Genomic DNA, 144,179 nt, shown 5'->3' with positions numbered 1-144,179 from the left:
CGCCCGGCGTGCACACGGTCCTCCGAAAAATCTGCGAAACGAAGGTGGATTTGTTCGTCTCTGCACAAGGATTCCAGATCTTCAATTACAGCCGCGTACCTGCAACCTACACACAGAAAAGAGAGGACGATTGGGGGGTTAGGGATTAGGGGTTTGCCTTTAGGTCAAACCCCGGTTTTGGAATTAACCAAGAAATGAGAATGCTGTAAATGTAAATGTTTGTAATGTAAACAAGTACTGATACCTTGTTGTAAGAATGTTTGTATTCTTACATGCGAAGGTGTAATGTATGTAGTATGTTGTATGTTGTATGTGATCTCCTCTTCAATGGTTGAATCATTATCTTGAATGCAACACTTAGCCTTGAATGGAGACTTAGAATGCTCAATTGCTTGAAGGAATGCTTGAATGCTTGAATGTTTGAATATCGCTTCCACCTTTTGCACACACATATTTTTCCTCCCTTTTTTAGAAGAGGAAATGTAGTTTATATACTTGTCAATTAGGGTTGAGAGACTGATTTTCCCGACCTTAGGCCGACCTAGAAACAATATTTTCCAATTTGCAAACTTCAAGACCCGATGCCCAAAAGGAGATCGGGCCCAAAATAGGGCCAGGGACCAAGGCACTGGGCGCCATGGTCCCACCTCCCGGGACAGCAGGGTGCAAGGAGGGATCAGGCCAAGGTGCAGAAAAATGCAGTTTTTGATGTCACAAGCAGGTTTCGGGGTCTCCATTCAGGTTTAACATTGCATCGCCATCGTGAAGACCCAAATGCAGTCGAAATTGCAAGTGTCGCAATTTTAGGATGCTACTGTAGGGTAATTATGCCTAACTGGACATGTCGGAGCTGACGGTTTGTCATCGCGATGAGCTGAACGAGAAATTGGCCACGTGACAACATTCCATTGAGTGAGACTGACGATTTTTCGCCAACCAAAAAATTGCTGCCCTAATAAAAACCGTAGGGAAACTTGAAAAACCGAGATAGGATTTTGTAGGGACCCCTCTCGTGGCCCCGTAGGTTCAAACGGATCATTCGTAGGTGCCACAGATTCTGAGTTAGGGCCCATCAAAATTTGACAATTTTGAGCACTTAGGGCGCTCAAGGGACGACGCCGGTAGGGTATGACCTCGAGCGTTCGATCGAGTGGGGGGGCAAAACAGGAGCATGCGTAGAGTATTGTTCATTAAATGAATTGTATTGTTTATGAATTGTATTGTTCATTGAATGAATTTTATTGTATTGTTGATTAAATGAATTGTATTGTTCATTAAATAAATTGTATTGTATTGTTCATTAAATAAATTGTATTGTATTGTTCATTAAATGAATTATATTGTTCATTATAAAAACAACACTTACGATGAAATGAAATGAATTGTATTGTTCATTAAATAGCCATTATTAACCATTGTTAATTATTGGAATGAAGATTAAATATTTCCATGATAACACCACACACAGATGAGCAACAATTTATATGATCGAATATCAACTTCTGTATATATAAAAATGTCAAATGATTACAAATGTATGTCCATACACAAATATGGCATAAACACCAACTGAAACAAAATGTATGTCTAAATACGTGAATGTATGTCCATATACAAAATATACATGCCAACTAGACATGTAAGCATCCCAAAACTATCTATAACATCCTAAGCTGCTGATGGATCATCAAAATCGATCCTCTTCGCCGCACTGCTCGGCTCTGAAGGATACTGCACAAGAAAAACAAACCACGATTAATATTAGTTATATTATATAATTCACATTCGAAAAGTTAACATAAAAATGAACTATTTAATTGAACTATTCATGTTTACCTCATCTCCATGTTTTCTCTTCAGCTTTGCAGGACTCTTGATGTATGTCTTTGGTAGAGGAGGTATGTTTTGAATATTTTCATAAACAACCTACATATGTTTAGAAACATGACATTGATACAAGTTAGCATATAATTGTCACTGATAATAACAAATTATATCTACTAATCAAAAAATAAAATAAACACACATCTACTCGAGGCATCTCTTCTTCTTCTTCAGGTATACTGGGTGTAGTCATCAAGGATGTGAAGCCAAGGATTCTCTGTATATATACACAACAAGTATATGAAACTATCAATCTATGTCTAGACATGTATAATCACTATAAGTTATTTAAACTATTCATTCAATCATATTTGCATTCAATTACCTTTCCCTTGTCTCCAATTGCACTACCAGATCCTAGATCACACTGCACCGCACTCGTGCTGCTTGTGCCCTACAAGAGTAAAATAAGATATACATGCAAGTTACTACATAATCTAATTAATACAAATATAAATGATGAGCATGTATGTACACTAAAATACAAATGACTAGGTGCAATAATATATGTACTGTCAAGCTATCGAGGCCAAATGAAATGGCCGACAAGGTGCCCTCCTGAATCTGTCTCAACTCATCCTTGGTCATCCACTGTTAAATAGACCATGTAAATAAAAATTAGTACTTAATATTATCTAATTTATAAATATTTAATTAAAATATAACATGAACTATGAAAACACAAATCTTACCAATACATCATCAATGTATGATGACGGTGCCTCCTCGCCTCTAGCATGTGAGGACTCCCCAGGGTATCCTCCAGTCTGTGTAATAACCTCTGGTGCATCATGCATCTCATGCACCTCGTAATCTGCACTGTCCACAGCAGGATCAACGAGCTATCCAACTGGACCCAAGCATACGTGCCCACACATGACACAACTATGTGGCACGCATATGTGTGGAGCCGAGGATGACGTGTCAGCACCACCTGATGTACCGCTACCATCAAAAGTAGGCTAAGCTACTGACGCAGCCTGAGAAACCAAAAGGCTACTCAAAGAGTGAATAGCCGATATGATCCGTGAAGCCGCCTCACAAATGATATCAGGATGCTGAACTGCAGGTGAGGGATCAACAGGAGGAGGGGGGACATATGGGCCCTGGACTACTCTGACTGCCCCAGGTCTATTTTGGGGCATACCTAAACCTACACCCTGGAAAGGTTGGATGTCAAAGTAGTTCACATGTTTCTGTAAAACAAACTCAGCATACAATTTTTTTATGAAATAGAAAGGGATATCAAGATTGTTGTTGGGTGGTTTGTCGAAAACCATCCACCAACAATCCCAAAAGTTTTTCACAATCCCATCATTTGTGCACCATTTTATAGAAAGTTTTGTTTTTTTGGGATCTACAGGCTGACCAGTACGGGGATTGAAAAACAATGAGGTGATTTCGGCTTTGGATATCTCAAGATCCTTGATATCCTTATACGACAAGCCATCTGCATATTTTTCCTTCATAGAATCTCGCCACAAAAGGATGGCATCGTGCTCCTCAGTCATGGTTTCCATACTTTTTACAATCGACATGAGAGGATCAAACAATGGGTTTAGACGAGGGATCCTACGATATACTTCTGCAATCCCCCTCAATTCATTCAAATTTTGTGCAATCAAATCTTGAATTGAGGGGGGGTTTGGCAAATGAGGGTTTGGTTGTTGCAGTTGTGGTTGGTCAGTGTTTTCATTGTTATCTCCCGTTTTTAACCTAATTGAATGTAAACAATTAAATTTAGTTAACAAATTTAAACAATTAGGTATTTGATTTTTAAAAAACCTAGTTTTCATGAAAAAAAAAACCATATTTTCAATGAAAAATCAAATAAACATTCACAAAAAATACAAAAAATGAATGAAAATGATTCAAAACGACAAAATTCTTACCTCTAAATCAATTTTTTAACAATTTTTTGTCAAAAAACCGGATATCGGATGGAGCGGATATCGGATTTTGACAAATTCGCGCGACCCGTGAGTTAAAAATGACTCACGGGAGTGTCGCTATCTAAATATAAAAGTCTCAGAAAATTGGATATCCGATTTTATCGGATATCCAATTTCAACACTTAAATTATTTTTAAATAACATATATAATATTATAATATTATATAATATATAATATATAATATAATTTAATATTATAATATATAATATAATACAATATTATATAATATATAATATAATTTAATATTATATTATATAATATAATATTATATTATATTATATTATATTATATTATATTATATTATATTATATTATATATAATATAATACGTAACATATAATATATATTTTAAATTAAAATTACAAATAAAAATCGGATATCCGATTTTATCTGATATCCGATTTGCATAGGTAATTACCAGGCCAAGGTGTACTGACACCCAGGCCAAGCAAAAAGTCAACACGGATTTTCACGTTTTTAGGCGAGTGAGGAAGGCTATTTTTTTCACATCACCACTTTTTGGCCCCCCTTGATCCTGCACTAACCCATACCTTTTTTTATTTTTCCTATAAGACCTGTTCCAGTGTATCCCATTTTTCTGAGAATGTTAAATCCTTTTCCATACTTTTATGTAGGTATTCAGACATTGTTGATCTTTTGTTGAAATTCTCCATCCTTGTATAGCCACTGTAGCACATCTTTGTCTTATGTTTCCTCTGATAAGGTTCCAGCACTAACAAATGCTCCATCAAATATCGAAAGATGTTTCCCAATTGGTTGTTGTTTAGATTTTGATGGTTTTCCAAAGGATTTAGGAGAAAGTGGTAATTGTGATATTAAATATTCTTCATTCCCTTGATCTCTTAGCTGCATTTGTTTTTCCATACTTGATAGAATTGAAGCAAATGATTGTTCTTTGGATTGTGTGTTCAAAGATGATTCCTCCCTGTTATGAGGGACAATGACTTCTTGGGCCATTTTTAGATTATTGCAGTATTGAAATGGGTTTGAATCTACTGAGGTCATGATTTCTTGCCCATTGTAGGAAAATTTTACATATTGATGATATGTTGATGGGACAACTTGCAAGTCATGTATCCAGGGTCTTCCCAAGAGTATGTTGTATGATAAATCTAAGTCTAGAACTTGGCATGATGTGTCTTTCTGCAAAGGTCCCACTCTGATGGGTAACATCACAATTCCCTTAGAGGAACGTTCTTCTTCATCATAGGCTTTAATGGTGATCTTTTTTTGAGGATCAATTGCATCTTCTGAATAACCTAGAGCACGAACAAGACTCAAAGAGCATATGTTTAAGCCAGCTCCCCCGTCTATTAGGACACGTTTAACTCGCGTCTTATGAATGATGAATTCGATATGCAAGGGAGCGTTATGGGGATGTTGTAGGGACGTGTCATCTTCTTCGATGAATGATAAGTAGTGAGGGGTTGTGTGGTGTCCCACCATGGTTTGGAATTGATCGATATCAAGATCTTTGGATACTGTTGTATCGATTAATGCTCTTTCTAGAATTTCTTTGTGTGCAGGTGAAAGTTTTAAAAGTTCTAAGATAGATATTTTTGTAGGTGTTTTTTGCAATCACTCCACTAGATTGTATTGTTTGGTAGTGGATGACGTGTTTGTTGTGGAACCCGGCAAAACAACTTTGGCTTTGCTTCTTATGATAGCATGAGCTTGTTCTTGATTTTGTTTTTCCTTAACTACAATCACATTTACTACATTATCATACGTATGAGCATAGTTTACCTTCGCTTTACCCTTACCATTGTTTGTTGTTGATGATTCACCTTTCTCATAGTTTGGAAGTGGAGTTTTAAAAGTTGTATGAGATTCATTTGTTGTATGTCCATCCACAGTTATTACTCCATTATCAATCAAACCTTGGATGACATGCTTCAACTTCTAACAATTATCTGTGTGATGTCCCTTGTTTTGATGGAAATCGCAATAATGGTTATCATTCCACCAAGGTGGTTTTATTTGAGGTTCGTAGTTCCTTTCTTCTGGCAAAGTGATCAATTTGTTTGTGATAAGTGTCTTTAATGTTGACCCAAGGGGTTCACCAATATTTGTAAATTGTCTTTGAAAGAAAGTTTTGATAGTTGCTTTTTCGTGATGGTTGTTTTGTTGAGTCACTGCTGAGTGAGTGGATGGATTAAAAACCGGTTGCTTTGGTTTCACATTGTTGCTATCCACTATTCCATCGTTGACGATATTTTGATTTCTATTCCAAAACTTTGGCTCATCATTGTGATTGTTGTTATTGGTGTCGTTATTAGGAGGATGAACTCCGTTTTTGTATATTTTCAACTCACCTTTCTTTATCATGGCTTCCTCCATTATGATTCCATTATCAATCATTTTTCTGAAACTTTGATTTCCTTGCATTTTTAAGTAATAACTCATTTGATCATTTAAGTTGTCGATGAATATGTTTTGGCACTGTACGAGGATACCACGAAGCTAACTGTCTCCATCTCTATAAAAATGTCATGAAAGGTTCTCCACTCTTTTGTTTGGCGTTACATACGTCTAGCATTATTATTTCATGTTGTATGTTGTAATAGTATTGTGAAACAAACTTATCCACCAATTCTGAGAATGATCTGATTCCAGGTGAAAGTTTGGAGAACCATTCCATAGCTAGTCCAGTTAAGCTTTTCGGAAATAATCTCATTAAGTAGGTATCGTCATGTGCAAACTCCATACTCATTGTGCAAAATTCTCGTATATGATCTTGAGGGTTAGTGCTTCCATCATATTTTTCGTATCTAGGAGTTTCAAAACCTATAGGAAATGGTATCATGTTTAGATTTTTGTCAAATGGATAAGGACAGATTTCTTGAAGTGATTATCTTCTAACATTTCCTCTCTGCATATCTTGAATTTGTGCTTGCAGTGTTTGTAGTTGTTGTGTGAGAGTTGTGATAGGATTGTCAACATGATTTGTTCTTGCATGACCATGATTTTGCATTCTAGGAGAATCTGGATCTCATCTTGTTTCATCTCTAGTCTTTCTTGTATCTTCATTAGATTGAATGTTATTTAGAATTTCCACTTCATCTCTTTTGGGTATGTAAGTTTCTTCATTGGTTCTGGTGCTATTGGGAATTGATGTGTCGTTCATGTGGAGACCAAAAATATCTTCGTATTGTTCGTTATTAGGAGGAGGACCACTTTTCTTTTGTGTCAATTTGTTCACATCAAAATCTTGGGGGAGTGTAGCACCAGATTTTGCTAACATTAGGAAATACTTTTCTTTTTCTCCCTCCAATAATTTATGCATAAATTTGTCGAATTGAGGATCTTTCTTGATGTCTGTGATATTTTGTTCTATTATTTCTCCTTCAACTTTTATTTCATCTTCATGTTCCATGGTTATATGCTCTTCAATTGTTTCCATTTTTTTATTTTCATCTCTGCGATCCTTCGTCTCCGAGCTCTGGTTAGAACGGGCATACACATGTGTTATTTTACTGGGATTCGATTGTCTAAAAATTTATTTTAATAAGTGATCAATTGTCAAGGTAAATGTGATAATGCGATATGACATGAAAAGATGGTTTAAGTGTTTAAAGGTTTGCAAGTTTTTCGATCTTCAGTTTTGGAGTGCAATGATGATGATTTGATAAAAATCAAGTCCAGTAGGAACAATATATCCTACGATGTGGGACAAGATTGTCCTGACCAAACGTTTCAGTTTCGTCATAAAGGATGATAGATCCCGATGAGAAACTATGTTTGAGTGATCAGTTTATCAAAGACGGTGATAATGCACTTTGAGATATTTAGATCTTGAACTTGTTGAGGGTGAGCAATTGAAAATCTTAAGGTGTTTATGTTATAAAGTCTAATTTTGACGGATGATAACTTGACCAAGCAAACCAAGAAGACAATTTAAGCATAGAATGACAAATAACATATGTTTATGATTACTGCAAACTGATCAAGCAAAATGACAAACCTGAAAAATTCAAGCAAATCGTCAGCTCTGGACTGATAAAAACAGAGACTCGCACGACAGATCATGTAGCCTCAAATGACAAAACATACAAACCTATACAAAAAACTGAGTTTTTCATGTGAAACAGCAGAGGCTCGTACGACAATACTTTCTAAACCATACGATAAAACAAATTACTCATACGACAAACCTTATTAAGCCATACGACAAAAGATAAATCCCATACGATAAATGACTAGCTCATATGACAGAGAACCTAACTCGTACAACAGAAAATAGAGAAGGGATAAAAAGTGTTTGTTTGTTCAAATTTTGATCATTGAAGTTTAATGTTTTGCTTATGTTTTCCAGTTTTAGATGTCTGATTTTTTAATTTAGGGATGAATACATAGCAAACACATGATGTGATAAGTGACTCCAAGCATGCTAAACCCTAAGGAAGTTGGTTGAGGAGAGAAAACCTTTGCTTGCAAACTTAGGTACACACCCAATAGCTAATCAGAATACGATCGTTGAGTCTCACGCAATGGATTCTCAATGTCGTATTATCCGACTCCAAATGCTAATGGGGGCATGATATGGCAAGTGTCTTGGTAGAGTTGCTATCTCTCTCGCACAAAGATTAACACCCTTTCGGAGGTGAATCAGGTAGCTTATAATTTAACTAGTACTAATAAGGGATCCGTTCAACGTGTCAGGGTATAATACTCAATTAAGAGGTCTCCTAGCCTTGAAAACCAAGGTTTGCTATACCTGAAGGTATGGAGGAGAACTATTCCTGAGCATTGTCATTGACTTGATTTTCATCAAATCACATTTATTATATAGTGGGTTGGATTACTTGGCATTAGTCGTTCCCACTTAGGTCATTCCCCTCTCACCGGTCGTAATGGCTTTAAGAGTTATTAGCTCCTCGAGAGGGCAGGCCTGCTAAAGATATGCACTAATGAAAGCAAAAGATGAGTCTAGCTTTCTGATCACCTAAGAAAGGTGAGAGCATACTCGCCTATCATCAAAAACACGAAAAACATGATTGTTCATTCCTTTAGCAAAATCAAGTGTGCCTAAAAAAACTTTAAGGAATACACAAAGTTTTGTTGAATTCTTTTAGGCAACCTACAAAATAGATCCATTAGTAGTCATTGATGTGTTTTGAATTATGTCTTTGACTAGCGTATCTTCGACAATCGTTCTGCAGAAAAGAGTTAGGCTGCCAAAAATCTCACAAACAAGTCAGGGTTAACATTAGTAAAGCTCGGATTAAAACCTAAAAACCCTAAAATGCAGCTTATTTAAAAATACAGAGGTAGAGACTTGTACGACATGATTTACTAGCTCGTATGACAAAACTTTAGATCTTGTGCGAATGAAGAAACAGACTCGTACGACAATTAAGAAGCTCGTACGAATCAGGATGGATTGTCGTCTTGGATCATAAAGGAGTTTGTATGAGGCTACAAAGGAGCTCGTACGAGTTTCTGATTCTGTCCCGAGCAAAGATGAGTGTTGATGAAGCTTGAGAGGCCAAAAATGATGATTTCGTCCCCACAGTGGGTGCCAAAATGTCATGCCTGTGAAGTGTAAACCTCCAGCTGCAACACAAAACACTTAATAGATCATTACAAGCATGGTTAATGAATTTAAAGCAAAGAAAGATAAAACCATAGCTAAGCGATTTATCGCCTCCTAGTAAATGCAAGTATGAATTTTTCTCTCAGATCTGGTTAGGCAAATTCCAATGACTTGACTACACCTAGATGGAGGATTTAAATGATAAAGATGCATGAGCTAGAAATGATAATGATTAAGCTACATGACTCCATGATTATGCTAGAAAATATGCTAAAATGATGCAATTAAGCTATGATAACAATGCTCAAATGATAAACTAAGAACTATTATGCCTATAATAACAATGCCTGAAATGCAAATGAGATGGGATCTATTTATAGGATTTCCAAGGCTAGGGGTGAGGTGGCAGGAATCAACGGTCAAGATTAAGTCTGAAGATATCAATGGTGAAATTGGAGGAGGTTGGAAAAGAGGTTGGATGAAAGGGGACAATTGGAGGTTGGTAGGAGAAGGGGTTGAATGAAAGGGGACAATGTCATCTCCATGGTGACAAGTGTCAAGAAGCTTCTAGAAGAGATTGGATGAAAGGGAACATTTTTCATTTCTATGGTGACAAGTGTCAAGAATATTTGTTCATGAGAGAGCAAGGTGTCCAAGGAAAGGAGACATGGTGGTTAGGATGCCATGTGGGTAAATTTGAATTTAAAATTCAAATAAGACTAATTAATTCTCAAAAACTCATAAATTGATTTGTTTTAATTAATTAGAAGATTAGAAGAATTAATTGAAGATGGGGGGAGAATTAATTAATTTGAATTAATTAATCAAAGGGGATTATGAAAATGAACCTATTAAATAAATCCTTAGATTTATTAATAAGTAGATGAAAGGAGGAATTTTATCAAATTGCTTAGTGAATTCAATTAAATTAGGAAAGGGGATTAATTAAATAATTACTTATTTAATTAATTATCTTCAAACCATTTTTAGGTGTATACAGCAAGAAGTAACTTCAAAATGCCAAAAGATCCCCCAAATGCCTTCAAATGGGAGAGATATAGGCCCTGGAAGGCAAACCAACGTTGGTGCGCTCATGTAGAGGCATTATAGGCGAAGGCGTAACGCTCAAACGGCCACCTGCGAACTACCAAATTCTTGGGACGATAGCACGACGCGCGGACGTCTTTGCATTGCGTTGTAGTCCCCAAAGGTGATAAGCTGGCGGAGTTGGTGGAAACCAATTTGGATCTGACGAGGCAATCCTGTGTGGACAAAAGGACAAAGGTGGCGATGCCTGACCTTTGATGGCATGGAGGAAGGCACCACTTGTCGCTTTGAATCATAAAGGCAAAGATTTTGGTATTACAATAATATAACAAGTGTAAGTGTCATGTAGTGGTGATATTTGCCCTCATAGTATTGTAATAAAAATATTTGTTCTAATTTTTAATTGTAATAAAAATATTTATTTTAATTTTTAATTATTATAATTTTGAATCGGTTATAGTGAAAATATATATTTTTTTGAAGATCATAATTCTAATTTAATTTTTAAACATATATATATAATTATAATAATAATAATAAAAAAATTAATCCTAAATTTAATTATTAATTTGTAGTGTAATATTATATTATTTTAATTATATTTATGTAATATTAATTATAATTGATCTTCATAAAATAACTATTAATAACTATAAAAGTAAAAATAGATTTTTAAATCACTTAATAAAAATATTTAAATTTATGATTAAAGTTAATTAAATTATTTTGTGTATATTAAAATGATTAAAAAATTGACCTGGTAATGGGCTTGTTTGGGCTAATCTGGAATCTGAGAAGGTGAAGGTGGTGGAGTGGTCCAAGTTGAGGTAAGGATGGTATAAAATTAATTTTGATGGGGCCTCAAAGGGTAACCCAGGATTGTCAGGAGCTAGATTTGTGGCGAGAGATTGGGAGGGCAATATTGTAGCAATTTGAGCTTCAAAACTTGTGGAGGGAATGAACAATGAAGATGAAAACTTAGGCAGCTATTGAAGCATTGAAAATGGGAAAGAAATTGGGCTTCTTGAAAATACAACTTGAAGGAGATTCCTTGATTAGTATTAATGCAATAAAAAAGGGTGAAATACATGCCTAGAATTTGAATAAATATATAACCGTTGCCAAGCACTATTAGAAACTTTTGAGGAATTTGAAGTTGGGCATGTGATGAGATTAGGGAACAATGTGGCAGACATGTTGTCCAAATGGTCAATGACTCTTGATGATGGGCCGAAAAGTACGGTGGAAGATTTTTGTAATATTGAGCTCGATCTCTGAGTTGGAATAGTACGCCATAGTTTTCAAAAGCTATTAATGAAAGGGTGTGGTAGCAGGGTGATGCACAACATGGGTAGCACTTGGTTCTCATAATTGAGGATGGAAGTCAACTTTCCCTTGATTACGCCAAGACAACAATTAGCATTTATGGGCAAAGTCACTAAGAAAAGAATGAAAAACCTTTTCAAATTTGATGAATTAATTTTCATTTAGATCATGGAAATCCTTTTTGGTGAAGATTGTTTGAAGACTAAACACGGGTATAAGATGAATATAGAAATTATGTCAATGGTGGTGGTGTGGGGGTTGGAGGTTGGACAAAAAGAATATGTTGAGGTGTTGAAGGGTTGTGTGGAAAATGATTAGTTGTATGGTTTGCATTAGATATTGGAATAGGAAATTTCAAAGGCAAGGTTTATGCCTAAAGAGATGGTTGAGGGCACAAATGAGGAGACTCCTCAACAACTGATGTTATTTATTCACTAGGCATAGGGCACGAACAAGGATGAGTGTCAGGCAGAATCGTACATATCAGTTGGAATTCGTTGATTCATTGCCTACAAGCGAAGGAACGAGAGTGAGCCAAAGGAAAGAGGAAGGCAAGGCTAGAGGATGAACCAGAAGCAAGATTCAAGATAAAAGGCTAGTGGGTTAATTGAACTTTGAAAGCAATGAAGAAGAAATGAAAAGAAAACCATTGTTTTTTGTTTAAAGGTTGTTTATGTAGTTACTTGATCGATTGTTATATGTTTTATACTATTAAATTGTATAAATGGGTGTATAGGGCATAATACTTGTAGGCGGGGGTAGGGTTATGGTTGATGTTTTGTTAGTCTATGGACATCGTTTTGAAGCAAGTTTTGGCAATGTTTCTTAGTGATATAGGGTAGATGATACTATAACTTATGTACTTTGTTTTGAATATCAATAAAATAAATATAAGTATCGACCACATAATTTATGGAGGAACTGACCCAAGAGACAAGTATGCTCCTCCTACAAATGCCCTCCTATGTGGAAAAGCTATGGGAATTCACACCCTCTGATAAATTTCCATTGTTCATTGAATGCAACTCTTATATTTTTTTATAATGGAATAAATGAAGGTGTAATTATCATTGCTTTATGATCTTTCTTGTTTTTGGCCTTCTTAAATGGTTTCATTATACACTTTGCAGTTGGGAATGGTCTCCTAAAGTCCCCCCTCTTTGGGGTTGTTGAGTTGCTTTGCGTTCTTCAATATTTCTTGTAAAGTCCAATTCAAGTTAAAGAGCCTATGAATCATTGATTTGTAAAGAATAAAAATGGAATGTGCTCAAGTATTAAGACTTTATTCTTAAGTCAAAGTGAATTGTCTTTATTATTTTATAATTTGTTAAATCTTAAATACATGAATACACCTTATGATGTGGTGTAGTGAGGACAACAAACAAGGAAATGAAATCCGCTATTTGTTATCATAAGACAAGTTAGGTTTCTATTTGAATCATTAGAGCTCGGGCATGGGAAAGTGAAATCTTGAAATCTCCCTATAATCAAGAAGGAAAATGAGTACAAGAGACCTCTTAGCTCAATATTAATTATTAGGGAAGAGGGCCTTATAGTGGAGCACTCTAACTTTGCACTTCTCAAAATCTGTCATGGATAATTCAAATCATTCTCAATTTTGTACAGTTGCTTACTTGTCTAATCTCCCACTTAAAAAATTGGTTTTGAGTCCACATGGTCAAATATGATGCCACATTTACATGCTTTTTTGCTAAGGTGTCCAAAATAGTCCCAAAAAGAAGTGAGACCCATCGTTGTGCACTATATCATGTTTATTTATACATGCTAATATGGCATCTCATAATTGGTTGGTTTTTTAGATTTACTACAATCTTTTTGGCAATAAGTATCGGCATGACACTTTTGTTCCAAAGTGATAATTGTGCCCAACTACCATCCCCGCTATTGAACCCACTCCACTACAAGACCTTCTCCCCTGCTTTAATAATAATTTTGTTACAAGTATTAAGAAAATATATAGCACTCCATATGTAGTTTTAGGAAACTTTCCCTATCTTTCCACAAATTACAATAGATAGATACTATACAACCAGATATGCTTTGCTCTAATTTGAAAGTAATTTTAATGTTTGAGCTTTTCTTTTTTTTTAAATTGTTTCTTAACAGCTCAAATATTTTTGTGCAATAAATCTTCTTTTGTGAGCAAGTAAGGCTACGATTAGTGGCTCTAGAATATGGTTATGAAAGCATGCAAGAGTAAAAACTAAATTCTAGTTCTTTTATGGCAAGCAATTACAAGAATAGCTTATATATCACATGTTCATCAACCTTTTTAAAGAGACATTTATCATTTAAATTAGTTGTATGATACACCTTTACCATCACTAAGTGTCGGGTAAAAAATTGTGATGATGTTAATTTTGCATTTGAAACTTGTGAACCAAATAAGATGTTCGAAGGCATTCATCCTCCAAACTTCCACATTTCTTTGTCAAACATTTTGTCAAACATTTTTTTTGCATTCTTCAAACTCCCATACTTTGACATATTTATCCACAAGAGATTCTCCACAAAATATTCAATGGAAATAATCTTTTCATTATATAATCATGGATGAACTTATTCAACTACAAAGCTACTAAGTGGCCATTGTGATTGGATAAAGCCAAAATCCTATGCACACTTTCAAAATCCCTGTAAACTACACCATTATGTGCATTTCCTATAAGAATTGATGTCCAAGAGATGGCATCATAACTTTCACACCCCACCCCTTCTCAGTTTGATAAATTACCTTTAGGGCCCTGTCATAGAAGCCATCATGGATATATCTAGCTATTAAAGCATTACATAACACCACATTTGATTGAGGCATTTTGACAAGCATTTGGCTTGTGCACCCTTTTGTGTGGGGGAAAAAGTGACACCAAGCAAACATGCCCTAATCTCACTTTCAATCACACACTTGTGGAATACGAAAGAGCCTAGAGGTATCACACAATTGGCTACTTCTTTTTGTGGAAGAGAGAGCCACGGGCTACCTATTAGGATTTTTATTCTTTTGTTGCAAATGATAGATAAAATGATGCAAGTTCAACTACTAGCCCTAGAGTGCAAGTATGAACTACTAACAAGATTGCAGAATTGAGATTTAAGTGATGAAAAGCTGTAAACACAAGGATAAAAGGAGAATGCAGATGTGTACCTGGGGTTAAAATCTGAGTGGAAATGTTCGGGATGGGGGCGCGGGCGCCACTGTCCTGATTCTGCACCTGAAACTGTTGTTCTGCAACCTGAAAAGCTGTCTGAAACTTGTTGTCTGACAGAAGGACCAGGGCGCCCAGCGCCCCTGTCCCAGGGACCAGGGCGCCCAGCGCCCCTATCCTGGCAGGACCAGGGCACCCCACGCCCCTGTCCTGGTCTTTTGCTCTGAAATTTGGTGTGTTGTTCTGTCTCAGTCTGCTTCCGTCGGATTTGCAACTTGCGGCGTCGTCTGAATCCCGAAATCTGCACTTATATCTGAAAAGGTGTTTTGGGCGGCTATATAGGGTTTTGCCTTAGTCAAACCCCCGCTTTGGTGATTTCCACCTCCACGAATAGCCAAGTTGTATTGTAAAAGTAGTGTGTGCAGACCTTGTGTGTGTGCAAGATCCTAAAATGCAAGTAAGCAAACTAGAGCAACCTAGGAAGTAAACCCTAATTGCTTGCAAATGATAATGTAAATGCTCCAAATCAAGATGTAAAGAGATCTAAAGCATGAATACAAGTGATATAATGAGGCTTATGCAAAGACATGAAAACAACATGAAATCATACCCAACCCCAAGGGAGGGGTACAAGCCAATCTTCAGTCAGTGATCCCCTATTGCTCTTCAATGTCTTCAAAGCCCTAAATGGATTAATGAAATTGATGAATTCTTGATGGATGGATGTTGAATGTTGTTGAAGTCTTCAAAGATCTGCTCTTTCGCTGCCTAGAAGGTCCTTGAAACCAAAATTCTGATCCTTTCAAATGAAGAAAGAGAGCTCTTATATATGAAACCCTAGGTCTTAATTTCAACTTTTGGCCGACCTAGAGATTGAATCTCCCGCCAATTTCTTGGGGTTAAGCTTTATTTTATGATTGGATCGCGCTCCTAAAATTTCGGGAAAAATGTTCGGGACCATGTGCACTCCGGGCGCCATGGTCCCAACAACTTTTCACCAAATTTTCAGGGCCATTAGATATGATGATTTTAGAGAGAATCCCGAAGTTACAGCTGATTTCAAGATGTTTTGACCCCCGAAATCAAGCCCCCAAGTTCAAAATAGGACCTAATTAGGGTTTTTGATTAAATGATGTATTGGAAGAATAAAATGAAAGGGGCACACTTTAATGAAAGGGCCCAACTTTATGATGTGGAAGATGATGAAATAGAACCTTAGACCTAATTAATTTAATTAATTAAGTGCTAAAGGGGAAATGCAATGCAAAATGCAAAATGCGCCAAGGCGGGTGCTAAACTAGATGTGAAATTGTACCACTTTAGCAAGTGCGTACAATTTACGACGCTACACCTTTGTGTACTAATTATCTTCTTTGCTTAAATATGCCAAACACTTGTCCCTTCCTAAGTTGGTCATCTAGCCAATGAACTTTATAAAACCAGCACATGACAAGCACCATTAACACTCTGAGTGTTTTGTTGAGATATTTTATCAACACCTATTATGTATCCTTCATACCCTATTAGACCAATTGATGCATTTTTCTAACACTCTATGGGCATTCTCTGCACCTTGATAATATAAAGTTAAATTATTTGTTCAAATACTTGGCAAACATGCACTTGGCATGCATCTTTAACATCTTGATTCTTTGGTTATGTATTTTATCAACTAAGTGTCCACTTTTACTATTTGAATCTCTCACAAATAGCTAATATAACACAATCAGCAAAAGGCTCCATGATATAAAATTACATAGAATGATCTCATTTCAACCAACTCTTAGTCATATAACCACACTTCCTACCATATAAAACATTCTGAAATTTACTATTGCATTCCTCAAGTAGCACTACCATTATATTTAATGGTTTATAACATTTGTGAAAGTTTAATTTATGTAGATTTTTTTATTTTTTTTAAATAACGGAACTAACGAATAGAAGGTCTACATTGTCTAATAAGAAAAAATAAGCATCTATTGGTTTAGGATTGTTTTGAAATACTATGTAAGGTTGTTCTCTTCAATATTCTACATTATAGATAACTAAATAAAAAAGACTATAATTTTCAACTTATTGACAATGTTAATGACTCAAGAAAAAGCATTCTACATTCAATTTCGATCTTCATAGTTTACACAAAAGACTATAACTTTCAACTTATTGACAATGACTCAAAAAAAACATTCTACATTCAGTTTTGATCTTATTGATTTATTGACTATATCACTACTAGATAATGGAAAACATTCTCATTTTAGACATTCAATAAATGCACTCCATCTCCACCTCAATTAATGAGATATTTAATTGAATACTAATTATAATATTTATAAGATAATTTCTATTTCTATTTCAAAAAAAAAAAAAAAAAATGTATATGAATAGAAAATTTATATGAATAAATAAAATTATGTATTATTTCAAATGTCTATATTTATCATTTTCATAGTTGATATCTTTTTCAAATAAAATCAATCAAATTTAATTAGATAGAATCTAGTGTCAATATTCCATAGCAAAATTAATTCCAAGTAAAAAGAATACATATTTATACATTTTAATGAAATGAAATAAACTCAAATATCCTTACAAAATTCCTACTTGAGTTCAAAAGATAAACCTCATCTTCCATCAAAATTCACCCAATGATTTATATATGAGGATTCTCCTTGCATGAATCATAAGGATCCTTATATAATCCATTCATCATGATAGAATAAATAGAAAATAGGGACATTAGATTACTTGATTTTTAAATGATCATTTATCAATAATAATATAAAGAGATCTATGAATTTAGATTAAAGTAAAATAAAAATACATTGAATAATTTGTATTGTTTCAAAAAAATCAAACTATAATTAAAAAAAGACAAACATAAACAATACAACAACCAAAAAACTATCTAAAAGAATCCTCCTCCAAATAAAATATTTTAGTCATCTTTTAAATACTCCAAATTGCATCACATTATACTACATCAACTAATCTTATAAAAAGAAATAATAATGATATCAAATAATACTTTTTTTTAAATAATACAGGCAATGTTTTTATGTTAAGATTAGCCGCTTCCTTTCTCTCGTCATGAGTATTATTCGTAGGGCACCAGGGACAACACCAGGACTCCACAGAATAAAACACAACCAGAAAAATTACACCAGTCATGCTTCAAGTTTGCCAACACAGCCGCCTTGCAGGAGTTACAATCATAACACAGTTCATCCTGCTGATTACTCCATCTCCTACATTCCATGTCTGTTAAATTGCCTCCTGCATGCTGTGGAAGTCCAAAAAGTAGCGTTCACATACACAAATCCGCACGAGGTCGGAGGCTTGCACCAGCCGGACTGCAAAATTCGATTCAAATTTCACAATACAGAAAGATATCAAAACCCTAAAGAGGTAGACCAAACCCTAGTATTCATAAGATGAGAGAACGAATACTTTTTATGATAAAAATGAGATTTTTGTCCAAGTAAATCACCTCAATTGGGGATAAATTTCTTTTGTAGAACTGCTCTGCAACTTGGTCGACCGAATCATGAGCAAGTTTGTTGCATACTTTGGAATCCTGATGGCAACTTTTGATTTTGTTCTAGATGTTGCTCTCCTCCACTCTCTTCTGCAGCCAGTTTGAGGTGATCGAAAGCCTGTACTCTTTGTAGCCTCTTCCCAACACGACCTGTCCAGCGCCCCCATTGGTGACGAGGAAAGCGAAGATTGTGAAACAGAACAAGAGCAGAATGAACACAAACATGGCGGCCAAATGAAGACATGAGAGCCATAAGACTTTTTGGCAGTAGGCAGCCGCCAAGCCGGTCAAAAAGAGGATCATAGAAAATACTTCGAGGGTTATAATCAGAGGCCATAGAAGAAGCTCCTCGTACTTAGTGTCTGATATTGGTTCCAGACATAGTATGCTGACCAAAACGACGATGCACAGCGAGAATGTCACAAGCCAAAGATAAGACGAAGAGGAGATTTGAAGATATGGAGATATATCTGAAGAGATTTGAATTTTCTTTTATCTTGATGATGGATCATTTAGTGTGATTCGAAATGTTGATGTAAAAAAATATACACAATCACATTCAGAAAAACACAGATAATTCAGATATGATCCATTCTCAAATATCTTTCAGCCATTCGAATTCAAGCAGTGTGTACAAGAAGAATGGATTGGGATTGTGGAAGTGTGCAAGAAGAAAGGATTGGGATTGTGGAAATGGAATGGGAGTGCCCGACAATACACGGACTAAATGGATTTAGCACTGCTTTAAAGCAAAATAAAAACATAAAACTAAAAAATTATTTTTTAAAATAAGTCGATAAAAAAGGTAATATTTCTTTTTTATTTTGTTTTAAAGCCAAGAAAAATTGTACGAATTCTATTTTTATCATATATGGATGAAAAACGTACGTCTCCAAGCAAATTATGCATTAAAGAAAAAAAAAAAAATTATTTATTTTTTCTACTTTTCACACAATTTGTAATAATAATATTAATTATATCTTCATTTCTAAAAGATATATGAAATTTTATATATCCATTTAGAGTGTTTTTAATAAATATATTTATATATCCATTTAGAGTGTTTTTAATAAATATATTTATATATCCATTTAGAGTGTTTTTAATAAATATATATGGGTTGCAGGATTAAAGCATATACTAAAATGTAAGATATATTAGATTTTATTTAATGATAATATAAAACATTATTTAATGGTCAATATTATGGTTACGAATAGTGTCCGGGTTAAGTTAGTATTATTATTAGAGTTAAGGTTTACATCATTGTTAGGGCTATAGTTAGGGTTCGCATCAAGGTTAGGGTTTGGTTTAGGTTTAGAATTATGGTTAGGGTTAGGCTTTAGGATTATGGTTAAGGTTTAGTGTTAAGGTTAAGTTTATGGTTAGGGTTAGGGTTAAGGTTACTATTATGGTCAAGGCTAAGGTTTACATCATTGTTAGGGTTGGGGTTAGGGTTAAGATTAGGGTTAGGTTTCAAGGTCAAGGTTACGATAATGGTTAGGGTTAGCATCAAGGTTAAGGTTTGGTTTAGGTTTAGGATTATGGTTAGGGTTAGAGTCAAGGATTACAATTAGGGTTAGGGTTAGGGTTATGGTAGAGTTTAGTGTTAGGGTTAAGTTTATGGTTAGGGTTAGGGTTTATTGTTAGTGTTTCAACTATGTTTAGAGTTTATATCAAATTTAGGGTTAGGGTAATCATAATTACAATTAGGGTTAGGGTTATAATTATAATTGGAGGTAGGGTTAGGATTATGATTTGATTTATGATTATTTAATGTAGGGTTAGGGTTAAGGTTTACATCATTTTTAGGATTAGGGTTAGGGTTAGGGTTAGGGTTAGCATCAAGGTTAGGGTTTTCTTTAGGTTTAGGATTATGGTTAGGGTTAAGGTTTATTATTTGTGTAACCATAATTATAACCCTAAACTTGACTAAAATACTTTGAAAGATATTCTTCTCGAGGCGCCTATTTGACTTTAGGTTATTAAATTAATTAAAAATAGGCACCTCGAGAAGGATATCTCTCAGGGTAATAATATTAATATACATAAGCTAATAGCAGTCATGACGTAACATGGAAGACATTAAATAAGTTAATATATAGTTATACTATCAAAATATTAGGCTTAGATTTAGGGTTAGGATTATGGTTAGGGTTAGGGTCTACATCATGGTTAGGATTAGGGTTAGCGATAGTTTTTGGGTTATGGTAGGGTTGGGGTTAGGGTTTAGGGTTATGATTAGGTTAGAGTTAAGATTAGGGTTAGGGAGGATTATGATTATTGTTCTGGTTTACAACTATGGTTAGAGTTATTGTTTTCATCATGGTTGGGGTTAGGGTTAGGGTTAAGATTATCGTTAGGCTTAGGGTTTAGGGTTATGGTTAGGATTATGGCTAGGTTTAGGGTGTACATCATGGTTAGGGCTAGGGTTAGAGCTAATATTAGGGTTAGGATTATTGTTAGGGTTTGTAGTACCCCTACCCTAGTCAGCTTTGTAAAATCGGTTTGACCTTGGTTGACTTTTTATGTGGCATTCTTGAATGGTTGAATTACCATGAGGTAATGTTGTACTCAAATATTATAATTATTGTGTGTACCTATTAATGTGCTAACACCTTCATTAAATATATATATATATATATATATATATATATATATATATATATATATATATATATATATATGCTTGTGTGACTCTTGGTTGCAGGAGATTGCACGTACAGTACCGCCTAGGTGCAAGGTTCGTCTTCACCTGGATTCGCAGGGTTGAGTATACCTCTTTCGTCCGTAGAATTTGGGTTAGGTGGTCGTAAAACCCTCTGTTTGCCCTAGTCATGCTCAAGTGAGCGTTGTTTGTGGTCCGTCGGTTTCCCTTTTCATTTGGGTTTGCGGGTTGGGTATTTGGTTGGCTTTCTTGGGTTGCGTGTTTGGCGTGTGGTTAAACTAAGTATTTAATCCTAAGTAGTTATTTTGATTTAATGTGTTCATTTACACATTAGTAATTAAGAAACTAAAGTAAATAGGTTTCTTTCATATAATTAATCATTTATTTAAAAAATTGCTCTATTCATGTTTGTATCTATTCATGTTTGTAGCAAGTTTAATTTAATGGTTAATTTTAAATCATGAATTTATTTAGTCATGCATTTTGAAAAAGAAGATTTAAATTTATTTGAAATAAAAGTAATTTAATCCCTTTTGCTTTTTGGAATAGAAAGGTTAATTTTAATTATTTAAGAAAATCAATTTTGATTAGAAAAGTAAGTTTTATTCATATATATTTTATATAGTGTGAAAGATTGATTTTGAGAATTTAATTTAATTAAAAATATTTTACCCTCATTAATATTGTGAAATACAACTATTAGCTTTGTTAATATTGAGAAAATTAAAATTAAATGAGGGAGAAAAGCATTTTGTTTTTTTAATTAGAACAGCAAGTTTAGATTATTTTAATAGTTGAAAAGAATGATTTTTCTTTTATTTTATTTTATTTTTATTTTATTTATTTAGTTTATTCTTTTTTATTCAAAAGTTGTTTAAATTCTAAAATAAGGAATTAGGTCAGGAGATTCTTCTATTTAACCCTAGGTTTGGAAATATTTTAGGAAAGGATTTTTGGGAGAGCTTTTTGGAAAATATTTTGGAAGAAGGATTTTTGGGAGATTGATTTTTTTAGTTTGGAAGAGATTTTTGGAAAATATTTTTGGATGGAAAAATTTGGGGGTTTTGAGGAGGAGAAGGAATTTCTTGTGCTGGAGGATTGGGCTCTTCTTCAATCTTGCCAGGATTGCTGAACCAGGTAGGCCTCTGGTTAATTTCATTGGCTTCTTTGTTTAAAAGAAATTTTTTTGGATTTTGAGGAAATCTGTTTGTGAAGATTAAAAAAAATCTCATCTAATTGGGGAAAATAAAACAATTGTAATTTTATTTCCAATCCAATCCCCTCTTGTTCTGTTTCCATTCCAAGTTTAGATTATGGTTGCTCTGGTTGTTTTAAAATCAAAAATAAATTTGAGATTGGTTGTTTACAATGAAAATTTGTTAAAATTCCAAATAAATGCTTTCGATTTCATGCTTTAATCAGAGAGATCTGTTGTGCTTGGTTAAATGGAAATGGAAGTATGAAAGAAATTTTACCAGACTCAATATTTGGGGCCTTCTGGTTTTTCTTTTTAAAAAAATAATAATAATAATATGTTTATGCTGGTCTTTTGTTATTCTGGAAAATATCTCCATTTTGTTCTCAGAAAATTTCTGAGTATTATATATATATATATATATATATAACTGTTGGTCTATGTGTACCTTGGGGTTTTAGTTTTATTTGTTTTTTTTTAAATAATAATAAAACTCAAAAAAATAAATAAATAAATAAATTAAAAAAATAATAATAATAATAATAAAGAAATTTATATCTGTGATTTTTTTTTTATATTATAAATCGAGAGACCAAAAAAGATGTTTATACAGATGAGTTCAGGGGAGGCAGGGCCTCAACAGTGAAACCAAAAATAACTAGATGAGTGTCATATACAATGCACTAAAAGAAAGCTCCAAAATAAAGTTGTGCTTGCTGCCATAAGGAACTAGAGGAGGATTTCATCCTGGTCTTCTAGCCATGTGGTCCACCCCTGTGGTCCTTCCATCCATACCACCTTCTTCCTTTCCATGATTTGTATGCACATGTCAACCCTGTTGAAGGGGGGAGCTCTAGTATCTTGGAGTTCTTTAATCAGTTTCTTAACTGCACTCTCGAAGGTAGTTTGATTTTCTACGATCCTTGCCCATTCATAACCATCTTGCATCTCATATATAAACATGGCGTCTCAACCTTCTTTGAGGAACCGTAGGAGTTTGTTTCGTTCAACATTCATCAGGAAGCAAACCTGTACAGCAATTTTATAATGTGTGAGTTTTTTAAAAAAACCAGTAAGTTCCCTAGCATTACCTTGGAACTTCTCCTCATTTCTGAGTTTCCAAATAAACCAAAGGATAAAAGAAGACAAAATTTGCCAAATTAAATTAGCATCATTTTTAAGATTATGGACGAAACTAGTAACTATATCATAAGTGAAGACATGCTCAATAATGGATATTCCAAACATTAACCAGATCTCCCTAGCAAAAGGGTAGTCAAGGAAGATGTGCCGAGTGGACTCAGGTTTATTGCAGACAGAACAGAGATCATATGCACCTAGATTATTCCTAATAAGAAATCTATCCAGTAAGTGTTGCCATCTGAAACACTTGATCTTAGGGGGGATGGGAGATTTCCAAAGGTTCTCAAAGGTTTTATACCAAACGGTAGGGTTGGGGTGGACATTCCATAGGGTGTTGACATGGTCGATCACAAAGGTGTCCTGGTTAAGCAGGTTGTAGATAACTTTGGATTTAATTTTTGGGAGGGGGGAGCCATCCTTCCAAAGGAATGAGAGGTACCTGTGGGTGTCAACATGAGTGTTCTTAGGGAGATTGAGGGTGTTACAGGCATTCCTAATCATATTGTAGGTCCGCTTATGCGAAGCAGGGAGATTAAATTTACTACTAAGTTCCTCCCAGGTGATGAGGTTGTCATTTTCTAGGATATTCATAAGATACTTGATCCCCTTGTTATGCTAGAATCTAGCAGAACAGCTTTGGGTTAAGGCCAGTGGCTTAGAGTTGTGGTGGAGGTTCCACCATATCAACCTTTCACCATGTATAGTGTGGTCACAGTCAATGCTAGAGTTGCAGATAAGTCTACGCACATGCTCCTAGGCTTTCCAGATGGACTTAAAGACCCAGGTGCCTTGGACAAACACCGAGAAACTTCCAGCAAGTAGATCACTAAGTGGGAGGAGTTTCCATGATTTGGCAGCCTTGGGGAATCCATTTTGAATGTTGTTTCTGATAAGAATCTTCCAAGGTTCTTGCCCATCTAGTGCATGAAATATCCATTTGGTTGCAAGGGAGATTCCTTGCAGCTTAAGATCCTTAAGGCCCAAACCTCCAAGTTTTTTGTCTAAGTGGCACCAGGCCCATTTTACCGCATGGGCATTTCTTTTGCCCTTACCATCAGACCAAAGAAAGCGTCTGATAGCCTTTTGAATTTCATAAATTTGATAATTGTTGAACATCCAAACCGAAGAGTAGTAGATATTGTATGAGGAGAGGATTTTTTGACATACTCGAACCCTACCTGCTAGGGAGAGGATCCTATTATCCCACTTGTTGAGCTTCTTATCAATTTTCCCCTTAACCCAGGTCCACATGTCCCGAAGAGAGGGGGAAACAGATACCAAGATACTTGACAATCATGTTGGGTCCTCCCCATGAGTACCCATCTTGCTGTAGCCAGTCTAGAGGTTCATCCTTCCAGCCAAGTAAAATAGATTTGGAGCTGGAGATCCTGGCTCCAGAGGCTTTACTAAAGGTGTCAATTTTTAGGTTGAGGGAATCGATGTTTTGCCTAGAGAGCTCCAGGAAAAGAGAGGTATCATCAGCAAATTGGATATTCAACAATTCAGAGTCATCCGGCAGCACGATGCCATGGACTCTAGGAGATAGAGTATCATCTCTAAGGAGATAAAAGAGGGCATCTGAGGCAATAATAAACAGAGTAGGGGCAAGAGGGCAGCCCTGCCTTATGGACCTAGAGAGAGGAATAGGGTGGGATAGGGTTCCATTAACTTCAATCATGGTGGAAGCATCTTTGAGGAGAATTCAGACATATCTGTGATTTTTAGTTTTATTTGTTTTTAAAATAATAAAATTAAAAAACAATTAATGCCCCTTCCCAAAGGAAGAGGGGACCACGTGGTTCCCACTTGGTGGGGCCCGTGGGTTTTCCCATGGGAGGGGGGTTAAAAGTTTTGTTAAGTTTCTTTTTTAATGTTAAAATAAAAGTTTTTAATTCTATTTTAATAAAAGTTTTTAATTTTATTTTTAGTAAAAGTTTTTAATTAATTATTAATTATTATTAATATATATTTATTAATGAAGATTAACATATATATATTAATTAATATTTAATTTGAAATTCAAACATTATTAAATTATTATTAATATATATTTTATTAATGAAGATTTATATATATATATATATATAAATTAATATTTAATTGGATTTTTGTGTATTATTAATTATTAATTGTGTATATTTTATTAATCATGGGTTAATAAATATATATTAATTAATATTTAATTTTGGTATCTGTATTAATGGGGAAGTATCTTTTTGGAAAAAGATAGAATATTATTTTAATTAGAAAATTGTTGAAATAAAATATATTTATTAATTGATAATTTTTAAATAATATTTTATTCAGGAATATATTATTTGAGTAATTGAGAAAAAGAATGAAATATTTTATCATGGATATTTTGAAAATTTAAATGATATGCTATTGGAATTATTGAAAATTTAATAATGTATCGTTTGGAAAATTAGTAAGTTAATGAGATTTTCATTTAGAAAAAAATAAATGGTTTAGTTTATATTTTTCCTCTGTATTTGAGACATAGACAAATGGACTATTGCAATTGTGGTGTTGTATTCACCTTGTAATGGTGATTTTTCTGTTAATGTATTTTTGAAAACTTAGATCTTTTAGAAAACTTGATCGACTTTTATTGTTTAAACAAATAGGAAAGAAGATTGTCCTTTTCTGGTTATTGCCTATGCAAGTTTAATTTATGTATTCGCTTTTGTTTAAGTAATGGCAAGGCCTTGATATGTTTGTTTGGGCCATGTCGTTTGGTTGATTTGGGGTACCTGTTTATGTCTTCGGTCTCTAGTTTGGCTATTGCCTTGTGATGGTGTTATAACTGGTCTTGTCCTTTATGCGGGTGTCGAGTGTTGATTTGTGGTTGACCATAGCGGGTCATGTCTCTAGTTAGAGTACTGTCTGGCAATGGACCTTGTAATAGCTTTTAATATGTTTAGTTGGATCTGTTTCTATGTAGGGATCATTTATGTAATTATTGACCGATGTGGTCAGTTGTTTATTGGTATGATTCGCCTTGATGGCAGGAATGTAAATGATGTGAAACTTATGTACCCTTAACTTATTTAAATGATCAGAGGGGTCTTGCAATTGAGCAGACCCAGAGATGTAGCCCTTTAGGGGTGAACTCCGATATCAATTTGGTGTGATGTGTTGCTTTTGTTCTTATGTTTCATGTTTTAGTGTTAGCATGTATGGATGGCATTTTGATAGAATGTGTAAGTGGATTAGATGAAATTAATTGTAAATGCATGTATGCAGTCGTCTTTTAAATGCAGTAAATTGGATCATGAAAGAATGTAGATTAGAATAATGAAATATATTTAGTTATTGTTAAGGAAATTAAGTATGCATGAAAAGATCTCGTTAGTTTATGATGAAATTCAAGTGTGTTATTAAATTAGATGCATGACTCAAATTTTAATGAAAAGTATGAACCAAAGGTATGAATAAACCTTAATGGATGAACTTTATCTTGTGATCTATATTTTGTCTTGCTGAAAGAAATTATCCTTGTTTAAGAATTTTCTCATTATTAAGACAATCGGCTTATTGGATTAATTAGCATAAGTTAAGTTAAATGTGGAATTAAGTAATCGCGTTGGGAAACTCTTTAGGTGTTAGTTGATGTCTTCTGCTATGTAATCTGTACTTTGATATCTTGTTGTGTCATTGTGTTGTGTTTAACTTTTTTAAAAAAAGTCATTGCACTCCATTCGTGTGTCTTAGCTTTATCCCTTCGGGGTTTCCTGGTGAGGCATTACAGGGTTTACATCATAATTAGGGTTAGGGTTATAATTAGGGTGAGGGTTTACATCGTACTCATGGTTAGGGTTATAATTAGGGTGAGGGTTTACATCGTAGTCATGGTTAGGGTTAGGGTTTACATCATAGTCACGGTTAGAGTTTACATCATAGTCATTGTTAGGGTTACAGTTAGGATTATAGTTAGGATTATTGATTAGGATTATGGCTAGGGTTAGGGATAGGGTCTACATCATGGTTAAGGTTAGGGATAGATTTTATGTCATGGTTAAGGTTAGGGTTAGACTTAGGGTTAGGATTAGGGATAGGTTTTGGATTATGGTTAGGGTTGAGTTTTATTGTTAGGGTGAGGACTGAGGATCGTTGTTATGGTTAGGGTTTATGGTTATGATTAAGTTAGAATTAGGATTAGGGTTAGGATTATGATTAGGGTTACAATTTAGGGTTATGGTTAGGATTATGGTTTACATCGTGGTTGGGGTTAGGGTAAAGGTCATGATTATGATTAGGCTTATGGTTTAGGACTATGGTTAGGATTGCTTAGGGTTTGGGTTACGATCAAGTTTATGGTTAGAATTATGGTTAGGTTAGGGTTAGGGTTTAGTTTTATTATATAAGGGTTTCATTGATGGTTATCATTAGGTTTAGGGTTACGATTTACATAATGCTTAGGGCTTGTGCTAGGCTTAGGGTCTAAGATTATGGATAAAATAATGGTTCGAATTTAAATTATGGTTAAGGTTAACATTAGGGTTTAGGATTATTGTTACTCATATGGTTAGGATTAGGTTTACATCATGCTTAGGGTTAGTGTTAGCGTTAGGATTACAGTTAGGGATAGGGTCTACATCATGGTTAAGGTTAGGGTTAGGGTTAGAGATACATTTTCCGGTATGGTTAAGTTAGAGTGTTAGGTTTAGGTTTATGGTTAAGCTAGAGTTAGGTTTAGGGTTAAGGGTTAAGGATACAAATATTAAGAGTTAGAATTCAATTACGATTAGGGTTTGGGTTACGATCAAGTTTAGGGTTATAATTATGGTTAGGTTAGGTTTTGTGTTTAGTTTTATTACATAAGGGTTTAAATAATGGTTAGGGTTAGGTTTAGGGTCTACAATTAGGGATAAAATTATGGTTAGGGTTTACATCATGGTTAGGGTTAGCATTAGGGTTTAGGATGAGGGTTGAGGTTAGGCTTACATTTATGGTTAAGCTAGAGTTAGGTTTACATTTATGGTTATGTTAGAGTTAGGTTTACATTTATGGTTAAGCTAGAGTTAGGTTTAGGGATAAAAGTTAAGGTTAGGATTATGGTTAGGATTATGGTTAGCATTAGGATATAAATCATGGTTAGGGTTAGGTTTGGTATCATGTTTAGGGTTAGGATTTATGATTATTGTTAGGGTTAGGATTTACATCATGGTTAGGGTTAGTATTATAGTTAGGTTAGGGTTTACATCTGATGAAATAGTTCTAATTTTGGGCAGACAAGTGAGAGGGGGGCATCAGTTGTCTCACAAACTTACACAAATTAAACTTATTCTTAGATCTAATAAATAAGCATGAAAGCATAAATTAGCAACACATCAGGAACACACATAACACTAATATTTTTTACATGGAAAACCCTGTCAAGGGATAAACCATGGTGGGAACCTACCCACAATATGATGATACTCTATTAGAAATATATAAAATATTACAATGGGGAATTCACATGCATTCAAGCACACTGCCTATAGCTCACTGCTCAAAAACAACAAGGGCTACAACCTAAGGAAGACTCACTATCTTACAAACATATTCAGGTTACATCTGAAAGATCATGAACTGAAGAATAGCATCTCCTTAATGTCTGATTACAGTTTTGATCAAGCACATAACAACTTACTTCTTCTCACACTTCTTCTCTGCCTCTGAAAGATGTATACATTCAGCGGACATACATTATGATTCTCATACATTGCACACTCAATTACAAAGATATTACATGTATTTATACATGACATCAACCTTATCAAGGTCAGCTCAACACACAATACCTAATTACAAAAATAACCACACACACTACAATATCACATGTGGACCAAGCAATGTCGGCCAACACATAGCACAGACCCATATCACATGCCTCAAATATGAAACACCTCCAAGAATTATGTATCGAACATCCACAACACGCTACAAGCATCCTCGTCGGCCACAGATATGAAGAGCACTAACACACCAAAGAAAAATCATCAATTACGTGCACAATGATCAATACGGACCACCAACACAAAAGGAACACGATCCAAAAACATCCACAATCATCATGAATTACCACTGCAACATTCGCACCAACACAAATTACTAGAATCACATCATCATTATACAGAACTTCAAGAACACTAATTGGAATGACTGTCAACCTTGAAAAATAACTCGCAGATCTCCAAACCATGAACCACTTGAATTGTAGATACACATCAACATCCCAAACATTCCTCCAGATCCGCAGAACAAGATATTACAATGTGGAGCAATATAGATCAAAATACTGAACATTGTCATCACTGAACAACTAAAAAACTGGTCGCAACACAGATACTCATAACTCACTCAAATATTCATGCGGACATCTAAAAATTGCACTGAATCGTCTATACACAATCCTCTACAAACTCTTTAATCCACAAACTCTGATCATCAATATGTTGAACAAACCAACTCACTGAACTTCACTGCATCACTGTCACAAATAGAGAAATTTGTTATCAATGACACCACATCTCTCAGATATCTCTCCAGCATATATTTGTCGCATACTACCAACAATCTCTCCAAACATCCAACAATCTCCCCCTTTCACATTGATGGCAACATATGATGTGAAAAAAAATCAATGACAAAGAAAAGGAAAATCTCTCTCCCCCTAAACTCTTCACAGTTTTTCACATGTATCTCTCTTCCCCTTTGACATCAATGAAAAAGGCACATATTTGCACCACAAAACACAAAAATTGACTCACAAAGCTGACTTGCTGACTACTCCCCCTGAGTAGCAGCCTCCACTCATCAATCCGGATCACAAAATATGACTGTGAAATGCACCGAACTTATGCATACCAATGCATCTTAGTTTTGATCAAGAGAGGAAATCACCCCTAGCTTCTCTCTGAGATACTCAAAAGTATCTTTAGGTAAAGGCTTCGTGAAAATGTCTACAATCTATTCCTTTGTAGGCACATACTCCAATCTAACTTCCTTCTCATTCACCTTGTCTCTCAAAAAGTGAAATTTGATAGATATATATTATTGGCAATTGGCACTCATCTGGCGGATATCGATGCTTGATTAATGGTTTAGGGTTGTCATTGATGACAACTCTTCATGGAAATCCTATCCAGTAGTCCTGGTTTTTGGTAACCGACCTGAATTAAGTGATCCAATAGTCTATCTCTGGTATTTCAGGACAGCAGAGCATCTTTTGGACCGGAAGCGTTGTGGTGATTGTGTGGTGATATTTGTGCATGAGATGACAGAGATGACTTGTAGAAGTCATTTTGATATCATTTTATGGATCCGCACACGTTTTGGTGATCCGATCTAAGCCGACACCCAGTTACATTGCATATTATGCTTGCTTGACTTGGTGAATAATTTAATTTGTGGTTGCGGATATATAAGACCAGTGTGAAAGATCTTTTTGATGCATGGTATGAGAAAATTGAGATCGAGAAACCGTTTTGGTGCAGTTTCACATGCACATTCTTGATCTAGTAGCTGATAGAGAAGCAAAACAGAGCAGAGTTGTAGAGGTGTTATAGTCGGACTTATTGCACTTAATTGAAACTCATCCAAGCATAGTTTGATGTTGTTTGGAGTTCATACATTGTAGTAATCATTTTAATTAATATGTAAGTCAGTGAGACTTCCATTTTGTGACTGAACCTTTGGTTCTAGGCAATGTGCCTGAATGCAAGTGCATTCCCCTCATGTAATATTGTTTTGCTACTGGCCATAGTGGAATAATATTGTGGGTTCAAATCCCATTGTGGTTTTTCCCATTTGGGTTTCCACGTAAAAATTTTGGTGTTATGATTTTGTGGTTGATTATCATGTGCTTCTACATTTTACTTTCTTGCATATGCTTCTGGTGGTTTAAGAATAAGTTAGAAAAATTATTTACCGGTAGATCACCAATTCACCCCCCCCCCCTCAATGATCTTTGATTCCTACAGTTGGTATCAGAGCCTAGTTCCTCTGAGGAAGCCTAACCTCTTGAGGAAGTTCCGGGAGATTGAATCAATGGATTTTAGTTTTTCAGAGACAACTTTATGTGGCACTTGAGGATCTTGATGTAGCAAAAAATGAGATAAGCTCCTTAAAGAGAAACCTGAATGCAACAGAAGACTTCATTAATGATTTGAAAGATCAGGTCAACACTTCAAGAGACAAGAGGAAAGAGTCGATGGACAAGATGAAGGAGAAAGAATATCAATGCATGGAGAATTGGGACAAAGTTGATGAATGTGACAAACTTGCAAGAGAGAATGTTGTATTGAAGAATGAGATGCAATCCATTGTGATGAAGTTGACTAAAGAGATTGAAGACCGAAAGAAGAATGAATAAATCTTGACACAATCATTGAAGGAAAGAGAAGATGAATGGTTCATGCTTACCTATGACAATGATCAATTGAAGCTGGAGTTGACACAATCAAGGAATAATGGTCAAGAACTTGAAAGAAAGATTGTTGCCTTAAGAGATGAACTTGATACTGCAAATGAATACAAAGAAAAATTCAATGTGATCTTAGCAAGGCTTGATGAGATGTTGGAAAGTCAGAGACATGGAAAAGATGTGAGAGGTCTTCGATTTGAAAAAGGAGAATCCTCCGGATCTGGTCAAGGCAGTTTAAAACCTAATCAGAAGAAGAGCAAGAATCCTCCAGTAAGACAGCCTAATGCCTATAAATTAAATGGTAGATGCTTTACTTGCAATAAATTTGGTCATATGGTAAATCAATGCAGAAGTAGGATAAAGAATGGTCCTACCTTTACTGGTCAGTGTTTCATATGCAATAATTTTGGTCACAAGTCAAATATGTGTAGAGCAGTAATGAATAATTTTCAGAACAGGAGATGTAATGCTTGTGGGATGTTTGGAAATATCTCTAACAAATGCAGGATGAGACCAAATTACATAAATTTCAGACCTGTGCAGAGAAATGTTGTTTGTCGTGCATGCAATAAAATCGGTCACATTGCAAAATTTTGCAAAAGCAAAAATAATGATCCGGTAAACAAAGGGAAATCAGATGAGAAAGGAAAAGCTAAAGTAGAAGAGATTAGAGACAAACATGAGAAGATGTGGGTTAGAAAAGATGAATCCAAGACAGACAGTGGATCTACACCCGAATCCAGTGCAGGATCTTCGTCCGGTAACTAAGGCATTTGGCCGGAGAGGGTGGCATTTTTATGCACAATCTTGCAGAACCCCCTAGAGAGATCTGTGATCAATCAAGATTGATTGAAGATGTTTGGAGATTATTATCTGAAATTCTTCATGATAATTTTGGAGTCTGGTTGAAAGGTCTATAATGAACAGAGCATCCGGTTGAACCTTAACAACACATTTATGTCAAGTTAAAATTAGGGTTTACAGAGTTAAAACAGCAAAATATGAATCATTTCTCACATTGTGAATGAAGAGTTGAGACTGCAGAGTGAGGGAAAGCAAATTTCAAGGTGATCAGATAGATTGAGGTAATCCAACAAGGAATTCTTGTGCATTCGGAAGAATAAAAAGGTATTTATCGAAGCGTTTGAACCCTAAATTACTTAAAATGGTGTCTTCTTTTGTTAATACACCCTTGGTAGTAGAAGTCTTTGAGATAGCAAGGCCGAAATTTAAAAGACACCCATTTAAGTCTGTTGAAGATGACCATGATGATGTAAGAGCATATATTCACTATTCAATTGAGGAAACCAAAAATAAAGACATCCTAACCCTGTATACTGAGCAGATAATGGATGAAGTTGGGAATCCCAAGCCGGAATATGCGTAGTTGCAGAGGAAGTGTTTTACATAGTTTGTTCACTTTTTGACATTTGATGAGGATGAATTGGTAAGGTACACTCTAAGTCGTGTGCATGACGAGTTTATCTAGCCGGATAGACCATACAAAATAACCAAGCAAGCAATTCATGCAGTAACATACTTGAATCAAACCGGTGACAAACCTAATCTGAGGAAGGTGACAAACCCTACTATCACTAACTTAACCGGTGCTTAGTTTGACAATTGATCAATGACAATTGATGATATCTAGGAATATGATATTAGATTTGTATCGATGATTATTGGCTACAAAGTCTACCAGTCTAGAAGACTAAATGCGATATTTGGTACTACAATTTATGCAGCATATCAAATGGTGAAAGAAGATATACAGTATGATTTGTATATAATTCTTCTTGACAAGCTCCTGAGTAATTTAAAGAAGATCAAAACTGGCAAGAAAAATGTCTTTGAATTTGGCTCACTAATTGTTTACCTTGCATTGTAGTTTATGAATGAGATCCTAGGCACAGGCAAAGTCCAATGGGCTTATGACTTACCAGTGGCTAGAAAGATCAAGCAAGGTCTGTAGAGATTGGGTAATAGAGAAAATCAGACAGCTACCCTATGGAGATTCTTTAAAATCTTCCAAGGCAGAATGAAGAATAGAGTAAGAATTCCTAAGGAAATAGTGGAAAAGTATGCTAACACTTTATGTTTCATGGTGGATAAAGATCAGTGCCATATGGAGGCAGTAGAGCCTAGGACAGTGTGGATAATGCTAATGGGATATTCAAGGTAGATGCTCAAACTCTTGAAGCTTATCCACAACACCTTTTGAGCAAACTAATAGATACATAAGAAGAAAAATTTGGCACTTTCAAGGAGAAAGACATGGAACTACACAAGAAATTCACTCAGCTGGAGAGGAAGAGAAAAGTAACAAAGATGGAAGAGGTAGTGGCTGAGCAGATGGGTTTCACCAAAGAAGCAATTAAGAAGGCTAAGAAGAAAGCATAAACTGAATCTAAGAAGTCTAAGACAGAACTGGTTCCCTCCTAGGCCAAGCCTAAGGAGACTAAATCTTCTCCCACTCTGGTGAAGTCATCTACAGCATAGAGCTCATCCAAAAAAGGTGCGTTGAAGCAAAAGGAAAAAGCAAAGAGAACTTATGTAGATGTATCCCTTGTTGCTTTTGAGATTGAGTCAAATGAGGAAGTAGGGAAAGAAAAGAAGAAAGGTGATTTTGTCAGAGTAATCAGGAAGCCTCAGTTCGGTGTTGTAAAAAGCAAGAATACAAAATCAGAACCCTTTCTCACTGGCAGGCCTAGAAGAGGAAGAAGGGTGAGAATATAATTTGATAAGGACCTTGAATCCGGCAAGGTAGAAGGTAAATATACCTTTATTCCTTCATTATCTGTAAAATAACTAATTGATGAGATTGTTAAGGTTGGCAATCTTTAAAATATCAGTGTATACTATGATGATTTTGATGAAAATGAGCAAAGGGAAGTTGAGGAAGTTGTTGTATTGCATCTGAAAAACTTCAGCAAGTCATTAATTGAGCTAGAACGCAGTATTCCCAAAGATTTGTACAATATTCTTGATGCTAGGAGACTAACAACAAGCAGATTAGACAAATAAATAAAAGAGTGTGAGTAGATAAACATCAATGCTTGCATATATCGAGAAGAAGTTGATAGATTTATGGAGTTGGCCAATCCGAAGGAATTTAGGAGCAAGAATAGAGTTAACAGGCTTATGGTTAGTAAAGTTGAAGAAGTGAGAAAAGAGATTGAAGAAATATGGAAAAAGTTTCTAAAATTCAATAAGGTGCCAATAAACGATGGTGAATCTCTGAAGGATGGCTCCTCTCATCTAGTAGATCAAACTCATTCAACTCTTGATGATGTTGATAGTCAAAATCCTCTAGTTGATCATCCAAAGATAGTGGAGATTAAAGGTGAAGAGGCCCAAGAAACTCCTAAGAATGACACTACACCAAGTGGCAACACCAGTGCATAGGATGAAGAGAAGGAGAAGGATAAAGAAGAAGATCTTACTGTACAGCAACAGGTTGCAGGAAGAGAAGAGGCAGAGAAGGATAATAAGAAGGATAAGGTATAGGAGAAGGGAGAGCAGAGAACTGACAATGTCTCGATAGTCATGGCAATTGACACTCCTAAGGACAAAGGCAAAAGAATTCTCTTGCATATTTCTATCAATTTTGATAAACCTATTGATATTGGACAAATGTCCCCGATAGAAAGGTTAATGGTAGCAGCAGCAGTCCAGGCTCAAGCTAGTCAAGACTTGGTAAAATCAAAAAGTAAGATAAGAAATTAATTGAGATGTCTATAGAAATTTTGCAAAAGGTGGTACCGAAAGTGCAACTAGGTCCAAATTACAGCCCCTTCGGTAAGCTCTTGCAGTTAATCAATAATATTAATACCAAATTTGAATCATTAGAGAAGGCAACCACCAAGAAGGTATTGGATAGATTCAAGGAGGTGAGAATGCAAACCTTCTGGAAAATGATTGAGGATGATAGAGTCAGATTAAATAAAGGATTGCAGACTATTTCTAATGCACTAAGTGAAGGAGGAAAAATATACAAGTCATGCCTTTCACTATCCAAATTCACTTCAGATATTGATAAACAGATAAGTGTTTTCCAGGGAAAACTTGACAGCATATCTCAGACATTTGACTCTAATGTTGCCCTTTCCAGCAGTATAGAAGGTCAGGTGATGGCTCTTATATATCAAATCTTGAGCCTAAATTTAGAAAAAGAGAGAATTTTGAGGCGAGAAGGTGAGCTCCGCAACCTTATTGCTCCCCGGATGGACACCATGTTGAGCAATAAAATTGATTGTTTAAAGACAATGGCTCAACCTATTCCATCTAAATTAAAGGATGTAGAGATATATGCCTATGTCTTCAATTCCTTCATTGTAATTTTGGATAACTTGAAGAGTGGGTGGGATACTCACTTAGGATTTTTGAAGACCATTTTTTTCTGACATCTTCAAGTATGTATAAAGTGTCTGGTAGATACCCTTGTACATAAATTATTGGGCAGCACCCCTATAATGTACAAAATGATACATGTTTTTAAGATTTTGGTCTAAGGGGGAGCCTTAGAAATTTTGATCCGGTGTATAAGTTTCAATACTTAGTCATTTTTCATGAGTGTTTCCATCAATGCCAAAAGGGGAGATTGTTGGCAATTGACACTCATCCATGGATATCAATGCTTGATTAATGGTTTAGGGTTGTCATTGATGGCAACTCTTCATGGAAATCCTATCCGACAATCATGGTTTTGTTGGAATCCAAGAACACTAAGAGGGGGGATGAATCAGTGTTCTACCAGAATGGAGAAATTTAACCTTATTAATACAACAACTCAACAACCGATAAATAGAAAAGCATATAACAATAAGTAACAATGCAACCACAAAGATCAACACCATAACACCACTTATGCATTACATCAATGATGTTCAATAAAGCTCTGTCAGTGAAACCCTTACCGGACCTATAAAGTAGGCTTACTAGAACATAAGATAGCATCCGATCATTTAGTCAATACCAACTAACTGAAACATACTTCAAAAGCATATGAACCATCCATACAAACTTATTCCATCATCCAGATCGTACCAGTGACAATCAACTAATAATCTTCCCAATCCAATGCTTCTATTAGAAGCCAGTAAACAACCATAACAGCTAGTGTTGACATCAATGACAAAACATCAATGCAACACATAATCAATTCCATCATATTGCCAACAATCTCCCCCTTTGGCATTGATGGCAACACTAGATGTGAAAAACATCCAAGTGCCAATAAATGCCAAACAAGTCTCCAACTATGGAAGACAACCAACAATCTCCCATAAAATGATATAGTGCAATGAAGCTTTGAACCAAATATCTATGTACCAATTAACCATCCATAGACCTAAGCCAAAACTCCCCCAATTGTATACAACCAATCTGAAATTTTGTTTCTCCTCCTTGTGCCAACAATCTTCCCCTTAGACTGATATCTTTGTTAAGCTTTGTTTTTCACATATATATCTCTCCCCCTTTGACATCAATGACAGAAATCTGACATAAACACCAAAGAAAAATCATAGAGTGAACCACACAACTGACTACTCCCCCTGAGTAGTAGCATTAGTTCATCAATCAGAAGCAAAAGATAGCACTGATAATGCATACTGAATTTATGCACATCTGCATCATTTAAGTCTCTACCGGAGGGGTAGAAACCCCCAATCTGTTTCTCAAATACTTAAATGATTTCTGGGACAAAGGTTTAGTGAAGATGTCTGCTATCTGTTCTTTAGTGTTCACATAAACCAATCTGACTTCTTTTGCTTCCACCTTTTCTTTCAAAAAGTTATACTTGATTGATATGTGCTTAGTCTTCAAGTGAAATACCGGATTCTTTGATATGTCAATAGTTGCAGAGTTATCACAATGAATAACAACCCGTACAACTCACTTGTATATCCTTCAACATTTGCTTCAACCATAGAACTTGAGTGCAATTAGTTGCGGCTGCAACATATTCAACTTCAATAGTAGATAAAGAAATGCATGATTGCTTCTTGTTGATCCATGAAACCAACTTCTTCCTAAGAAAGAATACTCCATCGGATGTGCCTATCCAGTTATCAACATCACTTGCCCAATCAGCATCTGAAAATGCTCATAGTGTAAAGTCCTCATAAACCAAAAACCATACCAGAAAAACCTTGATATTATCTGAAAAATCCTAGCTACCGGAGAAAGGATTCAACATAATCAATTCCTTCCTTCTAAGAGTATCCTTTGTAAACTAATCGAGCCTAGTTCCAAAAACATCCAATTCCATGTATTGACCTTTTCTAACTGATCCAATTTCTCTTCCATAGTTTACATCCAACACTCATCCTTACAAGCTTCAATTGTTGATGTCAGTTCAACTTGAGAAATTAAACATACCTCATCAGCTGCCAACCATCTTCTTGTCCAATTATCTGATCTTCTGAATGATTCAACCTTCTTCTTTCCTTTTTCATCAGATTTATCACTTCCTGCAGGTAGGTTCTTGCTTCTGCAAAATTTAGCAATATGTCCTACTTTGTTGCATGCATAACAAGTGATATTATCCTTCTAAATTGCCTTACTGTAACCTAGACCATTCCTTGACCTACATTGATTAGCCATATGTCCAAACTTTCCACATACATGACATTTCACATTCATTCTACAATCTTTTGCCTTATGACCACACCTTTTACAATTTGAACATTGACCAGGAACTGCATTATTATTCTAATTTGCTCTATTTCCACAATGTCTTGCCATATGACCAAATTTATTGCAAACAAAACATCTACCATTGAATTTATGTGCATTGGGTTGCCTTACCGGTGACCTCTGATTCCAGTTGACCTTCTGATCATTCTGCATATCGGATGTATGATCTACATTTGTAGTACTAAAGCTTTGACCTTGTTCAAATCCAAGTCCTCTAGTGTCTCCCTTGCGCCTTTGATCCTTCAACAGCTCATCGAGTTTAGCAGAATTAACCTTGAACTTATCTTTGCATTCATTTGCAGCATCCACGTCTCCTCTAAGGATTATCATCATTCTTTCCAACTCTTGCTCATTGTTTTGTGATTGCACCAATTCAATTTTCAACATATCATTCTCATGCACCAACCTAATGCATTCCTCAAATCTGTCTTTCAGAGATATAGCAAGATTTTCTTCATTATTCTCCCGGTCTTAAATCTCCTTGCACATCCTCATAGTTAGGGTTTGTGTTTCATTCTTCATAACTTCATTTTCTTGACTCAGCTTTGGACATTGTTCCTTAAGGACATCCTTCTCTTCATTATCCTGATTTTGCATAAGTTCCTTCCTTTTAGCTTGAGCATTAGATAGCTTTTCTTGCAGAGTTATAATGAATTATTTTGCAGATCTAAGTTCATCTTCCATCTTTATGTTTTTAAAATTTTCAGCTTCAAAATATTCAAGAGAAACTTCAAGTTGCTTCCTCAAACACATCTCCACGGATTCTGGTTTCAGGATCTTCCTCAAGCTATTAGGCTTCCTCCAAGGCACAAGGCTCCGATACCAATTGTTGGAATCCAAGAACATTGATAGGGGGCAATGAATTAGTGTTCTACCAGAATGGATAAATTCAACCTTATTAATACAACAACTCAACAACCGATAAACATAAGAGCATATAACAATAAGCAACAGTGCAACCACAAAGATGAACACCATAACACCACTTATGCATTACATCAATGATCTTCAATAAAGCATTGTTGATGAAACCCTTACCAGACCTATAAAGCATGCTTACTATAACATAAGATAGCATCCGATCATTAAATCAATACCAACTGACTGAAACATACTTCAGAAGCATATGAACCATCCATACAAACTTATTCCACCATCCAGATCATACCAGTGACAATCAACTGATAATCTTCCCAATCTAATCCTTCTACCAGAATCCTGTAAACAACCATAATAGTTAGTGTTGACACCAATGCAACACATAATCAATTCCATCATATTGCCAACAGGTTTTTGGTAACCGATGGATTAAGTGATCTGGTAGTCTATCTCCGGTATTTCAAGACAAAAGAGCATCTTTTGGACCGGAAGCACTGCAGTGATTATTTTGGTGAGATTTGTGCATGAGATGATAGGTCCAACTTGTAGAAGTCATTTTGATATCATTTTATGGATCCGCACACGTTTTGGTGATCCGATCTAAGTTGACACCCAATTACACGTTACATAGCATATTATGCTTGGTCGACTTGGTGAATGATTTATTTTGTGGATGTGGATATATAAGACCAGTGTGAAAGATATTTTTGATGCATGGTATGAGCAAATTGAGATTGAGAAACCATTTTGGCATAGTTTCACATGCACATTCTTGATCTGGTAGCTGACAGAGAAGCAAAACATAGCAGAGTTGTAGAGGTGTTACAGCCAGACTTATTGCACTTAACTGAAACTCATCCAAGCATAGTTTTATGCTATTTGGAGTTCATACATTGTAGTAATCATTGTAATTGATTTATAAGTTAGTGAGACTTCCATTTTATGACTGGAACTTTGGTTCTAGGCAGTGTGCCTGAATGCAAGTGCATTCCCCTCATGTAACATTGTTTTTCTACTGGCCATAGTGTAATAATATTGTGGGTTCAAATCCCATTGTGGTTTTCTCCCATTTGGGTTTCCATGTAAAAATTTTGGTGTTATGATTTTGTGATTGATTATCTTGTGCTTTTGCATTTTACTTTCTTGCATATGCTTCTGGTGGTTTGAGAATAAGTCAGAAAATTTATCTATTGGTAGATCACTAATTCACCCCCCCTCTCAATGATCCTTGATTCCAATAATATGTTGAGTCTTGGAATGTAACACTGGATTCTTATAAATGCTAATTGCACTTGAATTGTCATAATAGATAGCAATAGGCTCATCATACACTACTCTGATATCTTTCAAAAGTTGTTTCATCCACACAACCTGAGGTAGTAATATACTCCACCTCTATAGTAGATAGAGAAATAGTGTTATGTATTTTACTCAACCATGAAACCAATCTTCTTCCCAAGAAAAATGCATCACCACTAGTACTCTTACAGTCATCAACATCTCCTGCCCAATTAGCCCCAGTGAAATCATAGTCTTTAGGATACCATAAACCAAAATCAACAGTTCCCTTCAAATATCTATAAATTCTTTTAACAGCTACAACATGAGATTCCTTAGGATTAGCTTGAAATCTAGCAACAAGACAAACGACATTCATGATATCCGGTCTAGTCTTAGTCAAATAAAGTAATCCACCAATCATAGATTTGTATCTGGTCTGATTTTCTTTAGGGGAATCATCATCTTTGGTCAACTTACATCCAGTTACCATAGGAGTTCCAACTAGCTTTGTATCATCCAAACCAAACTTCTTCAACAACTCTTTCACATACTTGGACTATGATATAATAATCCCTTTTTCTAACTAAGTAATTTGCAAACCCAAAAAGAATTTCATCTCTCCAATCATAGACATCTCAAATTCATTATGCATTTCATTAGCAAACTCTTTGCACAAACTATCATTTCCTCCTAAAATAATATCATCAACAAAAACTTCAACAATCAAAATATTATCATGATCAATCTTGAAATACAAATTACTATCAATAGTGCCTTTGTTAAATCCTAGCTTCAGCGGATACTTATCTAGTTTGGCATACCATGCTCTAGGCGTTTGCTTCAATCCATACAATGCTTTCTTCAACCAACAAACCATATCACTCTCATCATTCATTAGAAATCCATTTGGTTTCTCTATGTATACCTCTTCCTCTAATTTTCCATTTAAGATTGTTGACTTGACATCTATCTGATAGATTGAGAAATTTGTGTAAGCAGCATAAGCAAGAAACAATCTAACATCTTCAATTCTTGCCACCGGAACAAAAGTCTCTTCAAAATCAATTCCTTCCATTTGAGAATATCCTTTACAAACAAGTCTTGCTTTGTTTCTTACAACTTCACCTTGCTCATTCAATTTGTTCCGGAAGACCCATTTGGTTCCAAATATATTTTTGCTCTTAGGTCTGGGAATAAGATTCCATGTATTGTTCTTTTCAATCTGATTCAATTCTTTTTCCATTGCTTTTACCCAATGTTCATCTTTACATGCTTCATTTACATCCTTAGGTTCAATCTTAGAAATCAAACAATACTCAACCTGATCTGCAACAATTCTTCTTCTAGTTTGAACACCTTTAATTTTATATCCTATGATCTAATTTTCTGAATGATTCAATCTTACATTCCTAGGAGTCTTAGAATTTTCTTGAATTTCAGATTCTTGATTTCTTTCTTCTGCACTTGCACTAGTTTCTTCTTCTTGATTCATTGGATTCACCGGAATAATCTGAACTTGATTTTGACTTAGAGGTCATTTCCCTTTGTTTGCATTGTCATTCTAATCATCTAAATTCTATCCACGAGATCTGTATTGTCTCTCATTGCTTTCATCAACCCTGACATTAGCACTCTCAACCATTTTTTTCAATCTCTTGTTATAACAGTAGGAGCATGACCATACCATAATTCACAAGGGTTCTTATCGGTATCACCTTTGATATGTACCCGGTTAAGAGTGTAAACAACAATACTCGCAACTTCTCTCCAATAAGCATGTGAAAAATTTCCTTCGATCATCATTGTCCTAGCAACTTCTTGAATAGTTTTGTTCTTCCTTTCCACAACTCCATTTTGTTGAGGGGTTCTCGGAGCAGACAATTGTCTTCTTATCCCATTCTCTTCACAGAATGCATTAAACTCACTCGAAATGAATTCACCACCTCTGTCAGATCTCAGACACTTCAGCTTCAAACCTATCTTAGTCTCAACCATAGATTTGAAAATCTTGAACTTCTCTAAAGCTTCAGACTTCTCTCTTAAGAAAGTAACCCACATCATCCTAGATCGTCAATCAGAAACATGAAATATTTGTCTCCTTGCAATCTTCTAACTCTAGAAGGTCCACACAAATCAATATGCGCAAGATCCAACAATCCATTTGAAAAATGCTTCTTATTCTTGAAAGATATTATGGTTTGTTTTCCTAACTAACATTCCTTGCACATAGGGTTAGCAGGTTTCATCAACTTAGGTAGATCTCTCACATCCTGAGTAGAACTTATCTTAACAATATATCAAAATTCACATGACACATTCTCCTATGCCACAACCAACTTTCATCAACTTGAGCAATCAAATATATTTTACCGAAGCTATTTAAATGAAAGATATTACCTTTAGTCTTTGTTTTTGATGCAGTCTCTATTCCAAAGCTACCCAATATTCTACACTTTCCATTCTTGAACTGAATATCATATCCCTTATCAACCATCTATCCAACACTCAAAATATTGTGCTTTAGGCCTTCTACATACAAGACATCATCAGCATTGTGCTCACCGTCAAGAGAAATAGAACCTCTCCCATGGATTATACCAGCTTTGTCATCACCAAATTTTACAAGTCCACTTTCATACTTTTCCAAGATCACAAACTTACGATTATCACTATCATATGATGAGAGCATTCGTTGTCAATGACCCATTCATTTTTCTCTTCAACTTGTGCAGCCAAATCTCTTTCCCCAATCATGCAGCTAGCATAATCAGTAGGTATTGGATCATCTTCCTTGATAGCAATAAACACCCATTCAGTATCACTTGTATTTCCTTTATCCGATTCATAATCTGACACGCCTTCATCAACATCATAATAACATCTCTTCTAAAATTTGGACTTGTAAGATTTTCTAGGAACTCTTTCAGGACACCTTGAGGCAAAATGAGCTATCTTATTGCAAGAAAAACATTTAAGAGGCAATTTTCCTTCATAATTATCGGCTCCTTTAGGTAATCTCTTGATAATAAGTGCTTCAAGCTCTTGCTCTTCTTCCTCCATTTCCTTCATCTCTTTCTCATATCTTGACATCCTCCTTGAAGAACTTTCTCCTGGATCATATCTTTGTTTATCCTTTCTAGAAATAGTGGCTTTGAATGCAAGTTCTACCTTAGGAAGGGAATCACCAAACTCAATTAATTCAAAGGATGATGGCTTCCCAATCAACGTGTCTCTGGTCATATTAGTCACGGTCCGGATCTCCTCAATAGCAACAACTTTATGTTTGTAGGATGCAGGTAAGGATCCGAGCACTTTAGCAACAATCTCTGATTCTTCCAAATTTCCACTAGCACATCTGATATTGCACACTAATTCATTCAACTTTTGCATAAAAGAAAGGATGTTCTCATCTTCACCCATTCTTAACATCTCATACTTTCCCTTTAAGCTTTGCAACTTAGCAATCTTCACATAGTTATCTCCTTCATACAAAGTTTCTAACTTGTTCCAGATCTCATGAGCAGTCTGCAATACCATAACATTTGTCATCTCAAAATTGTTAATTTTAAGCAATCAGATGTTAATCTTAAATAATCAAGTTATAACAGAACAGTAACAACAATAAAAACACAAAACAAGACACCAATACCTTGGGAAAACCTCCCTCTTGGAGGTGAAAAACCCAGCCACAAAGTATAATATGTATTATCTCAAATGTAGGCAATTACAAGGCAAGTGTGCTTATCTCATATTGTTGTTCAACCAGCAAGATAGCGGATCTGAATTCCTCTTTATATGATAATGGAGATTGTAGCCCTTATCATCAGCATCAAATTCGCTCAAGGCAAGTCTTCATTCGCTTCGCAAGATCTTGATAGCATCACCTAACAGCCAACCTTCACACAATGGATGAGGAGCAAGTTCACACAAGAGATAAAGAGATCACCAAATGTTGGAGAGCAGATTACATGTGTTGACAGCCTTAAGAATGATTCGCCTTATATGTGAAATTAATTCATTATGCTATGCAAATGACTTGCTTATATACTTGACATGTGGTGTCAAGTCTCAAGTCGGCCTGCCTTGTTAATTTAATAATAATATTATGTATATCATCCAAATAGGTCTTGACCTATTAAGACATTATTGCTTGATTGCCTTTACCACACGCTGCATGAGTTTGGGCCCAACCCAATTACATAATTGCTCAAAATACATAGTGGGCCTACCCTATCTACAAGTTACATTCAATATAGGACCACAAGTTACATCGCCCAATTAAGGTCAAACCAAATTACAAGTTACATTTATAGGGCTTGTCCTATCCATGAGTTACGTTATATATAGGTCTTGCCCAAGCAAGACATAATTACAAGTTACATGTATTTGGGCCCAACCCTATGTTCGATTTACATAATAGATAATGCATGTGTATTTTAATTGTCATTGACAACATTAAAATACAATAGATAGGTATCCGAACTAGCTACTATTTCAACACTCCCTCTTAGCTAGGGAGGATAGCTACCACTTGTCATGATCCATTCATGACCTTCATCTTGCATTGCCCGCAAGGATGAATGCATAAGCTCCATAGAGTATACCTGCAATAAAACACATAAATATCATGAACTCATTTCATGATGTCCATCTTGCATTTCCCGCAGAGGATTGATCCACCTTGCATTTCCCGCAGAGGGTGGAAGAGGTCTTACACCTTAGCCTTCTCCCAGAGAAGGATACACTGTCACCTTGCATTGCCCGCAGAGGGTGGAAGATGCAGTCTAAATTGCATCAATAGGATTGAGACTCCCTCTCAATCAATATTGTATTCTCCATAATTCCAAGCTTCTCCCTGAAGTACTCAAACTTCACTTGAGCTAGAGGCTTGGTGAGAACATCAGAAACCTGTTCATCAGTGTTGATATATTTCAGCTGGATGGCACCTCTTTGTGCCATATCACGAATATAGTGATAATGAGTTTCCACGTGTTTTGACCTGTCATGAAACATAGGATTATTAGACATTTTAATACAACTTTGATTATCATAATAAATAATAGTGGATTCCCAAGGTTGTCCAAACAACCCAGCAAGAAGCTTGCGAAGCCAAACTGCTTCTCTAGTTGCCACACTTGAAGCAATGTATTCAGCTTCTGCAATACTCAATGCAACTGAGGACTATTTCCTACTGGCCCAAGAGATCATAGCGGAACCCAAGTTGAAACAGATTCCTGAAGTTCTTTTCTTGTCAGTAACACTTCCGACCCAATCAAAATCAGAGTAGCCTTCCAAATTGATTATTGAGTTGATTGGATACTTCAGTCCATAGCCAATTGTTCCACGCAAGTATCTCAGGATGTGCTTGGCTGCCACTAGGTGAACATAATTTGGTTGGTTCATGAATTGGCTAAGTGCACTCATTGCATAGCAAATTAGTGTTGACTAGATACATCAAGGATCCAATCAACTACCTGTACTCTGAAGGATCTGCAAAATCAGAGTTAGCTGCAGAAATACTCAACTTCTTCAAGTTAGTTTCCATAGGAGTAGACATAGGTTTACAATCCATCATACCAAATCTTTTCAATATATCAATAGTATATTTTCCTTGACTTAGAATAATTTCATTAGGTCTTTGCCACACTTCTAACCCTAGAAAGTAATGCATTAGACCTAGATTCTTCATTTCAAATTCAGTAGCTAATTATTTCTTACACCTAATGATGAGACTATCTTCACCAGTTAGAAATAAATCATCCACATATAAAACTAGAATTAGCATTTCACCATTAAATACTTTAAAGTAAATGTTAGGATCAACATCATTCTTACAAAACCCCAAACTAACTATGTACTTATCAATTCTTTTGTGAGGCCTCACCTCGACTCAGTCTGACATTCAGTGGATTTTATATTTAGACTATTATGGATACTTTATTTTGATGCATTTTGAGACTTAGAACTTATATGATTTCAGGATTTGGATAACATTGCTATGATATGATGATTTACTTACATGCTTTATGAGATAGAACACTACATGATTGTTAGATAGGATGATATTGCAATGATAGATGTCGTTATTGAATTTGCAGGACTTTGCTATGAATATAGAACTATGATGTATGGTTTAGTTTATGTGAATTGGGATGAAATTGCTTATGTGAAATTGCTTGATAAAAGATGTATTTAATCTGTGCAGATGAAAATCGTATGCAAGTGATGATGTGTATTGTTATTCCTTTGAATTATATTATATGTGGATATTTGAAAGTACTAATGTGTAAATTGAGATGCGCAGGAAATTTACCATGTGACCATGGAAAATTACGGAGAACAAAACCTAGACTTATGTATGTTCGTAAGCCAGGGGTTGTCTATTTGGAGAGACAACACCCCATTTGTGTTGTATTTTATTCGTAACAGTATATGCTGCATGAGTGTTAAGTGTAATTTAAATTTAATGTGTAAAAACCCACAAGAGATGATTTCATGTTTTAATTTGTAAAAGTGTTTTATTTGTGTCACTTGACACGTGTGGATTTAAATTTCAATGTTTTATTTGTGTCTCTTGGTGGGAAAGTGTTTAACTATAGTTTTTTCTTAAATAATATGTGTTGTCATAAATACTTTGGGAATATAATCTTTGGAGTGGTCAACATATGTTTGACCCGAAAATAAACTTCAGAGGGGTTTAAAATGGGTTAAATGAACACCTAGGGGTAGTTTAATAGGGTTTCCTAAAGCCCATAAGGTATACCTAGGGGTTAGGGGTAATTTTAGGCAAGTTTCCACTTTTAAATGATCTTTTTGACGCTTTAAAAATTGGTTTTTTTGAGTTGTGCGAATATTGAAAATTAGAAGTTTAAATCTAATTGAGATTTTTCCTATTGGAATGAGAGTCTTTTTGCATTCTGCTTTTCTTTCCTTTTTTTTGGTTTTTAGAAACTTGTGAGAACTCAGAGAATGAGCTTCTTAAGCAAGATTTTGAGAATTTGAGGGTAATCACCCACTCTCCATTTTTTGGAGACAAGAGAAATTTTGAAAAGAAAAGAATAGTGTTGGAATAGAAAATTTAACTAAGAGTAGAAGAAGAAGAATCGTGGATTGGGCAACTCTTCCTCAAATATTAAACTACCATTGGGCAGATTAAGGTTGGTTTGATTATTCTTTAAAATGGTTATTTTCTTGCCTGTGTTTGAGTGTATGATTGGTGAAGAAATCTGAGTTTCTTGAATGGCTTGTTTAGAATTTCATTTGAAAATTTTGCATTATGCTTTGTTGTGTTTTGGGAGTTTTCTCAAGACCTCTTACTCTTGGGAGAGAGGAGGATCTTGTGGGTGGTAGCAGTGACAACCCTCGAGTGAGAGACTCTCGTTTGAGAGCGATCACAAGGGATCTTTGTATGACCCTTGCTGCATGGCCTGTTTGTGCAATGGGGGTCATAAGGAGGGATATAAGGCTAGAATGTCTTTGGGGGGGCATAAGGAATAAGGGGTTGAGATTTTTGGATATATTTATTGTGTCATGAGGTGGCTACTTGTTTATTTCATACTTGCAGTTCTCCTCAGGGTATTGGTCCACTACCACCCTTAAAAAAATCATCACCAAAGTGTGGTGTTGTGAAGCCAAGTTGGGAGTGTGTCTAAAAATCTGTGTGTATTTTTGTCTTCTATGTGTTTGCATGTTTGTTACCCGTCTAGGATTTGGTTCTCTGAGCTCGGGGGTGGCTACCAATTAGCCTAGGCTGGGAGGTGAGCACTCCGTGGTCATATTTGTGTTTCTATTATGCAGGAATGCCAAGAGAAAAGACTAGGAAAAGTGAAAGGTTGCAGAAGAATATTGTTGAAGAAATTTTAAATTGATTTGCAGTTAGTAGTTTTAATATTGATAGGAGAAATACACCCTCATTCATAGAAATGAGAGGGAAGTTGTAATTTTGAAAATAGACATGAGATTTATTGTTGTAGTTAAATAAAGAAACATCCTGTAAATTTGCAGATTTTCGTTAGAGTTGTAAAAAGCTTGGCAATGCTTCTATTTTCTATTTTTTTTTTTTTTAAGATTTGTTTTTTGATTTGCATGCAATAGTTTTTCTTGCTTTTAAAAAAAAACAAAACAGTTTTATTTAAATCTGAGTTCTTCTTTTAGCTGAGAATTTATCTCCATTTTAATTGCAGAAAATCATGATTTGTATTTGTTGTTAACATGTAAATAAATTAGTTGTTTTATTAGTTGAGAAATCAATGAATGTATTTATTTTAGAAAAGTATATTGTATTTCTAATTAGTATTTCCTAAGTTCAGAAGAAGAAAATAAAACATATAAATTTCCGATGTGTTAGGATAAATAGCTTAGAAATAGATTTACTTCATTCTTTGTATCAGCAATTAAAATAAAATAAAATAAAAAGAGCCTAAGCTTATATACCAATTATATATGTGTGTGTGTGTGTGTAATTTGATTTAACATAATGTTTTTCCTTTGTTATTTGGTTTAAAAAAAAATTTGCATGTAAAACTTATATATATATATATATATATATATATATATATTTTCACTCTTATAAATTTATATATGTATATTTATATAAATATAAATAAATAAATATATATATATATATAATAAATAAATAAATAAAATAAAACAAAACTTTTTTTTACCTTTTAAAAAAAAAGGAGGGTTTTTGGTTTGCACGCGGACCCCACTGTGTGTGCACACAGTGTGGGCCGCGCGGCTTCCACTGTGCGAACACATAGTGTGGGCCGCTTCGGCTCCCACTGTGTGGACACACAGTGTCGGCTACAGCCGCCACTGTGTGGACACACAGTGGTGCTGCGCCGCCACTGTGTGTACACACAGTGGTGCCGCGCCGCCACTGTGTGTACACACAGTAGTGCCCTCGGCCTCGTCGCCCCTTTAAAAAAAAAACCTGCGACACGAAATAAACCCAAGGCCGCCGCTGTTGTCATTCGGCCCTGTAAAAAAATGAGATCAAAAAAAAAAAGTTAAACCCTAGCCCGGGTAGGGCTGGGGTAATAAAATAAAATAACAAGTTTAGTTTATTTAGTTTAGAGTCATTTTATATAATAAAAAAATCCCTAATTAGGGTTGGAAGGCATATTGACTATATATATATATATATATATATATATATATATATATATATATATATATATATATATATATATATATATACAGGTTATATTTTTGGAGTAAGTATTTAATAGAGTTTTAAATATTTAAATACCTCCGTATGATTACTAATAGGAAGTAATTCAAGCGCCTTCCACTTGAAGTTAGATGGGATAATTGTTAATTGGCTTCCAAAAGGCGAGTAATAGTTACTCGTAAATAACTTTGCCCGTGTTAATTAAATTATCTAAATAAAATGACACTTTAAACGATTTTTAAGTTATTGAAAAAAAAAAAGGGGGATTTTAGATTATAAGGTCTTATAGGAGATTAAATTTACCTTCACCTTCTTTAGTTAATGAGTTTGACTTAATTAATTTATGGACTAGGTAATTAATTTAGTGAACTTCGTTAATTAATTAGTATGTTTTAAAAAAAAAATCATTCCGTTTTTGCCCTAAAATTTGGGCATGACATCTTTCATACAAGCCCTAGGAGCTTGCTTGAGACCATAGAGAGCTTTCTTCAGTCTGACACATGAGTTTCTCTATTATGAATCTCATAACCTTCAGGTTGTTCAATATAGACAACAGTAAGAAAATAGTATTTATATCTAACTTCCAGCCTACAAGATTAGCTATAGTGGTTCTAATATTAGTATATCTAGCAGCAAGAGCAAATGTTTCCTTCTAACTACATCTAGCTTCATATTTTCAAAAACTTCCATATGGAACTCTCTTTTGATTCTTAATATAAAATTGAGGTAATCAAGTCTCATGAAGATTGCATAAACTAAGAATCAATCAAGGAAGGCAGCCATAAATCAAAGATGAAAAATGCCAATCTTTTCCTTACTTCACTTTTACGAAATGGACCTATGGTACAATCATTACGATCAAGGCATACCTTAAAGTGAAGAAACCAAGCTCCCTCTTAAGCTTGAAGGCATGGTAATTCAAGAAACTCTTGAAGAGAAAATATCCCAATAGTATGAATTAACATGTAAAGTAACTTATCTAGACTTCCACCATTGCCAACATATGCCAAGATTGCTCAAAAGGATATTGCTAGTCTATGAACAACTTCAACCATAGTGTAAAACTACACAACATTCTAAAATTGTTTTCCATAGTTGAATAACAGAGAGTTAGCTTATATTAGAAAACTAAGGCAAGTGTGTGACTTCAAAAAACATTTTACAAAATCCATAAGCAAGGTATATAAGCCTAATTGTCTTTCCAGCCAATGCGTAAAATCAGATATGAGTATCGACCACTCAAAAGGATATACATTGTAGTTGAGCACAAGCGTATGATCGAAAGACAACTTCAATAAGTTAGATACCTCATTCATCATAGGTTTCATCATCAAGATAATACTTACTTCAAATAATGTAATAAGAAGTATGCTTAAATTGAAGAGATAGTGTTGCAATGAATATTATGTAAGGATGATGTAAGCCATGACAGGAAATGCATTAGAGCTAAAGGCAATCCTCTACACAAGAGGAGCAGAGCAAGATTATAATAAAAGCATAACAAAGAACATGAGAGCCTATTATGAAGAGTTGAAGAGAACTAAGTGTTACATAGTCAAAGCCCTACATGACAACCTTATCCAAACATAAAACATAACAGAAAATGCAGTCCATACGATGTTAAGAGATTTGATGAAAATCAAGAGACACACCATAAGAGTATATAATTCTAGAGCAGCAAGACTATTGAGCATTTCAAGACTCAGATAGAATACAGTGCATCAGAACTATGCAACAAGTATCATAAGGGATCAGATCATAAAATGAAGATAGTAAGGTCAACATTGGGCAAAGATACTAAGTAGGATGTCTATCACACCAATGACTGAGGTTCCATGTTTCTGAATCTCCTATAAATTTATTTATCTTTCTATTTGTGCTTGCTATTATATCCATCATAATACTCCTAGATTTATATATGAATACACATGTTGAAGTCTTAGGTGCCAAGGATGGATTTAGATCAATGCATCAATTCAGATCACCACATCAAATAGGTTGAGAGCTAAACATACTTAAAATAGAGAGTAGGGCATAACTATCTTCAAGAGTTCAAATTGGATTAGAACAAATTCTTAACACAAGAACAAGGCTCGAAGTAGGGTGATTGTTCCAAACCTTAAGAAGAAAGTTAGGCAATACTAGGATCTGAAAACAAGTGCACAAACCGACATATGAAAGCACCCTCAAATCAAGTAGTTAACAAGCAAGAGAACCTTGAGCACTAGATAAGACACTAATAACAATAAGGTAATCAGATGCAAATCTCCAACCAGGTGGACCCTATAATTGAGAATAGAGGAATGAGAGCACCTAAAATCTTATTCTTGCTATCGTCCCATCGATGCCTTTAATTTGTTAAGCATACATTGCTATTAAACTTTCTGATTCACAGTAGACTTCTTGAATTGCTTTAGCTCATCCAGATCCGAAGGCTCGGTCAGATCCTTGTCTTTCACAAACTATAATGGACCTTCCATGGTGTAAAATTTAGGGCACCTTCAAGTCTTTCCTCGACTTTCAGACCTATAACCATCTTGCAAAACTAACAACAAACTGAAAGTGAAGGACAACTAATAATCTGATTATTTAGAATGAACCTAAAGCTCTGATACCATGTTAATTTTAAGCAATCAGATGTTAATCTTAAATAATCAGGTTATAACATAACAGTAACAACAATAAAAACACAAAACAAGACACCAATACCTTGGGAAAACCTCCCTCTTGGAGGTGAAAAACCCAGCCATAAAGTACAATGTGTATTATCTCAAATGTAGGCAATTACAAGGCAAGTGTGCTTATCTCAGATTGTTGTTCAACTAGCAAGATAGCAAATCTAAATTCCTCTTTATATGATAATGGAGATTGTAGCCCTTATCATCAGCATCAAATTTGCTCAAGGCAAGTCTTCATTCGCTTTGCAAGATCTTGATAGCATCACCTAACAGCTAGCCTTCACACAATGGATGAGGAGCAAGCTCGCACGAGAGAGAGAGAGAGAGAGAGAGAGAGAGAGAGAGAGAGAGAGAGAGAGAGAGAGAGAGAGAGAGAGAGAGAGAGAGAGAGAGAGAGAGAGAGAGAGAGAGAGATGTTGGAGCTGAAGAATGATTCGCCTTGTATGTGAAATTAATTCATTATGTTATGCAAATGACTTGCTTATATACTTGACTTGTGGTGTCAAGTCTCAAGTCGGCCTACCTTGTTAATTTAATAATAATATTATGTATATCATCCAAATAGGTCTTGACCTATTAAGACATTATTGCTTGATTGCCTTTACCACACGCTACATGAGTTTGGGCCCAGCCCAATTACATAATTGCTCAAAATAAATATTGGGCCTGCCCTATCTACAAGTTACATTCAATATAGGACCACAAGTTACATCGCCCAATTAGGGTCAGACCAAATTACAATCTACATTTATAGGGCATGTCCTATCCACGAGTTACATTATATATAGGTCTTGCCCAAGCAAGACATAATTACAAGTTATAGTGTATTTGGGCCCAGCCCTAAGTTCGATTTACACAATAGATAATGCATGTATATTAATTGTCATTGACAACATTAAAATACAATAGATAGGTATCCAAACTAGCTACTATTTCAACAAAAATCAGTAAAGGCACTCAACAATTCTTCCTTAGTTCTAATATTACATTTAGCTTCCTTTATCTCATCCAGAGTTGTAGGTCCATTAGCAGGAATGGTATACTTGTTCTTTGTAATAGTCCAGTAATCTTCGCCAATGCATCTCAAACGACACTCCATGCAGCTCTTCCAAAGAGAGTAATTAGTTCCATCAAATCTCAGACTGCCCTTCTTGTAAGTCATCATCCCGGATTACCTCAAGTGATTAAGCTTCTTTGGAGGAACCTTCTCTGATCCCAATTGATGAAATATTTCTAATTCCAAGCAAACAACTGAGAGGGAGGAGGGAATCAATCGTCTCACAAACTTACACAAATTAAACTTATTCTTAGATCTGATAAATAAGCATGAAAGCATAAATCAACAACACACATAACACCAAGATTTTTGACGTGGAAAACCTGATCAAGGGAAAAACCGCAATGGGAAGCTACCCACAATATGATGATACTCTATTAGAAGTATATGAAATATTACAATGGGGAATGCACATGCATTCAAGCACACTGCCTAGAGCTCACTACTAAAAAACAACAAGGGCTACAACCCAGGGAAGACTCGTTGTCTTCCAAACAGATTTGGATTACATCCAGAAGATCATGAATTAAAGAATGGCATCTCCTTAATGCCTGATTATAGTTCTGGTTAAGCACATAACAACTTACTTCTTCTCACACTTCTCTACCTCCAAAAGATGTATACATTCAGTGCACATACATTCTGTTTCTCATACATTGCACACTCAATTACAAAGATATTACATTTATTTATACATGGCATCAACCTTATCAAGGTCAGCTCAATACATAACACCTAATTACAAAAATATAACCACACATGCTACAATATCACATGCAGACCAAGAAATGTCAGCCAAGACATAGCACAAACCCATATCACATGCCTCAAATATGAAACACCTCCAAGAATTATGCATTGAATATCTGCAACACTCTACAAGCATCCTAGTCGGCCACAGATATGAAGAACACTAATACATTGGAGAAAAATCATCAATTACATGCACAACGATCAATGCGGACCACCAACACAAAAGGTACATGATCCAGAAACATCCACAATCATCATGAATTACCACTGCAACATCCACACCAACACGAATTACTAGAATCACATCAACATTATATCGAACTTCAAGAACACTAACTGGAATGACTATCAACCTTGAAAAATAACTTGCAGAGCTCCAAAACACAAACCACTTGAATTGTAGATACACATCAACATCCCAAACATTCTTCCAAATCCGCAAAACAAGATATTACAATGTGGAGCAATACGGATCAAAATACTGAACACTGTCATCACTAAACAACTGAAAAACTGGCCACAACATAGATACTCATAACTCACTCAAATCTTCTTGCGGACCTCTGAAAATTGTACTAAATCATCTATACACAATCCTCTACAAACCCTTTAATTGGCAAACTCTGATCATCAATATGTTGAACAAACCAACTCACTGAACTTCATTGTATCACTATCATAGACAGAGAAATATGTTGACATCAATGATAACACATCTCTCAAGCACATATTTGTTGCATGCTACCAACAATCTCTCCAAACATAAAACAACATCATGGTTAGGGTTAATATTATAGTTAGGGTTAAGGTTTACATCATGGTAAAGTTAGGGTTTTACATCGTGGTTAGGGTAATGTGTAAGATGATGGTTTAGGGTTAGGATTAGCATAATGGTCAGGGTTATGGTTAGCATTAGGATATACATCATGGTTATGGTTAGGGTTAGGGTTAGATTTATGTGTTGTGGTTTTAGGAACGACTCTTAGGTTAGTTTTAGGGTTAGGGTTATGGTTAGCAAAAAAATATTTTTTTATTTTATTTTTTCCACTTTTCATTCAATTTTTAATTATTTAATACTAATTATATCTTCACTTCGAAAAGATTGAATATAATAATAATATAATGATATGATAATATAATAATAATCATATCTTAATAATAATTTAATGTTAATTATAATATCATAATATAGTAGTAATTTAATATTAATTAAAATATAATAATATAATATTTTTTTAAGTGAGATAATAAGCAAATATGATATTTTAAGCATACTTTACCTATATTCTATTAAAGATGTGGGTATGGTAGTTTTATATAGATAATTATTTTGTTTTTATTTTGTTAAGAGTAGATGATGGAAGATGAGGTTTATATTTTCAACTCCACTAGGAATTTTGTAAGGAACATAGAACAACATTATTCATGCACTTATAGTCATATTCTACGTCCTTTAAATTATATAATTGCATTCACATTTTCAACATTATTGTACCCACATTTCATAGAATATTTTACTTGCTCGTTTTTACATATTCACAATTATGCTTAAAGTATAATTACATTTTTATCACCATTGCATCCATTTTTTACATGTTTTCCATCATCTTTTTTTTAATTATTTAATTAATGTTTCATATTTCCAACTTCAAGATTAATTTAAGAAAGGGAATAAATGAAAAAGAATGAAATAAATTAATTTTAATAATTAATTGATTGTGTTTATAAAAATGCACAACAATACTTTCGTGATTAATCCAATTAAGTGTATTTCTTAATCACTAGTTAGGTTTACAAAGCAATAGAATTTGTAATTATGTTTTATATACTTATTCCATATTAGCAGTGCTCAAGGAGCCTTAGGCTGTCAAGTAAGAGGGGGTATCAACTGCCCAATTACAAGGTGAAAAACACATGAATTAAGAGCAACAAATTTAGTAGAAACGATGTCAAGATTGCATGCTTACAAAGAAATATGATAGAAAGAGCGATCAAGCTCAAAATTCCATTTCACAGTTAATCAATCGCATGTTATAAGGGAACTGTTTAGGCATAGCAATCTTGTTATTAGAAGATCAAAGGACATATTTTTTGTATCAACTATCAAGGGGGTGAAAATACAACGATTGTTGATTTTTTGTATTTAGGTCGGATCCCTTCTGGGGGCGGACCTAATACACAAATGTCAAAGTGGCCTATCAGCCTTGACATTTAGAAATCTTAGCTTGATATCTGATTAAGGGCAGGCCCTAAATAGGGCGAATTGGTTAATACATAACTTGAAATTATGAATAGATCAAGACCTATTCATCTTGCCTTGTAAATAAAACATTTGATTTAATTATAACTTGGCACCAAAATCTAAGGTGGCCGACCAAAGTTTAGTATAGGATGAATTCATATATATGTAAGATGACCTATGAATCGCAAGTCAACAAATCAATCAATAAGTGAATCCTATCTTTTCTATGTGCAAACTTCTGCAATCATCATCCTCTAGTTGATCTATGACAGCGAATTAGTTAGTGAATTGTCTTCTAGTTGGGTGAACATATTCCTAGGCTTGCCAAACCTGCTCCTAGGTCTGCAGAGCCTGCTCCAAGGGTGCCAAACCTAATCCAAGGCTGTCGAATCTACTTCAGGCTGAGAGACATCCATTCTAGGGCAATCAATCCTTAGTATATGATCTGAAATCTGCATTCGGGGCAATTGTTGAAGTCTGATCTGAACTGTGAATCAGATAAGTTATTTGTATGCCCCATAAGGGTAATGTTGTATTTCACAATTATACTTAATCTAATCGGATCTGAGATTTATTGTTGGGTTTTTTCATCTCCAAAAGGGAGGTTTTCCTAGGGTATCTTTGTGTCTTGTGTGCATTTTGTGTTTTTTGTTTATCACTATCAATCTGATTGCTAAAATTAACAACGATCACAATAAATTATTCATATATATACATAAGCATCAACCCTCCTATATATTGTGATTTATGTTTGACTAAATAATTGATTTTCTCTTGAAATATTATGTTGGAATTTACATATGATTCAAAAGTTTATATTTTTTCTCGTAAAACATCTAATGTTCATATAAGACATTTGAATCTTGTTTGAGTCATTTTACCTTTCTAATCAAAACCATAAAGAATCATAAGCATAATTGTCTCATTGAATAACAACGTTGGAGAAAATCTCACAAGGGACATTATTGTGTGTGTGTGTGTGTGTGTGTGTGTGTATAAAATCAACAACAAATATTTAATTACGTTATTTTTCATTATAAGGATGTTGGAATTGTTAAACTAGATGGTAATTAATTGTTAAAGATGTCATTTTAAATCATAGATATATTAAATATTATGAATAATATATCCAACATGAATATTGAGGTGGTCTTAGCTAAAATTGATGGTTAAAGTGGAAAGACTATAACACATTAAAAGACACTATTGCTTACCATCACAATGCATTGAAAAAATAATATTGCCATTAAATTTGAAATTTGACATTTAATACTTTCTAATTTGTTGTTGCCAATTTTAGCTAACCTAAATCATGGGACAACCTCATACGAAACTTGTCTATTTTGAAGCCCACGTCCTGCAAGGTCAGTTGACTTACCTCGTAAGTCATGTTGGTTTGTATCTTTGTTTTGCATCATTTTTTATTTTCATGTCTTGTCCTTTGTTTCATCCTTCAAATGCACTTCGGGTTTTAAAACCCTAAATGCAGTTCTTTGTGAGTTTTTGTTTGCGCGTAGGGTTTTAAAACCCGAAGTGCATTTTTGTCTGCACGAAGGGTTTTAAAACCTAAATTGTATTTTTTTCTGCATGTAGGGTTTTAAAACCCAAAGTGCATTTTTGTTTGCAGATCGAGTTTTAAAACCCGGCCTGTAGGTTCTTTATCACATCGGGTTTTAAAATCGGATGTACAAACTGTGTCTTACCCCATTGACAGGGTGGGTTTTAAAACCCGACATGTCACTAGGATGGTAGGTTGGGTTTTTAAAAAAACTCGATCTGCCAGTATGACTTATCCTAGTGTAGTTTGGGTTTTAAAACCCGATCTGTTGATTTTTCTGCCTTTGTTGTCTAAGGGCAATTTTGATCTTTCAGACATCGTTCTGAGACTTTGAAGTTGGCAATCTATTGGTGAATGTCGATTTTCGTGATGAAAATGTTGCAGATTCTGGCAGATGATTGATCCTTCTCTGAGTAAATCCGGAGGGAGGGAAATGTAGAATAAAGTGTCCTCTTGACACTAGTTAGTTTAAACTCATGTAGTAGCATTTTCTTTTATTGCAAATTTTTATGTAGATGCATTTTCATCTTATGCACGAGTTCTGGATATTTTAGACTCTATAGTTGAATGAGTCAATTGTCCCCACATTTTTCTCAACTCCCCTATAAAAGAAAGAGCTTCATTTGCAATATTTTATCTTTTGCAAGTTAAACAAAACTCTGCCAAAATTTTGTCTCAAGTGAAACTTTGTGTTCTCTTGTGTTGAAATTAATCAAGTGAATAAAGAAAGCAATTTTATGCTTCAAACTTTGTGTTGGACAAGGATTATAGTTTATGAGTGGATATTCTTATGTCATTTACTTATATGTGTTTCTAGTTTACTTGATGGTATTTGTATGCATTGCGTAAGTGAAGGAGTTTTGTAAGTGTGGATATAAACTTTGTGTTATATAGCATATTTAGAGCTTTATTGTAATACAGTGATTACGTGGGAGACTTTGGGCTACTGTTGGTTACTTTTTAAGTTTGTAATAATTTATTTTGAAAACTTTGAGCTGCAAGATATCTTTAATTGTTAAGTTAGGAAAAGAATCTTTGTTCTCATAAGACTTTGTGCTTACGTTAATATAGATTGAAGTGAATTGTTGTAAGCAAGTTTAGCTGATTATTGAAGAAAATTGTATAAATTGTATCAAGTAAAGGGATTTATGTTAATTTTGAAAAAAAGAGAATTATACATCGTAAGCTTACTCCCAAGATTTAAGTTTCAGTTATTGAAGTATCAAGTTCTATCAGGGAACCTCCCCTTGCTGAAAGGAGAGACTTTGTCTCATCATAGTTGTGTGTGAAACATATATTTTGTCTTAAGTACTCCGGTGACAAAATATTCACCCAACACAATTGAACTACAAAGTATGTATCACCTTGCATCTTGCCATGTTGTTGAATCAATTTGTGTATCTATCCACAAGTTAGAATGGGTTCCTTTGGGGGATTAAACATGAATTAATTTTTTTTTACATAAGTTGGATTAGTTTTGTGTATCTATATTAGGTCTATGGATTAATCCATTGATATGAGGTCACACTTGTGGATACCAAATCATATACGTGCCCTCAAGGTTAGATTCATAAATTTTAAATGATAGAATAAAAAATTCTTTAATTTTGTGATGCATTTTAAACACTTTAAAAAATGAGAAAAATGAAACATGGCACCACTAGATATTCTCTTGCATCAAGTTTTCATTGTAACATGTTGATTTGTGTGGGGATATATCCTCTATGCACCACCATTACAAATGATCAAAACACTACCTATCATAGGGTGAATGTAAAAATGAAATGTGGGGCAAAAGCATGAAGTTGTGTCGTAGTTGGGGCTAACTGGGGGTAGTCTGGTCGAACTACCACCTTGCCAGGTGGCGCCCTGTGTCGTTGGCATGGCACCTAAATTGTGCCAAGAGTTCGGCCGAACTCTTGGCGCCATTTAGGCACTTTTTGTGAGCACTTGAGCTCAATTTTTTCAAAACAATTCAAAATAGTTTGGTCGAACTCAGTTCGGTCAGACTCCCCTATGTGGCAGGTGATGTGGCAGCCAAATCACCTATTTTGTTTGTATTTCTGATCACTTCTGCTCATTTTTTCTTTAGGCAATTTTTTTTTACAAAAATAAAAAAAATACCCTTTTGTAGAGCTCGAAATCATAAATCTAGAAAAAAAAATCGTATTTTGATTAATTTTAATATTTTTTATTAATTAAACATTGCGAGTAGGCTTTTTAAGTTAAAAAAGAAGCTGATTAGAAATTTAAAAAAAAAAATATTAAATGATATTTAAAAAATTTTGGAAATATATTTTTCACTAGATGAGAGAATCTTCTTCAAAAGGGTATAATTTTTTTTTTTAATAATCATATATTTAGTAGACAAAAGGTGACGTCGAATGAAAACTACCAAATTCGACTATATTGGACTTTAACATATTATAACGAGAAAAATATAAATCAAATTTTTTATTTATTTTTAGCACTGCATATATATGTCCTCTATTTGGAAAATTAAAATTAGCAAAAATAAGTTCATTTTCATTTTGTTTGGTGATGCCGACTAGAGCCCCTATTTTCAGTAATAAAAAATTTGTCTTTGAATATATAAAACAAATGTCAATTTAAAAAAAAAAAAATGTGAAAAAATAACAGACATAAGTTTCATTAATATTTTTTATATTTTATTAATTTACATCATTTTAAAATTCAATTTAGAAATGTCACTTTTATGCGATCGAAGTTAAACAATTTTAGTTGTGTTGGCTACTTCCTTTATGAAAGTGTGACACAACATTGTGCTTTTACCCTATGACCATTAACCTTTTAGCTCACTATATATAGTTGGTGGTGCACGTTTATCACCATATAACATTATTTACTTCACTCATTTGTAAAGTACTACACATGGACATTTATCATGATGGGTGACATTAATAATGACAATATATCTTATTACCATAATTTTTAACAAAATATGTGATAATACATTTATTGAGACCCATTTTTTCTTGTGATAGCATTTATAAATGACATAGTTTAGAAACGATACTCATTCTATGTGATCCCACGTGTTGATCTACTTATACTGTTCACATCCCAAATGACTTTTTTTTTTTGAGAAAAAGGGGTAAATATTTATTCAATTAAAGCAATGAAACAAAGCAAAGGTCATAGGGCCAGCAAGAAAAGAACACAACAAAGCACCCAAAAGACAACACTAGCCAAGCTACTACATATTCCTGTTCTCCAACACTAACCTATCTCAGATCTCAAGATAATCAGAAGGTAAACCATCCCTTCCTCCAATATCCCATCCTTCAACATTCTCGAAGGCCCACTTTGCCAAGAAGTCAGCCATTCTATTCCACTATCCGGGAATATGACAAAAGGAAACAAAATCCAAAGAACTGCACAGATGTAAAATATGTCTAACCACAGAAGCTAATTGCCAACTAACATCCTCCATGCTTTGTTTATTCAACATATCCACAACCACCTAAGAATCCGACTCACAAAGAATCCTTCTCCATCCTAAAGAGAAACCTCTCTCAACCGCAGTCTTAATAGCAAGAGCCTCCATCAAATTGTTAGAGTGTTGTCCTTTATAAATAGAGAATAAAAAAACAACACATACATCAACACCTATGCCAATACCTCTGTTACCTACATGCCCTGGATTCCCACGAGAAGAACCATTTGTGTTAATTTTTAAGACCCCCATAGGAGGAGGTATCCACTTTCCTTCTCTGTTGATCCGCTGCTTAGCATGTTGGGAATTTTTGCCAAGAACACAACCTACTTTATTGTTCCCCAGTTGCAAATTCCTTACAATAGCATAATCACCAGGATCAACATTTTCAGACATATCACACTTTGCAGAGATAGTCTACTGGAGCCTGTTGACTATCTTCTTCCACAATTGAAAGCTCCCAAGTTGTGAATCACAAAAGACCCTACGGTTCCTTTCCAGCCACATGTTCCAAATAATAAGGGCAGGCCCAATGGCCCAAGCCACTTGAAGAAATGATGTCTTCACTGGAGGTCTTCCCAAACTCTCCCAAAAATCAATCAAGGAGGTAGCATGAATTCAAGCATGTTGCTAAGCCTCCCACCACCCGTGTCAAATCTCTCTAGAGAAATAACATAGAAAAAACAAGTGGGATTAACACTCCTCACTATGCATACAAAGAGAACAGATAGAGGATCCCTAAAAACCTCTCTTACAAAGATTCTCCCATGTAAGACATTTCCTCTGAGCAACCAACCATAGGAAAAAAATGCATTTAGGCCGGGAAGAGTCATTCCATACCTTCTTCCACCAGGGTAGCTCTGTTAGACCATGCACTTGCTTGTCTAATTTGGCATAACCTTCAGCTACAATAAATTTTCCTTTTGGGTTAGGACCCCAAACCAGAATATCTCTCTCCTTGAGAGAGCTGCATAACCTACCCTCCAAGATTTTAGCCACCACAGTACGATCCTCATCGAAACCACCCAAGGGCCACTCCCGAGGATCCTTCCAGCAAGTCACCTCCACCTGACCTGTACACCTTACCATTTTCAAATTCTCCACCTTAATTGAGCCAGCATTAGTGAAAATGTTGCAAAGAGACTGAAGTTGTGAATAACTAGAAAGAATAGGAGGATGACCATCTCAAGAGTCCTGCCAAAAAAGAACTTTAGAACCTCTATTACAAATCTAGAAAAGGCCATCTTTGATAAGTTGAGCACCCTTTTTAAGAGTATCCTAGATACAAGATCCCCTACCCAACAACCCAAGGCATGGGACCTCCTGGCCAACAACATCCGGGAGATACTTGTGAGTTAAAATCTTGGCCAAGTCCTGATCTTGACTATTACACCACCTCCAATATAGCTTAGCCGCCAAGGCCTTGCTAACCAAAGCCATAGACCGAAGACCAAGGCCCCCAACATGCTTTGGTCTATAGATAGACTCCCATTTAACTAAACTCAACTTAGAAGAAAGAAAACTGCTAGACCAAAGAAATTGATGAGAAAGAGCATCAAACTCTCTCACAAAGTTGGAGGGGGGAGTCTGCACGAAACACCTATACGAGGGAAGAGCCTGCACCACCATCTTCAAAAGAGTCACTCTCCCAGCAGAGGATAACCACCTATACGTCCAATGACAAACCTTGCTTCGAAACTTATCCAAAATTCCCTACCAAAAATCTCTACACCGATTCCCCAAGTCGAAAGGAATCCCGAGGTACATCAAAGGAAGAGAACCAATATGAAATCTAAGGATCCTAGCAATCCTAAGCTGAGTAAGCCGAGGAGTATTAAATAAATATATGTAAGATTTATCCTTGTTGATTTTTTGACCCAAGACTTTCAAGTAGATGTCCAAGGCTCTCCTAAAGCTCACTGCCTCATTGACTCTAGCCCTACCCATCAAACCTGTGTCGTCCACAAACTAAAGATGAGAGTAGGGAGGTAGAGAATCGCCCCAACTCCATCCTTGAATAAGACCATGTCTCACCTAGGAGGTAATCAATCTACCAAGACCCTCAGCCATGATAATGAATAAGTAGGGGGATAAAGGATCCCCTTGTCGAAGTCCCCGAGAAGCACTAAACAACTCTGAAGGCTCCCCATTAATAAGAACTGAGAAGGAGGTAGAAGTCACACAACTAAGCACCCAATTAACCCACTCTTCCCCAAAGCCAAAGGCCAAAAGGATTTTCTGTAAGAAATCCCAATTCACCCTATCATAGGCTTTGGCCATGCCAAGTTTAATAAACATCACTTTCTCCTTTGAGTTTTCCATTGAGTGAATAGTCTCCATTGCTATCACGACATTGTCCATAAATTATCTTCCATCAATGAAACCACCTTTCTCCTTAGAGATTAGAGTGCAAAGGAAAGGTTTGAGTCTTTCATCAATCAATTTAGTGATTATCTTGTAGACCACATTACATAGTGCCATAGGCCTGAACTTATCCAAACTATTAGCCCCCTCCTTGTTGGGAATGAGAATAAAGAAGGTAGAATTCATAAACTTGAGCATTTTCTTATTCCTATGAGATTCTCTAACCACATCTAGAAGATCGTACTTTATAATCTCCCAAAAATCCTAAAAAAATTCAATAGGAAACCCATTAGGGCCAGAAGCCTTACCTTTTTCATATGAAACACAACTTCCTCAAGTTCAAGTAGCAAAATGAGGCACACGAGGGCATCATTCATTTCAACGGAAACCAGAGGCGGAATACAATTCAAGATGGCTCTCTCTTCCACCATAGCTTCAGGGTCTTCTTTGGTAAACAATTTTGAAAAATACCTAACTACTTCACTAGAAATTTCTTCACAAGAGGAGAGATGGACCCCTTCTAAAGAAATGGGAGAAGTGATAGAATTACCAGACCTTCAATCCTTAACAGAGTTATGAAAAAAAGTTATATTTCTATCACCTTCTTGGAGCCAATCAACCCGAGATTTCTGCTTCCAGAAAATATCCTCTCACAACTCCCACTCTTCTAAGCCCTTAAGAGCTAGGAACTCAGCTTTTCTAAGATCAACAATCATCCCTTGATCCCTAATCAGACATGTAAAATCATCCATCTTGGACTGAGCTACCATCTTCTGCACGTGGAGATTCCCAAAGCATTGTTTATTCCACCTCTTCAATCTATATTTCACATGTTGTAATCTCTTCCCAAAAGTATGCATAGCCTGCCCATGGGTAGGCATCCCTTCATACCACCAGTCAACCATAAGCTCCTTTAAAGATTGGTCACACAACCACATCAATTGGAATTTGAAGAAATGATTTTTGGAGACTCTAAAAGAGGTGGTAGAAAACTTGATAAGCCAGTGATCAGAGCCCCTCCAATCAAGAATTTCTGAATTGGTGGACCACCTGTCATTCATCCAATAGCAGGATACCAAAAATTTATCAAGCCTTTCTGAAATTGCCTCACCACCACTCCTCCTATTATTCCATGTAAAGACACCTTTAGTTGGTTTAACATCAATGAGATTCAAGAAACCAATATTATCCCTACGCAAGCTTGAAGAAGGATCGAGCTTGAGTAATCCCCCTCACTTTTCATCCAAACTAGTAACTGCGTTAAAATCTCCAGCCAAAATCCAATGGATGAAAAGATCCAGGGACCGAACAAAATTGATATGGGCCCAAAGATGAGTCTTACCCAAAATATTCGTAGGAGCATAAAATTTAGAGAAAAGGCACCTTTCTCCTGACTCAAAGCTAGAAGCGACCAAAGAAATGGATGACCTGCTAAGAAACCACCACAAGGGGGAGACCTTCCTCGGGTTCCAGAAGCAAGCAACCCCCCTGAATTGCCATGAGTGCCCACTCCCTACTAATGGCCCTAGGGCCAGACACGCATAGGACAATTGGCCAAACCATCCACTAAAAGCTTGGTTTCTTGAATAAAAACAACATCAAGAGATTGAGATTCAATTAATCTGCGAATAACCTTTTGTCTAGGGATGTTGTTTAACCTCCTTACATTCCATGAGATCACTATCATTTATGGGGTTGAGAGAAGTGGGAATCAATGGGCCTCACAAATCCTGACTCAACCAAAGTATCACCAATAATCTTAACCTTTTTTTGGTATGTTTTCCACCCACTCCGTAAAGGTTTGTCTAAGGAACCCTTTTTGAGGGGCTTTTGTTACTCTTCATAGAATCTGAGGCCACCTTAGTGGAAGGGAGAGTAGAAGCCATGCCAACTGCACCCTTTGGAACCTACGACCCATTGAGATCCTTTCTATCCTGAATTGAGAGGACAAGTCTGAAACCATCTGTCTGTCTTGTTGGTCCCCTAAAGATAAAGCCCAACCCTCTTTTATTGAGTCTACATCCTATGTCCCATGCCGAACTGGGGCACCTAAAGACATTTCAACTGGAATTCCTTCCTCTTGGACCAAATCATCTAGAATATCAAACCTGTTAGAGTGACATCATTTTGCCTGTCCAACCATGTTCTCTTCTTTCCTTTGCCTTTATTCTGAGGCTTAATAGGAATGAAGCCTTCCTTATCCGCAAGACCATCAGGCATGGGAGTCTTCCCCTTATTCTCCCTATGAACATATTGGGGAGGATTAGAAGCTACCAAAGAAGAAGATTTATTTCTGGGACCTCTCCACTGCAAATGACCACATTCATGACATATTCTGCACCTAAATGGTAAGGTCTCATAGTCCAGTTGTTGGATCCAATAAGATGCTCCCAAATAGATTTAGATAGAAAAAGTAAAGGGTTATTTAAATAAACTTCTACACAAATGCGATCATAAGAAATTACCTTCTGATCTTGAGTTTGTGTAGCCGAGCCCACAGGTTTCCCAAGAAGCAACGAGATTGAGTGAAGAATGTCTTCCCTCCAAAATTCCAGTAGAAGCCTCGATAGTCGAACCCACACAGGCACTCGAGAGGGGAGCTCCTCAGCAAAGTTGAAGCCAATATGCCAAGGTTTGATAAAGAGCCCCACTTGATTGAAGAAATAAGGGCCACCCTAAAAACCCCTATTCCTATCTGTCAAGTTGGAAAAAATTATTGGAAAATAGTTATTTGCTGCTAGAAGTAACGAGCCATATCTCCTTTGGGATTCCAGACTCGACGCGCCCAAGATTCTAAAACAGGCAAAGAGAGGCGCAAACCCATGAATTTGCATATGAGAGCATGATTACTCCAATATTCGACATCCTTTGAAACTTGCTTTGGTTGAATAATTAAGACTGGGTGATCCTAGGACCGCTCCAAACAACCATTCACTTTTTTAATTCGAAAAGGCTCTTTCGAAGAAGAAACTCCTTCCTTCGATTGGGGTTTACCTATGTGCTCCTTCACACATGCATGCAACGAATGAGATGGATCAACCATTTCCAAATATTTGGAGATCATCTGAGAAGAAGATAATCCTTTATTCTCCATGAACTCAAGACAAAAGCCCTAGATCAAAAAAAATGAAGAGGGACGAGATTCCCTCAAACCCCGAATCACCCAACACCCTCGACAACACGACATAGGGCACACGAAATTGAATGAAGCATTGAGAAACCCTTCAACAACCACGAAAGCCCATCCATGAGCTTGAGAAAACACGCACCCCCACAGACCAGCTAACCCTCCCCGAATATAACAAAAGATTGCAGACAGGAAAAACAACAAGCTAGGGCATGTCGGCCCTATCTCAACTCCGCTGAAAAGGCAGAGCCATCTCCAACTTTTCAGCCCCATCCCAAAGGACATATTTTACTGTGCTTATAATGAGGTCTATTAGTATTGCTTATTGCTTTGCAACTACTTCTTGCTAGGCAAAAATAGGGAGGATCAATCCTTTTCTACTTTACTTGTTTAGATTTTAATGCTTATTATTTATTTCGCTTTTCATGATGTTAGTATTGATAATGATAACATGATTATAATGCATTCTATGATATTCTATCATTCCATGCTCCACATACCTTACACAATGCAATTTTTTAGACAATTCATTGCATGTTTGGTCCGCTTACATGATTCTTATCTCGCATCCATGACTAGACTCCCATTTTCTAATTCACCACTATCAGAATTAACCTTTTATACTGATTATCTCTAACTTATGTTCTTTCATTATTATCATATGATGATATGTTTTGCCATATTATAAGCTTTATTGTGCTTGTTTATCTTCTATGTCCTCCAATTCACTGCATCCTATGTATACAATCAATTCTTAGAATTTTAACATAAAAAAAAATTCAATCTTTCTCATCTCTTTTACTAGTTATAAGCTAATTAAACTACAATTGAACCAAACTCCTAAGGAGTTGTATTTAAAGACTAACCTTAATTGTAGATGAATGATATAAGAATCTATTGAGCACACTTATAAATTTGATTGTATGTGGATAAAATGAGTTATTTTGACATTACATCATCATCCTAGAAGAACATTGCACTCTTGTTATCTTTAGAGCTATAAAGCTAAGACACCTGGAAGTTTGATTAAGAAAAACACAACCATCACAATTTTAGTAGCTTCCATAAAGGTTTAATTAAACACTATTAATCCTTACACATAAATATAATTCAAAACCAAGACTAGTGAAATTCAATAACGTATAATTTATCATATCATTTTCATTATCTATAAGATCAAATTGATTATATACTAAAAACTATAATCCTAAACATTACCTAATTAAATATAAATAAAAAACCTAGATAAATAACTCAATAACGCTTGAATATAATCTTTTACATCATAAATCAAAACTCATTTTTTTTTTAACATTTAATTTTCACTATTTTCCACCATCAATCTCGCATACAATTATCCAGCTTAATTTGTGCTTGTATTTATGCATTCATTTTAATTATGTAGATTAACTTAATTAAAAAAAACTCATTTAGTTTCTGTACGATAGTAAAACATGATATGGTTTTGAGGGCGGGAAGAAGGAGGGCTGCGGGGTTCTCCGTTTAAGTCGCGGGAAAGGAAGATGAAAGAAGAACATTACAAACAGAAAATAAATTAGCGGGAAAACGAAGCTGTCAATGGCAGGGGTAGATGCTGCTAAAATCGCCATTGAACTTCAAGTGCTTATTTTCGATCGATTGCAAGTGGTACAATCCCTACTCCATACCATTGTTTCTTTCTTTCTTTTGTGATTAGCATGTCCTGAGTTCTGACTGCAATTTGAATTCCATTTATGCTAGATTCGCCATTGTAAGTAGTAGGGTTCTGACAGGGTTTGAGCAATTGCTTTTGGGCTTTGTTTTGCTTGGGTAAACGTGGGATTAGATTATGAGTCGCCTTTAGACAATTGAGTTAAGATTGTAAACGAGGTGAAGTCGCGCCAGGGCATAAAAACCTAAATTTGGTTGAGTAGATTGAGGGTCGAGACTCAAAGTGGCGTCTTTAGGTGGATTTATCTTATTTTAATAATTTTCTGGATAGATGAATATTGGGCGAGGTTATGGGCTGCCTTTAGGACAAGTCTTTTGATGGTGTAAACGTCTAGAAGTTAGTCAAGGGCATCAATGACCTGATGTTCGACAAGTTGATAGATTGATCCAAGTGAGTGCCTTTTAAGTGCTAGACATTAAAGGAAAATTGGAGAGAGAGTGTAAGTAATACTTTTATGAACCGGAAAAGAGGCTGGTTGGCTTTAGATGGTCAGCCAGCCGGTTGCCAGCCTGTTGCCAGCCGGTTGAGGGCGTAAGCAACCTGAAGGTGGTCGAGGGCATAATTTGACTAATGTTGGTTGAGGGATTGATGGAAGGGATGGTGTAGAACTTAAATTTGCCCAGCATTGGTTGACGGCTTAATGGAAGAGATGTAGTGGGCCGTATTACATAACATCGTTTGAGTGCTTAACCTAAGAGATGGCGAAGGACATGAATTGTATAGCTTTTCTTAAGCGACATACCAAAGGGATGGTGTTTTGCACTTGATTGATGTAAGCAAATTTGAAAAGCGAGTGTAAATGAGTGTTTCTACCAAAGGGAGGGGCAGGTTGGCTGTCCGACTGGAATGTGCATTTGGGTGGTCAGTTGAGGGCATCAAGGACTCGAAGTTGTTCTAGGGGATGAATTGTCTGATGTTGGTTGAGGACTCATGGGAATGATGGTCTAGGCCCAAGGCATCAACGGCTTAACATGGTTGAGGACTTGTCTGAAGGGATGGGGCCTCAGGCACTTGAATTGATGTAGGTAAATCAAAGGGCTGGCATGAACAAACCTCTTTACGAAAGGCAGAGGAGGTTGGCTGGCCGAAATCCATGGTTGGTTGGTTGGTTGAAAGTTTAATTAAACAACTTGAGGGTGATCAAAGGCATACCATACATCTGCAGGAAATAGCTTAGCTTGTTAACTGACATAAGAAAAATCAAAGAGTCAGCCGAATGAGCTTCTCTTAAAGGGAAGGGGATGCCCGGTAGCTGGAATTTGCAGTTGTCTTGTTGGTGTATTGTGAACTTGGATTATATTTCTAGTATTTATAATGTAGGTTATCTTCAAATGTACCCCATGATAGGTATACTGCAAGTTGCAACTATGCCTAATGCTGCTTAAGTTATCGTCTACCATATTATGGTTGATTATTTAAACCTGGGTGGTGCTCTTAGGAAATGCCTCCATTTAGCATTACACCATGACCACGCCCCCTTAAATACTGGGTTTTTGGCTTTATATAAAAAGTTGTCTAATAGTTGAAACATGTAAAGGCATGCAATGAGAGTACTCCATTTTAACTTTGTGTGTCATGAACTTGGGCCGTAACAGATTGCTATCTAATGTGACAATTAATTGTTACCCAACAGCCTCACCACATTTCTGACAGCTTTACAGGCAACCTTATTGTAGCAGGAGGATTATAATTTTGCAAATGCTCATACCAATGCCCTCCATTACCATAACACATCAGCCTCTTTTTTGTAGACCTTTTAGGTCTCTATATAAAACTTGTTTATAGTTCCTGTATATCAAGGCATGCAGTTAGAGTACCAATTTGATTGTAGCTGTTAAATAAGATTTTTGGTTTCATTATTTCACAGGGTTTTGTAGTGTTTTTGATCCGATTGAGTGGGTAAATTGTAGAATTTTTAGAATTTAGATGCATATTCAAGTCATTGTAGCCAATTAAGGGTTGAGATGCTCAATTTTATGATCTGTATTTGTCCATCTGCAAGTACACGGTTTGCCTTTTTATGTTTTTATTTCCTGTAACAGGGTTCTTTTGAATTTCTGGATGCAAATTATAATCCATTTGGTTTAAATTTTCTATATTCTTTACAAATCGGAATCACCAAATGAGCAATAGGGTTCTGCGTGGTTTTAAGCTTGTTATAAAAAATAATTTATCTGTCTAAACATGTGAAGTCTTGCAATAGAAGTATTGATCTGCCCTTAATTATTGATTTTTTAGATTTTTTATTTTTAATATTGGAATATTTTTAGTTTTAAGTTGTAGAAACTTTTTGACAAGAAAGAGTGTCCAGATGTGTAATTGCCTCAAAGAAATACCTTTTCATACATTGTTACGGTGGAAATCTATTATAGTATTATATAGCTTTGCCCTGTGCTGTTCCTTGAAAATCAAAGCATTTTGTTTTATAGCAGAACATACAGGAAGAGAAATAAATTTGGGGACAAAAGTTTACATCACTATGTGATTAGAGAGAACTTGTTAGAGCATGTTGTGCAGCTCTGCGTTGCACCTTTCATTTTATGGAAATGCCAGGCCTTTTACAGAAACAACTTGGAAATGTCAGTCGTGTTATTGGGACATTTCCATAGAGAGTAGCAAGACAAAATGATTGAAAAACAAAAAAGAAAGAAGCCTGATCTATCTATCTCATTTGTCAACCTATAAACCTCAAAACAAGCTAAAGAGAACAAAAGAAAAGAAAAATTTGCTTTCCAATCTATACACTATGTACAGCTGACAGTGCTTTGCAACTACCTCATGAAGACTGTTACTGCCACCGGGAAACGTTATATGATCTTCCTATGTCAATACTATGCCATTCCTACATTGTTTAGGCTATATTGTAAGCACATGGTCTAACTCTAATTATAAAATGTTAAAACATATTTTGTCATTTATGTGGTTCTTTATTTAATTTTTTGCTGACTATGCAGAAAATATTGATATTTATTTATTTTCTTATATCTTTATATCATTGTTATTTTATGTATGGATGATTCTGTATGTATTGTATCAGAGCCTATGAAAAATCAACACTCCCCGTAGATGCACCCATTTCAGTTGCTGATAGCTTGGGAAATAACCTAAGTCACCAGGTTCGGCCGAATTTCATCCTTGAAGCTAGAAATTCGCCGAACTTAAAAAAAAAAAAAATTCGTTGAAATTTGCCGAACTTCAAAAAAAAAAAAATTCGTTGAAATTTGCCGAACTTCAAATTTTTTTTTTTTAAATTTTTTTTTTATTATAAATTTTTGGCCATCTTCTTCTGTTAATATTTTTTAAACACATCTTCAGTCTGTCGTGAGTTGCAGCCTGCAGGAGAAGTAGTCGCGGACCCGTGATAGTCGCAGCCTGCAGGAGAAGTTCGCCTGCAATTTTTGCCTGTCGTTCGTGCCCTAGCATATGTTTCCTATGGTTTATATTTTATAAATATGTCATCTTTTTGTAACGATTTCAAATCTATTTATCAATGTTAAACTATTTAGGCAATTTTATAGATATATTACATATATTTATTAAAACAATTTAAAAATTACATATGGCGAATTTAATTCGAATTTTATACATTTCGAATTTTTCTCTCATCGAACTTCATTTGAATTTCAAAGTTGTCGAACTTCGAATTCGAATTCGAACCTGGTGACTTAGGAAATAACGGGAACAAAGATTGCTTAGGCTGTGAAACTAGCAGTAAACATTTGTGGGGACTTTATAGAAATCAAAATGAGATAGTAATATAGAATTAAATTATTAAACACGATATGGAATGAAATTATTAGAAGAAAGAAAACTGTAAATTTGTTGGGCTGTGGTTCAACAGTATGTTGGAATGTCTACAGCCATGAGGGTCTAGGTTCAAATCCCAGTATGGTCTTTATAATTATGCAGCAGTTGCATTTTGATTTAGGACATATGATGTGGAGTATATTTGGTATTGAAAAGGGTTTTTCATTTAATTTTTAAAAAATAGAGGAAATAATCTATGTACCTCAGTGCCTTCAAATATCTTTTCTGACTTTACATTTTAGTCTCATCATTCTGATTTTGTCATTGGAGGACATTAATACAGTTTTATACGTTATCACCAACTTTGGATTTCCACATATAATATCCAGCACTTTAACCAATACAAGATATTAAGCACTGCCTGAATATGGGAAAAAATCACATTTTTTGTGTCCCTCAAACCAGGATATTTGACTTCTTTAAATCGCACCACTCCTTGTATCTCTAAATAGAGTATATAACTGCTAGTCTAGATAAATATGGAAATGTCAAGGAAGAAAAATTTGACTCAAAATTGTAAGTAGACACAACCTTAATGTTACAACTCACAATACTTATGCTAAGTTACTGGATTGGATTTGGCGATGGGTATGGTTATGTGGGTACAATATGGCAATATAAAAATCTTCCTTTTGGCTTGGATTATGTTCTAGGTACGTCCCTACAAAAAATGTATTAAAATTATAAATATATTCATATTTGCAGTTTAAAAAAATAGGAGTTAAGTTCAGATTACTACAAATCATGCATATGCAAAACAAAACTACAATAAATATTACGAATTTGAAATATGTTATGTTACCTCGAGTTTCTGGGACGGGGACGACAGGGGATGGTGGGATGAGTTTCCGGGACGACAATTTTTTTTGCCAATTTTGGGGATGGCCAGGGGACGGCTATATAAAATATAGGGAAAATTAAAAATATATAGGAAAATTTAAGTTTTCATATGAAAAATGGATAAAGCATGTATGTATACATTATATTCATATGAAAACATGGATAAAGCAACTATATGTACATTATAGAACTTTAAAATACAACATTTGTGTTCAGAATTCATTGTCAATATTCAATATGCATTCATAATTCAGAATTCATTGTCAATACTCAATATGCATTCATAATTGAAAATTCATTGTCAATATGCCGACACTTGTTTGATTTGCTGAAAATCTGATCGCTCTGCTTAAACAATTATCATGGGAAATAATTGTTTTTATCGCTTGTATGGCATATCGTTCCCTTTTAAATATATGAATATCATATGGTAAGAGATGAAATATTTATCTCGTTCCCTTTTAAAGTTTTAAATATATAAAATAGCCAAACATAAAATATGGCCTGATATGAAACATAAATATTTATCGTTGCCTTTAATAATTTATCGCAGTCTTGATCTTCAGATTATATTAAATTATAATATAAGGCAACGATATTATGAATTATGGCATAGTCAGGACTTATATTAATAATTTAATATCGTTGCCTTTTAAAATTTTAATAATTGGAATGATTTAGGGCAAATAATTTGGGGCCCATGTTAGGAATTTAAAAAAAAAAACAAATGACATTTTTTTAATGTTTTTAACTAGCCCAGTCGTGGGGGATGTTCGGTCGTCCTCGGGATGGATTGGGGACATCACCGCCGTCCCCCTTTGTCCCTGGGATGTACGGATGTCCCCCATAGCTGGGGCAAACGTCCCCCCATTTTCGGGACGCCCCCAACAAATTCCCACATTTTGGGGATGGGGGGGAAATGACCCTTGGTCGTCCCCAAGTCCCCAAAACATCCTCGGGACCGGGACGGGGTTTTTTAGGTCGGGCACGCATCCCCGGGTTACGTAGGAAATGGGATATACTAATTTGATATCAAATTGTCAAACTTGAATGCCATTATAGATATTCATTGTTCAATATTAAAATGATACAATCAGTGTAATAAGTAATTAGAGTCACCTTTAGTGGAACTCTTCAGATGACTACAATAAATGTACGAGCAAGTTCAGATGAAGCTATCTCACAAAGTTCAAGTTTGTGTTCGTAGTCATAGTCAAGTTCAAATTCAGCAAGGTAAAAAATAGCCTATGAAAATTTGAGAAAAAAATCATTAATAAGCTCAAATAATATGAATCTATATTTTTTATATTTATTTAAATATAATATGTTTAATTTAAATTCTAAAATATTGAAATAAATAGACAAAATTCCACTATGGATCACAAAAAGGTGGATGCTGCTAAGCCTATACAAACTTATCCCTTCCTATTCTTTAGTTGGACCATATTGAGTGCTAGTAATTATAGATTCTAATCCATATCCTACCATTGGCCTCCATTATTCAAAATTGGAGACATTCCAACCTATACTATATTATCACCTTAGACAAAATGGTGACAAAATACATCCTATACATTCATGCATATTAGCAATGATAGAAAAGGGAGAGATGAAAATAGGAAAAACTTCACAGCCCGGTGCTAGTCCTCCTCCATCCTTATCTTTTTGGCTGCTAGAGCTTGTTGACGTGGCTAAAGTCGGATTTTAACTCCTTCCGGTCAACACATAATAGAATTTAGTAGCAATCCCATTCTCTCTTGCATAAGGTAGTTCCAGTGCTATTGAAACGGTAATTGGGAAACAACCTCAAGGTTCATTTCGCTAGGTCTTGATTGTGGGATGGCTTAGAGGTTAATGTGTCTTGTTGGTAGACACGAGGGGGATTTAAGTTTTGATTGTGGGATGGCTTAGAGGTTAATGTGTCTTGTTGGTAGACACGAGGGGGATTTAAGTTATCAGATAGATCAAGCTTTAAAGTTTACAACGTTTTCATCAGATTATTCATATACATGATGTTTTACGGTCTGCAACTTCAGATTTAAAAAAAAAAGGAAAAAGAGAGAGGGAGTAAGGAAGAGATACTAACTACTCTAACTAAAATAGCACATATGGGCAAATAGATGGGGATCTTAAAGTTACCATATTCTACCTTGCTAGTTAAACACAACTTAGTAGAATTTGGTGCGATCTTCAAAGGGAAGTTAGATTTTCAAACTTTTAAACACTAATGCTGAATCCAGAATATACATTCATAAAAGTGTTAACAGTCGAACTAAATATATGAATATGTTCAGATTAACCATGCAGGGGGACTGACAATCGGTCAATCCTTAATGGTGTGAACTTAAAATACCTATCAAATATTTTCCCAAACACACTACTTGCAAACAAGATGCATTACATAAATTTTAATGAGGAAGAAAGAACCATGCACATCACAAGAAATGTGATGTCCCCTTCTAGCTAGAAACATCACTCTAGCTTGTGATTAGCCTATCAAAGACCCTCGTAGGCTAGTAGGATTGGATAGAGGGTCACCTTGGCGTGGAGATCTTCCGGGGATAGAGCAGAGTACACTTTTGGGTTGCCAGAGTTTGTTTATGATGAGTTTTGCTTTGAGTTTGGCTTGGCCAGGCTATTTTTAGCAGTTGGAGATGGACCCCTGCTATTTTTAGCAGACATCACAGTCAGATGGGTGGTCAACTGGTGAGCTCCAGTTTCAGACGGCATAGCTAAATTCAAAATATTCATGGAGTTAGACAAGTTTGAATAACTTAGCATTTATTATTAAGTGATTTAATAATAAAGTTATAAAGTGACTTTATATTATAATCACTTAACTTGAGGGTCAACTCATCATTAGACGGGGCCATGTTTTTAATTAAATTATCTGAGCCAGACTATTGAAATATTAAAATTAAATGCCCATTTAATGATTAAAATCGTTTTGAGATCCAAAGTGAAATTAAATGAAACTACAAGCAAAATTGTAATTAAGAGGATTAGGGTACGATTTGCAAAAAGGATATATAGCGTTGAGTTTGGAAAGAAGGGGAGGATTGCTATTTTTTATTTTGGCATTTGTGAAATTGAAAGGGTTTTGCTCTGGAGACTAGGGTTTTCAGCCACCATTAGAGGATGTAGTTGCTTCAATGTTCACCATCTGAGCTGATGAAATATTCAGTGATATTTGGTCTCAGGAAGACTTCATTCAGAGGTCTTATTTGCATCTAATTGCGCAGAATTGAAGAATAAATTCATGAGAAATTGTTGCAGATTTATTGAAGAAATTTTGGTGATTAACAAGTACGGTACGGATTGCTACAGCACCTCCGTACGGACTGCTACAGTACCGCGTGAACAGTGCTGCCGTACGGACTGCTACAGTACCACGTGAACAGTAAAAAACTTTTAAAAATTAAAATTTGCAGTTTGCAGATTTTTCATCTACCGGGACAGCAAAAATCAGGTTTTTATCTTACATTGTAATGAATTTGTTTTTCAGGCATATTGGCCATAAAACAGAACAAACATTCCCTTGATAGTCTCGTAAATTAATTCCATTAGTAATATTATTGTTTCAGTATTATTTTAAGCATAGGAGTTTATTTCAGTATTGTATCATTGCTCATTATTACCAAAAAACCAAAAAAAAAATCCATAAACATTCAAAAACCAAAACAAATTCAAATCTACTGCATTCAAAAGAAACAGTCAGCAGAGGAGAGCCAAGTTGGGTTCTTACAAGAAATATGAACAGCTTGGAATTCCATAAACCTGTAAACATTTCTGCAGAGTATTTGCAACAATTCTGTATCTTACAAAATAAAGGAAAACTAGTCCCTTCGAATAGAACTTCAAAACTGGATGAATGACCTAGATTAAACAATACAAGTGGGCTAGATTCATCCCAAAAAGCATGACTATCCATACCTCGTTAATAAGGAGCATACCTCCCAACTAACTAACCAACTAATAACCATAAAGCTATCCCCCCCAAAAGTGCATTGCACGGAGCTCAAAAACTGAAAAGAGTACCCTGATAGTTGCGGAGAAATAACTAACTTTGGGAATGCACTTTTTACCATCCCAAGGTAGATGTTTTCCCTTTTTACAATAAAACATCATTTTCACCTTCTAAGTACCCTTTCCAAATATCCCACTTTGCAGCTCACTCTGCTCGAATATATTCTTGAAACCTTAGATAGATGGAGTATATCTCATCAAAAGGAGGAAGAGGGGGATTATTAATTCGGAATTCAATGTCCACACAGTGACTATTTATCCTCCCAATTTTCTCAACCCAGTCCAAATTCCTAGTCTTGAAATCCCTTATTGCTGCGCGTGGCTTGCTGGCGAAATCTATATCTTTCTTGGAATATGGAGTTCCATCTTTCTTCAATTGGTCCTTCCAACGTACCTTCATCTCGTTGCTCTCCATATCAGCTTTCCAATCATTAATCAAAACCTTCAGAGCATCCTTACAAAAGGTTCCGACGTCGAGTAGAGTCGTCTTACTCTCCACCCATCCCTTGTTGATGTAGTCTATGATGTCACTCTTCATACCTAAAATCCGACACTAGTTTCCAAAGGTGTCAATATCATGAGGTCCGAGGATCTTTTGTAGCATGGAAATCTGGGAACGGGTCCAAAATAATGCCCTGACGATGATGAGAGGCGTATCAACTGCCTTCTTAAGTTCCCTAACTTTGTCCCTGATGGTCTGCAATCGTTGGCAAGCTCGCTTTGTGCCCGATCTCATGCTAGTTGCCTCCTTTAGTACCGGATATCCCATTCGTGTTATATCCTCAATCCATTACCTAGTTGCCTTGGCGGTGTCTCAGACACTCTCAAACTCAACATTGGTTCTCTGAGCCAACACTATAGGAGGAATGTAGGCCTCATTCGTGTTCTGCAGCGGCTTCAACAAGTGGTCTATATAATTCTCAGCTTGCAGTGCATGAGCCTTGTACATTTATCGCTTGACAGTCATCCTTTCCAATCGATTTAGTATGGTGTCCACAGAATCCTTGAATTCCTCCACCTCCTGACCTTTAGTCACCTTTCCCATTGGGATAGACGTCACATTGTAATCTACCGGGGCTATCTCTTCTGTGGATCTACGTTCGGGTGGAAGAGCAATTTGCACCATTTGGTTCCTCTGAGCATCCTTGGTAACTTTGGAGTATGTCCTTGGTTTCTTCTTCCCTTTAGCTTGTGGTTCTCCTATCCAAGAGAATAGGTCATCCAGGTTTATGGGTGGCCTCACTGCAACTTTCCTCTTCATTTGGGATTGCAACCATGCATGAGGGGTGGGTTGTCCTGAAGTGACCGCTAACTCCCTACTTTGCTCTCCCGATGCCTCAGCACATTCACTATCTATCCGTGGTTGATCAGTCATGGAAAAGGGCTGATCTGGCGCTGTATCTTGCTCTTTGCATACAATTAAGTTCTCTCCTACCCCACTTAGCACTTGTTGAGTGACCTCAAGTGACCTCAAGTACCTGCTGTTCTTCAAGCACTTGTTGAGTGAGCAAATGGCCTCCTTACTGGTATCTTTTTCTTGTGTAGGAGCCTCAGGTGACTGGCTCTTATTTCCTCTAGAACTCTTTGATGCTCACATTCCTTTACTAGCCTTCATCTTCATTCTCTTCTTTTCAGGCCTCTTCTCAGTGTCTTTTTCCTTTACAACACTTGATGCCTCTTCTTCTAATGAGTGAGACTCAAAGCCTCCCATTAGGTTGAAGGTGAATTGTATCCCATCATGGGTCAACTTCTGAATTTGCTGATATAGCCTGGCATCCGTAAATCTCCTAGGGCCTTCCATTAAGGCCTCCAAATCTGTGACCGGATCTTGAGACTAGTCGATTGAAGGTAGGTGGTCCTTCACTGCTTCATAGTCCTGGAATTGTAGGCAATTCCCATAGTCAACTAGCTGATCTGGGGCTTGGGCATACTCAAAAGTCCTGATTTGATGCACATTAAGCCTTGAGTATTCCTGCCGGCAAACTTCAAAGTCATCCGCGCAGCTGGCCCAATAATCCTCTATATTCATTTTGTATCTATAATGCCTGCCATAAGCCTTCCTTCCTAAACCAATAGGGTCGAAGTTCTTCCTAAAGGGGTGCTCGTGTAAGCAATAGGATGCCAGTTCCTCGATTGATTGCTCAGTCTGTGGGGGAGTCTTAAAATACTCATCATTGTCCCCTATGACCATTGGGAACGTGACTCCTGACATCTTCTTCTCCTTAAGGACTTGCCTGGCTGCATTTGCGTGCCTGGCAACCTCCAAGAGAATCATCCTATCTGTAGGCTACCGAGGGAGTCTGTAAGGAGAACCCTTGAAACTTGAGATCCTTAAGTAGGAGAAATAGGGGAATTGGATGTATCACGCTCAGTACTTCCATATTAGCGCGATGGCCCGTTTAGATAGACTTTGATGCAATCCTTCCTGCATTGTCTTGACCATGCGCATGGTGAATGCATCATTCACGCGCTCATATTGGCCCTTCGCATAGGCTACGTTGTTTTGCTCCTTCTGTTTTATGTTGTAGTAATGTAGTTGAGAGTAACAGTCATACACTTTCACCTGATTTGGTCCGTTTCCAATTTCACCTAGGCGAATCAATCTCAATAGTCTAGGGTGTCTTGCAAACATATATACCAAGTAGAAAGACATTGTGAAGTTTTCTTATCTGTGAGCTGGACTAGCTAGGTATAGATGTTATCACTAATGATTTGGGCCCAATCAAACTTGACCTTCCCCAGAAATACCTATTCTGTAAAATAACACATCCTTTCCTCGAACAGGTTGGAGTGAGGGAGTCCCATGACTCGGCTAAGCAGTGTTATCATATCTCCATTCTCAATGAATTTGCTCCTGTAGGCCTTTTTGGGAATCCTGGTGCTAGGGGGTCTTCTCTCCTTAAACCAGTCTTCATTTATTTTTCCCTTGCACTTATTGGGATTGGCCTCGTATGTCGTTTGAGCTTCTTCTATCGTTACTACAATTGCATCCTGTTGATGTGTCTTTTGTACACGACCAAACACAGAATAAAATACCTAGAGGTATCTTATCCTCTCTTGAATAAAGTTCCCGAATGCTGAAGATATCACAGAAGGATCAATCGGAGAAACTTCAAGGTTCTGTTATGTAGGATCTCTACTTGTGGATAAGCACCAGTGGTCGTTGTGTTTGCTGTTTTACAAGGGGCCTTATGTACTTTCAAGGAAAGCTTGTTCGTACAACTACTTTTCTAATGAGGAAACAAGATTCTTTTAATACCAACTGATGTTTCAAAAAGATCAAAAGATAAAGGTTTAAAGGAGATGAGACTAAACTAATCCTAAGAATGACTCAGTGATGATTGGTCTTGATAGAACTCTACCAATTTCAGTATTGCCAAAAGATTACAACTCTGCTAGAATTGGTGCGATCTTCTAAGGGGATTCAATGATTTTCAAGTCATCAATGTGATACATACTATCAGTAGGATACATATCAATACCTCCAACAATGATTGAACTTTCAAACAATCTTAATGTCTCCAGTTGACCACACAGGGCGTACTTACAATTAGTAAGGAGCTAGTGGTTTGGATTCTGAGTTTTACCAAAGATCAAGCACAACATTCGTCCTTCAATCTTAAAACTTAAATGCTATTTCTACTAAGAGTGATTCAAGAAGATAAACAACCATGAAAATAGCCACAGGGATTTCAATAAAACACCATAACTTCAATATTTCATTGATCTCATAACCAAATAAAACAGCAATTGTTCAACTTTCTCTCTTCACTACTTATTTCTCTGCTGCTAACAATATTAAACTTATTTCTCTTTTTTAATTCTAACTCTCTCTAACTCTTTAAAATGAAATGAGTGAGGGCTTATATAGCACTCTCAAATACAATGAATGGCCTGGATCAAAAGAAGATCAACGGTTGAGATTTTGACACCTAAAACCTAATTAGGGTTTGATACAAAAAAGTCCCCATTTAGATAAACATTATCAATCCATAGCCAATAAGAATTGGCACAAATAACGAGGAAACATAGCTTAATGGGAATAAAGTTGCCACATCATTTTATAACAGCTTTTCATCTAGAATTTTGTTCCCTTTCCTATGCTCTTTTCTAGCATATTCAATGAATCTGGACGTAATCCCCTCAATCTCAGCAATGGGAATTTCATGAAGATTCTTCATTCGTTCTTCCAAGTGGAGGACTTGATCAAAAGCAATGAGAAGAGTCGTCTCCCATCCAGGCTCTAGCTCTTTTGTTTTCTCAATCAAGAACATAGTAGCATACATCTGACCTCGCTGCTCCTCTGTGACCAAGTTCTTTTCCTTGCAAAAAATGATCTTGATCCTATCTTCCAACTCTTGGACATCCACATCTGTCTCGATCTCAATCCTTCTGTCAAGGATCGTACACAATACATCAAACACATTGTCTTGAATAGGGTGGATGGTGTCTTCAACTCATCTGCATCTGGTATTGATATCTTCGAAAAGAACTTCCTTCATCTGGAGTAAAGTTGACCACTGCAGAAGGCTATGGGCTTCTCCATCCATTATCTTCTCTTGTGCTAGAATCTGTCTCGGTGTCCTTCTTATCACTTGCAAGACCGGGATGACAACATCTCTAGTGTGAGCGAATGCATCTACAGTTATCAATAGATTATGAATGATCTCAAGAACCTGGATAGCCCAATGGACTGTCTTCATCATCCTTGTTGCAAATTCAATGGCTACCTTGTAAGATTCATCAATCCAAGAACTCATGACTTGGGCTAAGTTCTTCATCCTTTCTGCCTCATTTACCGATTCGGGAGGAAGTGCATGCAAAGGTGATATTGCTGGATCTTGTCGTCTCAATGGCTGACTAAGATGACTAAAGTACTTTCTCCAAGCACTAACCTCTCTTTCTAACTTCTTATTCTTTTCCATTTCTTCCTTGAGTTTGTCATTAAGTGCTCTCATTGAATCAATTGCTTCTTCCATGGCCTGCTCGGAGGTAAGTGGACCAAGATCAAATGTCTCTAGATCATATTCCTCTGCTAGAATCTCATCCTCATACTTGTCCACCACTGGTGTAGCTATCTATACCTTTCTGGATCCTGCTTCATCTGTAATTACCTTTGACATCTTTGTGGCCTTCCTCTTTTCAATCTCTTCATGGGAACTTCCTATGAGACTTTCCAAGTCGAACACTGGTTCTTCCTCTTCGACCACAACTACCCTTGTCAGTCTTTCTTTTAGCCAATCTGGAATAGAAGACTTTCTTTCCCTCACTTGTATTTCCTTAGGCAGAGGTCTATCTTCTCTGGGGGGCAAACATAGACTACTCTCCTTGCATTTCCATCTTGGTCCTAACTTTGGCCAAAGGAAAAATGAGTGTTTTCAAGAATTTCGCTCTGGACCATTTGGAAGGGTCAGGAGCGAAATTCAATTTTTAGGCTAAAATCCTCCATTTCCTTCACTTCCTATCACTCCCTAAGGTTAGAACATGTCAAACACTTCCATACATGCCTTAGAAGCTATGAACTTGGCCTTGATAAGTGAGAAATTGAGGTTTAAGGGGATTTTCGCTCTGGACCCTTTGGAAGGGATCAGGAGCGAAATCCCTATCCTTGGCTAGTTTCTCACCTAGGTTCATTTCATTTTCCTTCAAACTTGATCAATTCAACTTCCTTCTATCGCAATCAAGACAATCCATCATCCAACTGGGTCTAGGCAAGGTCAAACTAGGGTTTTAAGGCCAAGAGAAGGCTAAATGGAGGATTTCGCTTTGGACCCTTTGGAAGGGTCAGGAGCGAAATTCTCTTTCCAGGCTAGCTTTCATCATCTCAAAGTCTAAAACCTCTTCTCCAAGGCAAACATGCATCAAACCCTTCTCAACTATGCCTTAAAAGTCAACAATCTTGGTCATACCCTTGAGCAAAGTAGAGGAAAATTGGATTTCGCTTTGGACCCTTTGGAAGGGTCAGGAGCGAAAATCCATGCCTTAGGTCCAAATCCTCAACTTTTAATGCTTTTGATCACCTCTTAGGCAAGAACATATCAAAAACCTTCACCACATGCCTAAGGAACAAGACTTTTAGTGCAAACAAGGAGAAAAAAGGGTGTCTTCTTGGAATTTCGCTCTGGACCCTTTGGAAGGGTCAGGAGTGAAATTCATATTTTAGGTTGATTTCACACTCAATTCCATTCCTTTTCATTCCAGACTTGATCAACTTCATCTCTCCCTAGTACCATTATGTCTACTTGCCATCCACTTGACTCAAAAATCTTCATTTTCCATGTCTTAGGCCAAAATTGAGGGTCAAATGAGGATTTCGCTTTGGACCCTTTGGAAGGGTCAGGAGCGAATTTCCTCTTCCAGGCTAACTTCCGTCATTTTATTGCTTCAAACTTTCTTCCTAAGGCAAAAATGTATTCCAGTCTTCGACACCATGCAGTAAAAGTTTCAAACTTGGTCAAGACAAGGAGCAGAGCAGAGGAAATATGAATTTCGCCCATTTTTTTTTGCTCATTTTACACCTCAAACCTCCTTTCCTTGCCTTGGATATAACTTTCCAAGACTTCTTCAATCATTGTCAAGTGAATTTGCTCATCAATTCCTGAAATCGCCTCCTAAATCTCCCCTTGGCCACTGACTCATCCTAGTCGACTCTGACTTGGAAGAAAACAGGACTCTGACATGAAAACCAATACTTTGACCTACCTTGAATTGAGACCTTTCGTCCTTTAGCACAATCTATCCATCTTTAATCTCCCTGAAAGGTAAAACCTCTACAACAACCCTAGGGCTCAAGGTAGACAACATCTGACTTCCCAAATCCAGACTTTACTCAGCTTTGAAAGAAACCCTAAGACGAGCTCTTGGAGAGAAACCCTAATCTACCCAGCCCAACCGACCACTCACTCACTCCAAATCTAGCAAGTAGAGAGAAAACCTAGCTAAGGGAAAAGCAAAACCTAAGAAAAAAAGAGGGGGTCCCCATCCTAATGGGGCGATGTGTGAAATGGTCACAACACATCCTCAGGGAGTGGGGATGTCAAAGGCCTCTCCAATAGCTTCTGGGGTGAAATCAACCATCATTGTGTCGTTTGTCAGTACCACTGTGCTGTCCGACTAGTTCTTGGAGGCCTCTACAATAAGCTCATAATTTTGAATAGCTTGTGGAAAACCTGTTGCCTGTGCTATTCCACTTTCTACCATCCTCTTGACCTTCCCGTAGGCATTAGGAGCATACACCCCATCTCTGAAATGTTGGATATCCACTTGTCCAAAATTAGTGTCGCCTACATTCTCCCAGTTACTTTGAACTTTTGATTCTCCTATCACTTCATGATATCGATACTTCATTTTCTCTAACTTGTAGGGGTTGTCAACTCTGGGTGCTTGAGATTTCCTTGGTGTGTCAAATGCCTGGGAGGATCTTGCCACCTTGGGAGGCATCTACCTGCACACCAGGATGCGAATTACGAGGCAGATTTAAAAATGTAAGAGTGGTTAGCGGTGCCCAACAACGGCGTTAGTAACAAAATCAATAGATAATGAAACACCATGATAGCAAAAATTTGAAAAGTTGTTATGAAGTGCTTTTTGATTCGTTTAAATCTTGTTGCGCGACTAGGAATTGTGATTTTAGATGGTTTAAATTTATAAAGCTTTAAAATTTTGCTGATTTGGATGCACTTGCAGCTTGGGCGTTGTTTTTCTAAGGCATTTTAAGTTTCAAATTCATTTCTTTGTCATGGGGAGATTTTCAGCATTTTAAAAGGGCTTTGAATGATGTTTTGGAGTTTTCTCCTAATTTTAATTACATTTCCAAAAATTTCCTAGGTTGAAAATTTAAAGTATGGGCAGAAATTTAGTGGCATTTATGGCATCTATGCTTCGTTTTGAAGTTTCAGTCTTAGCTAAAATCCTCGAAATTTTCCTAAGCTTGGATTTTGAAAGTGCGATTTGAATTTTAGCAGTGCCTATTTGGCCTAGGGTTTGATGATTTTTTTTTTAGAACATTCGCAAAGGATATACTCAAGCCTAGATTTAAGCAACTATGGCATCCATCACGTGTTGAAAAAAAAGGAACCCCTTCACTGAAATTTTGATGCGTCGATGCATACTTGGAGGCGGTTGGAAATTTGATTTCTGCTGAAAGGCTTGTCGTTGAAATGCCTTGGTTCAGGCAGGCAATAAGGAACAAAGTCGGTGATCTTGAAGAAAAATATGAAATCTTTGCTCCTAAACAATTCAAATTCCTTCCATGATCATCTGAAACGCCCTCCAACTTCGACCTTGGCGAATGATTGGGGAAATGGCGGGGACTCTACCCTATTTGCTTCGACTTCCCTTGATGTCGACTTGGCCCTTCGAGGGGAAACTTCGACGAGTTTAGCATAAAATGTAGGCTTTATTTCTTTTTGCCCTCCTTCACTTCTCTTCGTGGTTTATGAAAGGGAAAAAATTGGCTATTCAAGAAGAAAAATGAAAAAACGCCCCCCTCATTTCTTTTTTAAAATAGCCACAGAGAAAAACTCGACCACTCAGGAAGAAATGCGAAAAATTATTTGTATTGCAAGACTTGCAAATTCATTAAAACCCTCGAACCCAACCTTGTTTACCATTTGCTTAACCTAGCGTTTGTTTTGAAGGGGAGGAACTCGGCCTTGTGAGGTGAAATGGGAACGCGATTCCTCTTACAAATGCCCCCTTCATTTCTTTGCAAAATTGCAATTTAGCCGATAAGGGGAGGAACTCGGCTTTGTGAGGTGAAATGTGCAACCTCAACTTCGAACTTTTCTTTCTTTCATTTCGTTGGCTTAAGAAGAAAGAAATCGGGGTTGATAGGGGAAAACGCCACGCCCTTGGGTTTTTGATTCGGTTATACGCCTTTAAAGGGAAAAAATTTGGCTTTTTGAGGTGAAAGTGTCAAAAGACACTTAGAATTTTGGAATGCCTCCTATTCGCTTGTCCGCTTTTTAGGAAAAAACTCGGCTTTGTGAGGTGAAATGTAAACTTCACCTTCTAACATTTTAATGCATTTTCCTTTATTTCACTTTGTCACTTAGCTGTTTTTTTAAGGAAAAAACTCAACTTTGTGAGCTGAAATGTGCAAAACTGACTTTAAAACGCCCCCATACATTTCTTTATCATTTTGGCTCTTAGGAGAAAGTTCGACCTTGTGAGTAAAAATGCAACTTGTCTTAAAAAGCGCCCACTTAGAATTTTAACTTTCCCTCCCTTTTAGTCTTTCACATCTTGGGGGAGAAACTCGGGCTTTTGAGGGAAAATGCGAAGCTCAGCCTTTTGTTATTTTGAAGCTCTTCCCTTATTGCCATTTCGCCATTTTGCCTCTTGCTAGGGATTTTTTGGCCTTATTAGGCGAAAGTGTAAGATAGGCACCTCGGTTATGTCTTTTTTAATTCGTTATTAGGCCAATAAAGGGGGAGTTTTGGTTTAGAGGGGACAAAGTGAGGAATGAATAATTTTTACCTTAAGTCGCGCACTAGGGAAAGTTTGACATTTCAAGGCAAATGTGCCATCTTTACTTTGTTTGAATTTGCCTATTATTATCATAAGGCCACCCTCAGGCATCTTGCCCATTTGAAATTCTTACCCTTGTTTCGTTGGAAATTCTTACCTTGCGCGACTCCTAGGCACCACAACATCTTTTAACTAGGTCTCCTCTCTTTCATATGCTTTCCACTCTGCAAAACTAGACAAAACTCCTACGGGACCTTGAAGAGGTAGGCAACAAAGGGGGACCTTGTCAACAACGGGGAGTGTGTGAAAGACCACCATCAAACATTTTGAGCCGCAGGCATCATGAGCAGAACTTGTTGCCATTTCTTCTATGTTGATCATCATTCTCCCACCATTCCTCGCTATGCGTAGTGAGTTTCAGGTTCAGGTTGTCAACCTCCTCTTCAGTTTCCTCGAGCAGGCCTTCATCCCTCATATACTCCTTCACTCACCCTTCCCTCGGGGATTCCAAAATCCCAGCCAGATGTTGCAAAAAGTTTATGCTTTGCTCAATTTCATTCCATTGGCCTTGCAACATTTCCAGTTCTAGGGTTTGCGCAATCATATACTTCCTCACTTCCCCACCTTGGCCCTTTGACATGTAGTAATTTTGTGGCAAAGGAACCAACAAATTGCCATCTACATTGTCCAAGGCGACATCAATTTTCCCCAGGAAGGTTTGTTTGAAGAGCATTTGGTGCATCTTCTTGGCTCAGATATTGGCTTTGAAATCACTGATAAATAACTTCTAAAAAATTATTCATCAAGGCCACTTGTTTGATTTTCTTATTTCGCAAACTTATCTTGGTACTCTTGTACTAATTGTGTCTGGTGCAATTTAGGGAGGGTTTTTACAAAGTCTTCAAATGCACTTTGAACAAAGGGAAGGGGTGAGGGACTTCCTTGCAAAAGTATATCGATGTGACAAATAGTTGATATTTTCCAACCATTTAAACCATTTGATGGTGTCATTTCTCTTGGTGGAAAGTTGTAGAGAGCTTTTGACTAGTTGGAATTTTATGGATTGTAAAATATTGCTCTACTTTGTATGATGAACTAGCTGGGTCTTCTCCATCAAATTTTGGAAAGTCTAGTTTAGGTTGGTGTTTTAGCCTACCCTAATTCTAGGGATTGGAAAACTCCTTAGTGTTAGAGGGCTTATCCATGTCAGCTTGAAAGCGATCAAACCTGTTGAGCGTGTTGAGCATGTCAGTGATAGACGAATGCATGGAATTGATTACTCTAAACATCTCCCTCAAGCTGATCTAGCTTGGAGAGGTGTGCGTCCCAATCAAATTGCTGTTGTTGGACTCTACCATTGACAAATACCAAAGAGAGCACCAATTGGCCTTGTAATTTGCAAGCCACCAGCTATAGTGAGTATTCAAAGTTATGAGAAGGGTTACTGGAGTCATATGGTAGATGATCGGGATGATAAGATAATTACAATGGGTTGCTTGTATGAATGAGGTAAATAGTGGGCTGGGCTGAAAATAAGGGTACCGTTGATGGTGTTGTTATGCACTATGCAACACAAAATAAAATACTAAGTATTCTATCCTCTCTTGAACAAAGACTCCCAAATGCTAAGTTGCATGATCAAGTGGGATGACTCCAAGGTTCTCGAATGTCAAGTCTTGGCATGCACTTGGATAGACTCATTTGTATGAGATGTGATATGGGATCACAAGGTGGCCTTATGTTGAATGCTTGAATGCTTTGAATATTGCTAGAACATGGGATTTCACTTGATTTGAAAAAAAAAAGGAAAAAGGATAGGGTTTAGGAAGGCTACTCTTAACTCTAAGAATGTAAGATCAAAGGACAATCTTTGGTGAAATTCAACTAAGTCTTGCTTTGACATGCTATGAACATCTCCACAAGGTTAGTGTGATCTTCTAAGGATAGCTTTATGATTTTCAAATCATCACCACAAGCATAGACACCATCAAGTTGATGTATATCAATGAAGAAGCGATATTAGAAGTTAAGTGTTGGCTAAGATGGATCCAGTTGACTACGCAAGGCACTTTAACATCGACGAGGTGTTAGTAGTATGGATGTACGAATTTCACCATTGGTCGTACACAAAGTCTTTCATTCAATTAACCAACATTAAACAAAGAAGTAGAGACCATGCAAATTGTTGAATCAACATATATATTTCACCATATCTTCAATGAAGTTTACATGTCCTTTGCAACAATGTCTTGGCAACAATCTTTGCCTTCTCTTCCTACTCTACTCTAATTGCTATTTGCTATTGAGCTACTAACTATTCTCTATTCACTATTCTTGAACTACTACTATTACATTTACAAAAGAAGAAGTGGAGCCTTATATGGTGCTCTCATTACAATTTGGTGGCTCAAATTGATTCACAATCAATGGCCAAGATTGAAAGATAGAAATTCGTTGTGAAGCATTTAATGCTTGACCAATGATAAAATTACATTTGATAGGACACATGATCACCTTTGAAAATTCAACCAATAGACGATGGCGGTAGGTACCTCGAACTTTGTGCCCATGTGGTAGTTATCTTCTTGTAGGATGAGTCAGGTTCATTGAATCTGGACGCCTTATCATGAAATGATATGATTGGATAAGTGATGATTGGGCACCACCTCAACTTGCTTGACTTTTGTAACTCATTACAAGTTGTAATTGAATGAATGAGGCATATCTCTTGATACTCAACATTATCAAGCTCTTGATGTGATGATGACTTCGCTCAAGTTGATCTTCTAACTTTGATTAACTCTTCTGCAACTATCTCTTGTCTCGATCACTCGCATTCTTGAGCTTTCATCTAGCTATACTGACAATGATTCTTGGATTTCCGAAGGAAATTCAAGATTGTGAAATTTCCATCCTTGAGTGCTTGATGTTGATGCTATCCTTTGCCTTGATGTCGCTTTTCATTACTCCCCATGCTGATTGCTTGCATCAGACCTTGTCATTGCCTTGGGAGGACCTCGTTCTTGTCTAGGACACCTTGTTCTTGTCTTGGAAGAACCTTGTGCTGGTCTAGAACGCATTGATGAGAGTTTGTTGTGTTCCGACCATCCTTTGCCTGTAAAAGTTGTCTAAGTTAGTTTCACGAAATGATAATTGCTTACAAGTAGAAATCCATCACCTAGGCTAAGAATTCCCAACCTTAGAATAATAAGCTTTAAACCCTAGGTTGCATCTCTAGCCCTCAATTGAATATGATCATCTTGAGCTAATAATAATATCTTATAAAGAGTTCCAAGATCAAAATATAATAAAGAAGACTCCATCAAGCAAAATCATATGAAATTGATTAGACGAGAAGGTGGATCAGCATTAAACATACTCTGATTTTTTGTCAAAATGAGCCCACCCTAGATATGCAATTTATTTCAGAATAAACTGATATGCCAATTTTATTGTTCTTTTGACGAAATTGTACGTCCCTTAAGTGAAATCGCCCTTTGGTTGACCGCTGGATCTTGCCAAGCTGTGGTGTAGGCATGGTAGCTCCTTTCACACTCAATATTTGCACTCAATGCATTCGCTGATGTTGCTATGTCAGAATCGATACCTTTATAAGGCAATTTGCTGTAATATTTCTATTGCAAACGTGACCATATATACTTGAGATTAACATCGCTTGCTTTAGGGATTAATTCGCTTTGAAGAGACTTTATTGACTGCGGGTAATGATTGAATTCATCTCCTCCGATAATCACCTTGAACCTGAAAATCGCTGCCAAAGAGCGCATTCGCTTTGAAGTGTTTGATCAAGAATGGAATTCGTTGGTCCTTAATATGAGATGAATACGATTCACTGTGACCATGTGTAATTCGAACTTGAGCTGGATAATAAATGCCTTTATCAAACTCAAATCGCTGCTCTGAAATCAGAATCACCTTCTTTCAATCAAAATCGAATGAAGGAGTACCCAATATCGCCAAAGATAGACTCGCTGTGGTTACTTATGATCTTATCCTGATCAGAAAGTCGCCATCTCAAGGATGAATTTGCTGGTGAATAAAGATAATTCAGTCTTATCAAGGAGAGAGGCAATATCAAATGAAATGATCAATATAAGCTTATAACTGTTTGGGAAGATATGATACCTCATCACAAATCGCTAGATGACTTTCATTTAATCTGATGCAATTAAAACAATGAGGCAACCTGGTCGCATTCATTCAATATTGCCTAGCTATCAATTTCACCTTTTAAATGAAAGCATCCTTTCTCAAAATCGTGGGGAGTCAAGGAAGATCAATTCGATACAAATCGCTCTCTCACATTGAATACCTTGTAATGTGAATCCCAATATTAAATGAAGTTTGATCAATTTGCATGTGAAAGCTTCGAACTTTAAAACCCAAATCTTAAATGCAGAAGCTTTGTGATCAAAATGCAAATGCCACATATTTAATGTGTTGCAATCATCTTTTATATCCATGTCTAGAACTTAAAAGTTTGAATTAAATAGAAACAATCTGCTATATCAAATTTAATGATTTGGATTGATCTCCTCAATTGGGGTTATCAATTTGTAAATGCTCTTCACCTGTGTGGCGACTTCCATTTAACGCCTTGCATTCAGGTTTTGAAATCGTTTTTGATTCATTGCATTCATTGAATGACTTGCATCATTTTGAAGTTCAAGGAGTTATCCTCTAACCATAGATCATCGTGGTCAAAGGACAAGGCGTTCTAGCTTAGAACGAGTGGTGTTCTAGCCTAGAATGGATAGCTTTCTAGCTCAGGACGACTGATGTTCTAGCCTAGAACAGGCGGTGTTCTAGCTTAGAACGGTTGATCATGCAATTGTATAAATGCTCTAAGTCAAAGGACGACTGATGTTCTAGCCTAGAACAAATGGTGTTCTAGCTTGGAACGACTGATGTTCTAGCCTAGAACGGATGGTGTTCTACCCAAATTTTGATGGTCGTGCTCAGCTGGAAATTGTCAAAATCTCAAGTCGCACATTGCCTAAGGCAAAGGAACTCATTCTCATCCTTAATTTGCCCTTTGTCATTGTCTTAGCCGACTTAGCATAGCAAATGAAAATGATAAATTTTCAGCCTATCCCTTCTTCAGAAAAGAAAAAAGTCCCAATTGGAAATCATCGATTCACAGTTCGCTGTTTAAAGTGATCAGAAGAAATGCGATCCGTGCCATTGAAAGGTCAAAGGGAAGTCGCAAGGCTTAGTTCGTGTTTGAAGTAAATCGCAAGGCTGAGTGAAATGGCATTATAAATGCCTCTAAACATTATCGCTGTCCATTGTTTAACTGGTGGGACCCAAGCAATGCCACGTTAGAAGAAAGGAGTTCTTGAAATTTTTTTTTAACTCTCCATGTTAAAGTTTATGGTGGGGGCCAGCAATGGCACGAAGGAAAGGAATTAAAGGTAATGAGGTGGAAGGGGTGTGTAGTGAAGAAAGGATGCCGTGGCAAGGAGAGATGAGGAGATGTGATAAGAGGAAGCCATGAGGGTAGGGAGGAAAGGAGACGGGGGTTATAAGGAGTGCTGCGGTAAAGGATAGGAAGTTGGGAGGTATAAGGGGATGGTATGAAGTTAGGAAGTGGAAGGTATAGGTGACGGTGAAGGGTAGAAAGGTAGGGGAAGTGGTAAGGAGAAGGTGTCAGGTGATTGGGAGGCATAAGGGATAAAGAGGTAAAAAGGGGGTAGGCTGGGATAGGACTGGGGTATCAAGGATGGCAAGAAGGGTGGGTTAGGATGGATAGGGGTAGTAGGTGGGTAGGCTAAGGGAGTATAGATAATGGATGGGTAGGATAAGAGAGTAAGAGGTTAGTGAGGGTTATGCTAAGGGAAATAAGGGGGGTAAAGAATATGAGATGAGGTTAGGGGATGTAGGGAGTGGTAGGTGGGAGACCCAAGATAGGAAGTGAGGGTGAGAGGAAGTAAAGGGAAGGTAGGTGAGGGATAAAAGAAATGTAGGATGGATGGGGAATGGGAGAAGGTGAGGTGAAAAGGAAGGTTAATTAGGAAATGGGAAGGAAAGGGAGATGAAGAGTGGGCTAAGGAAAGGAGTAGAAAATGGAAGGGCTGTGGGATGAAGAGGGAGTGAAGGGTGTGAGATGGCAATGGGAAGAATTCAGGCTTCGGCATCCACTGGTAATACTAGGAGAGGCAGGTTGGAAGCTTTGTTGGACAAAGGAAGTGTCGTACCTCATGTCATCCTAATGAGAGAGCCTAGACTTGATCAGCTCCTGACAAACTACACTTCTTCAAAAGAAAGGCTGATAGCCAAAAGACTCCACAACTAACCTAGAAAGCAGAAAAAAGTGGGGTAGTCAACTAGTCTAGTTAATTCTAGATTAAAAGAAATTGTCTTCAGAGCTTGTCAAACTTGTGGACTGTAGAGGACCTGAAACTGTTGCAGTATCTCACTCAAGAACCTGTTATGGGGATTCACTTCTATGTTCTAAGCAAGTTGGAATTTTAGAGTGCTGTCCCAAGTCCCAGCAGTGTAATATCATAAAACTGCTCAGTTGTCCCAAATTCTGATTGCCGATGCCTAGATTTGATTGCACAGAGTAGGGTATAAGAGGGAAGGCTTTTACAGGATGTGTCTAATCTATGGGCTCTCAAATATAATGATTCTATTAGTAAATAGAGTTAGCCCAATGTTTTAGAGCAATAATTGTGGATGATAGATTGTTCTCTTAGCTCACTATTCGATCTTCTAGGTATTATGTGAGTAACTTTTTTGGGCTAATTGCTTGTTGGTGCATCACAGCGTTTAGATGGCTGAAGGTTGCCCAGGGTTTGGTTTCAAAAAAAATCCTATGATGTCTTCTTATATACTTGAGTGTGCATGGAAGCTCATGGCCATGTATAGAGGCTGTTTAAGGCCTGGGCATTGCAGTCAAAGCATTCCTCACTTCACTAAACATGGGGAATCTTGCTTAGCCAAGAATGACACCTTTTCTGAGGGTAGTGGAAAACACACAGCACAAGGTTTTTAACCTAAATATTAAAAAACCTTCTTGTGCGGGAATAAAAGATTGGGCAGATCTTAGGCAAGATATTTAGTGCCACTACTTCTGTAGATACTTTTTGATCACAAAGAACTTGAGAGGGTGAGGGGAGAGCATACAGTGGACAGTTGTAGAAAGCTCTAAACTTGTAGTGCTGGTGCAGAAAATGGTCCGGGAAAGAGCTCTAAGACCACTTACAAGGAACTTACAAGAGATAAAAAGACAGTTTACACAAATATAGTCAGAAAAGAGAGGAAAAGAATGTTTTATATTATCTTTGCATTGCCACTTCAAGGGGGCAACTTTCAATAGAGCATACACTCCAATCACAAATTTTCAAGATACCTTCCAGTTGGGAAGAAATTACAACATAGTCTTGCTAAAGACAACTACTACTATCCCATGCATGTGGGATAAATACTTTTATTTTAATTCACTATATGGTGACTTACAAAGCATATGCACCCAGTATAATACAGAATAATAACCAAGACCTATAACAGAATGGAGGTTCATGACATTATTTTTTAAATTTGTATACATGTAATGTATAGTACTGGTTAAGGATATATGTAACAGGGGGAAAAGAAACCATTTGCAGTTTTAAACTCTACTACTATACACATTCCTTTCAAAGATAAGAAGGGAAATGATTGATGAAAAATTGAAATCAAATTATTGTGGTTTGAAGTGCCTGTTCAAGGTTGGCATGGATTCAAATAACGATGAAAATATTACAAATCACTTCAGAGATGTAGTAAATTATTTTGATTTCTTGAAAATCCATGTAAGATTTTTTTCTTGATATAAATATTGAAAATTGATTGTGATTTCAATAATTATGCACTGTGGAAGCTTGAAATGTCTAATAAAAATCTTATTCTGGAATTGTGATTTACAATTGGTGTTCGTATCAACTTAAAGCACCTGTCTCTCCCTGGCTTTAATTCTTCATACACCTGAAATACAGGTCTAATATATCTGGTTATTATTATATGCCACTTGATACAGGCATTAAGAATTAACCTAGCTTTGAGAAAGTTTTGGATTGACATTTACTTGTAAACTCACTATTTAATTGTGTATGCATTCCCAGTTATATGCTATCTTATTTCCTGTAAGAATCTCTGCTGGACTTCAATGACTTGAAGGTGCATGCCATAGCATCTTTTATAATTAAAAGGCTTGTTATTTGGATCCATTGCAATGTGTTGAATTTCATTACAATACTAGGATCACAAGAAGATGACCATGCACAGTAATTATAGGGTGTGCTTGATTAACCATGGGCAATGATTCAGGTCATTGTTGCCCTCCCAACCATAGACGATATAAGGCTATCGTCTCCCTCGAGCACAAAATTATCTCTCTCTATATATATCAAATATGAACAGCAAGATGCTTTTACAATGATCAAGTACAAAGGCCAATGTGAATCGCTTCACTCCTTGAAGCTATATGCTCAGATCAATTTACAATGCACAGCTGTGTATGCAGTCCGCACTGCATTAATGTATCCAACCTATGAAGAATGTGTTCGATCAGCCAACAAAGAATACGATCTGCCAAGTAGTGTATTCGCTCTCCCAAGGAATGATTTCGCTGATGATGATTTAATTCGATCTTAGATATATGAAAGTCGATCTGCTGATGATAAACATGGACTGCATATAGGAAATCTTCCACACGATTGGAGTATCTTCCAAATTCCCCAAATGAAAGAGGTAGCATCCCTCTTATACACGCCATAGTGACTCTTCATGAAGAGTCGGCTTCTTCAAGGGCAACGTGATCCTTCATCAAGGGGTGGCGGACAATATCAATTTGGAGACGTGTCTAACCATGGGTGACGGGTGTGTGTCTTAACCGATGCTTAGTTAAGGACTTAAAACAAAACCGCTTCATAATGTATATTACTTGCTTTCTCTAGAGTATACACGGGTTCATGATTGTCTAAGGCCGATAGGCCAATTAAACAATCATGTTTGCTATGTTGGCCAAGGGAAGGATCCGACCATAGCTATAACTTCAACACTCCCTCTTAGCTAGGGAGGAATCCTTCTAGATGTCTATAAGTCACATCACCTCAATGTGATGACTAACACAATGACTACACTCATGTGTATGAAAGAAACTTATCATCTCATTGTGATAGCATATCACCTCATCATGATGTTTGACCACAATTTCTACTCCCATATGTGGAAAGGAAAGATATCACCTCACCGTGATATCAACCATCATGGCTTCTCTCATGGATGGTGAAGAATAGATATCACCTCACTTTGATATCAACCATCATGGCTTCTCCCATGGATGGTGAAGAATAGATATCACCTCACGTGATATCCACCATTATGGCTTATATATAGATATCTCCTCATTTGATATCCACCATTATGGCTTATCCATAGATATCACCTCACGAGATATCAACCATTGGTCCATTATTGTGAGATCTTCGCCTCACAATGATGGTAAGATGCACAAGTGTTCATCATTGTGAGATCGTCATCTGATATTCACCATGGCTCATCCAGGGGTAAACACACAAGACAAGAAGATCACCATGGACTTTCTCATGTGGTGTTGTCATGACGTCACACACATGACATCCATATGAACCATATCAGAGGGTGGAGATAAGGGCTTACATCTCAAGTCTCTCTCAAGGAGAAATGCATTAACAAGAATTTACACATTAAGATAAGAATACATTAGTATATATATAAACAGATATAAACAAATCAATGAAGCTGAGATTCAATCTTGGCTAGGGCTTCACTCTCCACCATACCAAGCTTATCTCGAAAGTACACGGACTTACAGTCCATCATGCCAAATCTCTTCAGGATGACTATAGTGTACTTACCCCGACTCAAGAAGATCTCATGCGGTCTCTGCCAAACTTCCAGTCCCAAGAAGTAGTGCATAACGCCAAGATCTCAAATTTAGAGGCTAACTCCCTCTGACACTGAGTGATGAGCTTCTCTGCCCTAGTGAGAAATAAGTCATCAACATGAAGGACCAAAATCAATGCCTCACTATCAACCACCTTTATGTTTACACCATCATTCTTGGTGAATCCCATGCTCACCAAGTATTCATCTATCCAGGAATATCACAACCTAGGTGACAACATAAAACCTTCAAGCCTGATCACTAGAGAAACCATCTCGACATGGTTCACTCCCTCTGAACAAATATAACCAAGATCCTCGGAAGTCAATTGAAGTAGATCCTCTAGCTGCTCCCTCTGGCACAGAAGCTACCCTACTCACATGCTCCCAATTATGGAAGACATATTGCTCCAAGAGACTCCCATGTCTCCGAATATCTCAACTCATAACATCATCTGGCATGATCCACACATGGCTGAATGTGCTGGATTCAAGACCACCTTGGACCTACTGTCACAGCTCGGCAAGGAACTCTTGACACTCCTGTCACAACTTCTGTAAGTGCACTTGTACTCTTAGAAAGATTTCTAGCCATCTTTCTCAAGACAGGCAAGGTGGCAAGTTTTCAATGTCATAGCTGTCATAAGCAGATATCAACGCTTGGGTTGAGCATCTCGACAAGCTGTATAGGCCTCCCTCTCAAATCATCAATCTCATAAGATCAAGCCCTGCACAAATGCCTCGACAGCATGATGCATTGTACTTCTTTTCATACAAAACCCATTTCAAGGGCCAAGAAAAAGAACAAGAGCATAACGAGGCAAATAACTCTTATAGTACACATAGGAATACAAATAAGAGGCTGACTACGACAAGCAAAAAAAAAACTCAGAGATAATAACCAAGATAAATACTTATCTCATTATCCAAGCTCCATCTGGCTTTGGATAAACTTGCAACCCTTGCAAGTAGCATAACAGCAGGCCAGCCTTAATTACTAAGGTCTTCAAGCGTCCCCTTCAATCACACATACACTTTCACATACACTTGTAATAATCTGCTGTTAAACATAGCTCATAGCAAAAAAATGATAATGATAAATTAGATGTCTTAAATTGTATGTAATCATAGCTAAGGGCTACAGGACTCAACCTTACACATGGGCAGTTCTAGTTTCATGAACAGGAAGGCAACCATTAGTCCAATGCATACAATAGACAAATAACATGAGCATAAGCAATGCACCATATACTATCAGATAAATGTGGTAGTAGGGAGAAGACTTATCTAATCAGTTTGGTCCTATCATCCAATGAAGGTACTGATCTCGTATTTCAGTTGCCATTGACAGATGCAAATCTGCAAAGTTTCCAAGGCTTAAGATAGAAATGCCACTTCTATGAAGAGAATCATCAAAGTCTAGCTGGAAAGAAGTGGCCCCAACTTCCTTCTCATTATTCTTGGCATCGTCCTCAATTATAACTTGTATCCAAGAATCTCTCTCTACTCAATCTAAAGATGGACTCTATCCCTTGTCATATCATTCCACTCTTAAGCTCAAGCTCCTCCTCAAGACAGAGGGGATGCACTAACTGTGGCAATACTAGGATCACAAGAAGATGACCATGCATAGTAATTATAGGGTGTGCTCGATTAACCACGGGCAATGATTCAAATCATTGTTGCCCTCCCAACCATAGACGATATAAGGTATTGTCTCCCCCGAGCACGAAATTATCTCTCTCTATATATCAAATATGAACAACAAGATGCTTTTACGATGATCAAGTACAAAGGCCAATGTGAATTGCTTCACTCCTTGAAGCTATATGCTCAGATCAATTTACAATTCACAGCTGTGTATGCAGTCCGCACTGCATTAATGTATCCAACCTATGAAGAATGTGTTCGATCAGCCAAGGAAGAATACGATCTGCCAAGTAGTGTATTCACTCTCCCAAGGAATGATTTTGCTGATGATGATTTAATTCGATCTTAGATATATGAACGTCGATCTGCTGATGATAAACACGGACTGCATATAGAAAATCTTCCACACGATTGGAGTATCTTCCAAATTCCCCAAATGAAAGAGGTAGCATCCCTCTTATACACGCCACGGTGACTCTTCGTGAAGACTCGGCTTCTTCAAGGGCAACATGATCCTTCATCAAGGGGTGGCGGACAATATCAATGAGGAGATGTGTCTAACCTTCGGTGACGGGTGTGTGTCTTAACCGATGCTTAGCTAAGAACTTAAAACAAAACCACTTCATAATGTATATTACCTGCTTTCTCTAGATTATACATGGGTTCATGATTGTCTAAGGCTGATAAGCCAATTAGACAATCATGTTTGCTATGTCGGCCAAGGGAAGGATCCCACCATAGCTATAACTTCAACACAATGTACATGCAAAGCACTAGATTGTATCTGCAGGAAAAGGAAAATTAATTGTGGAAGGGAAGATCACCAAAGGAAGAGTAATTCATGCAAAAAATCAAGGAAGAAATTTTGTCTTTCTGTTATAAGATGTCAGATTTCCATTGGTCCCCTGCAATCTTGTTATGGATCCACCTTATCGTAGAATTGTTAAATGATTGCTTATTTACAGCATGCTCTTCCTTTCATTTGCTATGTTTTGAATGAAATAGAGAATCTATCGAAATCTATAAGTGTTTCCACAGGTCTTAGATGTAGAAGTTTCATCTTAATGCATTCTTGGATTATATCAGATTAGATATTATTGAAATTAGAGGGACAAAGATTAAGATGATTTGCCTACAAAATGCTGTTCTGATTGTTTTTCATGTAAAGTTTGAATTATGTGCTCTTGGTATTCAGGTATCTTACAAGTGGCTCAGCCGTAATTTTTCAGTTCCATCAAATTCAGCTAAAAGGTAGTTGGTAGAATTAGTATATCGTTTATTTCTATTCTCAATTCTACACTTCAATGATGTTTTTAATATTGTAAATGCCAATATGGGTAGGTTGCTTCAGGAGTTTGTTGAGCAGAATGGTGATGGTCTTGAAGTTATATATGCTATATCTGGGTGGTCCAAAACAGAACCAGGGTGCTACTCTGTACGACTTGTTAAAAAATCTAAGCTTGAAGGTCAAAATTCTGAGCTTTTCTATCTAAATGCATGCCACCCATAGGTGCATTAGAGAATACAGGAATTTTGAAGATAGTATCTAGTGAGATTGGCATTCTGTCATTTAAATGAGTTCATAATTTACCTTCAGGTTTTGGAAATTCTTTCATAGAAAAAATAGTGAAGCATAAAAAAGAACAATATATTAGATCTATAATTAAAATTATTTCATCACTGCTAATTTCTGAACTGGGAGATTGTTATAATGTGTGTTTTCTGCCATCTTGGGTGTCCTTTTCTATTTTTGATTCAATTTTATAAAGCATACGGATTTGTTTCTGGAACTTCTGTTTTCATTTTTGAATAATTTAGCTTACTAGTATTGATCTGAATCACGTTCTGCTTGTTACAGAAGACATGGAGGGAAGAGCTATTTAATTTTATCAAATGTTACTAGGTGGTTTTGAAACATAATAGATTAGAAAAGTAACCTTATTCAGTATAAGATAAATTTTTAGATAGCCTGAATTTGGCTAAACCAAAGGAAAAATGTGTTCCATCAAGAAAACTTGCAAATAGTGGTAAGCTTGATGCTGATGTCAATGCCTCGTGAAGTTAAGATAACAATTTACCTAGTTCTGTTTCATGGTACAATACCAATCCCATTCTTTCCATCAGTTTCATTTGGAATTCACTACAACCTTGTTTCTGAGAGTTTCAATGATTAAATAATAAAAGTGGATTTTTTATTTTTTTTCCCAAAAATGCTTTTTGCCAGTAAGAAATTTGAATTTTACCTTAATTTCCTGTTTTAATATCCAAATTTGAAGTTATAGATGATATAGAATATGCCAATAATTATCCTAATGTCTTATTATGTGCAAGGACATGTCTCCACCAAATGGAATAATTATTGAATGGGTTTTCTCGTCTCATTACAATGATTCATTTCAGGAATGTTTTAAAGTTAAATGTACATGCCTCCAAAGTCATCCAGCTCTCTTGTAGAACCAAAAGCAAACAACTTCTAATGGAGCCACTGTGAAATATCTTGGATTGACGGGCTTGTATCAGCCTGCTTTACCATTGAGTAACCCATTGTTTATGTTGCCTCAGGCAAGGCCCTTGGAGGCCTCTATTTCTGTGATTATACAAATAATCCACTTAGCAGCAAAGGTCTCAGCCCTGTCAACAAACATCACTGGTGTACAAATCACTATAAGGTGAAATAAGTCTCTTCTCTCCTATGTTCCATGGAGTTTCTGGGACAGGGATGGCAAGGGATGGCGGGACGTGTTTCCGGTACAGGGGTACTTTTGGGCCATTTTCTAGGGGACGGCTGTAAAAAAAATAGGAGGATTTTTAAAAATATAGAGAAATTTCAAATATGCATATCATAACAATGAGAAAGCATTCATCATAGACATTAATATATAGCATTAGACTTCAATTGAGATTTCACATGAGAATCAACAAAGTAGTTAGGCAATGCATTGCAATTTAACATGGTACTAGATATTGCTGATGTAAATCTGATTTAAATTTTATGATTACAAAATCAGCTTGCTGCTATAATTCAAAATGAGGCCAAATATTATTGATAATTCATTTAATCTTGTACCAAACCCAAATACTTCACATCATGATGAATGTAGCTGAGGATGATCTGTAATCATGCTGAAACTGCTGTAATGACTGTCAAAACAGAACTAAAGCACAGTGAAATCTCATTCAAATCATATCAGGATGCTGAAATCAAACTACCCAGAAGCACCAAACTGTGATGTCCCCTTTTTGTTGACATCAGTTCTTTAGTGAGGATTAGCCTATTACCTTGACCCTCGTAGGCTAATGGGATTGGTTAGAGGGTCTTTTGAGGATTGGTATCATCCCCAGTGTTCAGAGTGCTTCAGTTTGGTCTTCGTTTGGCATCATTCGGACGTCATTTGCTCTACTTACTATTTTTAGTAAGTCTTGGGATGTTAGAGATGGACCCCTGCTATTTTTAGTAAAGGGGGTATGGTCATATGCAGTCTCCTCATGTTAGCTCCCAGTTCATACGGTGTTCGAAAATATAGAGTATTCATGGAGATATTAATGTTTAATTGGCTCAATTAAACATTAATTATTTGGAGATTATATTATTAAGTTATAAAATGACTTTATATTATAAAGCACTTAAATGAGGGTCTATTTATCATGAGAGGGGGGCCAAGTTTATTAATAATTTATGAGCACATAACCCAAGGTTTAATTACTTTATTGATGCCAATGAAATATTATAACATTTTAATGTTAATTAAGAGCTTTTTGAAGAAGTTCGAACTTCTTGAGGAAATATAAGTGTGCAAAAGGAATCGAACTTGATTATGTAATTGGAGTTTTTGATTGAAGTTTCTCTGGAGCATTGAAGTGTAGAATACCAAGGGTTTCTGCAGGATTCAAGGCTTGTCGGCATTGGAGAGCGTGGCTTCTTCATTGTAACAGCATATAGAGGGTGTGCAATATCATTTGATTATGCTTGTGAGAGTTGGCTTCATTCACGAGTCAATATTGAGTTGATTGGGGGGTTTATTTCAGAGTTTGTTTGTAGATTGAAATAGACTACAGTGCGCTACAGTGCCGTGAACAGTGCACATGAACAGTGCGCTACAGTAGTTCGAATTCTATAGAAGGGGATTTAGAAAGGGTGAACAGCTATACATATTTGACAAGGGCTTTGCATATGAGGAGAATCAAACCAATATATCAAGGCAGCCATTGAAATTCCAGGTTTTCTATCTATGGTCATTGTATTAGATAATCATTACTTCATTGCATCATTTGCTATTATGATTATATCATGAAATACTTGGAGGTTGCATTTGTTTAATGGAGATATAAGTTGCATATTCCACATTCATGGTAACATTCAACATTGATCAGCCACTTAGCTTTCATGCCAACTGTCTGCTTAAATGCCTAATGGCTGTAGGTATACATTGGGATACATGACAAGTGTTTGTCTTAATGTCAACTAGGTGTACTAGTTAATTTCAGTCATTACATGTGTGTGTAAAGGTTTAAAACAGCTAGTATATCATTTCTATAACAACCTTGCTTTGTTAGAAGCTTTCCATAACTTCATTTGCAGCCTACAAACCCAAAGAAGACTAAAAAAATTCATAACTGCAGCTTCAAACATTGTATGCCAAGTGTTTGACAATATTCCTTGGGGTTCAAATAAGAGAAACAAGGTCAGATTTGGCAAGGGATATTACACAAACACAACCAAATCAAACTACTGCTATAAAAAAAACCCTCCAAACATCCTCTAGAAACACCTAAATTTATTGTCACCACCAATACCAAACCGCTAAAGAAAATCAGACTTGTACAGGTTTGAAATGAAACTAGAAAAACAGGTACAACACTCACAAAAAATCTATATACTCAACATAAATGCCAAAAACGTCCCCCAACCCTGTAGGAAATGTCCCCTCTGATTTTCGCGAATGGGAAACGGATAGGAAATGGCAAAAAAAAACATCTCCGTGTCCCCATACTGTCCCTGGTGCGGGCACGGGGGCACCAAGCCCTGGGATGCGTCCCCATGGAACATAGCTTTTCTCCCTTTTCTCATGAAATACAAGAGGAGCATAAATGATCATATAGCTCTCGGTAAACATTTGTCAACTTTCACCATCATTAGTCACATACATGAGTTCTTAACATGACTTGTGTTGAGTCTCTGAGTTGTGATGGATCTTAGCAGTATTTCCTGTGTTTTATGTTGGAATTATCCTGCTATGATTGTTGGTCTATCTTTATCAACTCTTTGGTAGCTGCTTTTTACATAGCTTGGAAACCTTAATCGACAACCTCTTAGGAAAGAGGCAGTCATGCAATAGTTCTTATGCCATTTAATCTAACAGCTGACATGGACATTACTTTGACATTGCTATTCAACGGACAACTTTTTTTTTCAATCTCAAAATGGATTTGAACTTTACAATTTTGGCTTGCCAAGGATCCTTGTTAAAAATATCAGCAACTTGGTGTGTCAAAGTACAAATTTTAAGGTGTATCCCATCCCTTTCAATCAACTCTCAGATGTAATGTTGTTGAATCTCAATATGTGTTGATACTTGATCCTGCTTGATATTCCAGATTCTTTGCCAAATGAATGGTATTTTGCTTTCTATAGAAGATTTTTGTTGGTCCCTTTAGTGGACACTGTAAAATTCATTGTCAATAATTTATTTCAACCAAACTATTTTGTGAGCAACATTCACACATCTGTCACATTCATGATTCATGCTTAGTGTGTACATTTGACTGCACAATTTAGTAATTTCCAAAATAGATCCTATTCAACCTTAATTTAAATTGACTCATGTTGCTGTTCCATGTCCATAATTTTAGGAAAGCAGTTCCTATTTATGAAGCCTAAAGTTGCTAAGTGCAAACAATGAAAGAAAGTTTATATGAGCATCCAGGGATCACACAACACACATAACAATGAAATAAACAACAATGTAGAACTGGAGAAATCAAAATGGGTGGAAACTCTAGAAAAGTGAGGGGTTTCCTTCTTAAGCCATTATCTCATAGTTTATAGCAATGTATTGCTTAAAGATCTTCATAAACTTCTGTTGCACAAATTAACAATAACCAAACACCACACAAGCCCTACATTGCTGTGGTACTTCCTTAATTGCACTATCACTCCTCTAACATGTGTAGGTTGGATAAATAATAGTCTAACTTAAAGAATTTACTAATAAACATTACATAAAAGATTAATTGATCATTACAATATGCTCTCTTGGAGGTACATAAAGACGGAGAAGCAAAGAGGTGTTGGAAGAAAGGCCAAAGGTCTTCTGTAATTGAAACCACAGTATTTGAAATGTTGCATCTTTTTTAAAACCTAGAGATTTAGAACTTTTAACTTATCTATGATGGTTTTGGTCATGGTTGAATCTGTCTCTATTAATTGTTCTTTGCATTGGACGACTTTCACTAGGATTGAACACATCAGATGTATTTGACTGTGTTTGAATTAGTCACCCGTGTTTGATTTATAGTGACATCAATACCCTGAGTGGCCAGAGCTTTCAATGCACCTTTGTCTTTGTTTTGCCTTGACAATCTGATCTTTGTTCGGCTATCTTTCTTGCTAGAAAGAGTCATTAAAAGTTTGAAGTAAAAAGATAAATCTACACGAGAACATTAAGAGACTAAGTTAACTGATTAGCTAACTTTAACTGATTCAATCTCAGATCACACCTTCCCAATTTGAAGGTGTTTGGTCCCAAAAATCCTAAAACATTAGATGAGGAACAATTCTCAGCTTGTCTTTTGAATGCTAATTGGCCTTATACAACTTTGTCTTTTTAGAACAACTTGCCACGTTCCTTGAAATTTTTGCCACAACCCTTCAATTTGTTTCTAATTTGGGTTAGTAGGTGGACTATATGAGGTTTCAAATTCAACACTTTTCTTAATATTCAAATTTGCAATTAGCATTAATTAAATTCTTTCCTTTTTTTGCACTTGTCAAGGAGATATTTGATTTACCCTCGTAAGAATTGATTATGAAGCTCTTACCATCTTTCATTAATTTGTACTTGCTGTCCCTCTTATAATATATAGCATCTCTAAGATAGATGCACGGGTTGCCAAACACCACACTGCATGCATCAAGAGGAACCACATCTACAATAACATCAACAAAGTGCTGATTAATGCCAAATTCTTCAACTCATGATTGGGGTATTGATTCATTACTAATACAATTTGCTCTATCAACACCTTAGAAATCAAATTATCTTGAGGATAAGAATCAAATATAGCATATACTTTTGTATTCTTGATTTGAAAATTAATGTGAAAATAGCTTAGTGTGCTCACCTTTATCTTGCCCTTCATTGTCATTCAAGAAAACCTTTTTATTGAGGGAGGTGTAAACATGTCTTTATTCTACCTTGAAACTATATTCCACTTCTTGGCCTTAGAAATAGATTCTAACCTCCTTTTGCTTGATCTTCTTATTCTTGCTCTTCGATGGGCACAACCCCAAATGTAGCTTCCAACATGTCTCATTTTTGTGACCTTTTACATCTCAATATATACAATGTTTGTTGTATTTAGTAAAGTAAAAGTGCTAAGCTTGGCTTTTCTTTTGTGTTTACTTTTGGCCTTTGATCACCTTGCTGCCCTTGTATCATTGAGGAAGGGAATGGATTCTTTTCTTTGTCCATTTCAACATGATAAGCATGAGAAAATTCTCCAATCCATATCTTTAGGCACTGAGAGCAATATGGGCCTCCTTGGAGGGCAATGTCGTTCACTTGTGAATTTTATCAAGATATCACCTTCTTGCACACCCTTGTTCATTTGGATGGTCTGACAAAATTCACTGATGTTTTCTTGTACACTTGCCCTTGTTTTTTCTTGTAATATTGCCACAAAGCGGACCTCTCTTCATTCTGACACTGGATAAAACTTTTTGCTAATTTTATTAAATCTAAAGAATGAGAATAGCTTTCGAACCAATTTAAAACATTTTTTTGCTGGTTTTAATTAAGCTAAGGAAATTTGCCTTTCTTATTTAGCATGATGTATATTGAAATATACCTCAAGCTGTGCAACTAATAGTCAATCTTCTCTACATCTACCTCCTCTTGAGAAGGCATAATCAATATCTGCCTTGGGCTTGAGAAGTGTAGTTGGAAGACTTTGTTCACTATGGGACTGCATTTTCTCAAAAAAATTGGCAGGTCCTTAAGCTTTAGGAACCCTAATGGAATATCCCCATTTCCTCAATGAGTACTGCGATTATGCTTTCTAGCTTGCCCATAAGTCTGGTAATGCTTGCTACATCCTCTAGTGTGAGAATTCTTTCACATTAAGAGATATTGCATCATTTTGTGTCATTTTTCTTACTCTCCTTATCCAATTATCGGACTCTAATATTTTGTTGCCAAGAAAATAATTTTACTTCTCCACTTGCACTAGCTGCTCTAGTAATGGGTATAAGCGTACAAAACTGATCACAAAAACAAACAATCCATAATATCCAAGAAAACTTGCTCTTATATCAATCTTACCCATAATTAGCGTAGATATTTCATCAAATTATTCACCAAAACAAATCTTACTCAATTTTAATGTAAATTGATCAATGAAGTTGCTCTGATATCAATCTTACCCATAATTAGTGTAGATATTTCACCAAATTATTCACCAAAACAAATCCTACTCAATTTTAATGTAAATTGATCGATGAAGTCGCAGTTCCTTTTGCAGAAATATATAAAAACAGTTCCAATGTATAATGCCTAAAGTTGATAAGTGCAATATACAATGAAAGGAAGCTTATATCAACAACCAGAGAGCATAGATCACACATAACAATGAAATAATAAACGTGGTATACCTGGATATACCAAAATGGTAGAAAATTCTTGAAGATTGAAGGATTTCCTTTTCAATCTACTATTCCGTCATCTATTACTATGGTTTGAAACACCTTCATGAACTTATCTTGCACTACGAGCAATTTCTAAACATCACACATGGCCTAGTATCTCTCTTGAACTTCTCTAATCACACTTTCATTCTGTTAAGAATTATAAGTGAAACTTGCACCATTTGGAACATTGTGGCTCTGTGGAACTGTAGTCAACTATCTTTGCACATGATGGTTTGGACAAGGGTTCAATCTGCCAGACATTAAAATGAGATCGAATCTGTTACTGATACCCATTTTCTATATGACTTCAGCACCTTGAATGTCCAGAGTACCCAATGCATATCTGTCTGTGTTTCACTTTGAGAATCTGTATCTGGAACTCTGTTTGGTTATGTTTTTGGTAGAATGAATCATCGAGATTGTGGAATACAAGGACAAGTCTACACAAGAACTTTTAGTGTCTAATTTAGTTAATTTCACTAATGTAACTGGTCCAACTTCCAATCAATTCAACTTCAGTTGATAATAAAACTATGATTGTTTGCTTCCTGCAAGTACAAAAAAGAGTTGGGACCAAGATTGAAACCATAACCTGAAATTGACCCGTGATCACTGGCCTTGTCAAAATATATAAAACATGTCAAAGATAATCTCCTATGTAACAACAAATTCTTATGGCAGCTTTTCAATGCATAATTTAATGATTGAAAATGGGGAACCAGGCCAACAACATGAGATCTGTCATGTTTAGTATAAGATATTTCAAACTGCAAACTATCAATAAAGATGTCTACATAAATAACATCAACATTTTTACTGCTAACATCATGAAGCACTTTGAGACCAGTTTGACAAGTGGTAACAGGTTTACAATCAACCATATGAAAACAACATAGAAAATCTTTAGCTTAGCTTAAGAAAGCATTATCCTATCGTCTTCATGCCATGCTCGAATGCTATGAAATCAATGAACTATGCCCAAATCAGTCATATCAAACGCTATTCAAAAAATGTGTAATCAAAGAACATTACTAGCAGTAACAAGAAGAGCATGATAAACCAAGCATGTTAACCTCCTATCATTTAGTTGAATGAAATGTAAAACATTTGCTATTAGTTTGTGATTTACAATGTCAATAGCAACCATGAACTGATCAAGTTTCTTATCATTTAACCAAGCATGTTGATCTTGAAAATAATACAGGTTTTAGTTTCAGATTTATGATGTAAACGGAGAAAAATTTGCATAACAAATTCTGTATTTTTACTGAGGAACTTTTAGGAGTCTATAAAGTTAGATCTATCTATGCAGTAAGCATTCTCCCTTATAAATGATTTTTTTCCCCTTTTTCCTAGTGTTTTCAAAGTTTCTGATAGTTTTACGAATAATTCAGTATATAAAAGAGTGTTTCAGAAGTAAATTTCACATGAATTGAGTTCCACTTGTTAGCTATTGACTGTATTTGTCCTCATATTGAGCTTTGTTATATGATTTGTACAATAAAACTATTCCCTGCACATGCGCCTGACATCTCCGTTGATTGGCAGAAGTGAAGGCAGAGTTTAAGGACCACTATTCGGTGCATATCTATAGTGTGCAATCTTGCCTTCCTAAGGATCCTGCGGAGCTGTGGGGTGCAGAGTTTGTACAGGCAGAAGGACTCTTTAATCAGCCATCAAGCGTGAACAACTGTTTCTGGGATAATAGGCAAATGTTATAGACAATGATTTAATTTGGCATGTTTAGCCCTACTGTTTGCAATACATAAAAGAATATTATCCAATAATTATATTATACAGATTTGCTTCTATAATATATTTATGTTCAGTAGAGGCAAATTGTGTTTTGTGTATGATATATATATTTACTAAAGTGGATATTGATTCAGATTGAGGGCCAAAATGTAGATGTTTATGTCTTGTAAGGCATGTCTGAATGTGAACATGTCTGGCAATTGGTATAACTATAACATGCATAAGTTTAGAAAGCTAGCCTGAATCTGTCTTTGCACATTTCCGATGTATGTGCAGATTTAGTGCAGTGTCATATCCACTGGTGAAGCGCAACTTAAATGGTAAAAGCACACGCATTGGTCCACCCATCTCTCAGCCACAACTGGCTTCAGCACCTGTTGTTGTAAATGGATTGCCCAAACAAAGTGTGTCTCTCCCTCAAGTACACGTACCTTCGACTACAGAGAAATCTGTGGAAACAGTTCCAAAAGCTGCACCACAATCATCTGTCTCAGCAATTGATGTGAAGGAGGTTTCGGCAGGGAAGAGTGTAAATGCTCCAACAGCTGCCACAAACAAAAAGAAGGGACAGAATGGTAAAAATTCTGAAGGCACATTAGCAAGTTTGTGGGGTCGTGCATCAAGCAAGCCAAAACCTACCTCCTCTCCAGCTCCTACAAATCATGGCAAGGATATTCTTTCTTAATGATTTAAGCTTAGTTTTTGTTAAATTTGAGTGCTTCACTTTGTCTATTTCTTCTGGATAGCACACTAGTCTAACTAATGCTTGGATTTTATGTAGAGTATTTGCAGTCACAGATTTCTCTTAATTGATTATCATGATCATACATTTATCACAAATCAGTGAATGCAGATGTCCAGATAAATGCTTCGGAAGATGCAGGCAATGCCAGTAATGCATCAAGCAAGCCAAAGTCTAGCTCCCTTCCACCTCCAAATCATGGCAAGGATGTTTTTCCTTCATGCTTTACGCTTAGTTCTTTGTCAGATTTGAGTGCTTCACTTTTGTCTCTTCTGGATAGCATGCTTTTCTTGTATAGTTATTGCCTGGACTTTATGTTGAGTGTTGACAATCAGAGATTTCTCTTTTCTAACTATCATAGATTGGCGACTGCAGGTGCCGAGATAAATGCTTCGGAAGATGCAGGCAATGGCAGTAAAGCATCAAGCAAGCCAAAACCTAGCTCCACTCCACCTTCTACAAATCATGGCAAGGATATATTTCCTTCATGCTTTATGCTTAGTATTTTGTCCTTTTGTCTCTTTCTTTTGGGTACCATGCTTTCCTTGTGTAACTAGCACCTGTATTTTATGTCGAGTATTGGCAATCAGAGATTTCTTTTTTCTGAATATCATAATCATACATTTGTCACAAATCAGTGAATGCAGATGCCCAGATAAATGCTTGGGAAGATGCAGGCAATGCCAGTGATGAAGATGAAGAAGATTTTTTTAGTACAAGAAGAGTCCAGTCAACCAATGGTAGTGGAAGGAAGCGGCGCTTTGTTTTTGACATGTCAGATGATGAAAATGAAGACGACGTAATTGTTTCCAAACCTGCTGCAAGCTTGGCCTCCCCAGAGCTTCCTAAGCAAACATCTAATGCTAAAGAGGAGGCTAAGACTTCGCATAACAAAGATGCAGCTCAAGAAAATAAAGATGTCAAAGCACAGGGAAAAGAAAAAACCAAGGCTACATCTGCACGTAAATCAACAGTGTCTGGCAAATCAACAAAAGGTGTTCAGTCGAGAAAAACACATGATCAAATGGAAGGCAAAGTTGATCATTCTGCTCACAATAATACTAAACCTGGGTCTGGTATGGAAGAGAAAAACATTTGTCCTGAAACTAAAACTTGTAAGTCAGAGTGCATACCTTCTGATGATGCACCTGCATCAAATGCAGGTGTCAAGAAAAGGAAAGTTCTCAAAACACATATTGATGGCCGAGGCCGTGAAGGTAGATTGAACACTGTTTTTTACAGTGTCCTTCATTTCCTTATTGAAGCTTTACCTTTATTAGCAAACTGTAAACAGTATATATGTTTCTAAGTATCTTGTTGATTGTTTTATGTCAGTCACTGAGGTTACATGGGAGGTTGACGGTGTTGAAGAAGAAAAGGCTAAGGATGTCCCTATTACAGTAAATTCTTCTGTGCCCAGGAATGCCGATAACAAGTTAGTCTGCTTCCACTGTTCTGAACAATTTTTTCTTATACATCATTTGAGTCTATTTGCAGTCTCTAGTATTTAAGGCTAATCCACAGCATTGATGGGACAGTCTTTGTAATTATTGGCTTGCAAATGCCATGGTATTTGATACTGTATCATGTTGAAATTTTTTCAGGCCAAAAGAAACTGGCAAAGTAACATCTGTAGATCCTTCTCATTCGGCCAATCCAACCACAAAGCCTAGCAGTAAACACACACAAAAGGGTGCAGGGAAAGACACACGACAAGGAAATATTCTCTCATTTTTCAAGAAGAGTTAGAAGGGTTTTAACATGAATGCATAGTTGACTTGTAAGAATGTTAAACCAATGTAACACAAGCTGATTTCACATGATATAAAGCTTTGATGTTGAGAGTGTATATTGTTCAGTGAGATTTCTGGACTGCTAGATCAATGTGAAATGAAATTACCAACCAATTGAAGGATGTTTTTTCTAGTGAAAATAAGTAGAAGGTTTAAAGTTTTGGAACAAAAATAGTCCCTTTTATGTTTTATATTTTTTCCAGTACTATTCTAGATTTTAATTATTCATTTCAAAATTTCAACCAGGATTTACGTATAAATATTATCTGATGACGCTTGCAATCACTGTCAAGGGATGGGTTTATGGTTGTATGTAGTTTTGGTCAAACATGAAGAGCCTGTGACGGTGGTACCGAAATGTATTTTGATTGTTTATGATTGGGCTCATAGATTACCTGGTCAAGAACTGTTTCTGTGTCAATTTATAGAAATAAGTACATCATCTGCCAACCAAGTCTTACTATCTTGGGAGGAATCTATTTTAACTGTGGCCTCCATTCAGGCCTAAAGTAATGGCTTCAAATGGTCTCCTTCACCAGAATACTACCCTTGGGTTATGTATTGGGATAAGCTAATCCAAATTTACCATATTTAATGAATTGCGTATAAATTTTAAATCACCCAGAGAATAAATTGTCTAAATCAACCACAGAATGATTATAACTTGGTTTTTTTTATATTGTGGGAAGTTCATAGATCAAATTGAAGATGCAATCAAAGACCTTTCAAATAGTTTATTGCGGAAATGAATACTCAAAGGCTGCAATTCTCAGTTTGGCTTGCGAACTTACTTTTATAAAGATGGTCTGAAAGAGCTAGCAGACACTCATTTCAAGCTTAAGCTTAAAAAAGGAGGTGAAGTCGATAGACAAGTGGCATTGCTGGATGGCCTAGATTCCCCAGTGCTCACTGGATGGCTTAATTCAAGGATCTTGAACTTCAGCTGTGCGTGAATGATGACTTCTGTTACTTGTGACTTTTGTTTTGATAGGAAAGGTGCAAACTTAAACTTGTTTATCTTGCATATATTATGCATTTTTACTTCTTTTAGGTTAAGTTTATCTTGTTTAGGTAGATATTATATATACAATGCATTTTATTATTACTATTTAGATAGTTTTAGGATAACTTATTTCTTTTTAATTATTATTTTAAGATAGGCTTTGGAAAAAATTAAAATAATGCCTATTTAGGATGTTGAGAATTTGTCTTCATCTCCAGTTTTTTCTATAAAACACAATCTCGTTGCATTTCATGAAATTTCAATCTATGTTCAATTTGAATAGTTTGATGAATAAGATTATACTCTCCATTTTTATAGCTGAAAGTCTTTATTTATGCACCAGATGGTTATATTTTAAATTTGTTTCTTTCTTTGTATTTGTTTTGCCATATTTTAAAATTTTACACAGTACTAGAGTAGGTTATATTAGGCTTACTCTATTTGTGCAAAATAGATACTTTCTTTTAAGTTTTTGAATGAGTTGATAGTCACCTTTTGTAAGAAGCTACAAGGAGAGAAACAAGTTGCACTATTGTGTCTTGAGCATTTGATATAGTTGGCTGTCTTTCATTTCATTTAAATTAGACACCTTGAGCCCAAACTAACGAGGTTTGGAGGTTGTAGGTGATTGTTAATATTTTACTGGTAATTTTGTATGGATATTTTTCAAGTTGTCCAGCTCCAGTTTTTCGGCTATGTGAACATGAAAAAAAAGGTGGAAAAAGCAATGCTCAAGTATTGCTTGCATTTAGATTGTGTGTTAACACCAGTATGCCACGAAAACCATTGATGAAAATTTCTTTAGAATAATTCCTTTAGTCAATAGATAAATTTTCTTAATGAAATACACGCAGAATACTCTCACCAGCCTGCTAGCCATGTCTGCACCTACATTCTTGCACAGTTGGTATGGGAGGTTTGCATGGCCATCTTGCCAAGTTAGCGTGACTCGTATAGTCAATTTGGTACACCAGCATATATCACCACTCATATAGTGCCACATCAACATTCAATCACCATATATATAGTGCCATGTCAACAATTTGCATGTGGGGGCATCAAATGACATCATTTGCTTGAGTTTTCCTAGTTTATAGAGATTTGCATTTTGCGAACTTTTGAACGCCTATTTTCACTCATTTAGATTTTTAATAGGGCATATTTTTTCCATACATGGTTGTATTTTTTTTGTTTTTTATTGATCAAAGCAGGATACAAGATAAATAAAATAATAATGAGCAGTTCAAATCGAATTGCAGATAATAAAAGCAAAGAAATTAGGCCAGCATGACTACAGTATAAACATTACAGCATACTTACTCAGATAGCCAAAGTCAAAGAATTATAACAGCATAAACAGTGGCTGAACAAGAACCTTACAATATACATAATAAGCCAACTGGCACAAAGTGGCACGAGAATAGACTAAAAAGATGCTGAAGCATTACATGTGGAATTTGAAGTCTCTGAAGCTGTCTTGAACACTGAATATCATAAGCATGCATCTGAACGAACTGATACTTAATCTTTTCCAAAAGCTTATTGTAGGAGTCTTTCTTCCCCAAATGTGAGCACAAAAAAACAAATTGTAACATAACATCACAGTAAAACTGTGGCACTTCCCCTTCCTGACAAGTAATTTGATTAGAAAAAACAGATAAATATTTGCTTTTCCAAATATGAAGCAAGATAGTTTGTCTCATCGAATTTGCAATAATATTCTTATTCAAACCAAACCCCAAACCAAACCCCAAAACAACTTCCTTTCAACCCAAAACATGGTAAAAAACAGAAGGGAGGTGTTCAAAAATTGCCATCCATTTTTTTTAGCATGAAAGCAATCCCCAAAAATATGTTTTACACTTTCAACATGTCTACAAAAAGGGCAAAGGGTTGGAACAATCTTCAAATGTCTCAATCTGTCCCCAACAGGCAATTTGTGATGCAAAACTGTGATGCAAAACTTTCCATTCAAGAAACTGAGCATTTGAATCAGATTTAGACTTCTATATTTGAGTACTAAGATTCCTCCATGTTTTCTCCTTAAATTTACATCCTCATTTAACATTCACCCTAGGATTAAGCTTCAAGTTTGGAATCAAAGTCAAATAATTCTTCTTCAAGGGAAGGGAGGCAAGAGGAATTTTCCCAAGCCAAAGCCAAACCTTAGAATCATTGCATTGCAGCAGAGAGCAAATTTTCATAACCAAATCTGCAGGCACCAAGGATTTGAGAAATATAAAAAACCCTCTACCTTTGTTATTCAGCTTGAAACAAAATTTCATATTTTACCAGTCAGCCCAGTCAAATGAATTGAAATCTCAGATATCATTGCATTGTTGCACCTCTTTCTTGAAGAAATACAACGCTTGTTTGGGAAAGGAGACCGCAAGTGGAGACCCGTGATATTGCACCAATTTGTTCCACCAAATAGAAGAGGTAGCAAAACTAAACCCATTTTGCTAAGAAATTTTCCATTTCAAAAGATGACAAACTTGTTGCCATTCTGTCCAAATTGATTGTAAAGGAAAGGGGGCCCTTAGGCGGAAACAAGAAGCCATCAATATTTTATCAATCCAACCCACACCTTGCCATTTATTGTTAGCAGCAACAAGATAAATTTGATGATGAACCAAAGCTTTCCAAGGTTCATCACCATTCATGACTCTAATGATCCATCTTGCTGATAAACAAAGACCTTGTGTCTTGGGATCTATAAGCCCCAACCCATCTTTGTTTCTTGGTTGTATACAATGGAGCCAAGATGAAGTTATGAAACCTGAATTGCCCTCCCAATTAGTCTACAAAAATTGATGTACAATCTTATTTAGCTCTTCATAGCCTTTTTTTAGAAGGCATCTGACAAGAATAATAATAAACATGGGAGACCAAATTTTTTTTGTTAACCACTTGAATTTTACTAGCAAGTGATAAATATTTATTTCTCCAATTAAGGATCTTGTTTTTTAGTTTGGCTAAAAAGTAGCTCCACATATCAGATAGAGAAACACCCAAACCAAACGGAATGCCCATTTCTCCATGTCTTAATTGTTTCCACTGTTTAGGAATCCAAGATGGAACCCGATCAGAACTAATCATAAGGAACTCAGTTTTGGGATGTGCAAGCTTAGAACCTGAAACTAAACAATTAAGATCTAAAACTCCCATGACATTAGCAATTTTGGTTTCAAATGAGTTTTGATTGTGGCATTGACAAGAAGGATGCTCAATTGGTTTACAATTTGTTGGACAAGCTTCCATCAGAGTATGCAGTCTTTGTTTCTAGCTTCCACACCCATCGATTGACTTCAGGTGCCTCATCCCCTCCACCATCATTTGATGCATTCACGAAGATGTTGATACTTGAGCAAGCAAAGTTGATCAAGATGGGGATTCTCAAGTCTTCAAAGTACATGAAGGGAATCAAAGGAATCAAGGAAAAGGTAAGAACCAAAAGCAGTCTAAGCCTAGGCCACAACAAGATAGAGCGCAATCATCCTCTCCACAACAAGGAAATTCTTCGTCCTCTTCCAAGAAGGGGAATACACCTAAGAAGGAGCGGCAAAATTGTTCATATTGCAAGAAATTTGGTCATGATAAGCATCATTTCCACTCAAAGCAGATTGGTGAGTTGACAAACATCATTAAGAAGAACAACATCAATTTGCCATTCGCCTACAAGAAGAAGGAATCATCTCCTTCCACTTCCTCGCAGTCAAAGGGAAAAGGGCAAGCATTTGTGGCTAAAACAGGTTCTTCATAGTAGTGGATACTTGAATAAAGTGCTTCATATCATATGGTTTCTACAAGGGAGTAGTTTTCCTTATTGGATCCTTCTAAGGTACCTCACATTTTCATTGGTGATGATACACAAGTGGAAGTTGAAGGGAAAGGTTTGGTTGCCATGGATGATGGAACATTTGAGAATGTTCTCTATGTTCCTAACTTGACCACCAACCTCCTTTCTATCTACCAAATCACCCACTATGGAAATGGAAAGAAAGTTGAGTTTACACCCGATTCAATTGTGGTAAAAGAACTTGCGAATGATGCCTTGGTAGTAGTGGGACAAGCCAATCACAACTCACAAATTTATTCATTCTCCCACTTTGTGCTTCAATCTCCTTCTATGGCCTTGCTCACTCATTCAAATTCAAAAAGTAAGCTATGGCATGAGTGGTTTGGTCACCTCAACTACTGCTATCTTCAACAACTTAGCTCCAAGGACATGGTCATAGGTCTACCTCAAATTAGGTTTTCAAATGGTGTATGTTCAGGGTGTTCCATGGGCAAGCATCCCGAAGAGAAGTTTGATAAGGGGAAATTTTGGAGAGCTTTGGGAGTTCTTCAATTGGTTCACATCAATGTAGTAGGCCCATTTCCAGTGCCTTCATTCAACAAGGCCCGCTATGTCCTCACCTTCATTGGTGACTACTCCCACTTCACTTGGGTCTACTTTCTTGTTCACAAGAGTGAAGTGTTTGACAAATTTCTAGCCTTCAAGGCTCACGTTGAGAAGCAATTAGGGAAGGTAGTCAAGATCCTTCACATAAACAATGAAAGGAAACATGTGAACAATAGACTTGAGAAATTTTGTACTCTTGAGGGGATTGATCTTCAACACTCAATTGCCTACACTCCACAATAGAATGATGTTATAGAAAGGAAGAATAGAACCTTTAAGGAGAGGGCTAGATGCATGATTCATGCTCATTCTCTTGGTCCAACTTTTTGGGTAGAAGCTATCTGTTGTGCCACACACATCCAAAATTGGGATCCCCACAAGTCTTTGAAGGGTATCACTCCTTTTGAGGCTTGGTGTGGTACAAAACCAGTTGTGAGACATTTCAAAGTCTTTGAGTGTCCAACATGGGCTCACATTCCTCCGCAAAAACGCAATGCATTGGAACCTCAGAGTAGGCCTTGCATATTTGTTGGATATCGAGGGTGTTAAGACATATCGACTTATGGATCCAAAGACACATGAGGTATTCATTAAGAGGAGTGTTCACTTTGAGGAAAGCTCTCCTAGCTTAGCCTCTCATCCTCCTTCCTCCATTGTGGATAGTGATGATAGTGACTTTGATGACGATTCTCCCTCAACTTCGACTTGCAAGGTCACACCTCCGTAGGGTCCACTTGTAGTGAGGAAGCTCGTCCTTCATCTCCTCCTAGACCTCGTTGGGCTTGACAGACTCTTGAGTCAACAAGTTCTCTTGTTGGTGATTCTTTAGACACTCGAAGGACTCAGTCACAACACTAGGAGCTTCCACATGCTTACATTGCTATAGCTTCTGACCCACAAAACTTTCAGGAAGCATCAAGAGTTCCTGAGTGGGACTTAGCCATGGAGGAAAAGTATAGTTCCTTGATGAGGAACAACACCTGGGAGTTAGTCCCTCTCCCTAAGGGGAGAAAGATGGTTTGATGTAAGTGGATCTATCAGACTAAGTTTGCAGCGGATGGTAGTGTGGATAAGTACAAGGCTCAACTTGTTGTGAAAGGTTTCTCATAGGTTCTTGGTGTTGACTATACTAAGACCTTTGCACCTGTAGCTAAGATGAATTCCATTCGCTTGACACTTGCTATTGTTGTAGCTTATGGTTGGGATGTACATTGAATGGATGTGAAGAGTGCCTTTCTTCACGAGGATCTCGAAGAGGAGATTTACATGGAGCAGCTACATGGATTCATTCAAGATCATTCATTTGTTTGTAGATTGAGGAAGTCTATCTATGGCCTCAAGCATGCCCCTAGGGCTTGGTATGCCAAGATGAACTCCTTTCTTCTCTCTGCAGGATTTACTTGTTGTCATTTGGATCCAAATGTCTACTTTTTGCAGCAGGATGACTCTCACTTGATACTTGTGCTCTGTGTTGATGACTTGATCATTACGAGGAGCACCTTATTCATCATTGGCAGTGTCAAATCTAATTTGCATAAGAGATTTGCTATGACTAACTTGGGCCTTTTGTACTACTTTCTCGGGATAGAGATATCACAGTCACCTTCCAGGATTACACTTGTGCAACCCAAGTATGCTCTTGATCTTCTAGCATGGTTCCACATGGATGATTGTAAGCCTGCGCTGACTCCCTTTCTTTCAGGAGTCAAGCTTGAGGCTAAGTGTTCCACTCCACTTGTTGATGGGCCACATTGTATCATTAGTTTGCTGGGAGTCTCATCTACTTGACTCATACACGCCTTGATATTTTCTTTGCGATTGGCATGGCTTCATGCTTTATGTGGGAACCACATGAGCTTCATTGGAAAGCTGCCAAACACATCTTGCACTACATAAAGGGTACCGCATCACTATGGGATTCACTATGCAACAGGCACATGACTTGCCTTGGTTGGTTACACAGACTTAGATTGGGCTGGTGATCTTGATGATCGTACATCCACTTCAGGTTACAACTTTCATCTTGGTTCGAGCCCCATTTGTTGGCAGAGCAAGAAGCAACATGTTATTGCTTTTTCTTTGATTGAGGTTGAGTATCGAGGGGCTATTAATGCAACTACTAAGGCTTTTTGGCTTCAGAATATTCTCATAGAGGTTGGTTTCACCACTCCACGACCTACAGTCCTTCATTGTGACAATCACAGTTCCATTTAGATCTCAAAGAACTCGGTTCACCATCAACGAACCAAACACATCGAGATCCACATGCACTACATCATGGAGTTGATTTAGGAGTAGGTCATTGATTTGTTGTATTATTCTACAACAGAGAAGGTTGCAGACATCTTCACCAAATTCTTCACGAAGAGTAAGTTTCATTAGTTGCGAGCTCTCTTGGGGGTGCATGATATTTCCTTAGGGGGGGTTTGTTGTCTTCTCCTTCCTCTCTTATGGGGGGGACCTTTTCCTCTCTTGAGGTTTTGTCCTTCTTTGATAGTTCATTTGTCTTTTCATCTCTTTTTTGGCAGGGGATTTTTTTCTCACTAGGTTTTCTCCCTTTCTCCATTTGTGAGAGATTGCATTGCATTGTTTGCATTTGCCTTTGTACATGGGTACCTAACATGGCCTAGTAGCCGGGACCCATCTTGCATTAATAACTTGAGTCTACATTCCCCTAAGTTGCACTTAAGGGGGGGTGGTGGTGTAAATTATGTCTCATAATTACACTTTACTTAGGTTGACTTGCGAATGCATTCATTTTAGTTTGCATATGAGACACTTAGGGAAGTGTGCATCTAGGGAAGATGGTTATTGGAGAAATTCCAACTTTTATGGTGATATCTTGTTGTTGCATTCCACCTTTGGTGGGTGATCCACCTTTAGTGGAGTATTTTATTATTTCTCCTATCTACCCTTGTATCTCATTGGGACACATGTCATGATTGTGTGCTCTCATTTCCACATGGCCTTGCCTTTATAAGCAGGGTCATCTTCATTGTATGATTTATCCAGTTGATCATTTTTTGCATCTTGATGAGAATACAATTTGTTCTTATCAACATTTGTCTCTATTGTGTTGTGCTATTCATTGGGCTTTAGATCTTGGTTATTATTGGCAAATTCTTATAGATTCAAAAACCTTGTTGCATCTCACTGCATGATGTCATCGGAAGATGAACTTTGGAATGTAGAAAGTAGACTAGGGATACCATCTAAGGGTCACATCTCATGTATTAGATATAAATATATTCTAAGATCCATTCACCAGTATAATGACGAAGAATAGATATAAGATATAGATGAAGAACGATATGTAAAGGATTGCATATATAAATATAAGGAGTAATCTAATTCTGACTAACATTTAACCTTATGCTGAGATACAATTCCTTGTTTCCTTAATAAAACCAGGTCTAAGGCTTAAATACTACAACACCAAAAATCGTTAGGGTATAGAAATCTGGTTTGCATTCCTCTGATTTATTGCTAAAAATCATCAAAGACTACATATGTGGGATTCAAAAAATAAAATATGTATATTTTTAAGAAATCATCCCAATGATCAAGAATATATGTAGAAATCTCATGGAATAGTCTTCACAAAAGAGTTTGAGCATGAACGACTATAGAATCTATGGGTGTTGAAGTGAATATTCCTCAACCTCTGTATGTTGACTTGAAGATGTAGTAGTAGGTGAAGCCTCTATATCTAAAATAAGAATCAAATTGAAGATAAATAATCAATTAGAGTTTCTAGAGGGGAATAAAGTGAAGTCTCTATTACTACATGAAGTTTTATACTTTTTTCACAAAGCTAGTAACTTGAGCATAACTATGCATTGAAAAATCCACAGGATTGAGAGGGGGGGTGGTGAACTAGTTCGAACCTCAAAACACTTCAATATTGATCTATTAAACTTTAAACCACAATTAGCTTATCCTTGTAATTATGAAACATGACAACACAAAACACAACAAACACATGAACATCAAATTTACACGGAAAACCCTAAACAAGAAAAAACCACGGTGAGAATTACATTCACAATATGAATAAATGATTACAATGTTTAGGCTCAAGGCCAAGGAGCTGACTGCCCCTGAAAGGATTTGCAAGACTAAGGCACACAACCTTAGGACACGATACAACGATTGCACAAACTACCAAAAGGAACACATGTTCTTCTGATAGGTGCAGAGGATCAATGAATTGAAATGAATAAGATATCCAAATCACGAAATTGTCCTTGAACCACTGTATCAAGTAATCAATATCATGGCAAACACATCTGATCACAAACATTATCTCCAATCTCTTTCCAACAATCTTTCATACTTATGCAATAGTAAATATGCTTGGATATCAATAATGTACACTTTACATTGATTCACATTCATCCAAAACTCAACTCATAAATATACACTCCTATATATACAATATAATCATTAAAAACCAGGTCGACCACAAACAAAATATACAATATTACACAAATTGGGCCACCCAGACCTATAACATCAAATATGATCCAATTCGGGAGATAGAAAGAACCCAAATACATCATAATACATTTGATTCCAACCGATCACACATGCTAACATTTCCTCCAAGGTCGACACTAAGTGAAACATGTATGTAAACAATATAGCACACCAACTAGTTGGTCCCAAAACGTTCTCCAATACACACAACTTGATGTAGATCAACACATGCCATGGTGAGACCCATATCAACACCAAAAAATAATCACCGAACTATGTCCAAACCAAAAAGGCATGATCCAAGAAGAACACATCACCTCAGTCAGCCAAAATCCAGCCCAAGTGACAGTACTAAACTCAGGACATCATAACTTTATTTTCGGTTCAAACCATCACTATAAAATTGAACTAGAACACTACACAAAGCAAATAAACATGTCTTCAAAGTTGCAATACTAGAATCCATATATCAAAGAACCACCAAGCATTCTCTGGACTAGTTTTGATATACATAGATCATAAACATTATATCCATAACCGCACTCCATAATCTTCACATACCAAAGGAATGAAAAGAATTCTTCCATTGAGATATTAAAAATTATTTCTTGCATAAATACTATTGCTTACATATTGAACCTTCTACTACACCAACCTTCTCGAAACACCTCATACTAAATGTCATTACCAAACCACTCAACAACATCAGACAATATATTTTTGAACCATCTACAACACATAATGATAACACAACAACTCATCTATAACATGAGACATGCTGGCATGAAAGACAACACAAGACAGGTTGACATCAATTACACCACAATAACTCAAGTTTCCAACATTCTCCCCCTTTTTCATTGATGTCAACACTTGTGCACCACCAACAACAAAGACAACTAAACTCAAACTATATATCTCTACCCCTTTGACATCAAGGATAACGAACACAAATTTGAGTAACTCTTCCTTCTATTGAAACTTTTTCTCCCAATGAGCACACCACACCATATCGTAGCCTTAGTTTCTCTCTTACCCTTTTAGAAATATCTCAAATAATTACAATACTCCCCTCACTAGGGATATCATTCTTTTGCAACTATTTTTCTACAATTGGAAAGCCTTATCCTTAGCTGCTCCTCTACGAACAACAAGTGCATCAATCCAAAGAACAAGAGCAGAGCTCTGAAAGGGCCCCCTGGACAAATATGCCACTACTTATACTCCTATCATCTACATTTCTCCTATTTCTTTTTTAATCTTCTGGAGTCCCTTCTACAATTTAATCCTTAATAAATTTCTCATTTGTTGAAATCCATCAATATGTTCATTAGTCTTCTTCCTTTGACACACCCATATCAATAACTTATTTACTTTTAGACTTGTTCCAACACAACAGATTCCAAAAGCACCAATATCCGTATCATTTCTTCTGTAATTTCAACTGCTTCTCAATCCATTTGCTTGATCAATCCTCTGTAGTTTTACAGATCCTCAACTATGATGAGGTAGACTCTTTTCTAGAACTTGTACAGACTATCTTTGTCCTTTTACCAACTATTCAAACTCTAATCCAAGGCAACTGTACTATTCCATCAGACTTAAACAATCGACAAAACCATTCAGAAACTCCTAGAGACACTTCTAAAATTAATACCATGTTGAAATCAACTCAACATCCAAACCACAAGGGGGGTCATAATATCTTCATTTCAATCTCTCCCTCAAACAGTGCATATCATCTAGTTATTACAAAAGGAATCAACACCACCAGAGGGTGTGAACCCATCCTTATACTTTTCTTTCACCTTTTCTTGTGATTTCTTTAGACATGTCATATTCATCTTGTCCTTTTCTTTATTAACACCAATCTTCTTTACCATACCAACAAACATCTCATTCTTTCTTCTACAAAATATAGCAACGCGTCCAATTTTATTGCAATTGTAACAAGTTGTACCTTGTTCCAAACCATTTCCATTCCTTTTGACATTTAGATCTCTCTTAATACTTCCACTCCTGATAATATTTCTGCACTCAACAACCTTATGACCAAAATTGTTGCGAGCATAACAATATCCATTGAAAGATTTAAAATTCCTACCATTCAAATTCCACATCATCCTACTTCTGCACTCTTTAGGCTTATTACTAACCTTGTTGCAAGCATAACATTGTCCACTAAATGAATGACATCTCATCTAACTTCTACATTCATTGGCTCTATGTCCAATCTTGTTTTTTGAAAAGCAATTAACATTAAAAAATGGGAAATACTTGATTTGAGCAGGAGGAGTAGGAGACCTCTTGAAAACCTTCTTGTTTCAGACCTGAGAGAAACCATTTTGATTAGAGTTCTTTAGTTCATCCTTGACCTTTATCTTTACAATCTCTATCTAGTTTGTTCATGAATGCCCATTTTTTTTTCTTCCATGTTCTTTTCTACCAAGCTAGGTACTAGTTCCAATGTCCAACTTTCCTCCGTCAAATTCAACTATTCTTCTACCATCTTTACCTGAGTTTTATCTTTTGGAGAATCCTTCTCTTCTACAGTCATAGGGATAGTATCTATCATAGGTACAACCTCAGTCTGATTCCATTCTTCACAAACTTGTGCCAGTAAACAATTGCCTCCAATGTTATTCTTCACATAGTAAACATTGGCACAAGTCCTTGTACCTTCTATAACTAATCTTCAAAAATTTCCTTTTTTGATTTCACATCCGGACTCATGAAATATGACCTTATCACCTTTTTTCCACATCCGACTCACACTTAAGAGATTACGTCTCAAACCCTTAACATAAGAAACATTATCAGTCTTGTGCTTACCATCAACTCAAATAGTACCTTTACCACAAATAGGTGCAACTTCCTCTCCTACAAATTTTATAGTTCCACCATCATAATTATCAAGATTAATGAACTTTCCTTTATGTCCTATCATATGATTTGAACATCCAAAATCAATTATCCATGCCTTAGGTTTAAATTTCACATGTAGTGCAGTCTTCACATTCACAAGTTTTTCGCTACTCTCTACTCCTTCCAAAAAATCAAATCTTTCATCACTCTCTTCTTCTATAGATAGAAACAATACTTCTTCATTTGAGTCATTTTCATCTTCCTCTTTAGATGAATGAGTCTCTATTGAATATAATTTCCTCTTCTATTTATCTTTGTCATCTATTCTCCTATTCCCATTATTCCATCTATGATTTTCTCTTCCTTAATCATCATTATCAGATCTTCTAACATGGTCTTCCTTATAAGTACCTCTAAAAGAATAATAACCAATTTTTCCACAATTGAAACATTTAAAAGGTAACTTACCTTTGAACTCTTTAGATCCTTTTTGAAATCTTCTTACAAAGTTTGCTTTTATCTCATCTATGCCATTGCTTGATTCAAGTTCATCTTCAATCTTCCTACTAGCTTAAAATGCAAGAACATTCTTTTATTTCCATAAATCATCTATCTCAACAATCTCAAAGGGAGAGGGTGAGCCATACAACTGATCTAAACTATACTTGTCCATATCTTGGCTTTCTTCAATAACATACTTCTTAGGCTTGTAGCATTTAGGCAATATCAACATCAATTTTCTCACAACTTCACTTTCTTTTAATTTACCACCAATACCCTTAATTGCACTCACAATATCATTTACTCATTGTATATGGCTTTAAATGTTATCATCATTAGACATTCTCAAATTCTCAAAATTGTGCTTCAAATTTGTCAACTTGGCTTGCCTTGTCTTCTCATCACCTTCATATACATTTCTAAGCTTTTCCTAGACATATTTAGCACACTTTAACCCGACAACTTTTGAAAATGTTGCATCACTTAGACAACTGATAATAGCAACTTTAACCTTCACATTTTTCTTATGTGCCTTTATCTCATCTGGAGACTAAGGACCATTTTTTGGAGAGTTATATCCATTCTTAATGCTTTCCCATATTCTAGTCGACAAGAATTCCAAATGACATTCCATTCTTTCCTTCCAATAAGAATAACTTATGCCATCAGACCTTGGTGCTTTGAAATTGACTTCTTGTGCCATTCTAGATTTTCCTCAAATGGTTAATATTCTTCAAGAGGAACTAGACTCTAATACCAATTGTTGAACATTCCATATAATTGAGAGTAGGTGGGGGGTGAATTAGTTCGGACCTCAAAACACTTCACTTCCGATCTATTAAACTTTAACCACAATTAACTTATCACTACAATTATGAAACATGAAAGCATAGAACACAACAAACACACGAGCAACATATTTATGTGGATCACCCTAAAAAAGAAAAAATAATGGTGAGAATTACACACAATATGAATAAATGATTACAATGTTTAGGCTCAAGGCCCATTGCCCTCGAAAGGAGTTGCAAGACTAAGGCACACAACCTTAGGGAACCATACAAGGGTTTCACAAATTGTGAAAAGGAACACACCTTTCGATAAGTGCAGAGGATCGATGAACTAAAATGAATAAGATCTCTTGATAATGAAACTATCCTTGAACTATTGTATCAAACAACCAATATCAACGCAAACACATCTGATCACAAACACTACCTTAGCTCTCTTCCCATCTGTCTTTCATAGTTCTGCAATATCAAATTTTATTGCATATCAATAATGTACACTTCACATCAATTCACATCCATCCCATACTCAACTTATAGATTTGCACTCCTATATATACAAGACAATTCACTAAAACCCTAAACTAGGGTGACCATAGACAAAATATATCATATTACATAAATTGGGCCACTCGAACCTATAACATCAAATGTGATCCGCTCCAAGAGATAGAGAGGACCCAAAAACATAATAATTAACACAACCTTTCTAATTGATTTCAACGAACCACACATGCTAACACATCCTTCAAGGTCGACACCAAGTGAAACGTGTAAGTAAACAATGTAGCATGCCAACTAGTCAGTTCAAAAATGTTTTCCAATGTAGACAACTTGATGTGGAGCAACACATGCCATGGTGAGACCCATACCAACAACAAAAATTAATCATCTAACTGTGTCCGAACCAAAAAGGCATGATCCAGAAAGAACACATCACCTGAGTCAGTCGGAACACGAATCAACTGAGTCAGTCGAAACACGAATCAACTGACAACACTGAACTCAGAACATCATAACTTCATTTTTCAGTCAAACCATCACTAGAAAATTCAGTTGGAACACTACACAAATCAAATAAACATGTCCTCAAATATGCAACACTAGAATCCACATATTAGAGAACCACCAAGCATTCTTTAGACCAATTCTGACAAATAGCTAGTATAAAAAACAACAACAACTAACTCCACCATATGAGTGATAGAGAACCATAAAACTTGACAATACTGATGGACTTGAAAATCCCTGAGAGGGGGGAGGGGGGTGCATCAGTGACACCAAATAAAATACTACTTCAAACACTAATCGGTAGATGAACTTAACAAACCTTTTAAACACAATGCATGCAATCTATAAAGATATAACAACGTCCACAAAAAGTAAAACATCCACCATAACACAAGTGTTTATATGTGGAAAACCCAAATAGGTAAAAACCATGGTGAGATGAGACTCACAAGTTAACTATCTGCAGTAATAGATAATTGACCGGTTAAGGTCTACAAAGTACTCTGCTAGGAGCGAATCTTGTTAGAGATCCCAAAGCTTGATTAGAAGCTTATACCCTGTTAAGAGTAGTACCCTGTTAGGAGTAACCTTGCTGGAGGATTTAAGAATCCAAACTAATGGATCACCTTGTTAGAGGATTTATACATTGAAGCTTGTTAGAGCTTACTCGGTTAAGGGATTTGATTTTGTTGCGATGGTTAGAAAACAAGAATGATTTGATCTATTCTGAGTAGCACAATACTTGCTTGATCAGATCCTTCTAAGCACATTCAACATTTCTCTTCAACATACTCTTTATCTTAACACCTATTTCTCTTCAAAAATATTTCACTCTTCATGCATACCATTAGTTGTTGAAGTTTTACAGAGATGTCGATATATAAAGACATTCAGATTTCATGTCGGCTTAGGAAATCATAACACAATTTCATAGGTGCAATGTATCTGGACAAGTGACCATAACTCATCACAAAAATTACTGCCACATAGTCGGTGCCGGTAACTCATCACAAAAATCAACAAATACCGGTTGGAACAATCAATATCGGTTTGAGTAAAACATATGAACCGTTGTCCTAGAGTCTCTGCTTGATCTCCATCTTGATCTTCATTTTGATGCCGACTTAGTATAACCATAAGTTGTCTCTTATGCACATACCGGTTGACATAAAGTACCGGTTAGAGATAAACCTCTAACATACCGGTTAATAGTGTAAACAATTGAAGTTACACCGGTAGTCAATACAATCATATGTGTGTGTGAGAGTGTTTCATCAATGACAACAAGTGATGAATACATTACAATCATCATCAAGCCAACAATCTCCCCCTTTGGCATTGATGACAACACTTAGAAAATTTTACAGTAATACCGCTAAGTGTGCATACACAAAAAATTTACACATATACTCATACTCCCCCTCAATGTATGCATAAATACAAAATTTTCAAAACACACATACATATTTCTACTCCCCTTTTGACAACAATGCCAAATTGAAAAAGCAATATATATATATATATATATATATATAATTTGTAACACAGTGTTTAGCATATACAACAATAACAAAAAAAGTTGTATCAAAGTTCAAGCATAAGCAATTCTCATGAAAATAATATTGTAGCTTGTCTTCAATTGTGACAAAGTGTTTGTCCACGACTCCAACACATTCTCAGTATACTCGAATGTAGACAGGAGCTGTGAATGGAATTCTTCCATTGAGTCTAGGGTGCAGGTTTCAGGGGTTGCTAAAATAGCTTCTGCATTGGAGTAGGCTCTCTGTAATATGTCTACTTGTGATGTGAGCAGACTCTTGAGTTCCTTTAGATTTCGGAGTCTCTTAGCCTTCTCATTATCATATATATGCAGTTTGTTATGCAAATCATCTACAAATTTGTTAAATGCAAGTATAGAGTCCTGGAGTGGGACATATGCCTTGCATATCCTTTCTAGCTCTTGCTCTGTTTCTGTTTGTCTTTTCAAAATGTCAGAATAAAAGAAAGAAACATTAGAGGTGGAAGCACGATACTTTCCTCCTGTTTCAATAGCATTTCTCAACAGATCCTTAATGTGCAACAGAGCCATTTTCCCACTATCAATATCCTTTGCCAGTTTGTCTCCATACTTCTTCTTGTGATTCTTTTCAACATACAGTTGAGCAACATCTTCTAGTGACTTGATGTGATCAGATGCATCTGCAACTAACTGACCAAGTTTGCTAATAGATGTAGAAAGATGTGCTATAGCTGTTTTTGGTAGTAAACCAGACAAAATTTCTATTGTAGTCTGAATTGTTTCTGCCTCAACCCTTTTCTCTTTCAGTCTCTTCTTATGTGCTCTAGATTGCATAACATTAGCAATCTTCATCATTTCTGATGCGCTCAAAGTGTTCATATCAATAGGTCCTGAAATACTTAAAGAATCATCATCATCATCTTCAAGTTGTTTTTGCTTTGTCGGTTCAGGGGATACAACCTTAATGATAGATTTCTCTGTATTTTACTCTGTTGTTGTTTCAAGTGATTGTGTGGCAACACTTTCAGCAATCTCCTTCTAAATTTATTGAATGACCGGTGGAGATTGGGGTTTCTCCAGTTGTTCTGTTGCCGGTGGATTGACCACTTTTAGTTGAGTAGCCGATTGCTCAACTAGTGTAAGTTGTACATTTGTGATAGTTGGGGGCTCCATATTTGGTGCAATGTTGTCTCCAGATAAGTCCACTATGTTCCGAACATTATCATCAACAAGAATAATGGAATCATCCTTCTTCTTGAGTGGATAAACCTCATCGAGTTGAATAATTTCCTCTTCATCCATTTCTGGTAGAGTAACATCATCAGTAACATTAGCCTCATTCTTAGAAGAATGGATGAGTTCTTCCATCTTTTGGATTTCACAGGCTATCTGATGTGTCTCAAATTCAATGATTTCCCTTTTTGCATTAAGAAGTTTCAATCTTCTTGTTTTAAAATAAAATTGTGCTTTGTACTGATCAAATAAAGCACTAATTCCCTCCGTAGATAAATTGGGAAAATATTGTAAAAATATTTCATCAATAATTTCTTTTTCCAATTGAACAACTTCCTCCCATTTATCTAAAAGAATATTATACAAAGATATTGAAATATCCTTTTCCAAATCATGCGAAAATCTATTGTAATGACCCAAATAAGTGATTACCTGTTGGATGACTTGCTTCTGCTCATCTTCAGTGAAATAATCAAAATATTTTTTGACATTGTCAAACCTATTCCTCCCTAGTGTCTTTAATGTTCTCTCAAAAACTGTGTCAGGTTTGTAAGTAGATATATCAATAGGTGTAGTTTCCTTTGGCATTACCTTTACCTTCTTGGATGTTTTGCCGATTGATTTTACCTTCTTTGGTTCTTCATCAAAATCCGATCCCTCAGACTTTGGTTGCAAAATCAATTTCCTGCCTCTCTTCTTCGTCTCTTTCTTAAGATATACTTTAGGTTCCGGTTCCTTTTTGGTTAGGACACTCCTGGTAACCCTAGTACTCTTTGTTGCTGGAGATGCTTCATCAAACTTTTTATTCTTTCCTTTTGTACTTTTAGTAGGTGCAGTTTTGGTTTGTTCAGGTGCCTGTTGTACTGCCACAATGTCCAATTTTGCCTGCTTCTTGTCTATAGGTGATGCTAATAGGGTATTATCATAACCAACAAGTAAGTCATGGTTAACCTCATAACTCATGTCTTCCATTTCTTCTTCTCTTTGCTCAATTGCTTGCATTAAGCAAAAGTCAGTGGTAATGGTGAGGATGATGTCCTTCTTAAAGTGTTTTACCACATCTTCTGGTAGCCTCATTCTCATACTCATCTTCTTTTGGAATTCATTGAAATACCTGTTCAGGGTAGCATGGAAAGTATACTTTACAACCTTGATGCTTTTCTTAATTTGTGCAGAGACCGGTGAGTCCTTTGACCACTCAATGTCTCCAATTCCTAGTAGAAAGTTCTGAAAGTAAAAGAATAGATCGACTAATAGTTGACCATACTTGAATTTCAGACTGCTATCCTTCTTGATAGATTGCAAATCCAAAAATAGTTGTCTTCTGATAGCTTCACAGAGATCATAGTCTGTATTATCAACAATCATTCTGTGAGCAGTGTGAACCACTGCAGATGGAATACTGTTAAGTCTACTAGAGTAAAATACTCGGTAGCCTATCACCATTGCTTCTAGTTTTACCGTAGGGTCCTTAATATTGTTGACGGAAAAGCACGCCCATCAGATGTAGAACCGGTTAATTTGAAGACACTATCATTTAGAATTTTCCTTAGCTCAGGTACTTCATCGGTTGAGAAATAGCCAGTCACAGCCTGAATGGCTTCCTTTGTAATTGCGTGCGTCCTTTCTAAGTACATGTTTTCTCCATGAACTCTACTCAAAATAATTCTGATATGTGCTTCTTCAAAATCTTTAAGAAAATAAGAGGCATTATGAAAACCCTAGCATACTGTGTCTTAATTTTACCATCCTCATCACAAAGTGATTTCAATTGTGTGTAGATGTATAGAGACCCCAAGTCTTCTAACTTGCAGTCTATATAACCGGACAAATCACCTTTGACCAAAACTCCGTTTGGAACTTGTGACAATGCATTATATGACATAATTTGTTCTACCTTTGCAGCTTCCATAGGCTTAGAAGTGATCATCAACCTCTCTACAGACTTTGAAGTACATGCCATTCTAGATAAACAAGATTCGAGGTGGTTTGTTCAAAGAAATACCTTGTTTCACGCACGTTGCCCCGTTTACTGGTTGAAACACCCAAGTGCACACCAGTTCGACTTTCTGTAACCTTTGGTTCAGCTCAATTTCTCAAGTCACGAAACAATTTGACAATTAACAACAAGACAATCTTACTTAGCTCTGCAATCACTTCAAATTTCTTTCTCGAATGAGTTAGGGTAATAAAGACAAAGTAAAACTTGCTTTTATCCTTTTTACCTATTGCAATAAATGCTCGCCCATTAGGGTTACAAACCCTAATTTCACTACTCAAGTGGAAAACCGGTTGGTAACAGTCTGACAAAAAGTTATCAAAATTTCATGATTCAAAATTCTTTCCCGCTCATTTTTTACAAGGGGTTCGGAGATGTTTTACCGTTAAGCTCCCCTTAGCCATATTAAAAAGGCTTAAGTCACCGGTGCAGGGTTCTCTTTACTGGGTGAAGGAACAATTTCTTCTTCGAGTGACTCATTACTTTTCTTCTTCCAAGTTCGATTCATTTCCTCTTTGATTTCTTCAACATTAACTTTCTGCTTTCCTTTCTGATCCATAGAAGAGTTGACCGGTTTGTTGTTTTTGGATCTACAGAATTTTGCTAAGTGCCCCGGTTTATTACAGTGATAACAGGCCATACCAGATGATCTCCAAGGTCTTGCATTTCCTCTTCCTGTTCTTCTTTTGCAGTTCATAGCCACATGACCATAGTTATTACAGAAGGTGCAAATAACATTTGTTACCTTTTCCATCTCGAATGGACTAAACTGGTTGCCATAGTATCTTTGCTAGTTCAGGTTTACCCGATTATCAAAGTTCCTTATCCAATTACCATTTGGTCTTGTATGCATGTGTGGCATGGGATTGTTTGCTCCATATCTGCACTCAATAGATCTATGTCCATACATTCCACATGTGAAGCAATGACCTTCAAATTTATTGAACGCATACCTAGTATTAGTATTGTAGTTTGCATTTCTGTTAGGTTTGTCCCTACAAACATTTGCAGTGTGACCAGGTTTATGGAAAACGAAGCAGATAGGTTTAAAGACCTTCTTACCAGTAGGCTTATTGATCTTAGGAGTATATTTGTTCGTAGGATTGTTGCTCTTTGTACTAAAGGATTCATCTTTTTCAGTTGTGTGAAAACCAAGTCCAGAGATATCACCCTTCATTCTTTGTGATTGAATTTGTTCTTCCAACATGGTAGAACTTTTGACGAAATTCTCCAACTTCTCATTGGCTTCAGTAAGCTGTTTGATGAGATCTTCATTATGCTTAGACAGGTTCTCTTTCAGAGATGATGCATGCTCAAGATCTAGCTGTAGGTTCTCCTTTTCTTCTCTTTCAACAATCAAATTCTCATGCATATTGTCTTTTTCTCGTTTGATCTTTGTAATCTCTTGATCTCTTTCCCTGATAAGATCTTCAACAACTCTTCTGGCTTCCAGTTCCTGACTCATGCGGATAGTGAGACCTTCTAACTCTCTCCTCAAATTCAATTTCTCACCATTTAACTTTTCAACTTCCTCTACTAAAGAATCAATATTGGCTTCATCTGAAGAACTATTATCAGATATCTCTAATAGTTGTTCACATAGCTCTCTCCTTTTGACTTGAGAAGCTTTCAGTTTGACCCTTAGGTTTTCAAGCTCATTTCTGCTAGCTTCTAGCTCTCTAGCCATCTCAAAGTAGCTCCTGTCCCCCATGGTGGTTTCAAGGCTCCCTTCTAAGCGGTTAGGCTTCAAAGAAGTTTGGATCTGATACCAATTGATGGACTTGAAAAGCACTGAGAGGGGGGGGGGGTGAATCAGTGACACGAAATAAAATACTACTTCAAACACTAACCGATAGATGAACTTAACAAAGCTTTTAAACACTATGCATGCAATCCATAAAGATATAACAACATCCACAAAAAGTAAAGCATCCACCATAACACAAGTGTTTATATGTGGAAAACCCAAATAGGTAAAAATCATGGTGAGATGAGACTCACAAGTTAACTATTTGCAGTAATAGAAAACTGACCGGTTAAGGTCTACAAAGTACTCTGTTAGGAGCGAATCTTGTTAGAGATCCCAAAGCTTGATTAGAAGCTTATACCCTATTAAGAGTAGTACCCTATTAGGAGTAACCTTGCTGGAGGATTTAAGAATCCAAACTAATGGATCACCTTGTTAGAGGATTTATACATTGAAGCTTGTTATGGCTTACTCAGTTAAGGGATTTGATTCTGTTGTGATGGTTAGAAAACAACAAGAATGATTTGATCTGTTCTGAGTAGCACAATACTTGCTTGATCAGATCCTTCTAAGCACATTCAACATTTCTCTTCAACATACTCTTTATCTTAACACCTATTTCTCTTCAAAAATATTTCACTCTTCACGCATACCATCAGTTGTTGAAGTTTTACAAAGATGTTGATATATAAAGACAGTTAGATTTCATGTCGGCTTAGGAAATCATAACACAATTTCCTAGGTGCAATGTATCTAGACAAGTGACCATAACTCATCACAAAAATTACCGCCAAGTAGTCGGTGCTGGTAACTCATCACAAAAAACAACAAATACCAGTTGGAACAATCAATACCGGTTTGAGTAAAACATATGAACCGTTGTCCTAGAGTTTCTGCTTGATCTCCATCTTGATCTTCATTTTGATGCCGACTTAGTATAACCATAAGTTGTCTCTTATGCACATACCGGTTGACACAAAGTACCGGTTAGAGATAAACCTCTAACATATCGGTTAACAGTGTAAACAATTGATGTTACATCGGTAGTCTATACAATCATATGTGTGTGTGAGAGTGTTTCATCAATGACAACAAGTGATGAATACATTACAATCATCATCAAGCCAACAAATACAATATACTCAGATCCTAAACATTATATCTAGAACCATACTCCATCATCTTCACATATTGGACGAATGAAAATCATTCTTCCACTCAGATATTAAAATTTACTCTTTCTTGCATAAATACTGTTTCCTACATATTGAACCTTCTACTACACCAACCTTCCTAAAACACCTCATACTCACTTAATGTCATTACCAAACCACTAAACAACATCAGATAATACTTTTTTATACCATTTGTAACACATAGTGACAACACAACAACTAATCTACAACATGAGATACATTGACATCAATGACAACACAATACAATGACATCAATGACAACACAAGACAAGTTGACATCAATGGCAACACAATAACTCAAGTTTCCAACACTAAGATATAGGGAACTGTAGTGTCATAAATTTCACACCCTTGCAATTTCACACTACACAATGTGCTTCCCTTAGCTCATGCTATAAAATTCCCTTAATTGTAAAATAGTAGCACTAGAATATCATTACTTAACATTTTTATATTAATTATGGCTTTGAGTTTGAATTTTTCAAACAAGTGAACTATGTGCAAACATTTGCACGGCATTCTAGCATCCCACAAAGAAATCATGGTTCCAATGGTTGTTGGAGCTTTACTTTTTCCAAATATTTAAGAGTGACATTCACATTGAACAAAATTAATTGAACTTGCCATTTTAAAAAAAGAATGTTGATTTTCACTCATACACTGGTGGTCACACATTGAACTCTGCAATTCCTTGAAGAAACTCTTGGCTTTTGAATGAACAACAAGTTCTTTGGTCTATTGCATGAATCATTTCAAATTGGGACTGAAAAGACAACATTATTTAATTTTTAACATTCATTTTGGAGGTTTTTTGCAACTTTCAGGTGATCATAGTTCATTTTGTTGTCTTCTTCCTACCATGTATTTTTTTTGTATGCTGGCATTTAGATATGACTAGTTTTAGCATGGTACATTTAAGCCCTTTTGTAACAAAGGCATTACAACTGTCTTGAACCATTCATTTAAAAAAAAAAATATTATCAAAAAAATATTGACTTCCTAAGGAGGTAGGTATACCAAAATGGGGGTTAGATTGAGGCGAGCTCCTTAAAAACCCAACAAAACATTTTGTCTTCTTTTGTGTATAGGTTTTTCAGATTACAGTTTGATAACAATCTGTAGTGAAATATTATTCATCTCTCAATGGTTTATTTGAGTTTTATAGTTTAGGATTTCTTACTATATATTTCTCTATTTCAAGTATTTAAATATATTTTGTACACAATGAGCTCATATTACCCATTTTGCATTGTAGATATTAATTTTGAAGCATTATGTACTTTTCATTTGGTATTTGTACCATTCAACATCATGATGCAAGGACGTCCACACTATGTGCTAGTGTCAATGGTCGAGCATTTTAAAAAGATAGAATCATTTCTCAAACCTATACTTAATATCTATGCATATATCAATTTGTAATTGTTATCATTCATAAACATATTTTCACTAATTCATTATAATTCAATCTATGTACTATAGTTGAATATTTCTGTAGCGTCCTAAAATTGCGACACTTGCAATTTCGACCGCATTTGGGTCTTCACAATGGCGACGCAACACTAAACCTGAATGGAGACCCCGAAACTTGTTCATGACACCAAAAACTGCATTTCTCAGCACCCTGGCCTGATCCTCCTTGCACCCTGCTGTCCTGGGAGGTGGGACCAGAGCGCCCAGCGCCCTGGTCCCTGGCCCTATTTTGGGCCCGGTCTCCTATGGGACTTCGGGTCTTTTTGTTTGCAATTTGGAAAATAACATTTCCTGGTCGGCCTAAGGTCGGGAAAATCAGTCTTTCAACCCTAATTGGCAAGTATATAAACTACATTTCCTCTCCCATTTTGAGGGGGAAGGACATATGTGTACAAGACGTGGAAACGATATTCAAGCATTCAAACATTCAAGCATTCCTTCAAGCAATTGATCATTCTAAGTCTCCATTCAAGGCTAAGTGTTGCATTCAAGACAAGGATTCAACCATTGAAGAGGAGATCACATATTACAACATACAACATACAACAACATCTATACCTTCGCATATAAGGATACAAACATCCTTACAACAAGGTATTAGTACTTGTTTTACATTACATTTACAAGCATTTCTCATTTCTTGGTTAATTCCAAAACCGGGGTTTGACCTAAGGGCAAACCCCTAATCCCTAACCCCCCAATCATCTTCGCTTTTCTGTGTGTAGGTTGCAGGTACGCGGCTGAAATTGAAGATCTGGAATCCTTGTGCAGAGACGAACAGATCCCCCTTCGTTTCGCGGATTTTTCGGAGGACCGTGTGCACGCCGGGCACCATCGTCCCGTCAACTTTTGCTCAAATTTGCAGGACATCGCCGTCTCGACATTTTACTGCTAATTCCAGGTCCGCAGCTTCATATCATATTCCTATCTCTGTTTATAAGTGAATCTTTCCTACTTTGCATGCATTCCTAGTTCAATCTTTCTATCTACATTCTTTACAAAAGAGGGTATCCTTGCTATCACAACCCTTGAAACTCATATAGAATCCAATCTTGCATTGCGTGGGATTGGATCTTGCGGGTTTCAACCCCTCTTTTGAATGTAAAGTCCCTCCTAAGTGAAAACCATCAACCCTAGTGAATCTCCCTTCTCTCTCCTTGGAGTTGGGGAGGGGAGAACTACTAGGGTTCGATTTTTCCGCTTTACATTTTGGTGAACCCAACGTGAACATCCTTTCTGATTATTCATAGTTAGATCCGAAAATTGGATTCCTTGGTTACATTTCCATTGTTTGATCTTTTGCGAAATTTTTGAGGTTAATTGCATAAAAACCCTAAATTTTCTTTTTAAGTAATTAAACTTGTGAAATGTTTAATTGTTGATGCTTGTTTCAGATCTGCCCTTCTATTACAAATTATCAATTCATATTTGTGCGTTAATTTTGAAAATTAAGTGGTTAAGTGTCAAAACCCTAATTTTTGAAACCCTCTTGATTCAACCTTTGTCTGACAATTTCACTGATCAAAACATCTCCAAATCGGCTGTAACTTTGGATTCCGCAATAAAATCACAGTATCTTTCATCCCTGAAAATTTGGAAAAAAGTTGCGAGGACCGTGTGCACCCCGAGCGCCATCGTCCCCGACATTTTTTCCGAAATTTCGGGAGCTAGATATTACTGTATTTTTCTGCTAAAATCCAGAATTTTGGCTGATTTTATCAATTTTAACACTTTCAAAATTACAGTCAAAGTTGGTCTAGCGATTGCTTTGATTGAGGCTTCTAATCATTCAAAAATTGTTGAAATTGAAATTTGTGTCAAAATTGTGTTTCTTACTGTCCTAAATCTGAAAAGTGTGTTAGCATTCATTCGAAATTTCAGTGATTTATTCAAATTTTTGCAATTTGTGACTTTTGAAATTAAGTGCTTAATTACAACAACTTTGATTTCCGCTTTCAAAATTGAATTTTGCATGAAATTGAGTCAACTTTCAAATTTCAAAACTTGCATTGCTGTTGGTATTCCGTCTAAAATCATAAAATTCAAAATTTCAGTTTCCCTATCTTTTTCAAAATTCAAATTTTGCATTTTTCGACAATCTTGGTAGGGTTCAATTTTGAGATTGCAACTTTAATTTGGCCTATCTACAGATCGTAAAATCACTCAATTTTTTCAGGTTAGCTGTAAAATCATCATAACTTTCATCCTTGGAAATTTTGAAAAAAGTTGCAAGGACCGTGTGCACTCCGAGCGCCACGGTCTCGAACATTTTTTCCGAAATTTCGGGAGATTGTCCTGATTGTATTTAACAGCTTAAATCTAGAAGATTGGCTGGTTTTACTGAAATTTGCTACCTCTAAAAATCAAAATCTTCTCTCTCTCCTTAGTGCATGAGTTCTACAACAATAAGCCCTACTTAGACTATTCCCGTTAGACGAAGCCTTAGAATTAAGTCCTTCCAAGGTTTAATTACTGAGGAGATGGAACCTAATTTGAATGGCCCTTTTAACGAGGACATGGGTAATTCCTCTAATCCTCTTAATGATGAAGAAGCTCTCCATGAGGTTTCTGTAGAACAACTTTCAAAATTGGATAACCAATTTGACGATTTTCGACAATGGATGTCTCGAGAATACCCTGATAGTCAAGCTCTTCCTTTAATTGAGGGTCTAAAACGTATGCTTCAAAGTGATAAGAATGGAATTGATATTTTGCGTGGTATTGCACACATTGTGGATTCGAATGTGATGCCTATGAAAAGTTGTGTCGAAACCTTAGGTTATACACAACCTCCTACTCAAGACAATCATTCTATTCCTTTGACGACTCCTATTGCTAGTATACCTACTTTTACATCAAACATAATGACTACTTCAATACAAGACATTCCTCCTATGATCACTAATCATGGGGGCAATCCCTCTTCTTCAATCAACCCTCTTCCTTCATTCAATCCGACTCCTTCATTCATTCCTTCAATAAGTGTTCCTATTATATCACCACAAATGAACATGACACAAGGGGGCAATTCGTTTCCATTCCCCCTTGTAGTGTTCCTCCTGTCCAATCATCTCCTATGACTAACTATCATAGTGTCCCGCCACCTTACTCTTTACCTTCTTTCAATAACATAACACCTCCATCTCAATCTAACACGTCTAATATGAACTCTTCGACTGAAGCGACCATTAACAATCTTGCACAAACTGTCTCTTCTTTACAACAACAAATTGCCTCTATGAATCAATCTAAGTTTAGTGTGCCCACATTTGATGTTGCGAGCCCACTTTCTCTTGACATTGTTCGAGCTATCCCCCCTAAACATGTTGAAATTCCGCATTTGGAGCTTTATAATGGTAAGGGTGATCCTCTAACACATGTTAAGACCTTTCAAACAAAATGTACTGATTTTGCTTATGACCAAAGGTTGCTTGCAAAACTGTTTACTAGAACATTAAGAGACAAAGCCCTACAATGGTATTGCTCGTTGCCTTCCTATTCTATTACTTCTTTCGAACAACTTGTGTAGCGTCCTAAAATTGCGACACTTGCAATTTCGACTGCATTTCGGTCTTCACGATGCCGACGCAACACACAACCTGAATGGACACCCTGAAACTTGCTCACGACACTAAAAACTGCATTTTTCAAGCACCTTGGCCTGAACCTCCTTGCACCCTGCTGTCCCGGGAGGTGGGACCAGAGCGCCCAGCGCCCTGGTCCCCAGGACCATGGCGCCCAGCGCCCTGGTCCCTGGGTCCTATTTTGGGCCCGGTCTCCTAAGGGGTCTCGGGTCTTTTTGTTTGCAATTTGGAAATTAACTTTCCTGGTCGGCCTAAGGTCGGGAAAATCAGTCTATCAGCCCTAATTGACAAGTATATAAACTACATTTTTCTCTCTCATTTGAGATATGAAGAGGATATGTAGGCAAGCGTGGAAACTATACTCAAGCATTCAAGCATTCAAGCATTCAAGCATTCCTTCAAGCAATTGATCATTTCAAGTCTCCATTCAAGGCTAAGTGTTGCATTCAAGACAAGGATTCAACCATTGAAGAGGAGATCACATACTACATGCTACAACATACAACATACAACATCTAAACCTTCGCACATAAGGATACAAACATCCTTAGAACAAGGTATTAGTACTTGTTTTACATACATTTACATTTACAGCACTTGCTCATTTCTTGGTTAATTCCAAAACCGGGGTTTGACCTAAGGGCAAACCCCTAATCCCTAACCCCCCAATCGTCTTCGCTTTTCTGTGTGTAGGTTGCAGGTACGCGGCTGAAATTGAAGATCTGGAATCCTTGTGCAGAGACGAACAGATCCCCCTTCATTTCGCGGATTTTTCGGAGGACCGTGGCGCCGGGCGCCATCGTCCTGACAACTTTTGTTCAAATTTGCAGGACAGCGCCGTATCGACATTTTACTGCTAATTCCAGGTCCACAGCTTCATACTGTATTCCTATCTCAGTTTATGAGCGAATCTTTATCACTTTCTATGCATGCTTAGCTTAATTCTCCTATCAACATTCTTTACGAAAGAGGGTAGCCTTGCTGTTTTAACCCTTGAAACACATTTAGCATCCAATCTTGCATTGCGTGGGATTGGATCTTGTGGGTTTCAACCCCTCTTTTGAATGTAAAGTCTCTCCCCTAAGTGAAAACCATCGAATCCTAGCGAACCTCCCTTCTCTCTCCTCGGAGTTGGAAGAGGGGAGAACAACTAGGGTTCGATCGCGATTTTCCGCTTTACATTTTGGTGAACCCGACGTGAACATCCTTTCTGATTTTTCATGCTTAGATCTGAAAAAATTGATTACATTTCCATGTTTGATCTTTTGCAAAATTTTAGAGGTGATTGCATAAAAACCCTAAATTTTCTTTTTAGTAATTGAACCTGCGAAATGTCTAAATGTTAATGCCTGTTTCAGATCTGCCCTTCTATTACAAATTTTCAATTCATATTTGTGCTTTAATTCTGAAAATTAAGTGGTTAAGTGTCAAAACCCTAATTTTTGAAACCCTCTTGATTCAACCTTTGTCCGACAATTTCACTGATCAAAACATCTCCAAATCAGCTGTAACTTTGGATTCTGCAATAAAATCACAATATCTTTCATCCCTGAAAATTTGGAAAAAAGTTGCGAGGACCGTGGCGCCAAGCGCCATCGTCCCCGACATTTTTTCCGAAATTTCGGGAGCGAGATCTTACTGTATTTTCCTGCTAAAATCCAGAATTTTGGCTGATTTTATCAATTTTAACACCTTCAAAATAACAGTCAAAGTTGGTCTTGTGATTGCTTGGATTAAGGCTTCTAAACATTTAAAAATCATTGAAATTGAAATTTTGTGTCAAAATTGTGTTCTTACTGTCCTAAATCTGAAAAGTGTGTTTGCATTCATTCGAAATTTTAGTGCTTTATTCAAATTCTTGCAATTTGTGACTTTTGAAATTAAGTGCTTAATTACAACAACTTTGATTTCCGCTTTCAAAATTGAATTTTGTGTGAAATTGAGTCAATTTTTAAATTTCAAAATTTGCATTGCTCTTGACATTCCCTCTAAAATCATAAAATTCAAAATTTCAGTTTCCCTCTCTTTTTCAAAATTCAAATTTTTGCATTTTTCGACAATCTTGATAGGGTTCAATTTTGAGATTACAACTTTAATTTGGCCTATCTATAGATCGTAAAATCACTCAATTTTTTCAGATTAGCTCTAAAATCATCATACCTTTCATCCCTGCAAATTTCGAAAAAAGTTGCAAGGACCGTGTTGCACTCCGGGCGCCACGGTCCCGGGCATTTTTTTCCGAAATTTCGGGAGACTGTTGTGATTGCATTTAACAGCTTAAATCCAGAAGATTGGCTGATTTTACTGAAAATTGCTACCTCTAAATTCAAAATCTTTTCTCTCTCTCTCTAGTGCATGAGTTTTACAACAATAAGCCCTACTTACACTATTCCCGTTAGACGAAGCCGTAGAATTAAGTCTTTCCGAGGTTTAACTACTGAGGAGATGGAACCTAATTTGAATAGCCTTTTTAACGAGGACATGGGTAATTCCTCTAATCCTCCTAATGATGAAGAAGCTCTCCATGAGGTTTCTGAAGAACAACTTTCGAAATTGGATAACCAATTTGACGATTTTCGACAATGGATGTCTCAAGAATACCCTGATAGTCAAGCTCTTCCTTTAATTGAGGGTCTAAAACGTATGCTTCAAAGTGATAAGAATGGAATTGATATTTTGCGTGGTATTGCACACATTGTGGGTTCGAATGTGATGCCTATGAAAAGTTGTGCCGAAACTTTAGGTTATACACAACCTCCTACTCAAGTCAATCATTCTATTCCTTTGACAACTCCTATTGCTAGTATACCTACCTTTACATCAAACATCATGGCTACTTCTATACAAGACATTCCTCCCATGATTACTAGTCATGGGGGCAACCCTTCTTCTTCAATTAACCCTCTTCCTTCATTCAATCCGACTTCTTCATTCATTCCTTCAATGAGTGTGCCTATTATATCACCACAAATGAACATGACGCAAGGGGGCAATTCATTTAACCATTCCATCCCTCCTTGTAGTATTCCTCCTGTCCAATCATCTCCTATGACTAATTATCATAGAGTCCCACCACCTTACTCTTTACCTTCTTTCAATAACATAACACCTCCATCTCAATCTAACGCATCTAATATGAACTCTTCGACCGAAGCGACCATTAACAATCTTGCACAAACTGTCTCTTCTTTACAGCAACAAATTGCCTCTATGAATCAATCTAAGTTTAGTGTGCCCACATTTGATGTTGCGAGCCCACTTTCTCTTGACATTGTCCGAGCTATTCCCCCTAAACATGTTGAAATCCCGCATTTGGAACTTTATAATGGTAAAGGAGATCCTCTAACACATGTTAAGACTTTTCAAACAATATGTACCGATTTTGCTTATGACCAAAGGTTGCTTGCAAAACTATTCACTAGAACATTAAGAGACAAAGCCCTACAATGGTATTGCTCGTTGCCTTCTTATTCTATTACTTCTTTCGAACAACTTGCAAATGCTTTCATTCAACAATTTCAAAACAATATAAGTCCCAAAGTTACTTTGATTGATTTAATGCATTGTAAACAAGGTGTTAAAGAAAAAGTGACTGATTTCATTGGTAGATATAAGCATTTGTATGCTCAAATTTCTTTTCCAGTGCCTGACAATGATATTCAAAGAATCTTTATTTCTAATTTACAAAAAGATATTCGAGACAAACTTCTGTTTTCTGAGTTTACTTCTTTCCAACAGTTGTGCGCCACTCTTCACAATTATCAACTGACTGTGAGTCAAATGGAACAATCACATCCTATGGCTCCGAGTGATAAGGGTGATAGCAGTCAACAACCATTTGGGAAGATTAAACCGAACAGAGATTCCATCAAATTCAATGAAAACATCATCAACAACAATGTGAATGCAGCATCAGGTGTGCCTCCTATTTCTAAATTTTTCAAGAAAGAAAGAAAGTATACTCCTTTGAATGAATCATTGCATAGTATTATGAATAAGTTATTGGAACAAAATGTGCTTACTCTTCCTCCTATAAGACAAATTGATCCTGCAAAGATTACTTCACTTTATTTTGATAACAAAGCTTTTTGTCAATTTCACCGTCAGCCTGGGCATGATACTGAAAAATGTTTTTCTTTAAAGGGTAAAATTCAAGATTTGATTGATAACAATACTATCTCTGTTTCTGGAGTGAATGATAAAGGCAACACATCTGTAGCTCCTCCTAACCAAAATCTTCAGATTTTCACTGATCCATTGCCTTCTCATACCTCTAATGCAATTGAGGCTAATGATTCCTCTCTCTCATCTGATGGTCTTGTGTCTATGACTCCGAATGTGATTAACTTTGTAGAACAACAAGAAATCCCTAAAGAACCTTCCATCACATTTGATTCCAGTGAAACCATTAGGGCACCTGATGGTTCTTTATACATAGTTGCAAAAGCTAAGAATACACCTTGCCGTGGAGTGCTTATTGATCCTTCGTGCATGGTTAATGTTATTACTGAAGAATTTCTTTTTACTTTGCAATTGAATCAAGTGATATATGACAAAACAGATGTGATTGTGAAACTATTTGA

The 144,179-nt window shown here is 36.4% G+C and overlaps 1 protein-coding gene and 1 pseudogene across 3 annotated transcripts; one reads left to right on the top strand and one right to left on the bottom strand.

Annotated features, from left to right (window-relative positions):
- LOC131068513 (tetraspanin-8-like) overlaps positions 1–19,085 on the bottom strand; it is a 38,939-nt pseudogene extending 19,854 nt beyond the window's left edge.
- Positions 19,086–68,612: 49,527 nt separating this feature from the next.
- Positions 68,613–112,035, top strand: LOC131068522 (uncharacterized). Of its 3 annotated transcripts, XM_058003711.2 has the most exons (11): positions 68,613–68,810; positions 99,794–99,849; positions 99,940–100,064; positions 109,052–109,211; positions 109,535–109,923; positions 110,103–110,201; positions 110,376–110,468; positions 110,639–111,076; positions 111,164–111,217; positions 111,336–111,435; positions 111,605–112,035. In XM_058003711.2, the coding sequence occupies exons 1-11, from the start codon at positions 68,742–68,744 to the stop codon at positions 111,747–111,749; spliced, it is 1,728 nt and encodes a 575-aa protein (XP_057859694.2). In that variant the 5' UTR covers positions 68,613–68,741; the 3' UTR covers positions 111,750–112,035. The 3 variants fall into 3 exon arrangements, with proteins under 3 accessions (XP_057859694.2, XP_057859692.2, XP_057859693.2); XM_058003709.2 differs by having other exon boundaries at positions 68,614–68,810; positions 110,639–111,217; XM_058003710.2 differs by having other exon boundaries at positions 68,615–68,810; positions 110,112–110,201; positions 110,639–111,217.
- The last annotated feature ends 32,144 nt before the right edge of the window (positions 112,036–144,179 follow it).

The sequence above is a fragment of the Cryptomeria japonica genome, chromosome 3, assembly GCF_030272615.1.
Source record: "Cryptomeria japonica chromosome 3, Sugi_1.0, whole genome shotgun sequence".
In the NCBI taxonomy this organism is placed as follows: Eukaryota; Viridiplantae; Streptophyta; class Pinopsida; order Cupressales; family Cupressaceae; genus Cryptomeria; species Cryptomeria japonica.
Note: the sequence above shows the minus strand (reverse complement) of the source record. Positions and strands in the feature narration are given on the sequence as shown.

What these genes read in the sequence shown, in the direction of transcription:
- LOC131068522 (XM_058003709.2), top strand. Translation starts at nt 68,742, where the DNA reads ATGGCAGGGGTAGATGCTGCTAAAATCGCCATTGAACTTCAAGTGCTT. An exon ending in TGATGGCCGAGGCCGTGAAG is followed by an intron (nt 111,218 to 111,335) that starts GTAGATTGAACA and finishes GTTTTATGTCAG; the next exon opens with TCACTGAGGTTACATGGGAG. An exon ending in CCCAGGAATGCCGATAACAA is followed by an intron (nt 111,436 to 111,604) that starts GTTAGTCTGCTT and finishes AAATTTTTTCAG; the next exon opens with GCCAAAAGAAACTGGCAAAG.